The sequence below is a fragment of the Polypterus senegalus genome, chromosome 9 (genome assembly GCF_016835505.1).
Source record: "Polypterus senegalus isolate Bchr_013 chromosome 9, ASM1683550v1, whole genome shotgun sequence".
In the NCBI taxonomy this organism is placed as follows: Eukaryota; Metazoa; Chordata; class Cladistia; order Polypteriformes; family Polypteridae; genus Polypterus; species Polypterus senegalus.
The window spans coordinates 33,754,112-33,898,290 of NC_053162.1; positions in this window are offsets into that span (position 1 = coordinate 33,754,112).

The window sequence follows — 144,179 nt, forward strand, 5'->3', positions numbered from 1 at the left end:
AAAGACAACAAAGCTGAAAGCTCTGCACTGCATTCATACTGCGTGCGCTAAGTGTGCAAACTGCGCTCTCCATTGATGTTGTGTGGCAAGAGGTTATCGTTCTTCTTTTCTTTTTAAGTGACGTGTGTTTGTTTATGTGGAAACTGCCCTGTGACCTTCGCCATCCTCCTCCACCTCGTGTGTGTGTGTGTGTGTGTGTGTGTATTGGCCGGCAGAGTGTCCTCAAAGCGTACAGATGCTGCTTTCCTCCTTGACAGTCAGGCACTTAAGAAGCACCTGATTCATCATGAACATGTCCTTTGATTGCTTTCTCTTGGGCGTGCAAAGCAATTACTCACTTGAAAGCATAAAAGCAAAGGTGACAAACTGGCAGCTGGACGCGTTTCTCACTTCTGTGTGTCAAAACCCAGTTTGTTCACTTTCAGTCAAAAAAAAATGCAAAAATCCTGACACCCCAAGGGGGGCAGCTAGGATCGAATTAAAGAGGTAGAAGCCGGACTCGTTCATCGGGCATGGGTGATTTGGGTTCATGCTTTTCGGATTTCAAATTTCAGGAAGCAACGACCGTCAGCTGCAAATAACCCATCACCGCCATTGAAGACAATGACTCTCATTTAGGGCTGGAGTGCAGAAACAACGCTGTGCGAGAATCTAAAGCTTCATTCATTAAACATGCGCTCACCATCAAGCACTGAGCTCAGGCCGTGGCATAATAAATCACGACAAATGATAAGCAGCTTGAACATATTCGCAAAATTATTATAAACAAGGCCAAGAAAGGCCATTCGCTGCAATTGGAGTGACCCCATCGGCACGGACTGCGTGCCCTGCAAGGGCAATAAAGAAGAAAAACAAACAGTGTCAGCGGTTGAAAATGAGTCGTTGTATTTGGAAACGCTGGCAGGCAGAGTCGGGAAGACATAATGTAAGTGCAATCTGGGGACTGGCACAGGAGAGCCCATCCCGAGGTACAAATCAGTAATTAACCTTAGATGGACAGCTGTTCTGTCAAAATATACGGTAAATGACAATCCAAAAATCGTCATCCACTACTGCACTGAACGTCTAACCATCCAGCTCCTCCCAAAAGATCAGACTCCTCCTCAACCATCCAGCTCCTCCCAAAAGATCAGACTCCACCCCAACCATCCAGCTCCTCCCAAAAGACTCCTTAATCATCCAGCTACTCCCAAAAGATCAGACTCCTCCTCAACCATCCAGCTCCTCCCAAAAGATCAGACTCCACCTCAACCATCCAGCTCCTCCCAAAAGACTCCTTAATCATCCAGCTCCTCGCAAAAGATCAGACTCCTCCCCTTTCCACAGACTGCAGTGAGGGGTTCCAGAAACATCCTGTTAACGAGCTGCGCTGCGAAGGGTCAACGTCGAAATTCCATCATGTTATCTCGCGTTGACGAACATGCCTATAAGGTTGTCCTGCTGGGGCTTTTGACAATATCATCTACTTGCAGACCCACAGTGCCATGGGGTTCGGGTTTAACACCTCAATTACTGTATTAAAGACCGACAGGCATAACTAACCAATGATTTGTAGTTTGGCACAACAATCTGACAAGCTGAAGGAACACCAGCTGTCAGCTACTGAGTGAACTCACTGTCACAAGAGCCCTCGGCCCGCATTGTCTTGGGAAACTCCGAGAATAATGGATTATCTCAAGAAAGCACTTTTAGGTGTGAGAGAATGTGTCAGCGTAACTGACATTAAGTAGTCTCCCATTTACAGCCATCCAGAATTATTTTTTTTGGTTATTTTAATTGCATTACAATGGCTAAAATGCCCAGGAATATTTTATTAAGTTTCCGTTTAGGAAATGTCGCCAGAACTATGAGGTGGTTAACATATCGACATCCCCGCCATGTGAATGGAACCTTCTGAAAGGAAAAGGCTGCGTTTGTTTGGGCGCACTCTAAGTTCTGTGAAGGGAGGGCTTGTCTTTTGGTTTCTTAGAATGTTTCATTTGCTAATTTAATAATGTAAATATATCTTGTATTTCATGGCATGATACATTTTGTATTACAGGTATGTGTTATGCCTCGCAGTAAGGAGACCAGGGTTCGCTTCCTGGGTCCTCCCTGCGTGGAGTTTGCATGTTCTCCTCGTGTCTGCGTGGCTTTCCTCCCTCAGTCCAAAGACATACAGGTTAGATGCACTGGCGATGCTAAATTGTCCCTAGTGTGTGCTCTGTGTGTGGGTGTGTACGTGCCTTGTGGTGGGCTGGCGTCCTGCCCAGGGTTTGTTTCCTGCCTTGCACCCTGTGTTGGCTGGGACTGGCTCCAGCAGACCCCCGTGACCCTGTAGTTGGGATAAAGCGGGTTGGATAATGGATGAATTGATGGTATGTGTTATATGTAATGTTTTTCGTGAAAGTTCTGTAATGAGGGTATGCAAGTGATGAGACCCCGTACTTATTTTGCATTAAAGTGAAATAAACCATTACAGATGTGTTGGACAAAACCTTTTGTGGCCTCTGTCTTCAACATAAAGTCACAACGCAGAGGGCTACCTGAGACAGAGGTGGCACCAGGACAATGGGCTGGGAAAGAACCAAGCCAGGGACTCAGCACCAAGCGGTTGCCCAGATATTTATTTGTCTTCCATTCATGCCTCTGGTGACTCTTCCTATGAAGTCAGTGGATGGATTTGGAGAGCATGGGGGGACATGCGGGGTCGCTGTAAATACAAACAGCAATGAGTACATCACCGCACATCAGATACAACATGACACAACAGACACACCATAAGAAGCTCACATCCTGTGTCCGAGGGGCCTTCTTTAATCTGCCTTATGATCCAAATTAAAAACTAGAATACCACTGAGCGAGCACTAATGGCCCTGGCATGGACAAGTGAGAAAAGTCACTATGCATGTGTCTGTATCTTCAATAATACTACTTGCATTTCTAAGGTGACATGTGTTCCATTATACATCCTGAGTGTTGCTCTTGGAGTCCCGAATGAGGCACATTACCTGCACTGTGAGGGAGTGTCAGTTACGGTACTACAGCCATTTGGTACGATTCCCCGAGGGTGATCCGACTTTCAGGATTACAATCCGCGGCTGGACCGAATGTTCATTTACAGTTAGATGCAATCCTGCTATCTACTTGCAGCAACATCTAATAACTTATTACATTTTTGTCATGATTTGTTTTTGCTGCTGATTCTGTAGTATCATCTTGCACTTGACGTGGAGGGGATTGAGGTTGAGGATTCTGTTTCTGTCATCATCCATTCATCCATCCAGCCATTATCCAACCCACTATATCGTAACTACAGGGTCACGGGGGTCTGCTGGAGCCAATCCCAGCCAACACAGGGCGCAAGGCAGGAAACAAACCCTGGACAGGGCGCCAGCCCACCGCAAGACACACACACACACCAAGCACACACTAGGGACAATTTAGGATTGCCAATGCACCTAACCTGCATGTCTTTGGACAGTGGGAGGAAACCAGAGCACCCGCAGAAAACCCATGCAGACACGGGGAGAACATGCAGACTCCACGCAGGGAGGACCCGGGTCTCCTTACTACGAGAGAGCAGCACTGCCAATGCACCACCATGCCGCCCAAATCATCAGTTGCTCAAAATTCTTAATAGTGTAGGTGCTGTGTTTTTGTTTTTTCAATGCTTTGGACACCATTTTAGGTCTTTGATTTGAGGTTCGGCCTGCTACCCTGTCTTCCTAGGGGTGTGACCTGTTTGTATAGCTAAGTTTAGCTAAAGGTTTTGTTTCCTAATCCGATCTGCGAATACCGAAACTCCATCATAAACCTTTGCTCCTTGCATGTTTTTTTTTGCTTTTAAACTTTTGCTTGTTCTCTCAACCTCGATTTTTGGCTTTGGTTTCTGTTTTTGAATTTATAACTTGAACTCTTGTCATTTTGCTTTTCTACGTGTTCTGCCAGGACTCATGTGGAAGGGATCTTTTTTAAATGAGACACGCTTCAGAAACTCGACCTTACACATATGCTTTCTCGTGTGGACATTTCCTACCTCATTTTCAGTAATCCATTCACTTGCAAATCACGGACCATAATAAAAAAAAACAAAAACAAAAGGTGGGATCTCCCCGACCACATTCAGAGGCGGCCCGCAATGCAGCCCCAGTGACCACACCTAACACAAGTGTAAATGTAAAAGCCATCAGACCTTATTAATAATCATACGAATAATTCAGGAGCAACTGTGATTACCAAAGTAATGTCATGTGTATGGCGGTCCTTTATACAATACAATACAATGCAATACAATTTATTTTTGTATAGCCCAAAATCACACAAGGAGTGCCACAATGGGCTTTAATGGGCCCTGCCTCTTGACAGCCCCCCAGCTTTGACTCACTAAGAAAACAAGGAAAAACTCCCAAAGAAACCCCAGTAGGGAAAAAAATGGAAGAAACCTCGGGAAAGGCAGTTCAAAGAGAGACCCCTTTCCAGGTAGGTTGGGTGTGCAGTGGGTGTCAAAAAGAAGGGGGTCAATACAATACAATACAATACAATACAATACAATACACAGAACAGAAGAAATCCTCAATACAGTATAAAAATACAAATTTTAGAAGTACGGAGTAGAATTTAACAGTAGATGACATCACATAATATGATTTGGATTTGTTTAGAGTCCTGGAGACCTCATCCATCAAGCTGCCTTCCCCATTTGGCCATTCCACAGCTGAAACAGTGCTGAGCCAGCCAATCCGATGAAAGGACCGCTCTACCCAATGATTCCAGTGATCCTCCATCAGGGATGACTTTACCGTAAGCAGACAACAACTTGGCAGGTGGGCTGTGGCACCAAGTGCCACATTTGAGTACTGAGAAGGGACACAGAATAGGTGAGGGTTAGTATCCAATTATAACTATCATGTTACTTACTGTATGTTTTAGTGCTAATGACTAACAACAGAGATGTCGTCTGTACAGTTAATTAGCAGCTCTAGTCAGGGTGTGCTAAACTGAAGTTGTGAGTCTTCAGCCGGGATTTAAAAGTTGAGACCGAAGGGGCATCTCTTATAGAAGCAGGCAGACAATTCGACAGTTTAGGGGCCTTGTAACTAAAAGCTCGACCTCCCACTGTTATTTTATTAATCCTTGGAATCATAAGCAGACATCTTGAGATCTTAATGTGCACTCTGGTTTGTAAGTCATGATAAGATCAGACAAGTAAGCTGGACCTTGGCCATTTAATGCTCTATATGTTAAAAGGAGGATTTTGAAATCTGCCCTAAACTTACCTTTAACTTATCCTTAATCTGCCATTAACTTAACTTAACTTAATGTTACACACAAACTTGGCTTGAGCAGCTGGGGCTGCATTTCCACCAGAGCTCTCTGACTGCTTGATATCAGTTTTTTACTCCTAATGAAAGCATTAGATTAATCATGTCAGAAAGCACGATGGATATGTGTTTGTTCACCTACAGTATGTAGTAGATACAGAGGACATGGCTGTGAACTGCTTGTTGTACTGCTTTCTTTAACTCTTTCAGAGCTGATGTCGAGTTTTGTTGAAATTCAGGGGTAGAGGATGGCAATCGGCTGTAACCTGCGACAAAACTCGCCCTTACTTTTTAGTTTGACTCTCTTTGCTTGAATGAAAGTTACGTAGCTTTGTTGATTTGACCTCGATTCCCTGTGCGTGTGTGAGTAGTGAAGAGCAAACAGCCTCTCAAATGGCATCATAACTGGCGAGACTAAAGCAAATGTGCTGAGCAAAATTCTCCATGGATGTTTTACATATTATCGCTGAATCGCACTCTGACTTTTCAGACTCTGAGTTTGATGCAAGTGATTTGGAGATGGATATCGAAAATGAAAGTGAGGTACCAGCATCATCCTATCGGTCCCCAGCTGCTGAAGATGTTCTTCTAGATGATACGCTTACAGCAGCATTTGCCTAGGAGGACTACCACTTATGATGACAAGAGGTACAAACCATATTGCGTCACACCGAGCCACCACTGCTGCCAGGGATGCCAAACAGGTGCCAACAGCAGCCACAGCACATAGCAACAGATGTTTTATGTTGATTTATGTGTGAACCAAGTGCATTGTGTGCTTTTCAGAAAACTGTGTTTTTTGGAAAGAATATTCAGCCCTCAAAGAGTTAAACTGTGTTTCATATGTTGCACACTTTAGTATGGCAGTCGTTTCCTCGAAAGACCTAAGTGTGCAAGTCGCACTGAACGCTTAAAATAAATGCTTGTCCTAAGCAGATCGGTAAAATTCTGAATATTTAAAGTGAATATGCAATTAACAGCAATAACAAATGTATACCACTGTCTTAAAAATGGCACATAGAACATGAAACTTCCCGCACAGGTTGGTCGCCTGTGTGAGCTCACAAGTGTGATGATCTGAAAATAAGATGATCAGAAATCGCTTCCTCATTTCAACTTCATTAAGCGATGCAATGTACAGAGCCAAAATGGAAATGCTTAAAAAATATCAAAAGTTTTTAGTGTAGTTAGTTGTCACGCAGGTGCACCTGGGGACCACCTTCCTGGCTCTGGTGAGGTAAGCAGTTCCACCCTGGCGCACAATGAAGTGCTCACATGTCTTCTCTTTCCCCTGTAGCACTGTAAGGCTCCCTGAAGACATGGCCTAGCTCCGCCCACATGACTCTGAAAAGACTCCGCCCTTCCGGTGCCTACAATATAAACATGGCCAATGAGGGAATGAGGTGTCAAACTTTGACCCAGTAAAGAGGAGGAGAGCGCGCCACCAATCCACAGCCACCTGTCACTGTGACAGAAGAGGCTGTTAAAAGCCGTTTCCACCACTCTGTGCGGCTATATCTTTGGTACAATTCAATGTGGTGGTGCCCCCTAACCTTTTTCCTGCCTATGATGGTCTCCTCTCCCAGTCACATTACATAATTTAGTTTAGTTTATTTATAAAACACACATAACCAATGCTGGCCAAAAAAAAGCATTAAAAGACAAGATAAATATACAAGATACAAATCCAACCCAGCAGAATTCTTAAGGTAAAACTAGTCAAAAGACATAGCATGCAAAACACATAAATTAATAAACATATGAAATGAACCGGGCGGCATGGTGGTGCAGGGGGCAGCGCTGCTGCCTCGCAGTTAGGAGACCTGGGTTCGTTGGCACCCTGCCAGGGGTTTGTTTCCTGCCTTGCGCCCTGTGTTGGCTAGGATTGGTTCTGGCAGACCCCCATGAACCTATAGTTGGGATATAGCGGGTTGGATAATGGATGGATGGATGAAATTAATCCAATTTATTTAAAAGCCAAAGAGAAAAGATGTGTTTTCAGGCTGGGTTTAAAAATGGCCCAGTTGTCGCAGACCTGACTTCAGCAGGTAGATTGCTGCATAGCCCCGGGGCAGCAGAAGCATGCGCACCTTTAAGCTTTAGGCGAGTCCTCAGCACCACTTAGAGGGTCTGATCAGAGGGTCTCAGTTGGCCAGATGGAATGTAATGATGCAGAGGGATGGAAGGTGCAAATCCGTTTAGGCACTTGTAAACAAACTTTTAACAACTGAATATGTATAAATGGTTTGGACATAAAGGAATATAAATAACAAGCGGGTGAAGTTTACAGATGATACCAGGATGGGTGGATTGGCAGGTAATTTCAAATCTGTTGAATCATCACAGAAGGACTTGGACAGCATGCAGGATTGGGCAGATCTGTGGCAGATGAAATTTAAAGTCAGTAATTTTAAAGTATTACGTCTTTTTTTAACAGGCCCCGGGGGTCTGTAGGAGTATGGAAGAGCTTATCCCAGCTAGCATAGAGTGCAAGGCAGGACCAAACCCTAGATAGGGCGCCAGTCCATCAGAGGGTGAACACGCACACACACACACATATAAACCCCAACCATACACTAGGGCCAATTTAAGATTGCCAGTTCTAGATAGATAGATAGATAGATAGATAGATAGATAGATAGATAGATAGATAGATAGATAGATAGATAGATATGAAAGGTACTATATAATAGATAGATAGATAGATAGATAGATAGATAGATAGATAGATAGATAGATAGATAGATAGATAGATAGATACTTTATTAATCCCAAGGGGAAATTCACATAATCCAGCAGCAGTATACTGATACAAAGAAACAATATTAAATTAAATAGTAATAAAAATGAAAAAAATGTAAATAAAATTAATGTTAGCATTTACTCCCCTGGGTGGAATTGAAGAGTCACATAGTGTGGGGGAGGAACGATCTCCTCAGTCTGTCAGTGGAGCAGGACGGTGACAAAAGTCTGTCGTGAAGCTGCTCCTCTGCCTGGAGATGACACTGTTAAGTGGATGCAGTGGATTCTCCATGATTGACAGGAGTTTGCTTAATGCCCGTCGCTCTGCCACAGATGTTAAACTGTCCAACTTTAATCCTACAATGGAGCCTGCCTTCTTAACAAGTTTGTCCAGGCGTGAGGCGTCTTTCATCTTTATGCTGCCACCCCAGCACACCACTGCGTAGAAGAGGGCACTCGCCACAACCGTCTGGTAGAACATCTGCAGCATCTTACTGCAGATGTTGAAGGATGCCAACCTTCTCAGAAAGTATATTCTGCTCTGACCGTTCTTACACAGAGCATCAGTATTGGCAGTCCAGTCCAATTTGTCATCCAGCTGCACTCCCAGGTATTTATAGGTCTGCACCCTCTGCACACAGTCACCTCAGATGATCACAGGGTCCATGAGGGGCCTGGGCCTCCTAAAATCCATCACCAGTTCCTTGGTCTTGCTGGTGTTAAGGTGTAAGTGGTTTGAGTCGCACCATTAAACAAAGTCTTTGATTAGCTTCCTGTACTCCTCCTCCTGCCCACTCCTGATGCAGCCCACAATAGCAGTGTCATCAGCGAACTTTTGCACGTGGCAGGACTCCGAGTCATATTGGAAGTCTGATGTATATAGATTGAACAGGACCGGAGAAAGTACAGTCCCCTGCAGCGCCCCTGTATTGCTAACCACAATGTTAGACCTGCAGTTCCCAAGACGCACATATTGAGGTCTGTCTGTAAGATAGTCCATGATCCATGCCATCACCTGTGGGACTGTGGGAGGAAACCCACTCAAGGAACCCTGGTCACCTTACTGCGAGACAGCAGCTCTACCACTGTGCCACTGTGCCACACCAAAGTATTGCATATAGGAAATAAAAATGTGAGGTTTGAATACACAATGGAAGGTCTGAAAATTGAGAGTAGAGTACACCTATGAGAAGGACTTAGGAGTCAGAGTGGAGTCTACACGGTCGACTTCCAGACAGTGTTCAGCAGCCATTATGAAGGCTAACAAGTCACAGGAGGTTCTGCTCAATATTTATAACACACTGGTGAGGCCTCATCTGGAGTACTGGGTGCAGTTTGGGTCAAAAAAGGACACAGCAGCTCTAGAAAAGGTCTTGAGATGAATGACCAGGCTGATTCCAGGGCTACATGGGATGAAGTATAAGGAAAGATTAAAAAAGCCAAGCCTATACAGTTTAAGATAAAGAAGATAAGAGGAGACCTGACTGAAGTGTTTAAAATTATAAAGGGAATTAGTGCAGTGGATCGAGACGGTGACTTTAAAATGAGTTCAACAAGAACATGGGGACACAGTTGGAAACTTGTTAAGGGTAAATTTCATACACACATTAGGAAGTTTTTCTTCACACAGAGAACACATGGAATAAGAGACCACGTAGTGTGGCAGACAGGAGGACTTTAGGGACTTTCAAAACTCGCCTTGATGTTATTTTAGAAGAAATAAGTGTTGGGTTGAATGGCCTGTTATCCTCCCGATGGTTCTATTGAGAGTTTCAGCCCAATCTGTTTAAATTTGCCATGTTTGTTATGAGATTTCTTGCAGCTTCTTGGTTCCACTCTCCCTACTCAAATTCAGTCATTCCTTTCTGGGCACCACAATGTAAGGATTAGGAGACAAGACCACACAGATTGAAGAAATCAGATCGTAACACAGGGGAAGTGTCAGGGGGGGCAGTGGCTCCAGTTTGAAATCGCTGAAGTTCGGCACGCTGCAAAGAAAACGTGTCCTCTTGAAGTGACAGCCCTTCACTTTGAGAAGCGCTCACACACTCTCACTTTGAGTTCTTCACACAAAGAACGATAGACAGCTGGAATAAGAAACCAAGTAGTGTAGCAGACAGGAGGACTTTAGGGACTTTCAAAACTCGACTGGAAGTAAGTGGACAGGACTGGCCAGCTTTGTTGGGCTGAATGGCCTGTTCTTGTCTAGAGTGTTCTGATGTTCTAAATTGTATACATTGTATATGACTGCCTGTCAAGCCAACAATCTTTTTTTCTGAATTTTAGAAATTTTAAGACCGTCGTAAAAATATCACAGTGTGGCAATTTTAAATATAGAATGAAACAGTAGTTAAAAAGAACAAAGACTTTGTTTAGCCAGCACTGTGTGAGGCTGTAATGGAGACCACTGTTCAAAAAACCCATTTTCAGGGGTGTTGCCTCTGCTGCATGTTAATCCCCCCCACCGTTAATGTTGCTGCTGTGACCACAGTGAGCAGCTAAAGTAAAGGAATGGCTAAATCCCCCCAGAAGATTGTCCATTTATAGCTCGGGGTGAGTGATTAGCAGATGGACAGCTAGATACAGCCAGAGGTGGGAGTCCATTGTGAATGAGAATAAGTAACTACGGGAGTGGGCACAATAAATGACTTTGGCTGCTATGCTCACAACAGCCCCTAGGGGGCCACAATAAATGGAGTGAACCTAACAGGGCTGATGGCCTTGGATGTCTTGATGGTACATGAGGTAGACACGTCATTGGCCTGTAAACAGCCTGGAGTCCACCAGACTTACCGTATTGAGTTACATGTTAGGGGCAAAAAGATGGCAAGGCAGTTCTAAAAACTGCCTACAAAATGAAGTTTAGCGTCAATTTTGCAAAACCGTACGTGAAATGACACTCCTGTATTTCGCTCATCACTACTATTAGTTTGAGATTTTAAGCGAATTTAAAATGGATGGATGTCGTGGTCAGATACAGGAATGACCGCTCCACTAAATGGAAAATTTGTGGAGCGCCAACCAGGTTGTCGTGTTTATTGTCCAAAATAATAACCAAAATAACTCACTTCCCACAATTCAAATTCAAATCAAAGCCATTTGGTTGGTTAGCCACATGCCGGGGCCACTTCCGTCGTGGAACGTAGAACTTGCCAGAAAATGACACCGCCTTCTGTGATGCTCGGGCTTTAATGGAGACTGAACTGGAAAGGGTGGAGTCACTTGTCCTCACTGGGCAGTTTCTTGACAGTGTGGAGAGAGAAGGAGATGACAGTGTTAGCAACAGCGCCCCCCTCTCGCCCCGGTGGGTTATTACATACCTCAAGAGAGCCTGTAAGGAGATTCTCTGACGCGTCTGCAGGGTCGTCTCAACAGCATCATAGGATTCCCGCAATTAACATCCATGGGCATCTCTTTGATAGCAAAACAGAAACATCATGGCATCAGAAACATCGTGGATCCCTACGCTTCTGGGACAGTGCCCATTATGCCCATGCATTCAGATGACCCTGTGCAGCATGGACATGCATACTTTATAGCTACACTTCATAGAAAGGCGCTCTATAAGATAAAGTCTGTCTTCCATCCACTTTGAGGAAGAAGAGTTCACGAGGAAGTCTACAGCCGGGAACAAGAGAGTTTCCAAGCTGTGGACTGACGTGAGCCTCATATCTAGTCACCCAGTGAAAGTGTAGAAAGAGGAACTGCACAGGAGTCTGGGAGTACCACCGGCCACTGCTCAACTCCCCCGATTCACGGAAAAATAATTTAAAACTTGAATGTTTGGACAAACACTACACCCAGACTGCAAAACAATGCCTCCCCGGGATGTGTCAGTGCCCAGGAAGGAAGCACAACTACTTGTGTGCCTATCTGTGAGGAATTCAAAATATTCAGCCGCAGAGTCCGACTGGGAAAGAAAGGCCAACGTGAGCGCACGAGTGCAAGTCAGTGGCTCTGGGTCAGGTCCTTTATAATGTATATAGCGCCTTTGAATTGGTAATGCCACCCCATTGCCTTCCCCTATCCGTTAGGGTGACGCACTAGTGGTTGGAAGCCAAGCCGAGAGCTGCTTTAGTGGTGCGTGCCACTCCTGTCTCCGCCAGTTCTGCTCTGCTGGTTTACTTCAGGGTGGTCACTGCCAGCTCCATGTCCCCATTTAACATCCTTCTGGACCTCGTCTGTCTGGCAGACCCCTTTCTCTCATTCTTACCAATGTGTCCTTGATAGTCACCATTTGATCACAAGCCACTCTTGTTATTGACTCCACCGTACTGCACAATGCAAATGACCGCTGATGGACGTCAGCTACTCTTACGGCTCTGACGGCAGAACATCTTTATGTTCTTAGTTTTGTAATTCTTTGTGTGTATTGGGGTATTGGGGGCTTGTTGTTGTTTGTTTGTTGTAATATTTCTTGAGCTTCCATTCTTCTTCTTCTTTTGGCTCCTCCCATTTAGGGGTCACCCCAATGGGCCGTCCATTTCCATCTGTCCCTGTCTTTGACATTATTTTCTGCCAAACCGACTGCCTTCATGTTCTCCCTCACCACATCCATTAACCTCCTTTTTTCCTCTTGCCTGGTGGTTCCATCCTTAACACTCTTTGCCCGATGTGCCCCTCATCTCTCCACTTCATGAGACCAAACCATCTCAATCCAAGCAACTCTGTCACTTGGTCACCAAACTGTCGTACCTGTGTTGTCCCCCTAAGGTGCTCCCATTTCTAATACTGTCTACCGTCATTACCCCAAGTCAATATCGAAGCATCTTCTGCTCTGCCACTTTCAGCTCTGCTGCCAGTCCAGTTTCCTTCTTAGGACAAGTCAAGAACTATCTATTGACCTATCTGTCTGTCTATGGTTAAGGACAAAATGATTAGCCCCCCCTAACAGACACAGAACCAAAGTGTTAGCTTTATAACGGAGTGATCCACACCAAAAAGGTTTTACAAGGGTAAGGACAAAATCCTAAGACGTTTGACCTCCTACTGTAGTTTCTATCATGGTTGGCACCTGTCTTTTGAGGGGCCTTAGCCCATTCCTGCATGGCAAGATTAGATGGTTTTCAAGGATTGATACCTGAGCTCTGAGAAGACCACTCTAGGACCTTGACTTTGGTGTCCTTTACAAAGCTCGGCATCAGCTTTGATGTGAGCCTCAGGTTATTAGAGCCAACAGCACCCTAAAGCCAGACTGGCAGCGGATTTCTTCACATTACGCTTCAGAATGTCATCATAAGCTTTCTTCTTCATGGTCCCATGTATGTGAACAAGGTTCCCTGTGCCTAAAGCAGCCAAACAGCCCCCCAACATTATGTTCCCACCTCCATGTTTAATTGTGTTCTTATGTCTGAACGCCCCTCTCCCTCTCTTTGCCAAAAAAGGAACATCCATGTGCCCAAACAGCTCCATCAGACACACTTCCAAAACTCGCCCCCATGTTTCAAATGGCTGCAGTCTGCCTTTGATGTGTCAATATGTGAACAAAGGCCCACCATGATGAAGAACCCTCACAACCTACAAGAGCCACTCATGGCTGCTGGGACTATACCTGGCCGGGAGGCCATAATAAATGAAAATCAAAGGGAGACTGCTACCCAGGACCAAATAGAATGGCAGCGACCTTGTGCGGGAACTCCTAATGGTACACCAACAGGACATATTGAGAGAAGTAATCCTGATAGACGGCACCGGTGGTGTAGTTGGATGTTATCACTTGTGGGGCATCCACCTGACCTGGAGGTGCTTCTGTTGAGCAGGGCGATGGCATCAGAAGTACTCCTGGGACCGGCATAAAAGAAATGGCCTCACCCACATCTGGGAATCACAGTCTGTAGGTGGCAGACATCACTGGCTGGGGGGCTGGAAGGAGAGGAATATGAAAATGTTGTTATTTGAATCTGCTGTGTGGCGTTCATCAAAGCAAGAGAAAACCTGCTAAAAATACTGTGAAAGGGACAAGAACCTTCATTTAAACCGACGGCTGGCTGGACGTAGTTGTGTCTGGAGTTTGGAGCTCATGGCGCCCCCTTCAGGCCACTCTATCTATCTATCTATCTATCTATCTATCTATCTATCTATCTATCTATCTATCTATCTATCGCCTTTATTATCTATCCAGCAAAGAGCACCACAGATGCGATGTTTGTTCTGAGGGTGTTGATGAAGGAGTTTAGAGAAGGCCAGAATGACCTGCATTGTGTTTTTGTGGACCTGGAGAAAGCATATGACACGGTGCCTCGAGAGGAGCTGTGGTATTGTATGAGGAAGTCGGGAGTGGCAGAGAAGTAAGTAAGGGTGGTGCAGCATATGTACGAGGGAAGTGTGACAGTGGTGAGGTCTGCGGTAGGAGTGACAGATACATTCAAGTTGGAGGTGGGATTACATCAGGGATCGGCTCTGAGCCCTTCCTTATTTGCAATAGTGATGGACATGTTGACAGACGAAATTAGAATGGAAGTCCCAGTGCACTGTGATGTTTGCTGATGACATTGTGATCTGTAGCGATAGTAGGGAGTAGGTTGAGAAGACCCTGGAGAGGTGGACATATGCTCTAGAGATGAGAGGAATGAAGGTTAGTAGGACCACCAAGACAGAATACATGTGTGGGAGGTCAGAGGAATGGTGAGGATGCAGGGAGTAGAGTTGGCGAAGGTGGATGAGTTTAAATACTTGGGATCAACAGTACAGAGTAATGGGGACTGTGGAAGAGAAGTGAAAAAGAGAGTGCAGGCAGGGTGGAATGGGTGGAGAAGAGTGTCAGGAGTGATTTGTGACAGACGGGTATCAGCAAGAGTGAAAGGGACGGTCTACAGGACGGTAGTGAGACCAGCTATGTTATATGCACTGGAGACGGTGGCACTGACCAGAAAGCAGGAGACTGAGCTGGAGGTGTTAGAGTTAAAGATGTTAAGATTTGTACTGGGCGTGACGAGGATGAACAGGATTAGAAATGAGGACATCAGAGTGTCAGCTCAAGATGGACGGTTAGGAGAGAAAGTCAGAGAGGCGAGATTGCATTGGTTTGGACATGTGCAGAGGAGACATGCTGGGTATATTGGGAGAAGGATATTAAAGATAGAGCTGCCAGGAAAGAGGAAAAGAGGAAGGCCTAAGAGAAGATTTATGGATGGGGTGAGAGAGGACATACAGGTGATGTGTGTCAGAACAAGATTCAGAGGACAGAAAGAAATGGAAGAAGATGATCCACTGTGGCGGCCACTAACTGGAGCAGCCGAAAGAAGAAGAAGAAGAAGATTATCTATCTATCTATCTATCTATCTATCTATCTATCTATCTATCTATCTATCTATCTATCTATCTATCTATCTATCTATCTATCCATCTTCCCATTCTTACTGATTCCTTCAGTACTCATGTGGATACATATGCCATCCATGCAGACCCCATGAAAGCGCACGTAGACAGCTGTCACAGCTCCAAACATGTGGCCACACACGAGTGGTCTCTTCAGGGTCTGAAGACTCCCCTCTCACGTTTAACCTCGGATTACAATGTCCTCACAATCAGGAGAATGCCAATAGACCAGGGTTTGTTACTCCTAGGTGACCCTGACTGAGGGTCCACATTCGCCTCCAAGGCCTAAGTCGCACACACCTTTCCTTTCAGGCAGATAGCTGCTGCTAAGCAGGGTGGAATGCGTCCCCCCTTTTCAAAGAAATTCTTTGCTATTGTCCTGTTCCTCATTTGCATTTCTAAGGCTGACTGTTGACCGTCTTTAATTCTTTTCCTCTTCCTAATCATCTGAGGCCCATTTACCAACTCCATATCCTGTAATTAGACGATTTATACAACAGGGGCCCTTAGGCTATGACTGATCTCTGCAGCTTTGGAAATTTACAACAATGGCCATTACTCAAGCCCCTTCTGCTAGCCACTCACCTATTGGTCTGGGGGATAAAACCCTCACCTAGTGGCATTTGGGGCTGAACTGTATGTGCCAGGGCAATTAATGTGGGCACAAGTAAAAGCCCAGCTCAATGTGGAAAAGTTCACTCTGCTGCCTTCAAAAAGGAGACTCCGACAGCCCCATGGCTGCATGTGGTTTACAAGTCAAGTTAAAAAGAAAGTCTAAAAGTGCAGCAGGCCATCTTGAGTGTGAGAGGATCCACGTTCCTATCAGCACTGCAGAGCCTCACTGTTTGAGAACACGCCAGGTCTTCTTGGTATCTGAAATGTTGACTGAAAGGGCACGCTTGTATTTACATGTGTAATGAGACAACACGCCAGGCTCTCCTGTTAGCTGGAAATGCTGTTAAATGTGCAGGGTCTGCTGAGAATGTCCACAAGGCTATCGAGTATACTTGGAGTGTGTGGATAACGTAAGGTCTGCCCCAGCATACCAGCACTTAGAGAACGTGCAGAGATCTTCAGAAACGTAAGAGTACACGTACATGAGTGTACACTGAGAGAGTGCATCAATGTGAGGACATGGCTGGCCCTTCCTGTATTCCGAGACACGGGCCATTGACAAGACACCTGAGGCCCATCTCATTGCTCGGAGCAGTAGAACATTCTGGAGTAGAACAGGCCATTCATTTCAAAAAGTCCTCCTGTCAACCCCACTGCTTGGTCACTTATTCTAAGTGTATGTGGCTCTCTGTGCTACGAAGAAGTTCCTAATGTTTGGGTAACATTGTCACATCACGCGACTTCTAGTCATAGGGGATGTCAGACTTCTCATCTTCTCACCAGAGTATGTCAATTTACATGACTCAAGATCCCAGAATGGACAAATGAGACGACTGTGTAAAAACCTTCCAAAAATACAGCAAGCTTGTCCCTGTCTCCAACCGCCCACAACGTGCAGCCTGATCAGTCTGGTGGTCCTGAAAGGAGTCTCTGCCCCTTCTTCATTTTCTTTTTGTTTTGCCATTCTGTCGTGGCATAGCATGAGATAGCATGAGTTACTAGACCGACGAGCTCCTCTTCTGTCTGCGAGGCCCTTATGCCTTGTCGCTGTGATTCTGAATGAGCATTTACAGGTGGTCGGCCCTCATGCACACAAGACGCCCCCCTCTGTGACTCAAGACGAGGTCAGATCTGTTTGATTTGATCGGAGCGATTCATAGAGCAGTTAGACTGAGTCGCTAGGTAGGTCACATTACAAGACTATTGGGGTCACCCCTCCCTCCTCTCAACTTGCTCAGATTTTGTAGATGAAGTCGATGATTAAAAATCCCTTTAAAAACCATGTCATGTGACTCGGCCTTTACTGTCCTCTACGTACGTGGAGTTCAGGAACATTTGACAATTGAGCGTGCGTTGAGGATACACCCAGGACTCCCTTGTAATCTGTGACGTCATAGCTCAGGGTTGTGCTCCCAATCTTTTGCTTTTGATTGAGTAGAGTACACCTGTGCCCCACTGCCCCCTAGAAAACACCGAGACCTTGTCTACTGAGTTAGTACGCATTTTTACATGGTAGACGGGGCAAGTGAGGATGTCCCCTTGGCTCTCCACTGATTAGGCCGTAATCCCTGCAGCTGTGCCGAGCGCTGCACTCACCCCCCAAACGGTCACTCCAATAGGTGGGTCTGCTCCTCAAAGATCACTTTCAGAGGACGTCGCCAGCCTCGCCGCTTTCTGCTCTACAAGACGGACTTGAGGCCATCAGTCAATATGGATAGGTAGACAGTCACTCAAGTTGTGGCAAGACTAAGTGAACATCAGAGAATGGGCAGAGTGGACAAATATGACAAGGACAAATCATCAGGCTTCAACAACAAGTGAGCGTCCTTGCTGACCAGGCTCTGCCTAGACTGTCCACTCATACACTCAGACATCTGGAAAAAAGAAGAAGCAGACTTAGGAACAAAAGGGTTTAGCATCGTGCCAGCACGTGTAATAAGAGGTACCCACAAACTGAGTGGCATGCTTTTAGTACTGGCATGTAGTGACTGAGACACATAGGGTGGAACCTCAGTGATAACACAGAGCCACAAAGCGTGAAATAGCGGCCCAATTTCAGACCTTTCAGATAAGCGTACTACAACTGGAGCCCCCTGCTTCTTGGACTGCGATATAAACACACACACACACACACCTTGTAGCGTACGCTCACATCTTTCTGTGGCTGGCACACTTTGAAGTGTTTTTCCGTGAAGACTCTCGATAAGGAGTGTCACACTTTCAGAAGTCCCAGTATAAAACCACATATGTATGTTTGCACAGCCTGGCACACTTTCAGGATTACTACAGAATGTAAATGGACACTTCAGGACAATTCAGTGGAAGCGGTGGCAAAGTTCAGTGGCTTCCTGATAAACAGTGACACGCTCTGAGAGGAGAGCCACTGACGTAAACATGGCCAGAGGGACTTGTTGGTTTGAGCTGGTGTAAGCCAGCACGGTTGCCTAAAACTCCTACGCAAACACACACACACACTTTGGATTTGCATTTAAATACTCACAGTGGTGTCAGCCTTCGGTGTAAACACACACACCTAACCTGGCCCACTTTGTCACACTCCCATGTACACACACGCACACAAGGAGCCATAGCCTTTCTGAAACACCCTTGTAGCACATAGAGAATGGCAGGCTGTTAAGAATGCTATGTTAATAACTCCTAGCATGGCACACTTGAAACAAGCAGGCTGGCACAGTTAGGCATGAAAACACATTCAGCATGGCACACCTTAGGAAGCCTGGGCACCGACACTTAGGTAAATACATGCAGTCTGGCATGCATTTCAGTTTCATACACACACACACACAAACATATATATATATAGTACATAGTATAGTATATATATATACATGGCATTCGTAGTCTGAATCACAATCTGATTGTATGGGTGGTTACCTACCAGGTAACGCTTGTGGTTGGTCTGCAAGTCGGCAAACATCTGCCACGGTGCCCTGTTTCAGTTGCAAGAAGCAGATCATGGAATGGTTGAATAGTTTACTGCGAATGCCATGAATGTAATTACCCCGATCTACATGCTGTCAAATAAACAAACCACACGCCGTGGCGTAACATAAAGAGGCTTCGCCGCTGACATCCGAGGTTCGATCCCCAAGAGGGGGTGCAGTGAGTGTGTACGCCCGATGAGCCCAGAATTAGGGTGAAACACGTGTCGCGTACTCTTTGCATTATTTGACAGTAAACTATTTCAACCATTCTATGATCTGCTTCTCGCAACTGAAAGAGGGCACCGTGGCGGATGTTAGCCGACTTGCAGACCAACCACAAGCGTTACCTGGTAGGTAACCACCCATACAATCAGATTGTGATTCAGACTACGAATGCCAAGAATGCAATTACCCCGATCTACATGCTGTCAAATAAACAAACCACACGCCGTGGCGCAACGTAAAGAGGTTTCACCTCTGACACTGATGTCCGGCATTCGATCCCCGAGAGGGGGAGAAGTGAGTGTGTACGCCCGATGAGCCCAGAATTAGGGAGAAACACGTGTCGCGTACTCTTTGCACCATTTCACAGTAAACTATTCAATATATATATATATGGCAGCATCATGCTGTGGAGATGTTTTTCAGCGGCAGGAACTGGGAGACTAGTCAGGATAAAGGGAAAGATGAGTGCAGCAATGTACAGAGACATCCTGGATGAAAACCTGCTCCAGAGCACTCTTGACCTCAGACTGAGGCGACGGTTCATCTTTCAGCAGGACAACGACCATAAGCACAACAGCAAAGATATCAAAGGAGTGGCTTCAGGACAACTCTGTAAATGTCCTTGAGTGGCCCAGACTTGAATCCGATTGAACATCTCTGAAGAGATCTTAAAATGGCTGTGCACCGACGCTTTCCATCCAACCTGATGGAGCTTGAGAGGTGCTGCAAAGAGGAATGGGCGAAACTGGCCAAGGATAGGTGTGCCAAGCTTGTGGCACCATATTCAAAAAGACTTGAGGCTGTAATTGCTGCCAAAGGTGCATCGATAAAGTATCAAGAAAAGGCTGTGAATACTTATGTGCATGTGATTTCTCTGTTTTTTTATTTTTAATAAATTTGCAAAAACCTCAAGTAAACTTTTTTCATGTTCTCATTATGGGGTGTTGTGTGTAGAATTCTGAGGAAAAAAATGAATTTAATCCATTTTGGAATAAGGCTGTAACATAACAAAATGTGGAAAAAACGAGGTGCTGTGAATACTTTCCGGATGCACTGTATATATATATATACTGCTCAAAAAATAAAGGAACACTTTTTAATGAGAGAATAGCATCAAGTCAATGACACTTGTGGGCTATTGATCTGGTCAGTGAAATAGCAGAGGGGCTTGTTCATCAGTTTCAGCTGCTTTAGTGTTAATGAAATGAACAAAAGGTGCACTAGAGGGGCAACAATGAGACGGCCCCCAACACAAGAATGGTTTAACAGGTGGAGGCCACTGACATTTTCCCTCCTCGTCTTTTCTGTCTCTTAACTAGTTTTGCATTTGGCTATGGTCAGTGTCACAACTGGTACACCATACACACAAGCCAAGTTAGCATCGCCAGTCCACCTAACCTGCAAATCTTTGGAAACCCACACAAGGAGGACCCGGGACACAAACCCAGGTGCGAGGCAGCAGCGCCACCACTGCGCCACTGTGTCACCCCCTCCCCTTCACAAACAGAGGGCAGACTCCCCTATATGTGACTTGAGTTCTGAATGGACCTCATGCAAAGTGGCATTCCTTTGGCACCCCCACCCCACCACACCCTTGACCCTCTCACCTTATAAACACGGGCATGAAGAAGCACCAATGTAAACACAGAGAAGGGTAGACCTTCTGGATTTCTGTGAAATCCTACACACGTGGCAGAGTTGGGCCTGGAACACCCCGGCGCTTCCCCGTGCCAAGGTGCCCGTGGCTGCCCTGACGGACAGCTGTGCGACTCTGCACACATGTTGCTGCCGCTGGGGCTCCCATGATTCAATTTGCCAGTAGCTGTTAGTTATACAAGCAGAGACTCGGCGTTGTTAGAGCCGAAGCCTTTGAACAAAACGACTTCCTGCAGCTCACCGCAGCTTTAATTATGTGTTGCCGAACATAAAGCAGCTCTGACAATTTGTAGTGGAAATCATATTTCCATCAGTGGAATAATGACATAACCGATGATTTATAAAAGGAATGTCATAATTATTGCTTTTTTGAAGCGGAGGGATCAGGTTTTACCAAACGGGCGGAGGGGCTGAAAGTACTAATTAGTTTTTTGTCGTCTGCTGTCACGGGTGACGAAGGGATAGTGCCTCAGTAAACAAGTTCTCACAATTTACGTGAAGCCTGTAATTTTAGTTGATGTTCTTGCGCGAGGTTGTGGGAATTATAAAGCTCTTCACACAATCCGAATAACTAATTACTTACTGTCTTCGCACACCTTTAATGATCTGATGGGCCCTAATAGGCCTATTCTGGGGAAGCGCCATCTTTCTGTGTGGAACCTAAATAGAGCAGGAAGCGGCATGGCTATAAATACAAGCAGCTTGGCAGCTCCTCGCCGCTCTGTCTTCAGCCGGCACAACAGATTTGGTAACAAAGCTTAACCGCCGGCTCCCTGCGGCCACACGTGTTACCATTCAGCGGGTGTGTGTGTGTGTGTGTCACTCATACTGCCTGGAGGCCAGCGTTTAAGGGTCATGGTGGGAATCCTGAAATGGTGTAAGCAGCCTCTTGGGCATACTCTACAAGCCATTAGATACCCGTGCCATACAGAATGCACCCTCAGGTCTCTTTGGGTGGAAGTGGCACCTACTGTAACCTCAACCCTTAATCTAGTTCTTTTCTAAGGGTTCACCCATATCATTCGGAATGTTTTTGACCCCCCATTGATCTGGAGGTGTTTCATGAAAAGAGACCCTTATGTCACATTAATTCCCATCATTCCTAAAGTAGACCCTTTATGTCTCACAGAAGTCCTTCTAATTCCCACAGTAGGTCCTCACATGTCTCTGGTTCACATCACTCTGAATGTCCGTAAACTCACATGTCGCCAATCTGTACATCTCTTCAGGACTCTCACTAAAAGTAGACCCTTATGTTGTAGCAGTTCAGATCATTCTCAGCGTATCCCTCAAAGTGGACCCTTATGTCCTGTCACACACGTGCGAATGGGAGGCGGCTAAAGGGCTCAAAGGAAGGTAAATTGACGCCAGACCAAATTATGGGAAATTCCATTCCGTTACGGGAAATTACGCCTGACCTCCATGACACCCCTTCCAGTCATGAGCCTGATAATGTCACTTCCGGTCCAGAGAATGTCTCTTCCCGGTCAGGAGCCTGATGATGCCACTTCCGGTCCAGAATTCAGGGCTATCTTAACAGCATCATAGGCCCCCGGGCAAAGTAGAGCACTAGGGCCCCTGTTTTGATAGCAAAACAGAAACATACATAGGCATCAAAAAAATGCGGGCCCCTATGCTCATGGGGCCCCTGGGCAAACTGCCCAGTGCGCCCATGCGCTAAGACGGCCCTGCCAGAAGATGCACCTTCTGGTCACAAGCCCCATGATGTCACTTCCGGTCCAGAAGACGTTCCTTCTGGTCACAAGTCCCATGTTGTCCCTACCGGTTCCGGTCGTAATTACCTCACTTCCTCTGCCGCAGTTTTAAGACCCACCATCTCAACCTCATCAATTAGTTCTGTTTTGGACTCAACAGATTCATTCATTTTGCAACCAGGCAGACTATCACTCAAAATGGGCTCCTAGATGTTTACCTGGCCCACTTCACTCTGAATGTATGTAGACTCTGGTGTGATCACTCTAAGAGTATCTCCTACAGTAAATCCTTATGTCTCAGTAGTGTGCGTCATTCTGAAAATGAACTCCTCGGGCAGACACCTGGGCCACACGAGTCCGCTTTATGTTCTCCTGAAGTACTTCCATCTGTTCCACAGGTTTCAGATTACTCCGATGGTACATTCTTAAGTAGTCACTTACATCCCAAGAGTCCACATTACTCTAAGGGTACCCTCCAAATTACACCCTTATGTCCAAGGCATCCATCCATCCATGTCACTCTTCTAAAGTAGACCCTTATATCACCTGAGGTGCTTCTTCCAAACGTGTTCCTCCTGTCTGGAGTAGATCTTCATGTGTGTCAGGTTCACATCACCCTGAATGTCTGCAGATCTGTGTATTGTCAGGGTCCGCGTCACCTCTCTTGCTCTCCATCTCTTTTCTGCTTGGTCTTGTGGGGTTTGCTCTCACATTCCTGGGGTTTACCTTGCTGTTATCCCATTGTGTAGTCCTCACATCTCTGAGGTTCATATCTAACATTTACATGTTCCATGTCAGCCCTAGTCTATTCTATCGCACCTCTCGTCAGCTGTAGAGTGCACCGTCACACTCATGAGGTCCACATTACTCCCTCACTATCTCACTCCTACTCTCTCCCCAGTCGACACCCTCGCTCACATTTTCCTAAAGTCCACATTTCTACAGTTGTTTTGCTCCTAAGGTGTAAGCTGACCACTCGGAGGTCCACTTCTGCAAAATCTCTTGTGTAGACAACACTCTTACATCTCCCTCACACTTCCATGTCCCGTATCTTGCTCACTCTGTCTGCTGGACTGCACCCTCCCATAATGTCTACTGCTATAGCCCATCATTCTACCATTTCTGAATTTGTCCTCTGTGTCCAGCAAAACCACACAAACAGCCACACACACAGCCACCAGAGAATATTATAACAGTCTTTGGTTCTTATCTTCTTCAATGTGCTGCTGAATTCTCTAAAGGAAGCCTTTCACCATCCATGCCTATTCTTCTTCATCATCATCTTTACCTACTTCTATGTGGGGTCCATGGGCTTGATGAGCCTTCTCCAAACCTCCACCTCAGTCAGACCCTTTAGATCTTTTTTAAATTTACCCATCCTCCTCCACTTTGGTCTCACTTTCCATTCCCATCACTCTTTTGGCCACATATTCCTTGTTTCTTCTGATCACATGTCCATACCACTCCAATCTACTTTCCAGTCCTTTCTTAGATGTCTCTCCCACTCTTATTGTACCTCTGATGGTCTCATTTCTTATTCTGTCCTGTTTTGTAACTCCACATATCCATCTGAACCTCCATCACATCTAACATTCACCATCCGTGTTGGCACCTGATAATATGCCAACTGCTCTGCTAGTGAGTGCTGATTATCAGTCCCTTCTCCCGGCTAGAGAATTTATGTGGTGGTGTGTGTCAAAGAGGTCTCACCAGTGTATCCAAACTTGTTGAAGATGGGCAGGCAATGGATGTCGGAGGCTGACCACAGCAATTCAGGCCCACTAGTATAAGGCAACTGAATCTGTCTCATGCCCTAATGTTGAGTAAACCCAGGTCAATTCATTGGCAGACAGTGTATTTTGCACCCTTGGCCAAGCTTACCCCCACAGCCTTATGGTCTGTGCCCTAGGTGAATGCCCAATTCATCTTCATCTGACTGTGCTATGCCTAATTCTATGAACGTGACTGGCAGCATACCCCAGAATCCTCTATCCTTTATCCTTTATTGGACTTTAGACTGTAATATGCCCAAGGGGATAAAACAAGCACAGCGAAGCCTGAGGATTTCTACTTTCCAAAAGAAGTTGTTATGTTGGAGAGAAATGTGTCGACTGCGGCACCCCATCCATGGGAACTTCATCTACCCATCAGTCCTGCCACCATACACAATGAGCCTGAGTAACGAGCAGCGGGCACTTCCCCATCCAGGCCAGCAGTGACTGTACACTTGAGTGACGGGGTGCGGAGGCTGTGACCTTGTGGTACTCACACTTAGTCACGGCGCAGGCTGCACAGTCCCGGCAAATAATAATCAAGTGTGCGCATCAGCAGACAGAGGATAGCCCATCAGAAGCAGCACGCCGTAATTAGAGAATGCCAACAGGAAAAGGGGGCACCTAAAAAGCTGGTGTGTTTAGACAACCCTTCGCGCTCCCCCTCTGACCCTACCCTGGTATTTAACAAAACACTAATCTTCCTGCCAGCCTTTCTAAAGATCTCGGTGATGTAAGAGCAGTTCGCTGATGTCTGCTACTCGCTCCATTGTTCTCGACACTCATGCCCAGCCTGTGCCAGGCAGATGAGTTAGGGCGGCTTTTTCTTCGTATGTTATTATTCAAAACTAGTGAAACATAAAAGGCGGCATTGCCAGCGTCTTTCCCTGCTCCACACCTCCACAGGAGCCATGCTTTCTCAGCCACTTTTTTATTTGCCTGCACGATTTGCATATGAATGACTCGGTGCCTTCTTTAAGCCCATGTTGTCATTTGAGTTGCTGAAGAACCGAAAAACATGGAAACAGTTATCACCTCTGGATGCTGCTTTGCTCCGTATCCAGACCAGAGGGTCCGTGGCCTGCCTGACATGTCTAACGATCCCCACTTGTCATACTCTACAGCCGTGGTTTTCACATGATGGATTCTCTTTGGCATAGGGTGGTCAGAAACCCCATGTGCAGGTGCCAGGCAGACGCTGAAGCTTATCGGCCTACAAATATCTTAATGGCCTAAAGCTCTTCGATATGCAATGTCACCATCGTGATTCCTCGCTCACAGCATCCTTTCAAGGAAGATTGTAGAAAAATTTTAGGAGAGTAACTAAAGGTGTGAGACTGGTCAGGGTTTCAATGATTAAAGCCACTAAAGAGATGGCGTACCAAAATGAGTGTCATATGCTCATATCCAATAGCTTCCTTAATAAAATTTTAGGGTCACGGTGTGCTGATAAGTTTCACGTTGGACTTGAACTCTGGAGAGGATGAAAGTGGGCAGTGACGCTGCTTATTACTAGAGTGCCGTATGTTTTATATACATTTTGTGTGACTGAGGATCGCCTCCTAGGCTTGGCTGAGGCAGGCAGTTCCACTTCCAGGGTAAGAAGGGGGCGCTGTTGCTAACGGTGTCTATTAGATGCTTATTGAGGGCACCCAACCCCAACCGTGATGCCTAGAGGAGGTCTAACCCATTCCGATTAGGACACCACAAAATGGGACAATCCCAGAACATGGTGTGTCACTTGAGACCAGGACTTGATTACATATGAGCTCCCGTACGAGATACAAGACGGAAAGGTGAGCTCAGAGATGCCAGCTGATTTTGATTTACATCTCTTCTGCTCTTTTGCTTTTCCTTTCACTACAAATAAATGCTACTTCACTCTGGTGACCTGCCACTAGTCACTATATATATATATATATATATATATTGTCATGGTCAGAAAGACTCAGAGAGTCCACAGTAAATGCTGGGGATTCAGTTACTTAGTGAAAGAAACAGAAATGCATTGTGGCTTGCTATCGAAAGAAAAGCCCGCCAATTCTGTCTCCAAAGAAAGAAAAGAAAACTAGCATGACAGCTTTCAAATTACCCAACAGAGGAAACATGTCTGGTTCAGGCAGCTTGGAAGCTTCATCCACATTCGAGTTCAAGATCAAAATGAGACATGGCACTCTAGGCCCGCCCATTTTTATTTGGTCCTGACTGGAAGGGGCGGGGCCTTCTTCAGGTTCAGAGGCTCTTCACAGACCTGAAGATGGAAGAGAGAGAATGGTTAGCAACAGCACCTCCTCCTGGTTAGGGGTGGAATTGTTTACCTTGTTTAAGCCCTGAAAGTGATCCCCAGACACACAACAGTGACTATATATACTATATATATATATATATATATATATATATATATATATATATATATACATACATACATACATAATGAGTGGCAATTCACTAATAAGCAGCTTCTTGTGCAAATTCACATTAAATGGTTTTCATGAATAAAGTGGCACACTTACATGTACACTTAGGTGAATAAATGCAGTGGCAAACATTTCCGTTTCACATAGATAGCATATACAGAAAGTATTCGCTTCAATCACATTTTGTTATGTTGCAACCTTTTGCTAAAATCATATAAATTCTTTTTTTTCCTCATATAGCAATATGCAAGTCCTCAGACTGGCAAGGCAAAAACAGGATTTTAGAAAATTTAGCAAATTTATTAAAAAAAACAACAAAACAAATTGAACTATCACTTTTACATAAGTCTTCAGGGCCTTTGCTATGCATTCTATTGTAATGATCACCACGAGTAAAGGCACAGATCTATCTGTCTATCTATATATCTATTGTAGGTGGCACACAGGATGGATGGGCATCCTGGCAAGTACAGTAGATGGAAAGATGGCTTACCCACATGGGAGGCTCTGATTGGATGGCATGGCATCCTGGTCGAGAGAGCGAAGGATGTCTCACATCGACAAGGTTTCCCTAAAGGATGGACGGACATCCCAGCTAGAGAAGAACATGGATCCTTACATGGGCAGGAACACCCCCAAAAATGGACAGACTAATGCATAGAACCTTCCCTAGTCGGATTAAAGAGGAAAGGGAAGGACTGTCTGTGGGGGTATTTGTTCCCCCCTGGTTATTAGATGGCAGCAGCCCTTTATATCTGTGCCCATTCAGGAACCAGCAGGGGATGCCAGGACTTGAAGTCCAGCAGAGCAACCCTGTTGGGATATGTGTGTGCCGCAAATGGGTGCAGCAGGGAGATGCACTACCCATTATGTGGGACTTCCGTGTACTTCCAATGGGCAACAGCCAGGTCTCCAATAAAAGGGACTGCACTACCTTGTCCAGGTGAGTTGGAGCTGGGAGGAGGACAAGCTACACTCAACTGGAGGAGGGCAGTGCAGTGCAGTGGAGAGGTGCTTGGAGGAGAAGTCAGTTGTGCTTGGTGCTTTTCTTGTGAGGTAGTTATATGATAAACACCCTTTTACTTGAACCTGGGACTGTATCTTTATGTGTTCATATTGGGACGGGGGGCTGTCTGATGACCCCTTGCCTATCTATTATATAGTGGCTTTCACATCTATCTATCTATCATATAGTGCCTTTCACATCTATCTATCTATCTATCTATCTATCTATCTATCTATCTATCTATCTATCTATCTATCTATCTATCTATCTATCTATCTATCATATACAGTAGTGCCTTTCATATCTATCTATCTATCTATCTATCTATCTATCTATCTATCTATCTATCTATCTATCTATCTATCTATCTATCTATCTATCGTATAGTGCCTTACAGATCTATCTCTCTACAGTATCCCTGCACCAGAGGGAGTTATTCCCACTGATGGTTAGCACGTGCACATACGTATTTCCATGTACTCTTGTTCATGTGACACACAGGACACTATGAGGTTATGTACTGTATACTGTATATGCCCCCGTAGCCCCTTGTATGTGCATGTCTGACTCTTGATGTGTTCATAATACAAATGAAGCCCTCATTGGCTGACCAGGTGTAATGATACTCCTCTTAAAGGAAGCAAGCCTTAGTACTTGAATGCCAGAAAGGCACTATGTAAGTGCAATGCCCTGAGACCCCCTAAACGCCCTCATCGTTTAAGACTCTGTCTTTCCTGACGCCCCTCGATCGGCTCGCGCCAGAAGGGAGATGTAAGGCAGTGCGTGCCTTTGTGCTTCAGGAAGTTATTTTCACTTCCCTTTTATTTTGGCCTAATTAGCAAGTCGTTCATCTCGAACTTAACAAAAAGAGAGTCACCTTTTACACAGCAGCTGTTTACGTGGTCTAACAGCGAATGTACTGGAAGCCGTCTTGCGGAGTCATCGGAAGTACTAATTACAGCCTGTCATGCCTGTCATTTCTCTACATACCTAGCATGTCAAAAGCATAAAATATAAGCGTGCACACCAGGCTCCGCCAGCACAGCAGCTCCAAGCCAGGAGCCCTGGAGACCAGCCTGCTTATCTTACCCCCTTCACCTGTGGCAGGCGGCGCGGCCTGAGAGCACTTGGAGGAGGCTTCAGGATCTGAGCTCCGTGTCTGTCGGTAATTTGCTTCTGAAAATGTATGTTGAGACCGTTAGCAAAGATGTATAGGGAGCACGGGTGCAAGATTCTGAACGACCCCACAACTCAGCCGGCTGGTAATTCACTTGAGGGGGGAGGAGAGGGGGCTGGGAGGCGCTCAGGCGTTTTAAGGCTTGTTCCAGTAAATGGGGCGGCCGCTTAGTCACCATCGGTTCAAGTTTGTGAGTCGCGCATTCTTGGCCTGTTGCTCACTCAAAGGGCCCATTGAGCGGCGGGCCACTAGTGCGCAAACAGGCAGCAATAATGTGTCCTCCTCATATTCACAAAGAGTGACCCGTGGGACCTTCACACAAAGGAAAGGCACTTTATTTTGCTTGCAGATGTCAACAAAATCTGGCATTGAGATGTTAATGGGTTTCAGGAAGTCTGACTCCAAAGGGCAGGGGTGGCAGTGAGGCAATGACAGGAACGGATCCCAGCCATATCTGGAAATGCTGTGAGGTCTTAAATTCAAGGGGGGAAGCCAACACAAGACGAGAGAGCCAAGGGCGTCTCAGAGAAAGCTGCAGGTGCTGAGAGATGGTCAGTCTGGGGGTCCTGGGGACACAGCGAGGCATGGAGAAGTGGACGGCTGTTGTGGAGGACATAAAGAAATAATATTGTGAGCATTTTGCTGCACTGAAAGACTAGGAGTACGATAGAACTTTTAAAAAGAGTTACAGAAATCTGAAGATTTGAATAACAGAGAGATGTTTAAACGGTTTACTGAGAGCAGCATGGTGGCGCAGTCGTTAGAGTCCTTGCCCACCACTGACTTGCAAGGCTGGCATGTTCTCTTTGGGTCTGTGTGGAGTTTTGCCTGTGAAAGGACGTGTTAGGCAAATTATTTTTATATTAGTTGTCTTCAACAGGCACCATAGCTGCATTATTCTATAAAGATTATAAAGATAAATATGTGTAATGTTTTAGCTTGCGTCTTATCCCTGGCTCATGTATGCTTTTGATTGGACATTTCTGTTTTTATTTTAGTTATGTTACTTACAATTGTCTTGAAATATCTTTGGTCCTTTTGTAAATGTTATAATTAAAACATATTTTTAAAATATTATTCAATATTTATGTATTATAATAGTACTTGGGTTTGTCCTTTAGAGGTTTTCAGTCATCCTCTTCCCTAACAAAGCCATTGTGTGCAGGCCTGCATTTCGGAGTTGGGGCTGGGCCGCTTGGGTGAGGCCTGATCGAGACACCCTGACCTAGCAGAATGCTGCCCTAGGTTTTGGTTATTTTGAAGGCTACCCACCCTTTTTTTTTTGCTGTTTTGGTGTGGCAGAATCACAACAGAATGTGTGTGTGTGTGTCTCCAGTATGCAAATCCACACTGCTAAACCTGCCTCCACCAAAGTTTGCATTTAATTCCTCATTTGTTCATTTTAAAATTTGGTTGGTGCCCCCACTATTTACCTCTGCATGCATTTTAATACATTTACAGGAATGCTCCATCCAAATTTGATCATTTTTAGGTGTGTTCATGTATTAGAGGTGAAGCACCTATTGCGAAAGCCCTCGTCTGTCTGTCTGTCTGTCTGTTCACATGAAACAACTCCCCCACCTCGTGGACCAGTTATGTTTCATTCTGAAATCCGGTTGGTGCCCCCACTGTTTACTCCTGTATGTATTTTAATAAACGTAAATGTATCCCGAACCCAAATATGATCATTTTTAGGTGTGTTCATGTATTAGAGGTGAAGCACCTATTGTGAAAGCCCATGTCTGTCTTTCGGACCATCTGTCCACATGAAACTACTGCCCCAGTTTGACCAGTTTTGTTGAAATGTGTCACACTTATTCTTCAAAAAACAATTTATCAAGACAATTCCATTTTCGATGAGATATCTTGAACACCTCGTGTTGTATGCAGTTTTCAAATTTCAAAATTTCAAAACATTGGCAAATTTGTGAACTCATCCGTTGTAAAGCAAGAAAATGTCCTACACGACTTCAGCCAGAAATGAGTTTACAGTTGCGAGTGGTGACTTGAACTTGTATATTTTGTGTATTTTCTCTTTTATGTGTCTGACAACGCTTGGAAGCCCCACGTACGCGAGACACATGACGGGCAGAGCGCATGCGCGGGCACTCAGCGCACACATCAGCGGCCTTCTCCTGCTGCTCTAGGTAAGTCAAGTCACATCTCTGGAATTAAACGGAATGGGAAAGCAATTATCTAAGCATATATACGACTAGGGTGGCACAGTGGCGCAGTGGGTAGCGCTGCTGTCTCACAGTTAGGAGACCCGGGTTCACTTCCTGGGTCCTCCCTGCATGAAGTTTGCATGTTCTCCCTGTGTCTGTGTGGGTTTCCTCCCACAGTCCAAAGACATGCAGGTTAGGTGCATTGGTGATTCTAAAGTGTCCCGTGTGTGTGCTTGGTGGGTGTGTGTGTGTGCCTTGCGGTGGGCTGGTGCCCTGCCCAGGGTTAGTTTCCTGCCTTGCGCCCTGTGTTGGCTGGGATTGGCTCCAGTTGACCCTTGTGACCCTGCAGTTAGGATATAGCGGGTTGGATAATGGATGGATGGATGTAAGACTGACGTGAGTGAACAATATCCTCTGCAGATTCTTATTGTAAAGGGCCAACATGATCAACTCGCAGCTCAGCGAATTTCAAGCTAATTAATAACAACAACATAGCACAGCCACATTAGCTGATATAAACATAAGATGCACTATGAAAAATATGAACTGTGGCGACAGGAGGTGGAGGGCTTCAGGGGCTTAGGACCCTGATCGTTCAGTTCCAGATATATACAAACAGTCGCGCCAAACTCCCGATCTTCTTGTACCATTCATATTCCTATTCTACAGGGTGGCTCAGGGAAACGGGACTTTTTTAATTGGCGCTCAATGTACGAATAAACACATTACAAAATACATTTAATGCTGTAATGTATTGTACATGCAGTTAATGATGGTAATCGATATTCATTCTATTCATTTTATGTCTTAAAGGTAACATCATGAAGGTGTTGTCCATTTCTCTGTACACATTCTGACAGCCTGTCGTGGAAATTCTGCATTGACGTTACATATCCAGAGAAATGCCAACGATTTCTTCTTCAGTCCTCCTTTTTAGTTCAGCAGTGGTTGCAGGTCGTGTGGGGTACACTTGGCTTTTAAGATGCCATCCACAGATAAAAAATAAAAATCACGGTGAGATCTCAGAGGCCATGGAATGTCACCGTTACGTGAAATGACGCGCCTTCCAAAGAATCGTCGAATACCTGCCATCGATGGTCGGGTAGTATGCGAAGCGGCTCCACATGGGGACTTTGTTTTGTTAAGGCTGAACCCACTTCTTCGAAAGTACGCACCCGTGTTGTAATCGCATGAGCAGACGGGACACGATCGTGACGTCCTAACTGGTAATGACGCTGAAATTCCCTTTGCGCAGCAGTCTCACTGTCACCATTCTTATGAAAGGCTTTCACGGCGCACGCGTGTTTCGCACCACTGCACTGCAACATTATAACGAATGGCAAAGGGTTCTAAACGAGCTCGCAAACCCCAGGGTTGCCAACTCCTAGTTCCAAAATTTCCCTGCGCCACCCTGTATGATACATCAGTTCCTTTCCAAGTACTTCTTTAATTATAGAGTATTAATAAATTACTGCTTCTTAACTAATATTGATAGCTAGATGGAGGTCTCATTTTACTTCCTTTTCTTCTCTCATAGGGTAATACTGATGCTGATGTTATGCTAGCATTGGCCATTTTGTATACTGCTCAAAACAATTAAAGGCACACTTTTTAATGAGAGAATAGCATCAAGTCAATGAAACTTCTGGGCTTTTGATCTGGTCAGTTAAGAAGCAGAGGGGCTTGTTCATCAGTTTCAGCTGCTTTAGTGTTAATGAAATGAACAACAGGTGCACTAGAGGGGCAACAATGAGACAAACCCCAAAACAGGAATGGTTTAACAGGAGAAGGCCACTGACATTTTTCCCTCCTCATCTTTTCTGACTGTTTTGTCACTAATTTTGCATTTGACTATGGTCAGTGTCACTACTGGTAGCATGAGGTGATACCTAGACCCTACAGAGCTTTCACAGGTAGTCCAACTTCTCCAGGATGGCACATCGATAAATGCCATTGCCAGAAGGTTTGCTGTGTCTCCCAGCACAGTCTCAAAGGCATGGAGGAGATTCCAGGAGACAGGCTATTGCTCTAGGAGAGCTGGACAGGGCTGCAGAAGTTCTTTAACCCATCAGCAGGACCGGTATCTGCTTCTTTGGGCAAGGAGGAACAGGATGAGCACTGCCAGAGCTACAAAATGACCTCCAGCAAGCCACTGGTGTGAATGTCTCTGACCAAACAATCAGAAACAGACTTCATGAGGGTGGTCTGAGGGTCTAATGTCCTCTAATGGGCACCATGACATTTGCCATAGAATACCAGAATCAGCATGTCCACCACTGGAACCCTATGCTTTTTACAGATGAGAACAGGTTCATCATGAGCACACATGACAGATGTGAAAGGGTCTGGAGAAGCCGGGGAGAACGTTATTCTGCTTGTAACATCGTTCAGCATGAGCGGTTTGATGGTGGGTCAGTGATGGTTTGGGGAGGCATATCCATGGAGGGACACACAGACCTCTACAAGCTAGACAATGACACCTTGACTGCCATTATGTATCGGAATGAAATTCTTGGACCCATTGTCAGACCCTATGCTGGTGCAGTGGGTCCTAAGAATCCTCCTGGTGCACGACAATGCCCGGCCTCATGTGGCGAGAGTATGCAGGCAGTTCCTGGAAGATGAAAGAAGTGATACCATTTACCGGCCCCCAGGCTCACTCGCTTGGCCTCAATCCAATACAACACCACTGGGGCATTATGTGTTGGTCCATCTGACACCACCTGGTTGCACCTCAGACTCAGTCCAGGAGCTCAGTGATGCCCTAAGTCCAGATCTCGGAGGAGATCCCCCAGGACACCATCCATTGTCTCATTAGGAGCAGGGCATGCATACAGGCACATGGGGGCCAAACAAAACTACTGAGTATGATTTGGAGTTGCTGCAATGAAATTTTGGTAAAATGGACAAGACTGCCTGCCGCATCATTTTTTCACTTTGATTTCTTTGAATTCAGCCCTCCGTAGGTTGATAATTTCCATCAAACGATGTGCCATCCTTTCGTTCCTAACACATTACCATATCAGTCCTTATCAGTAGAGATGTCCAGCAGGACTTTTTACCCATTGAGGTCTGATGTGTTTTTAAAGTGTTCCTTTAATTTTTTTGAGCAGTTTATTAATTGATATTTTTCAGTTGCTAATTATTGGATACTACTGTGTTGGGTACACTTTAAGAAACATTTAGCCATCCTTTGCCATTTTCAGGTCACTTGAATTGCAGTCTGCTGTGAATGAAATCCATTGAGCCACCCCAAACTTCTTTGTGCTCTTGTGTTGCCTACTAACACATGGGATTGCATTCTGTTACTGCTATCCATCCATCCATCCATTATCCAACTTGCTATATCCTAACTACAGAGTCACAGGGGTCTGCTGGAGCCAATCCCAGCCAACATAGGGTGCAAGGCAGGAAACAAAGCCCAGGCAGGGCACCAGCCCACCGCAGCTGTTACTGCTATTACTTTTGAATATGACTCACTTTTCAAAAAATATTTAAAAAGCAAAAATGTAATAACTGACTCTTGGATGAAGTGAATAAAAACATGGAAGGCTCCATCTTTCATATCAGTTATGTTAGTCGCCAAACACTTGTATCTGTTACTTACGCTTTGTTGGTTGTAGTGGTGGCCAACCCGCACTTTTAACCTCAGGTTTTCCTGAAGAGCAGAGATCATAAAACTCCTGATACAATGGGCTTCATCGGCGACCCATCTTGAACAACAACAAACCACGTCAAAGCATCTATAATATTAAAATGGCTCATATTGCATGTGAGATGTCCAGCTGTGTGCTCACAACTGAACAACCTCGTGTATTTTGGTTAAACTGTTGTCCAAATGAACCACTTCCGGAAAGCACTCGAGTACATGAGAGGCCAGCTTGTTCAAGGCCCTCATTCATTGGTCAGGAGTCCTGCCAGTATCAGCTCACTTATTGGCTGCTGTGGGATCAGCTTTACAGAGAGAGGTCTGAGATTGGCACACAAAAAAAACAAATGCATAGCGAGTCCAGACATTCTCAGGTAGAAGGTGGGCTTCATATCTGTGCCTATCCAAGGGACTTCAACAAGATGAAGGTCAATTCACAAACTGCCAGTGAAAAACACTGGGAAGATCTGCAGTTGTGGCTTACTTAATGAGCAACGAATGAGGAGAGAGAGGTGGGTGAAGCACATGTTTGTCAAATTGTGCTGTAATTGGGCTACGTCACCGTCATCGGTGTACAGGGAACGGGCGACATGCCAGTAAAGCTGAATTGCTGCTCAGTGACCTCCTCTCACTCAAGCTGTGTAACACATGGCTCACATTCCTGTCAAGTTTGATACCAATTGAGCCATATCCTGTTCACGTTACACAGCCATGCTGACAAGATGGGCTGACTCTGTGAACTTGAACCCATCCAAGGCAAGCAGCAAACTGCGTCTGGTCAAACAAACACATCCCATTGGATTCTGTAACAACTGGAAAGCAATGATTTGGTCCCTTTCGATTTAAGTTTGGTTCTCATTTGAGAGTTTACCATTTTGAAAGTTGAATGTTGAAGCTTTACTTCCATGTGATTGCCAGTCGGTCAGTCATTTTTTATACCGCTTTGTCCTGAACAGGGTTGCAGGGGGTCATGGGGCCTATCCCAGCTAGCAGAGGGTACAAGGCAGGAACAAACCCTGTACTGGACACCAGTCCACCGCAAACACACACGCACCAACCAGACACTAGGGCCAGTTCAGCATAGCCAGTTCACCTAACCTGCATGTCATTGGACTGTGGGAGGAAACCCATGGAGACATGGGGAGAACATGCAAACACCACACAGGTCTCCTTACTGCGAGGCAGCAGTGCTACTACTGCATCACCATCCCGCCCTCCTTGGGTGTGTTTTAATTTTATCTCCCAGCCTGAGTAAAATTACAATTTTTGCCCTTTTAATGGTGTCCCACTGCCATGTTTGAATCTGTGAGGGTGTGTAATGGGATGCTAAGGACCACCTCCACGGAGGAACCGTGATGCACGTCACCAGGACTCACTTCTACATTCCAGTAGCGCTTTGTCCGAGATTACGGATCTGACTTGTGAACAAGTGCAGTTTAGTGGTTCAGGCTCTGGTGCTTTGGCTTCTCATGTTGACTTGCATTCAGTTGAATAAATGTATTCTAGTGAAAGACTCCTTGCATTTAGTTTCCCACTACAATTATGGTTTAGCCCTATGGTTTTTGTAGAGAAACCTGTTGGTTTCTTAGACAGAATAATTACATCTCAGCTGTTAGTGTCTCTCTGTTTTTCAGCTGACCTTTTAAATCAGGGGTGTCCAACTCTGATCCTGGTGGGCCACAGTGGCTGCAGGTTTTCATTCTAACCATCTTCTCAATTAGTGAGACGTTTTTCCTGCTGATTAACTTGTTTGGCCTTCGTTTAAATTGACGTGACTCAGACCCCTTAGTTGTTTCTTTTTCCTTAATGAGCAGCCAAACAATAATGAGACACAAAACAGGCAGCCACTTGACCAGCTAACCTGAACATAAAGAAACGTCAAGGTCTCGGTCATGTCGGTCTGCCCAGGTCACCAAAACATCTTGACTGTGGTCTTAGAAAAAACAGAAAATCAACAGTCTGCTGTGGTGGAATAAGAGCAGCAACAAGTCATGATATTCGATAACGGCCATTAATTAACGGTTTCTCATTAAGAAACTGGATGGAGTGAAATTGGTAAGAGTTTGACGTTCCGATTTAGCTGATCATCTAAGACAAGTTTTCACAAAGCAGATTTGTTGACTTTGAAACTGCTATCACCTGCAGTCAGTACAACTCCAATAAACTACCTGCCGGCCTTGGCCTGGTTAGGCCCTAAATGGTGAAAACTAGCTTTAGAGTTCATAGATCTCAAAAAGGGAGAACTGTGAAAAACTCCCACATTTTCATAAATTAAGGATTTATTAACCAGAATGGAAAAAATTAAAAAAGAGGCGTTCAAAAAGAACAAAAAAAAAAATAGTTACCTAAAAGACAAATCAAAGCAACCACGTCCCACCAAAAAAAAAAAAAACAACCCAAAAGCAAAATGCAATAAACAAAGCAAAAAAATAGGCAGGGAATCCCGAAAATACAGTCAGACACCACTTCTTAGAAAGACCCCCAACAGATACAGTGCACCACTTCTGAGCTCTGCTTCTTAAATAGCCAGGGGGACGTCTCAGAAGTGCTGATGTCAGGGTGGCCCCGCCTCTCAGGGTACCGCCCACACAGCATAAGAGTCACCGCTTTACACACACACACAGACATTAGAACATAAATACAGAGAACACAAAATATTAAATTACAATAAATACATGAAAACAGTTTAAAAATAACAAAAGCAAACAAGACGGCCTACAAAGGAACATAAACACAGGCCTGGGAAGAGACCCCAGCTGACACGTAACAGTTGTGAGTTTGGCTTAGAGCTGAAAGGAGGGCCGTGCCCCCCCAAAAAAACATGACATTAACACAGCTGTTCTCAACCTGTGTGGTGAAGTAACAAAAAAGGGGGTGTGAAGACGTGAAATAAAGAAAACAAGAATCAAAAATATGAAAAATACATCTATTGAATCCAAAACAAATTAACTTAAACTACATTCTGATACTAGAAAAATAAATACAGAGTTAGATAAATGTCGATAAAAGTTAAGTAGGTATAATAAAACTTGTAGCGGTGAATCAGCAGCAAAAAATATAAGAATAAATTTTATTAGGGTTTCAAAAAAATGTTAGGGGGATGCAATTAAAACTTATGAAAACTCGGGTCGCAAATACTTAAAGGTTGAGAAACACTGCATTAACATTCCATTAGTTTATTAAGAAATCATTTAAACCATAGCAGCAACGACAATTATTTCAATTGCACATTTTCATGCAAATGATGTAGCACAAAGCATTTTACAAAATGAGGAAAGAAAACTTTATAAAAAATAAAAATAAGATTAGGCAATAATAAATAACAAAGAATAAAGTAAGGTCTGATGGCCAGGAGGACAAGAAAAAAACAAAAAAACACAAAAACTCTAGAGGGCTGGAAAAAAAAAAAACGAAATCTGCAGGGGTTCTGAGGCCACGAGACCACCCGCCCCCCCACTGGGTATTCTACCCAACGTCAATGATCTCAATCAGTCCTCGTGGTTTTCAGGCTTCATGTGAAGGAATTAGATGATGATGATGATGATGGTCATGTTGGATATCTGGCCTTCAATCCATCAATGTAAGGACTGCACGGTGCCCTGATCAGGTGGTGGGGGTGCAGATCGACACCTCAGAAAAATGCAGAGAAAGTAGGGATAGGGAACATAGGGAATTGGTGTTGGATCAACGTAAGCAAAATGGTCACCATTTTAAAAATATACTACTAATGTAAAAAACGCCAATCATTACAAAAATGCCAAGCAATGCAAAAAAAAAAAAAAAGAAAAATGCCAAGCAACACAGAAAGTCAGAAAACAAACTAAAAAGTATATCAAGAAAGAAAGACAAAACTAAACAAAATGATCAGGGATGTGAAAAGATACCGGAAAGTGAAAACGACCAAGTATTACAAAAAAAAAAAAAGAAAGAAACAACGCCAAGCAACACAGAAAGTCAGAATACAAATAAAAGACTACAGTGGACCCTTGACTTACGAACTCAATTCGTTCGCGAGGGCTGGTTGTAACTCAAGTTGGTTGTAAGTCAAGACTATTTTTCCCATAAGAAATAATGGAAATACCTATAATGCGCTCCGAACCTCCCACAGCAACACTTATTTAACCTTTTCATAATAAAAAAGGGGTTGTATAATGCGCATAATTTACCAAAACACCAAGAATTTTTCTAATGTACTGACCAAAAAGTTATAAAAAGTGCCTAGCCTACCAGAAACCACAATTTCATACTGTACTCACCATTTAATTTGACATCTTTGGGCTGCAGGAAGGGAGGAGGAGGAGGAGGAGAATGAAACGGAAGGTGGTTATTGTTTAGAAGGAGCCTCCTTATGCAAATCTTTTCTTTGTCAAATTGTCGAGATGGTGGATTTCGAATATGCTGTACATATTAGCGAGATCGGTCACTCGAACAGCACTCTCATATTTCCGCACAATTTCCTTCTTCATTTCGGTTGTGATCGCTGTTTCTCAAGTTAATAATGACAGTAGTCGAGCACTCAGTTCGAAGCTGGTTGTGTTGTGAACTGCTGTAATAATACACTCCAAAGCAAGCTGGTGCTGACTCAGCCTGATGACATCATCATGTGCCGCGCCAGCCCGCTAGCTAACATCCCTTAATAATCGCTTTCTTTACCTTCGTTACCTTCTCTTCCTTCCTTGCTTGCCATGGTCTTAGTGAATTATATATATATTGTGGAGCCAACCCGGACACAGACAGGCGGACATGTTGTTTTTCACCACCACACGTATTTATTATATACACTATATACAATATGAGTGTCACTCAGACACAGAATAAAGTGCACAAACCCCAAACACACAGTCATGACCACTCAATGCCTTTTCTTCGGCCCGCCTCCACAATCTCTGCTCCGGCCTCGTCCTTCTTCCTCCCGACTCCAGCCTCGAATGAAGGGAGACGGCCCCTTTTATTCTCTCCCGGATGAGTTCCAGGTGGCTCCCAGCATTCCCTCGTCGGCCTCGCCCCCAGTGCTGGCTGTTCTCCCGGCAGCTCTCCGGGTGTCCTTCCTAATCTTCCCCCCAGCACTTCCTGGTGTGGCGGAAGTGCTGAGAGAACAGGTCCCCAAGGCATTGGGGCGCCTCCTGGCGGTGCCCACGGGCCCCTGCAGGGTGGGGCTTCCATGCCCTTAACCTGTGGCCCCCAAAGCAACCAGGAAGGCGGCCCCCACGTGATCCAGGGTGGGCGCAGACCCACATCCGGTCCCTCACGGCGTCCTGGCCAGGTCGTTGCCCCTGGCATCCTGACAATATATATATATATATATATATATATATATATATATATATATATATATATATATATATATATATATATATATATATAAATCACTGCACTGACCGAAATTACGTCCACAAACACATGTATTCGGGCTCCGACTGACGCTTACGAACGCTCTCGGCTGTTTGTTTAAAATCGCACAAGCGGATACACGTGACCGCATTCGGGTCGTAACGCAAGATGTTGGTCGTAAATCAAAATAAAAATTTTGGTTGTAAGTCAAGTTGTTCGCATGTCAGGCCGGTCGTATATCAAGGGTCGACTGTATATTGAGAAAGAAGCACCAAGTGAAACAAAACGATCAGGGATATGAAAACTACCAGAATGTGAAAAAAAAAAATACAAAAAGATACAAAAAACTGTACTGTGAGGAGACAAAGGCCAAACAACACAGAAAGTCAGTCAGTCATCGTCCAACCCGCTATATCCTAACTACGGGGTCACAGGGGTCTGCTGGAGCCAATCCCAGACCAACACAGGGCGCAAGGCAGGAAACAAACTCTGGGCAAGGTGCCAGCCCACCACAGGGCACACACACACAGGGACAATTTAGCATCGCCAATGCACCTAACATGCACGTCTTTGGACTGAGGGAGGAAACCCACACAGACACGGGGAGAACGTGCAAACCCCATGCAAGGAGGACCTGGGAACCCAGGTCTCCTAAATGCGAGGCGGCAGCGCTACCCACTCCGCCACCATGCTGCTCACACAGCAAGTCCAAATGCAAATAAAAAACAATACTGAGACAGAAAGGCCAAGTTAAACAGAAAGGCCGAGATACTAAAAGAATACAATAATGAGAGAAAGGCCAAGTGATACAAAATGACGATTATGAGACAAAAAGGCCAAGCAACACGGAGGGTCCAAATACAAACTTAAAAGTGCAATGAGGCAGCAAGACCAAGCTAAATAAACAGGCCAGGATATAAAAAAAAATGAATGAGACCAAAAGTCCAAGCAGTGATGTAAGAAGAACCAACATTTTAAAATAATTAACAAAAATGTGCATACTTAGTGAAAAGTTCATGAATTAAAGAGAAAAACATAATGGCATTAACAAAAGGAACAAAATAATTTACAAATAAAAAAGAAAGAAAGTAAACAACCAACAAAAAGCAGAGACTGAGCCTGGCAATGCCACGAGAGTTTGGTCACATCGCTGTCGAGAAGAAGCTAATCCTCGATTTAGCCGAGTTCTGGCAGTTGAGCCCCACACCAGGTAAGACCCCCTAGCGCCTGAGCCAGCTCCCACTTCATAGCCTCTCTGTTTCATTCGAGTCAGGCTCTGCAGTGTAGCGGGTAGGAGAGATGCCAGGCATTCTGTGTACTGCAGCCTGGACGCCTCTGAGCCATGGTTTTGTTTAGTCGCGCTGCTGCTAGGTGACGTCTCAATCGGGCCGTCATGTGGTTGAGTCACATCACAGTCTGTCTGTGCTGTTGGTAAGTCACATCCTGAGCAGACCGGCAATGAGTGACACTCCAGTCTAGTCATGACAATCCAAACAAGACACACAGCCCTTGAAACACTTCCCATTTTACACATCATTGTTATGAAAACACACAGCGTAGTAGGTAAGATCCATTGTCATCATGTCGCCCAGCAGCTGAGCCACAGCCAAGCTCACTTGCGTAGCTGCGGCATCACTTGCCAGTGGAGTTTCCTTGCCATGCGTGCAAGAGCTACTCATTAAAATGTATGGCTACTTAAATTCGAGCGCTGAAAGGCAGGCAGATCTTGAACAGAAGCTCCTGCCTCTGAAGGCACTTTGTCCAGTTGATGAGACACCAAGTAAAGTGGTTCAGGTATTCTCTAGCGCCTGTCGAGGAGCTCATCTTGTGTTTCACATCCCCATTTGTTCTCATTCTTCAGCCTCAATGAGTCTCCTGTTGCAGTCAGCAGGGTTGTCGGAGGGTCGCTTCTGACCCACCCCGCTTCCGGCTCTCATACTCTCCTTCTGCCATCACTCCCCCCCTGCCCCAATCCCCCCCATTTCACTATTTTGACAGCTTTATCTGCAGGGGCCTATCATGCTCAACCGCTGACACCCTGGAGGATCTTCTCTGAGAGGTCCAGCTTTCCTTCCATTGGAAACTTCTCTGCAGGCGTGTGTCAAGTCAAACTGCAGAGATGGCCACTCCACGTGGTACGAAAACGTTAAATACAAGAAGAAAGGAGATGAGGTGAGGGTCCAAAAGTACACGGGAAAGTTTGTCTCGTAAGACCAACAAGGATAGCACTGGGATGAGTCTGCTCCACTAAGTGAGGACACTCCTGAAGAAAATATGGCAGTGTCCTCTTATGGTTTTCTACAGGTCCTTCTCATTGTAAACACAATGCTACAGCACTTCCGACAGATTTTATGTATTGTTAAAATGTGAAAATTAGTAAACTGAGATTATGCCAGGCAACTGATGGAGACTGAAGTGGCAACCTGCCGCTTTACTGGGCCACACTCAGACTGTATAATTTACTTACAAACACATTTGTGTAGGTTAAAAAATGGATACAGTATATATATATACTCTCCTTGCAGACCGTAAGACTGACGGCCCTACCATCTCTGATGTCACTTCCGGTGTCTGGTCTCCTGGACCCGCCCCTTCCTGCCAGAAGCACATAAGGCCAGAAGTTGTAAGTAAGTTCTAAGTACCCCCAGATCATGCCAAGTCGGAGCTGGGAGGATGTAGAGCAACACTCGACTGGAGGAGGGCAGGGCGATGGTGAGAGAAGAGGTGAATTGTGGAGAGAGGGAGAGAACCTGTGCTTGTGGTTTTGCAATTTTGCGGACTTGTGTTGAGTAAACACTTCTTTATTTGAACCCGGGACTCTGTGTGATCATGTTTGGGAGGTCTGGGGCTTGTTGACGCCCCGGTTCCATCACACTTTATGAATTTCTTTTACACTTCAGTGCCACTCTGTGTAGTGCAGTGCATCCATGAAGCATCATTCAGTTATAACATAAGGCCACGAGGTTCTACCACACGTGCGAGAAGGAAAGAGTGAAGAAGAGGAGGAGGGACGTTGGAGAAATGGGAGGGTGTCACAATGAGGCATGGACAGACAGTGAGGAGATTTTAAGAGGAGTTTGTGCGAGAGCGTTAAAAAAAAAAGGTGGCTGAGGTGGGTGAAGGCCCAGTGAGACGGACATTTATGAATCATGCATAGTGAAGGGCACAGGTGACCAAGAGGTGGGGAAACAGACCACAGGACGATGATGGGACGAAGAGGGGCGAGAAGTCAAGTCAAATCAAGTCAAGCAGCTCTGTGGTCATACCAGCCACACACCGTATTGCAGGATGCAGTGGCACGAAATAACATTCCTCAGGACTGCCGTGCAACACACACATAAACACAAAAGGCAACAAAAGAACTACACTCACCGGCCACTTTATTAGGTACACCTGCTCGTTAACACAAATATCGAATCAGCCAATCACACGGCAGCAACTCAATGCATTTTGGCCTGTAGACATTGTCAACACCACCTGCTGAAGTCCAAAGCGAGCATCAGAATGGTGATGTAAGTGACTTTGAACGTGGCATGGTTGTTGGTGCCAGGCGGGCTGGTCTGAGTATTTCAGAAACTGCTGATCTGCTAGGATTTTTATACACAACAATCTCTAGGGTTTACAGAGAATGGTCTGAAAAAGGGAAAATATCCAGTGAGCGGCAGTCCTCTGGGCGAAAATGCCTTATTGATGCCAGTGGTCAGAGGAGAATATGCAGGCTGGTTTGAGCTGACAGAAAGGCAACAGGAACTCAAATAACCACTCGTTACAACTGAGGTATGCAGAAGAGCATCTCTGAACACACAGCATGTTGAATCTTAAAGCAGGTGGGCTACAGCAGCAGGAGACCACACTGGTGACACTCCTGTCAGCGAAGAAAAGGCAACTGTGGTTACAACGGGCACACCAAAATTGGACAATAGAACACTGAAAAAACGTTGCCTGGTCTCGATTTCTGCTGAGACATTCAGATGGTTGAGTCAGAATTTTGTATCAACAACATGAAAGCTTGGAGCAATCCTGCATTTTATCAATTGTTTAGGCTGGTGGTGGTGTAATGGTGTGATGGATATTTTCTTAGCACACTTTGGGTCCCTTAATACCAACTGAGCATTGTTTAAATGCCACTGCCTACCTGAGTATTGTTGCTGACGTCGTCCATTCCTTTATGACCACAGTGTCCCCATCTTCTACTTCCAGAAGGATAACACGCCCTGTCACAAAGCTCAAATCATCTCAAACTGGTTTCTTGAACATGAAAATGAGATATCTGGACTCAAATGGCCTCCACAGTCACCAGATATCAATCCAGTAGAGCACCTTTGGGATGTGGCAGAACGGGAGATTCACATCATGGAAGTGCAGCCGAGAAATCTGCAGTAACAATAGAATTGAAAAGAGACAAAACAGGCCCACGATTGTGGCTGAACTCGTCCTACATGTAAACCCTTTGCATGAGCACCGACTCTGCCAGGCTTCATGTTACTGGCTGTCACACTAAGGGGTCAGCTTGTGGTCCCCTGAAAAGTGTGCTGCAAAGTCGTCATCCTTTGTGATTGCTGGTCGTGCAGTTTGACACCCACAGGTGATGAGACCAGCAGCCCCAACTAGACGTTGTGTGATGTAACATCAGCTTAAGACAAATTGTAATTAATGGAGGTGTAGCAATCGACACTGGCACTGAGTAAGTGGGCTTTAAAAAGAACGGATGGACAAATGGGTGTGAAGGTGAAAAAACGTGACAATGCGACAAGTGAAAAGAGAACGGAGAATTGGCAGCAGGAGCATAAGGGAGGATTATTCTTACCACTGCTGTACCAGTATGTCCAGCACGCTCCCCTCACATAAGGCCTCTGGGGGTCCTTTGGTCTTTCTCCAATAAACGATTCTGTCTCCTTTTTCTGTCTAAGGCCTCTATCCAGGTCATTCAGAAGAATGGAGGCCTCATTTCCATACTAATCTGCCCCTGCGCCATCGCAGTGGCAGCCCACACCGCATGCCTCCGTGGGGCGCTGAGAAGCGCTGTCAGATCGCCCGCCGGGTGCTGCAAATAATCTTAATTAGCACAACAATTTAGAGGGTCCTGCCTTTCCAAAAGCCGTCCTCTCAGGTTACAGTTTGCTAATGTGACAGACTGTCAGCACTGACAGAGGTGGGGGGGGGGGAACCCCTCCAAGCAAGTTGAAATTTGGCAAATGAAGGAGCCTTTTAGATGTTTTTTTTTTTCTTTGCCACAGGACAAAAGAAGGTTAATTCAATGGAGCACCTTCCCAAAAGGGGTCCTAATAATCATTTACTCAGCTGGGAGCGCCAAGCCTGAGAACAGAGGGGCTTGAGTGAGCGCTGAGGAGCTGTGCGAAGCAATGCCAGCTCAGTTACGTCACTCACCACACAGGCAAGGCCCACTGTGACAGGGTAAGGGCAGTGACAGAGCAGAGGGAAGATGAGGAAAGAGGATGGCACTGCTGCCTCACAGCATCAGGGACCTGGCTAGCAATACCAGACTGGTCACCCAGATACACGGCTGATAGGTCAACTGGTGACGATCTAAAAGTCTGCCATGTAGTGTACTGGCATCCCTCGCTGAGGCTGATGGGATACACTGTGGCTCAGAAGATGGATAGAGAGACGAGCTGGTAGATGTAATGGCACTCAGCTTGGGAGTGAGATATGCTGGGACAAGGGCTCCCCGCTAGTGACATGGTTCAGTTGGTTACTGCTTTGTGTATGCTACTCCAAGAATGGCATGTCATTCTGTAACCTGCTTAATTCAGGGGGTGCTGGAGCCTATCCCAGCTGGCACAGGGCGCAAGGGTCACCCACCCTAGGGCTAGTTTGACCATCGGCAATTCAGCATGTCCTTGGACAGTGGGAGGAAATTCACACAGACATGGGGAGAACAGGCAAACTCCATGCAGGGACGTGAACCCGTGTCTACTTACCGCTGCACCACCCTGCCGCCCAAAAAGGCGTTTAGTGAAAGGCGCCATACTGGAATGAGCTGAATTGATTTGAATTATTATTAATAGTCGGTCATGTGAGGATGCTTTGGCATTGGAATAGCAATAATGTCAAGTGGCCATTCTTCAACTATGAATAAGTGGACAGAGGTTGTTATGGTAAAGATTCACTTTGCGTCTTTATGGCCAATAATTCTATATTTAATAATGTGGAAAATCTACATTTACATTTTACTGTACCTGAGAAGGTGACACAGCGCTCTGAGCCTGCAGTCAGTGACAAGCGCTGTACGGGAGGTAATTAGGGTGGGAGGACTGGGATGGGCGCTGCTTTATGTATGTAAGCGGTTGTAAGGAGCTATATAGAGAAGAGAGAATAATGGCTTTAAGTCAATAAAGGTGATTAGCAGGATTGTGATGGCTACTGTTTCGTACATCTAAACCCATGCCTGCACTCAGAGCCTGTGTTCAGTGAAAGGCGCTTTATAGCAACAGGCAAAAAAAAGATTTGAATTGTTACGATAGATAGATAGATAGATAGATAGATAGATAGATAGATAGATAGATAGATAGATAGATAGATAGATAGATAGATAGATAGATAGATAGATAAGACTCTATATGATAGATAGATAGATAGATAGATAGATAGATAGATAGATAGATAGATAGATAGATAGATAAGACTCTATATGATAGATAGATAGATAGATAGATAGATAGATAGATAGATAGATAGATAGATAGATAGATAGATAGATAGATAGATACTTTATTAATGCCAAGGTATAGTGCGACATACTTCAAATTACAGTGAGAACGGCTCGGCATTGGAGTAAGACACTCAGAGGGTGGTGCCCGGGATTAGTGGGAGATGAATGGGATAACAGGGCAGCAGGACTGGGGTGGGCGCTTTTTAATAGATGCACAGTGAAAGGAGCTATAAAGAGGAGGGGGAGTTGGTCTGAGATAATGAGGTGATTTGAAAGGGTGGGAAAGATAGAGGTTAGAGGGAGGATGGCAGTGGTTACCATTTTGTAAATCTAAATCCATGTGTGCACTTTGAGCCTGCGTTCCATGAATGGTGCTCTGTAGGAGTAAGTGGAACTGATTTGAAGTTTTATTAGAGTATGACGTGTTTCAAATTAAAGTTAGGGGGATTCACAATGGAGTAGAGTGGGGCTACACATTAAAGAGAGCTGAGTAAAATAAGAATGAGAGTGGACTGGGACGGTTACCGTTGTGTAAATCTGAATCCGTGTTTACACTCTGAGCCTGTGTTCTACCAAATGTGCTATATAGGAATAAGAGGAATTGATTTGAATTGTTATTAGAGTGTGACATGTTATGAATTAAAGTTAGGGGACGATCACACCGGCATAGAGTGGGGTTACACATTAGTGACAGCTGAGTAGAATAAGAGTGAGCGACGACTGGGATGGGTGTTGTTTTGTAAATCTGAATCCGCGTTTGCACTCTAAGCCTTTGTTTGGTGAAAGGTGCCACATAGGAATAAGAGGAACAGATCTGAAGTTTTATTAGGGTGTGACGTATTTCACATTAAACTGAAGGGGGAGTATTAAATAAACCGGTGCTCCTCATTAGTGAGAGCTGAGTAGAATAAGAGTGAGGAGGACTGGGACGAATGGCGTTTCATATGAGTAAACAGGTGTAAGCACAGTGAAAGGAGCTAAATAAAATACTAATGCGATACGTTAGTGACGTGATCAGAGTGAGATGGCAGTGCCTACTGCTTCATATAGGCTGGCTAAGCTAACAGAAGATGCTACACAGTGAGAAGGAGAATAGCTCCTCTATGTAAGTGAGAGTGAGAGTGAGAGTTCATTAATTAATCAATAGTAATAATGAATTACGTTTACAGGATGTAGCACTTTCTGAGCTACTTAAGCTCTTTACGTAGACAGTGAGCGCCCACCAATGTGTAGCACCCACCTGCATTCTTACAGCAGTACACTCACCACACATTAACTATTAGATGTGAAGGTATGAGAGATAGTTAGGCAGTCAGGGACGGGTGATGATTAGGGCCAGAATGACGCCGTGTGACCCTGAGCAAGTCACTTGTTCTGCCTGTGCTCCAGCTGGAAAAGCAAAAGAAATAGAAGCAGCTGTATCCTAAATGTTGTAAGTCGCCTTGGATAAAGGGGTTAGCCAAATAAGTAAATGTAAATGACCAGCCCATGATGGGCAGTTTAGTCAGGACATTGGCAGACTCCCTACTCTTAATGAATTTAGCCAGGACATTGGCATATCCCCTACTCTTAATGAAATTAGTAGGGACATTGGCACACCCCCTACTCTTAATGAATTTAACCAGGACATTGGCATAGCCCCTACTCTTTAGGAAAGATGCCCGGGGATCTTTCATGACCGCTGAGAGTCAGGACCTTGGCTTTATGCCTCATCCAAAGGATGGCACCATTTTTACAACACATTTTCCCCATCACTGAACTGGGGCATTGGGATCGACATTCAGACAACAGGATAAACGCCCCCTCCTGGCCTCACCAACACCTCAAACAGCAGCTACCCAAGCTTTGTGGTTGTACCTGCACTCTGACATGCTTACCGTCAGGTGGTTACTTGTTCTGAACTGCAGGTGGCATAGCTGCTAAGAAATGGCTGAGAGGTGAGTACCGTGGTGATTGTGTGTGTGTATTGTGAATGTGATTTAGGTCTGGGAGTCTCTCTTCAGAGCAGCATATTAGAAGAAATGGAACTGTTTAAAATGGCTGAATTAGGTAATCTCACTCTGTGCTTAAGTAATAAGTGGCATCTCTCATCCTAAAGTAAGCACCTCACCCTGCATCGCCTGGCAGAGCAGGTCTCGTACCGATATGGACCCCCTTCACTCCTTCAGAATTTCATAAGTGCCATTTCACTTGAAAGGTGGTCGACATCGAGGGTACACTTCTCTAAATTTGCGAAAGGAGCTCCCAGTCTGAGGGGTGGGCAGAGTTGGAGTTGGAGGAGAGAAGCATTGCATGGTGTCCTCCACATTCAGTCAGAGCCGACCGAGGCATGGCTTCACGATAAGCGCAGTGAACTGAAGGCACTGAGATGCCCCCTCTCACCCTGGTGTGTCCCTCACTGAAGTGTATATAGGCAAGGTGTACCCAGCAAGGTGCAAGGTCACATGCTGAGAAGTACACATGACACAGCATACTGTTTGGTTCCAACGCCAGGGCCATTTAAACACGGGGGGTGCCTTCACGTTTCTGACAGAGAGGAGCGGGTTCAGGACAGGCTATGCCCTAGTTACAGATTAATATCGCAAAGTACATAGAGTTCTGCACAAATTGGGAAAAACATAACTGCTTTTTATCTAAATAAGAAGAGGTGAAAGGTCATGGACATTTTCCAAGTGCTGTCATTCTCAAACATTAGGACACAACACGGAATTTTGAAATAAATATATCAACTCAGAGTCCAAGCTGCCAAGCATGAGAGGAAGACAACAGCCTGGGCAATGCTGCCAATGAAAGGGGCTATGAAAATGGGACACAGACAATGATTGTGGAGCTTCAAACGCGGTAGAGTCATTCTTAATAGACCAAGAAGTACATGTCACTTAACCCAGGGGTGTTCAACTCCGGGCCTGGTGGGCCGCAGTGGCCACAAGTTTTCATTCTAACCCTTTTCCATGTCATACCAGAGCTGAGATATACAGTAATTAGCAACATCCACATGTCTTCTGTCTAAGAAACCAAAAAGCTCAACAGGTTTCTTCACAAAAACCATAGGGCTAAACCGTAATCGCAGTGGGAAACTAAATGCAAGAACTGAATGCAAAGTGCAATGAAAGAGAAGCAAGTTGACATGAGACGCCAGAGCCCACCAGGAGTGGAGCTGAACACCTCTGACTTAACCTGATGCAGGTCAGGATATCCAGGCTTTTAGAAGTCCCGCCATCTTGCAAGAACCAGGAAGTTATCATTATGGGCTTTACAGTGGCGCCCGCTACAGACCTATGCTCAAATCCATCCCCTCATCATTGTCCATGTGGAGTTTATATATCTGTCTGGACATGATGGATAGGTGCGAGTGTGCGCACATGATGTAATGGCCAAGAGAGGACCTCTGAGACCTCAGGATTGGGTTATGGGCATCCAGAAAACATGTTGGTCTATGGCTGTGGGTGTTATTAGCCTTCTATTAGCCTATTAGTCTTCTGTCTCAGTCTGGTTTCACAAAAGTTTGTGTTTACAGTGGGAGCACAAGTGGCATAAGTGACCTAATCGGGGGCACACACACTGGCACACATCTGACAAAAAGAGAACGGCCCAGAAAACAAAGACTTAAAGAAGAAGCAGCGCATTGTCTGGAGAGCCTGAAGTGCCATTGACTCATTCAAGGAATGCAAAGAAAGGCAAGGACGGGGACGACCACCTCTGAGTGCCAGCTTTTGAGATCTTTACTTTGTGTAACTGAAATGGTCGCCAACCCGGATAAAGATAAATTACAATAACATGGCAGTGCATGTGCACAGACACTTTCAAGGTTACAGCCATCTCCTCTCCATACCTGGGCAGCACCATCTCTTCTACTGTCATCATTGGTGTGGAAGTCGCCCAACAGGATTCATGCTGCTCGCTGCGCATTTGCCAGGCTGTGCCATCGAGTCTTCAGCAGCCACACTTTGAGGACAGAGACAAAGCTTGCTGTTTATCGTGTGGTACAATCGGTGCACTTTTCTATACCCCTGAAACTTGGACACCATATTGTTGGCATCAACCAAACCAAAAGAAGCTTTGCTGCAGTCTCAGAGTTAGCTGGGAAAACAGGGCCAGCAACATTGAAATCCTTCGCCAGGCGCAGATGGCCTGAATTGAGACGATGATTGTTCAACATCATGGCCAGGTCCTCTGAATCTTGTGTCCATTGAGTGTTGATTCTTCATGGGCTCTCCTATACCAGCTCAGTAGGCTTTGACTGTCATTTTTCCACTTGACTACAGGGGCTAATGGGTGCAAAGCATTGGCTAGAAACTCTCCTAGGCACAATGTGGACATGTTACACTTAAGGAAAGTTACATTTTCAATCCCACCTCATCCAATTTATAACTGCAGAGGTTTGTCCTAGCAGCGCTGGGCACAGAACAAATAACAGCTTTAAACGGGCATCAGTCCATCATAGTGTCCACTCACGCACCAAGCCAGCACTTTAGAGTCACCACTAACCTAACTTGTATATCTATGGGCATCCCAAGAGGAAAACGCACAGCTACACAGGGAGAACAGGCAATCTCCAGAAGGACAGTGATGCCCCTGGCATCATCTTAAACTTACAGCATCAATCCTGTTTTGTTTGAATTCTCCTACATGATTGTTTTACGTATTGCTACCTGGGAAAAGTATTAATGAAACACAAGCTTGGTGGGGCTATTGGGGTCCTACTAAAACACCCAGCCCTGAGATGACTGGCACCCCTGTTTGGTGAAACTCCTCACCGCCTTCAGAAAGTGACAGAGCTGGCTCGAGGCCTTCATACAGTGAGGATGGATCGCTTTACATGTCCAACAGGCAGCACAGCCAAAGCAGCACAATTATCTAAACATTTCAGAGCGATAGTATGTAATTCACAATCTCTGATCCCCACAGACTCTTAAAGAGTTTGACCCTATGCTCTCCCTGCATGGCGGGTAATCCAGATTACAATGGTGTGACACAGCTGCGCGGCGCGCCTGTAATTTACTAGGTAGGGAGGCTCGCTTCCCTGGAAGCTTTTAAGCAAAGTCAATATAAATCAGAAAGGAAACTTTGTTAAAAATCAAAATAATAATTAAGAAAAATACAGTTTAACAGATCTGTAACTCATTTGCAGAGTCCTGAAGTGGGGCTTGCTGAGCCGTTTTCAGCCTGCGGGATTTCTCTGATTGGCTCCTTGGGCTTTCCGTGTTTCATCTCATTTTGAATTCGGCTGCGGCAAAGTTCTAATGGCGGCGACTATGATGGTGTATCAGTTAATGTGTAAGGCACTATATAACAGATAGATAGATAGATAGATAGATAGATAGATAGATAGATAGATAGATAGATAGATAGATATGAAAGGCACTATATAATAGATAGATAGATAGATAGATAGATAGATAGATAGATAGATAGATAGATAGATAGATAGATATGAAAGGCACTATATAATAGATAGATAGATAGATAGATAGATAGATAGATAGATAGATAGATAGATAGATAGATAGATAGATATGAAAGGCACTATATAATAAATAGATAGATAGATAGATAGATAGATAGATAGATAGATAGATAGATAGATAGATAGATAGATAGATATGAAAGGCACTATATAATAGATAGATAGATAGATAGATAGATAGATATGAAAGGCACTATATAATAGATAGATAGATAGATAGATAGATAGATAGATAGATAGATAGATAGATATGAAAGGCACTATATAATAAATAGATAGATAGATAGATAGATAGATAGATAGATATGAAAGGCACTATATAATAAATAGATAGATAGATAGATAGATAGATAGATAGATATGAAAGGCACTATATAATAGATAGATAGATAGATAGATAGATAGATAGATAGATAGATATGAAAGGCACTATATGATAGATAGATAGATAGATAGATAGATAGATAGATAGATAGATAGATAGATAGATAGATAGAAAAGCATCTGTCCTTCCTTTTCTGGTCTTTTTTTGTGTTTTTTTCTCATTTTCCGCTCTTTCCCTTCCTTTCCAGCCTTTGGGATGTACACCTTTTCCTCATTTTGTGAGCCTCTTTCAAGTGCTTTCTAGCCTTTGGGGGTCCCCCTTTAACCTTTCTTCTCATCCTTTGGGGTACACTTGTGATCTCACTTTCTTGACTGATAGATGTGCGTCTTTCCCTTCCTTTCCAGCCTTTTAGGGTCCATCCTTCACTTTCCTGATTTTGGGGTCCTCCTCTGTCCCTTCCTTTTCAGACGTTTGGGTGCCCCTGTCTCTCTTCACTTTCCTGATTTTTGGGTGCCCCTGTCTCCCCTCCTTTCCCGACTTTGGGGTCCTGCCTGATCCCTCACTTGCCTGACTTTGGGGTCCGTCTCTTTCCCTTCCCTTCCGTCCGTCTGCCACTTCCCTGCTCCATCCGGATCTCGGTGCTTCACCCGTTTTCGGTCATTTCTGCTTTGAAGTGGGGCACAGTGTTGGTGGGCCGGGAGGGGGCTGAGTCTCAAGTGGACCCCCTGCGGACAGACAAACCGATGAGAGGACAGGAAGCCTGAAACTCCCAGCATTCCCGGGTGCTGAGCTGCTCCTTTAAAGCCCTGAAATGTCATCTTCAGGCTGAGAAAGTGTTGTTGCCCGGGCATCAAGGTTGAAATGCCGTGAGTTTGTTATAAATTAACCGAGAACTTCCCTTCCCTCTTGGCAGACAAAGCTCCCATTTGTCCGCACCGCTGCATTCAGCTCCGAGTTATATTTTCACGACTGCTACTTCATTCATTTGCAAATGATTGTGCACTTTTAATTCCCAGAGTTTGAAATACCTCAAGAACTCATAAAGGAAGCAAAGCAGAGCAAACATTTGGCTTACGGCCTAAGAGGCGCTCTGATTTCAGCGTCCCCAGCCGCCTCCTTTATAGGGCATTGATTGGAAAATGATTTCACGCCTCATAACTTAAGCACTGGCCGCAGATGCGGGTCTGGGGGGCGCGCGTTATTAAAGCTGGCGACAACGCTGAGGCCAAAAGTGCTCTCCCGGTTGCCGAGATTTTTGGAAGGAAGCTTTTGTTGAAGATTAACTCGGAGTCCACCAGACAAAGCGCCATTGATTCCCAAACTCGGGGCTTTTTCACATGTTTTGTGCTTTGTGCCCCCGATCCTCAAGGTGAGGATGCAGACAGGTGGGTACCTCATAAACTAGACTGGCACCCCTATGGAAAAAATAGGACATTGGCAACCTGCCCCACAGGGTATGTGAAGCAAAAGGTGGCTTGGCACTGAGGTGGGCACATCAACCTGCACACCAGCTTGATAAGAAGGCCGGGGGTGGGCACAGGTACAGTGGAACCTGCTGGTGACAGATGGAGACAATCTGGGGGGACGACAGGAATGAGATGTAAAGTGAAAAAGAGGCGAGTGGGCTGAGGTGGTACGGTGAGGTGTGCAGCACAGGTGAAGAGCAGGATCGGCTTATGGAGCCATTCTTATCACATGCCCAGTGACATTCTTATATATTTTATAGTACCAGCTGGGCTGCCTGGGTTTCCATTTCCATGTTTATTAAACTCTCAGTCGAGTGAGAGACACACACGGAGAGACAACTGGAGATTTGTGGCTGCAAAAGACAGGGAACTGTGGCCAATCGAAATGATTAATTAGGATCCTCCTTCATCATGTCCCGTGAAGATGGCGGCCGCCCGTTCTGCTGCACGCCGCTACGGCCAGGCTGTCATTCACCTTCAGCCAATCAGCTTTAAAGTTAGGGTCATGTGACTCAATGGAGTGAAACTTGCTGGTCTCCTCAGTACAATATGATAAAATACCAGGAAAATGCCTAGTGCCCGCCCCCAAAACGGCCCCACCCAGGCACTTCCCACATGATGGGGGGCTCATTGCAGAACCCCAGCCAACAAGTGAGACCCTCTTTCCTTTTGTGCAGTGATAGCTGGTTCAGATTTTAGTTATCAGCTCAGACAGGGAGTGAGATTTGTTACGTGTTTTGGTTCATATCTGTGGCTAATAAAGTGAGGTGGCCCAGGTGGCTCCTTCAAAATGTCTATACCGGTCACTATATACAATATATATAACAGTAATGTATTATATAATATATATATAATCTATATATATATATATATATAATACTTGAAATATATATATATAATATAATATAATATAATATAATATAATATAATATAATATAATATAATATAATATAATATAATATATATATTGTGACAGATGGCCACGACCAACAGCATGGAAGGACCAGGGGTCAGACCATCGGTGAGGCAACACCTCCACTGGGACACTAGAGGGCAGCGTTCCCGGCCGGGTGTTGCAACACAGATTCCCGCAGGGCATGCTGGGAGCTGGAGTTTGGTACAGCCCTGTTGGGTTCTGTGGGGGCTGCCAGGGGGAGCTGCAGAACCCAATAGTGGACTTCCATCACACCTGGGAGTAATTCCAGGTAATACTGCTGCGCCATCGGGAGCACTCCCAGGAGCAGAATAAAAGGAGCCACCTCACTCCATTCGAGGAGCCAGAGTCGGCAGGAGGAAGAAGGATGAAGGTAGTGTGATGTGGCCGGTGTGGATCGGTTCTAATGGCCAACTATTCAAGTTTGTGAGAGCAGATGGAGAAATACGATCTGCCCTCCCTCATCTGACAAAGCTGAGGTGCCGGTGAGCCATTTTGATGAGAGCCAAAATGTGTTGTGCCCACTCCTGGTCATCAGTGAGAGTCACACCAAGAAATGTGAAGACGCTCACCCCCTCGGCAGCATCAATTCCAGGGAAGATGTCAGTGTGGTGTGCCATGTGCTTCCTAACATCTCTGACCAGCTTCTTGGTTTAGCTAACAATGGGGTAAAGTTGTTTTCCTGGCACCACCGACTCTGCTCTGTAGGGTACCCTCTGGTGATCAGGCCTACTGCAAGTTGGTGGTGTCATTGGCAAATGTAATGATGAAGGTGGAGCTGTGTGGCTACACAGTCAAAGGCAATGAGGAAGGAGCACAGAAGTGGGCTCAGCATGCTATCCCGTGGAGTGCCTGTATTTGATGTGATGCCGCCATTGTGGACATGCTGGGCTCTGCTGGACGTCTAATCTGCGCACTGGAAGTGATCGAGACACTCTGGAATATTCTGAATGATGCGTTTCATCATGACTGGAGTGAGTGCCACCGCTCTGTGAAATCGGAGGGCTAATCGACACGCAGCATGTTGCCACTGTCCAACGCTATCATTTCTGGAGTAGATCTCAAGACGTTTGAGTTACACACTCTCAGAGCAGTCTGATTATTCACTTGAGTGGTCATAGAAGGGGTAATAATCTCTACCACAGAGTGGATGTTCTCCATAGCATGAAGGAGGGTGGGCTGAATGAAGTGGCCACTCAGCGTATGACTCGTGTTCTCACTGTAATGGGCTCTTGTTGACCTGTAACATGAAAGAAGGATGACATCTGACAATGAGCTGAAAAGACACGAGGAGCAGAATGATGGAGAAAGGCATGAAGACACGTCACATTCACCTGATGATCTGGGACACCATCAATATCCCTGCTGAAGGAGATACGACAAAGTCTACCCTGCTTATGGCCGGAGCTTGTTTGGCCTAGAAAAGTGCGAGCATCCCCTGGCATCCAGTGCGAAGAGGAGGAGGAGGAGGAGGAGGAGGAGGAAGTCGTTGCTGATCCTTCAGCCTGAATTAAGTGTGAAGCCGATTACCGGGGCACACGTGCAGCCTGTCAGCCCGAAATACTGAAGGGCAGGAGATGAGCGGCGGATAAAAAACGAGGAATTTGTGAGACAGAAGGACATCGTTTTTATTTGGGAGGTGACGTGAACCTTGGTGTTTGTTTTTAGGAAGTACAGCTGACGTTTTAAGGACAAGTAGTTTACCCTCCTCTTGTCCTGAGTGTCAAGGACACTCTACGTAAAGCTTCTTTTACACATTTTGTCACAACGGCCAGTTTGTCACAACCTGATGGGCCTTGAGAGGATAACGAATGTCAGTCACCATTCCTCCAGCCAGAGTCGGGACAAATCTCACGAGACCCCCGGCTGTAAGGACCCATATGTGGGATTGTGAAGGGACAGTAAAGCTTGTCACTGTCCCTCAGCAAGTGTCTGTCACCCCACACAGCTGTCCCTTCACCTACTGGGTTTCATTAGCAATCTCAGATGGATACGACGAGTTGACTTCAGTCAGCAGCACACTTGGTGTTCCCCCCTTGGCATTTGCTTACAAAACATCACCATACCTCTGTAAATGTCACAATAGGGTGAGGTGATGCAGACTTATAGGCAAATATGCAACCCACGGTTATGTTGACAGGATCCCAGAAAGGCGCTATATAAAAGAAAGGCCGGCGGGATGACTCTGTCACCTCCAATCTGCATGACCTCCACGTGTCCAGGGGCAGACCGGATTGATGGTTGGCTTTAATTCGATTGTGCTTGGTGCTCACTGAGACCCTGGAAGGGGAAAAGAAAATAAAAAAAATTAGAGGGTGGGTGGGCATGAGGGGGCAATGAGACTTGGCTTGCATGATGTCAGATTTTGAAATAATCTAGAGATGGGCACAAAGGCACTGCATACCAGAATATTATCCAATTGTAGAGTTTCACAGGTTACAAAAGCCCCCCCCGCCCCGATCCCGAGCCATAAGGCCCCCTCAAGAGCTTACGGCTGAGCAGGGATTGGAACTTGGCCAGAATATTAGCCTGGTCCAGTTTTTGTCAGGCCTGCTTGGCCTACATTCACTCCACTGGCCCAGTCCAGGTGGTGCCAAGGCCATGCTCCGCTAAATGGCCTCCATTTGAAGGGCCTGGGGGGCTCTTCGAGCAGAGAGGAAGGAGTTAAGCGTCTGCAAGTCTATCTCCTCTAAGTCCATCTAATAACCTCGTTGAAGATTACGGCTCGCTGTCCTGACAGTCTGCCGGCTGTGATTTGCCGCTGCGGCTCAAGCCATCATTACTTTGTAATAAAGCATCCATACGGTGTTGATGTTGAGCTGGTGCAAATCCCCCAGCTTAGCACTGTACACCCTGGTAAAGAAGGTCATGTGTAAAAGCTGGCATGAACATATGCCGTTCACTGAAAAAGTCCCCCCCCCGCTCACCCCCGGCTCTTTCTGTTTCGCTGAGGCCGCTTTCAGACATGGCGTCCATTGTAGGTGCAGGTTGTGCTAAGGTTCAGGCTGTAGACGCCATTCAGCTTCTTTCAATGGTGAAACGCGTACTTGAGAATGCCAGTGGACATTAAGGACCGACGTCGAGGAGGACTTCTGTAAGCAAAGAATTATGGGAATCTGGAAAACCACTGAGAAAACCTTTAAGAAGCATCAGGATGAGATGTCGGGGCAGCGTAGCCATTAGCTAAACAGCCGGGCCCGATGGGCTGATGGGTCTCCTCCCGTCTGTCAACTTACTGATTGATGTTCATTGGGTCTCCATGAAGGCAGACAAAGTAGTACCAATCCAGGCATAGAGGCTGAGTTACCTTTTAGGAAATGAAAGGAAGAATTGTCCATGAGAAAGCTGCTCGAGTTCATGTGTTAAAAGATTTGATGTACAGTAAGCATACTTAAGTATCAAAAGGCCGCAAGGAGTCATCTGAAAGATGCCAAGGTGCCATATCAAGTTCAAATTGTGCCCTCTTTCTTCTGAGTCTTTTAAGTAAAGGGGATAAGGAGACTGTGACATGGAAATGAAGGCTCTCCCCCAAGTTTTATATTCAGAAGGTCTTCAGGCCCCTTCACTGTCTGCACAGGTCAGGTTGGGGAGCAGGCACTGGTACAGCGCATTGCTGTACCCACCACTCGGGATCCTGGTTGGCATCCCCCTTCCAGGCAGACACACGGTCCAGTGACCCTTCATTACGTTGTGAATTTCATTTGAAATAGATACATCGATCTACACTCTTTAACCCACAATGACAAAGTGAAAACACGTTCTCAGAAAGGGTTGCCCCTGAATTAAGAATCAGAATCTGGAATCTCTCATTCGCATACATATTCAGACCCTTAATTTAGTGCTTGGTACTGTACAAGCCCCTTGTGGAAGCAATTTCACCTTCAATGTCTTATTGGTGAGCACCCCCGGATTTGGGCAGTTTAGTCCAATTCTTCCTGGCACCTGTAGATGCCACATGGGCCCTACGGGCATCCCGGCTAGGGAAGAAACAAGAAGCAGACCCGGAAGGAAGGATCGGAAAAACGATGGAAAAGAAAATATATTACTGGGGAGTTTTTATTATGGCAGCAGTAGCAGGTATCTGTGCCCAGTGGGAAGCCAGCAGGGCATGCTGGGAAATGTAGTCTGCAGCAGGGAGACAAGCTCTCTGTTATAATAGACTTCCATGTGGCCCAGAAGTGTTTCCATCAGGCAATCGCCTTGGCACCAGAAGTACTCCTGGGTCTATAATAAGAAGGACCGCACTCCCTTATCCAGGTGGGTGGTAGAGAGGCAACACTTGACTGGAGGAGGGCAGTGCAGTGGTGAGAGGGTTATTGTGAGGAGATGAAAAACCTGTGTCTTGTGCTTTTTGAACCGTATTTGAGGTATTCTGGTTAATAAACCAACCTTTATTTGAACCCAGGACTGTGCTCATGTGTTTGTGTTGGGGTTTGGGCCGTTGACGCCTTGGTTTCCATCCCACTCCGTTAGGCTGGATGGGAAGAGTCTGTAAACTGGCATCTTCAGGGCTCTCCTCAGATGCTAAGTGGGGTTTATGTCTGGGCCTTTCAAAGACCCTCCGACTTGTCCTGAAGCCACTTCAGCACTGTCTTGGCTTGTCATGCTGTAAGGTGAACTGTCACCCCAGTCTGAGGCCACATGCACTCTGGAGCAGGTTTTCTAACCCTTTTATAATCCCTAAATATCAAATATTTATAACCCTAGGATTTCTCAAAGTACTGTTATTTAGTAATCTTCTTTGCAAATTTTTTTATTTAAATATAGAAAAAATGTTCTTTTACCTGCAATTATAATATTCAACAGTAGGGTGCACTTTTCTTGAAACCCTACACGATAAGTTTTGTTTTTTAGTTTTTGTTTTTTTTAATATATTTAAAATATGTATTGATAAAAAAGACAAGGGAATAGTTTTATGGGTTTAAAATTTATAGGAATTCCTGTTTATGGATGGTTGGGCGGAGTGGTGGCTCTGAGGCTAGGGATCTGCACTGGCAATCGGAAGGTTGTCGGTTTAAATCCCGTAAATGCCAAAAGGGACTCTGCTCTGTTGGGCCCTTGAGCAAGGCCCTTAACCTTCAATTGCTGAGCGCTTTGAGTAGTGAGAAAAGTGCTATACAAATGCAAAGAGTTATTATTATTATGGTTTACAAATATTTTAAATGAGATATGATTCACAGGCTACTGTACCAGAGCTTGTCTATGTGGCTCATGTCCCCTACTCTAATCCTAACCTTCAATTCTGTCCTGTCTTCCTGTCCCTGCAGCCTCATCACAAGATGTTGCCACCACCAAGCTTCACCTTAGAGATGATACTGGGCAGGTGATAAGCAGTGCTTGGAGTTCTACCTAGGAAGTTCAGATTGTGCCCTCTTCCTCCTCGTACTCAGAGTCTTTTAAGTGCCATCAAGGTGGCCTTCCATTTAGCTGCTCTACCATAAACGACTGATTGATGGAGTGCTGCTGAGATGGGAGACTTCTAAAGCTCTGTTTGCATGACCATTGGGTGTGTGGTCACCTCCCTGACCAAGGCCCTTTTTGTCCTGTTACTCAGTTTGATTGGACGGCCAACTCTATGAAGAGTCCTTTTGGTTGTGAACTTCTTCCATTTCCCAGTTATTAAGGCCACTGTGCTCCTGGGGGCACTCAAAGCTTTAGAAATGGTTCTGCCCCCCTTGTCCTGATCGATGCCTCACCACAAATTGATTGTGGAGGTCTACAGAAATCTCCTTGGACTTCATGGTTTGTTTTAGTCTTGACGTGCCGTGTGAATTGTGGACCTTCTATATACAGATGTGTGCCAATCTAAATGGCGCCCAGTCAATTCAGTTTGCCACCATCAAGTTGTAGACACATCTCAGGGAGAGTCAAAGCAGACAGGGTGCCCCTCAAGCACAATTTGAAGTGCAGCAGCAAAGGGTCTGAAGGGCAGAATTCAGGTTTGAGTTCGAATAAATTTGCCAACCTTTCTTAAAACATCATTTCACTTTTCCATTTTGGGTTATTGAGTGGCATTTGTGTCAAACGTATTCATTCCAACTGAAGTCTAAACCACGATAAATGGAAATGGCATGGAGAACTTTAAGAATGCACTGCATAGTCACAGCACCTGAAAACTTGAAATAATTGAGGCTACCAGCTCTTTGGGTATGAATCCTGAAAACTGGCAGAATTAGTTTAATAAATGACCTTAGTCATCTAAACAACCTTAATAAGATAGTGCCCTTCATCAAATAAAGTGCTTTCTTGCTTTTTCAGATTTAATTTTTTCTGATTTATTTCCTCTGTTGTTCTTTCTAGATTGATTTTGAAGTAATTTGTTTGCTTGTCCTGCATATTTTATCTGCTTGATTGCACACTATGTCACTTTCTTGAAATAAAATGAATAATAAAACACTACCACCCCTTACCTAGACTCTTTAGGTACGTCTCACGTCCACTTTCACATTCAAAGGAATGGACTTTCGTTTTATTCCCCCACCCCCGAGTTTTTCCGGCTGTTTCACAAACGTGATGCCCAGGATAACACGAGAGGACGTGTAAGTAACCCACGTGAACCACAGCACTTGAACACACAAGCCCACCTTGCTGCCCCACAAGGACAACTTCTCAACTCTGCATTGGCTCTGAGAGCCACCAAAGTCCAGCCCCATCCCATTCAACAGGCTGCCAGTAGGACATTAACTGAACAGAGAAGCAGCAGCTGTAGAATTAACTGAGAGTGAGAGTGCGTATTATCGATGTCCAGCCCCGCCCTAAACCAAGCCCTTTTTCTGCAGGCTGCCCTGAGGACCGTGTCTGGACTCCACGTCAGTTCTAACGATGATGGAGACTGTGATTGAGTTACCAGCGTTCAGTGGTGGCACAGACATCCAGCCCAGCACTCTCAGTCTGCTACCCTGAGGACCATGTCTGAACTCCACGTCAGCACTAAGAATGATGGAGATGATGATTGTGTGTCTTCGTTGTCCAGCCCCACCCATAGCATGGTGTACTTGGAATGACTTTACAGATGACCACATGTTAGTGCCAGCACTTGAACACACAAGCCCACCTTGCTGCAGCCTGTGTAACTGGACCCGCCACGTTCGGCTGGCTGCCCAATGGACTGTGTGTGGACTTCATATTAGTTCTACCAATGATGGAGACTATGATTGTGTTTCTTCATTGTCACGCCCAATGCTGGCGTGGTACATTTCCTCTATTATTATCCAGCCCTGCCTTAAACATCCAGCCTAGCCCTGTTTGGCAGACTGCCCTAAAGACAGCATCTGAACTTCATGACAGCTCCTAGAATAATGGAGACTGTGACCGCATGTCTCCAATGTCCACCCAGCTCATCCCCGTTCGTCATGATGCTCCGGAAGTCATAGCTCTTCATCAGCTCTAAGAATGATGGAGACTGTAATTGCGTGTCTTTATTGTCGAGCCCCGCCTTAAACATCCAGCCCAGCCCCGTTTGTCAGGCTGCCCTGAAGACAGCATCTCAACTCCATGATAGCTCATATCATGATGGTGCCTGTGACTGTGTATCTCCAACATCCAGCCCCACCCCATTTTGTGGAGAGGTGCACTTGGAGTGATTAAGTAGATGACTGGGTGTTAGCATAAGCATTTGAACGCACAAGCCCACTTTTCTGCAGCTTGTGTAACTAGCTCTACCACATTCAGCATGCTGCCCTGAGGACAGTGTCTGAACTACACATCAGCTCTAGGAATGATGGCGACTGTAATTGTGGTGCCTGCGCCACCACCAACCTACTCAAAGCACCATGATGCCCCAGCATTGATGGACTAAAAGCCAGAAGTCCACGTGATCATCATCATCATCATCGTCATCAAATCCTTCCGTGAAAACCATAAATACAAAGAGGACTGTTTCATTTATGTTAGGTAGATCTCATGGCCTGGAATCCCTGCAGATTTTATTTTTTTTCTCCGGCCGCCTGGAGTTTTTTTTTTTTTTGTTTTTTCTGTCCCCCCTGGCCATTGGACCTTACTCTTATTCTATGTTAATTAATGTTGACTTATTTTCTTTTCTTACTGTGTCTCTTATTTTTCTATTCTTCATTATGTAAAGCACTTTGAGCTACATTTTTTTGTATGAAAATGTGCTATATAAATAAATGTTGTTGTTGTTGTGTGTCTTTATTGTCCAGGCCCGCCTTAAACATCCAGCTCAGCCCCATTTTGTCAGGCTGCCCTGAAGACAGCATCTCAACTCCATGACAGCTCCTAGCATGATGGCGCCTGTGACTCTGTATCTCCAACGTCCAGCCCCACCCTATTTTGTGGAGAGGTGCACTTGGAGTGACTAAGCAGATGACCAGGTGTTAGCCGCAGTGGCACAAATTTGAACCCCAGTTCAGATTCCTCCTAAAGTGGGTGAAGCCTGCATTTTAGATAACTGAGTAAAACGTTGTGCGTATTTGCGTGGCCATTTTGTTGTCTGATTTTATACTGATGTAATGAATGAGTGTAGCAGAATATATTGGAGTTAAAGCAGGCAGCCATTTGCACTTGAAAATGTGGTGAAGTAAGAGTGAAAGTCAACAGAAAAGCGTATACTGAAGGAAAGTAGAAATGTTCTTAAAATGTACTCAAGCACAGTGAGCAAGTATTTCTAAGCCGTTACCATACAACACTGAGTCCAGGGTTACCGCCTGCCCCACCACGCCTGATCTTAAGGCACAGTGTGCCCTTTGTCTCCGGGCACGATAAATAAATAAATGTGAATATGAAGGTGATGCCAATCCATTGCACAATTCTACAAGTGGAATAGATAGATAGATAGATAGATAGATAGATAGATAGATAGATAGATAGATAGATAGATAGATAGATAGATAGATAGATAGATACTTTATTAATCCCAAGGGAAATTCACATAATCCAGTGTGTGCAGCTGAAGCGAGCTCACAATAAGTCGGGAGAAACGGCGGTCTCAAGGGAGTCACACGAGTCCAGGTGATTCATTGTGTTTTAAGGAGTCTCAACAGGTGAGTCGGCGCTTAAGTTACTGTCCGTGGTGCTGATGAAGAAACTCCTTGAGGGGGCTTATACAGTGCCTTGGCTACAGGCCCATCAAGGTAAGGCTCTGCCAGTCACTCGTCCCCACGTTTGTCACCTCAGAACTCCTCATGGAGTCCATGGGACACTTTGGGATTTTAAGACCTCCGGCCTTTCCTTTATCACAATGGCAGCTGCCTTAATCCAAGATGGCTACCATTCACATCTCACTACAGCTGATCCTCTTATAGTTACAGGCGGGTTGACTTGGTCAGCATCAGAGAGTGAGGATGTTGGGGGCACTGAACCAGTAACCTTATGGTTCTAGCCCAGTGTCTCAGCCCCTACACCACACTGCCCAGCCACTCACAGGGGATCTCTGGAGGTCCCGCTGATCCTCTGGGCTCATCCGTTTTAGTGTGGCAGGCTACATTCACTTCAGTATCTTCCTGGTCTTAATGGGCAGCTTCATCCTTCACCACCAGTCACCCCCTTCAGATTCACTTGTGCTCTTGGGGTGGGTGCCAGCTAAGAGGTCTAACAACCCCAGTGCCTCTTCTTCATCGCGACTGCTTTGTAGACACAACCTGAAGAACGTTTCCGCTTTTAGACAGGCAGGTGAGGAGCAGATGTGGACCCTTAAGGGGTATGGAGAGGGGACCCACTTGCACAATTCAGGTAACGGGAGCAGAACTGAACAGGGGTAAGGGGGACATCTGGTGGGCTTGTTTTGTGTTTTCTCATAAATAAACTGAAGCCACGTATCTCGACCGTGTCTTTTTATCATTATACATTTCCCTGATCTCCTTTGCTATCCTTAAGATGCTTTCGGCATTTCACATGAGACTCATGGACTCCTCATCTCAGTTGTTTCACCCATCAATTGTTCTTTATTGTTGTGTAGATCTTCTGTGTAACTTTGAGAGCCGGAAGGGTTTGAAACAAAGGAGCCCTCAGCTTTTGAATCATTCAGGCCTGATGACTCACCTCAGATCTTTGAGGCAATGAATGAATGAATGAACGTCTGAATAATTTACGGAGGTTCTTCCTTGGCAGTCATATTGAATCAGTCAACCAATAATTGTGTCATGTAGCCCTGCTTTGCCCTCCTGTCGTCTTTGTGTATGGGCTTGGCATTGAGGGGCTTCTAGCTGCCAGTTGCACATTCACCTCAGCTCTTTGACGTAATGAATGAGTACTTCATCTGCCTTCTTCATCTTCTTCTATTCCAGACATGCCAGCCTGGCAGAACTGATTTCAGGGAGGTTTGGGTGAGCGGCATGAGTGCAGTAAAGGGGCCCGGGTGGGCAGTGTGCAGGGCTGTTTCTGGGAACTGCTGGTATTAGGATCATTGATTCTCTTAGGGTTTCCAGTCCAATGGACACCCTTGTGGGGGAGATTGGGAATTGCTTGTGGGAGGTCGGGAGAAGACGATGATTTCCGGGAGACTCCCAAGACTGCCAGGAGAGTGGAGATGTCTGAGCTACACATTCTTTAGTAAGCCCTATTATTTCCTCGACTCCGTGTATCAATCAGCCAAATGAGTTTGATAAACAGAGTGCTCTTATGTAGTTCTTCTAATCGTGTTTTATTGCTCTCTCATGTCCCTTGGTGGTCTCTGTCTAAGCTTAGAGCTCCCAATCACTCATTGCAAATGATTCTCCTCACATTTGTGAGTCAATGAATCGACAAACTGATCACTCAGTCAATCACTTCATCGTGTAGCCCCTTTGTGTCCTTTGATGGTCTCCGTGTATCCCTGAACATTAAGTATTTGAAACCGAAATGCAGTAAGTTTCCCATCAAACACCTCAACCTTCTGTGCCAATGCGTCCATTTGTGCCTTTGGAGGTCTCTGCATATCCCTGTAAGTGAAGTGCTCGAGTCTAGGGGGCTCCTCATGTCAAGTGATTTGCTCCCTGTGAGTTACTGCAACCTTGCATGTCAGTTTGTCAATAAAACAAGCAATTGGACAATCAATCAATCAACCAACCAAACCCTCCAATTAACCAACCAACCAATCAATCAGTCAATGAATTGGTCAACCAACCAAACCCTCCAACCAACTAACAATCCAATCAATCAATCAATCAATCAATCAATCAATCAATCAACCAACTGAACCCTCCAACCAACCAACCAATTAATCACCAAATCAATCAGCCAACCAATCAATCAATTAATCAATCAATCAACCAAACCAACCAACCAACCAACCAAACCCTTCAATTAAACTATCCAACCAACCAGCCAATCAATCAACCAACCAATCAATTAATCAATCAATCAACCAAACCAACCAGCCAACCAAACCCTCCAATAAACCAACCAACCAACCTACCATCCAAACAATCAACCAACCAATCAATTAATCAATCAACCAACCAAACCATCCAACCAACTAACAAACCAATCAATCAATCAATCAATCAATCAATCAACCAAATCACCCAATCAACCAACCAACCAAGCAACGACTAGCTGAGGTGGGCACATATCAGTCCTCTCTAAAGAGACCCCGTCCAAAGTTCAATGCTGGGCCTGCCACTGTGTACATGGTGACACTTCTCAAACAGTCAGGACATCCCTGAATGTGGCATCAAGTCGTCACTCCTGCCTCTTTTCATGTGCAGCCCCAGCTGGTGGAATGAGCTGCCAACCTCCGTTTGAAATTCTCGCTCCCTCAGTGTGTTTCAGAAGCGTTTGAAGACCCTTGTTTGGTGAATTTTGCTCTGGTTGATCCTGACTTTAATATTTTTTTTTTATTTTCTATCTGTTCAGTCCCCCAGACTGATGTCACTCAGTCACATTAGACTCATATTTAAGATGCTTTGGAGAAATGTGTAGGCTAAGTGAGTAAATGTAAATGTTTGCGTGTTTGTGTACACTGGTGAGTGCCACATGTGTCTGGTGAAGATCCCACAGTGACACTGAGAGAATACAGAAACACTGAAGGTGACCAAACCCAGCAACACTAACCTCTGTGCCGCTCTACTGCCCCATCAATGAATGGACCAATCAAGATGAACAGGTGTACCAAATAAGGTGCTGATTCTCTGACTTTGGATTCCTTTGGCCCCTTAGAGGGGTCCCATCACTGCCCACTTAGGTGTGTGTTAGGAGCTTTCAAGATGGTCACCGGGATGGTGGCACTCATTAGATGAATGGACGTCGCTCACTCCTGCTCTCTTCTCCTACATTCTGACACCAAGCCTCATTCAGGCAGAGGGCACACACCGGGGGTTCACATTAACATAACAAAGCCCTCTGCCATACAACGTGATGGCTGCTCAGTTTACTAAAGGTGATCCGCACATGGCAGGTGTTTCTGATTTCTTAAGAAACCCAAGCAATGGTGGGACGATCAGATATCTGCGGCATTTCCTTATGGCAAGCAATGAGGTCATCCAGCGAGGCTAGAATAAGCCCTTTGTGCGGCGGGCTAGACGGGCGCGGGCGGCAGTGTGCAAGGACAACACAGTGGCACAGCACCAGTGGTGTTAGATTTCTCCACGTACCAAAGTCATTGGCAGCTCTCTAGGCCTGTGCTTGTAATTATAGGCTGAGAGTAATTACAAGTTGTTGGGGGGGGCTGGGGGGGAGTGAAGGGGTTACAGAAATTCAAGGACTTGGCTCACACCGATACCTGATTTTGTACAGTTGAGACCTGGAAATAATACCATCAAAGAAAGCAGATGCCACGGCCCATGTACTGTACATGCTGGCCCAGAGTCATCCAATGCCCCCGGCCCCCATGTCAGTAGCTGCTTTGCCACTTGACGGCCAGCCCAGTATGGATCTCCACTGAGGCAGCAATCCTACTTTTTATTGAACAGGTGCCTCTGTCATAGAGAAAGTCTCTTCACCTTTCCACCCCAGCCAGGGATGTTTTTCAGCTTCTTGTGAGACCTGCTGGGTGAACTCTAGCTGGGAGGTGCCCACCCAAATGCCTCTCAGCCACAATTCCATGACCTCTACAGCCTAAGCTGGCTGGCATCTTACAACATAACGGACGTGAGTGATGGAGTAGGCGGCTTGAGCTCGAAACCTGGAGGCTTCAGCTTGGGGGCTCTCAGTGGTCCAGCCTCCAAACCCCAGGCTGACCATCACATTCGGGGTCGGTCGAGTGAAGAACGTGTTCACCGTCTGACTACGAGTCTAAGCCTACCCCGACACCCCCCCTCCCCAACCTGGTGGAATGGCTGCACATACGACACACTGAGGACTGCTCTTGTTGAGCAATTTAACATTTACAAAGGCGGTGATTATAGAGCTCACTTTGAAATTTACCTACCTGACAAAGAAATGGAGAACCTCTCTGTTCTTCTCGTATCTTAACAACCGCCCTCTGCTCAGTGTTGGTGGAAGAGACAGAGGATCCTCTAATTGGTTAACAACCCCTCTCCGTTCGGCTGCTTCCGACAGGTAACCGCTGAAACATAAATTGCAGGTTTCCGTGACACAATTTAAATACAAAATTCTTTGGAAAAGACAGAGCAGAAAGAGGCAAAGTGACTTCCGCCGGGTCACACTGAGCCAGCGCTTGGCGCTTTCGAAATCTTTGCGCTCTTATGGGGGACGCAAGACCAAGTGTCACATAGGGAGTTGACAGCTTGGGCAGTTTGGAGCCTCGGACACATTCAAAGGAAGTGGCCTTGCTGGGATGGGGGTCTGTCATGAGTTTAGGCTGTGGTGCCATCAGACAGCTAAAGTTGAGAAGAATCACATATTGTGCTGGAACATCACAAACATTAACATTGCTTTCACAAATCCCATACCGAATAGCATATAGCAGAGACATATGCATTGCCTCTATCATTCCAACAGATGGCACATCACAAACATTAGCACTGCTTTCATGAATCCCATCCCGAATGGCATGTGGCAGAGACATATGTATTGCATTTGTCATTCCAACAGATGGCACATCACAAAAATTAACACTGCTTTTACGAATCCCATCCCGAATGGCACGTGGCAGAGACATATACATTGTCTCTGTCATTCCAACAGATGGCACATCACAAAAATTAATACTGCTTTTATGAATCCCATACCAAGTGGCATGTGGTAGAGACATATGCATTGCATGTGTAAATCCAGCAGATGGCAAACATTGATTCTATCTTTGTTAAAACTGATCTATTTGTGTGGAATGTTGTGTGATTACAATAAACTCAATAAAATTACAAAAAAAAAAACCAAAAACAAAGAAAATAAACATTAACACGGCTTTTATGAATTCCATATCAAATGGGATATAACAGAGACATATGCATTGTATTTGTCATTACAGCAGATGGCACATCACAGACATTTGCACTGCTTTTATGATTCCCATACCAAATGGCATATAGCAGGGACATGTGCAATGCCTTTATCATTCCAACAGATGGCACATCCCAAACAAGCAGAACAAACCCTGACACACACACCATGGGCACACCATGCATCGCCTGTCTGAAATCTTCCTCAGTCCCAAGGCTGCAGACTGATAACAACAGAGAAAGCATCTCCTGAGAGCCAGGGTGGTGTCCCCAGGGCTAGTGACATTTTTCACTTGCTTGCTGCCATTGGAGGAATAAGCATGTCAGTGTCCTGCAAGGCTCTACAAATGAAATTCACACTGGATGACCCAGGGTCAGATTGATGGGGTCACATTCAAGTTGGTTTATTTTTGTATGGCGCTCTTCACTGAGTGCAGGCTCAGGGCACCGTGACAACTTCAAAGGTAGGTATAAATACAAATGACTAATTACAGAGTGAGCACACACACGAGACCTAAAATCAGCCATTCTGGTGTGGGCCAGCGATGGACAAGGGGTCACAAGCACTTGCCTGGCCCTCTTCTCTCCATCTGGCAAGTGTTTTACAAACTGGCTGCATTGTTCCTCAGGCAGCAATGATGGTTACCTTAAATGTCCTACTTTTAGCTCAAAAGTCACGTTGCTGCTTTTTGGGGTCTCTGCCTGTGGTAGGACACCCCTCTGACCAAATGTCTTTTGGTCACATTTTGGCTTCCCTGTTTGGAGAACTGGAGCCTGTAAGCTGGGATTTGAGCCCAAACAGAGCACCAGTCTGTTACTGGGTGTCCACCAGAGCTTCCAGATCCCACCCAGGTCCCAAATGGACTGAGTCACCAGAAGAACATCGTGACATGGTTCATTCTGTACATTCTGTTGGAGATGCAGGTGCCATTGGACCACTGCAGTCTTTCTCAATTACACTCAAATACTTCAAATCTGCACATTTTAAAGCTTTTACTTCAGTATGCTGTAGTGACGTAACTTTTGATACCTGCTAACATATTTATATCATACAGCATATTAAGATTTAATTGAACTGCACTGAGCTCTGCGGTGGGCTGGCGCCCTGCCCAGGGTTTGTTTCCTGCCTTGCGCCCTGTGTTGGCTGGGATTGACTCCAGCAGACCCCCGTGACCCTGTAGTTAGGATATAGCGGGATGGATAATGGATGGATGAACTGCACTGAATACTGTGACCCGGATGCTGTCTCTGTGTGCTTTTAAGTCGCTGTTCGATATCACCTTTATACGGTGCCTCTGCTTTTATGTTCAGGATTGTTTCATTTTTATTGCAGATTACATTTTATTGAACACATTTTAATCTCAAAAAGAGCAGATAAATTCTAGCACAAGCAGCACAGGTAATTCAGTATAGCGCCTTTCATTCTGTTGCGGCTATATTTATTTTAGGAATCATTTAGAATTACCAGACACACACATATTGGCATTTAGATTAGTAACAAGAATGGAAAACTGCATCAATTCCTGGTATGGCACCTTTCAAAAACGGGTGCAGAGAGGTGAGCCCACCTGCAAGATGAAGTCCACCGACGAGACGGCGGCATGTAAAAGAGCTGCTATCCTCAGTCTGCCAGTCTCACTTCATCATTTATAGTGCCCCTCGCGGGTCAGCGGCTCATTTCTTGGTGCCTTCCCACATGCTGTCCACCTGCCAGTCTCCCTGCGCACCTGCCGCCTCACCTGCCCACGTGACCACTTGCTGCCCAGCCTCAGACCACGTGAGACGCTCAAAGCCCGCCGCGCCGTAACGAAGCCGCTCTGCTAATGCGCCTGATTTATGCCACTGGATGTGGTTTGTAGACCAATGCATATTTTTTATGATTTATGACAGAGCGTTGGAAGTGGTACAGCTTTTGATTTACGCCGTATTTCTTTCTGGGGACAGATTTATAGTCAGGCAGCTCTGGTTTCTCGCCGGCGGCTTTGTGCTGGTTTAGCGCATGTCAGCGCACTGAGCCGGGCAGATCTACAGCCTTCTGAGCGGGTCTCAGACCTCCAGGTGGGGCTGTGCTGAGGTGTCTACAGGGCTCTGGTGACGCATGCTATGGCCGGTGGGATTAGAGGGGCATTGCCCAGGGGCATCTCAGGAATGACAGGAAGGACAAGCTGCTAATTCTTTTTTATTGGGGCTTCCTTTTCTGAGACCAGCACTCTGCCCACAAATATCTAGAGACCTCCGGTGCTACTGGATATGTGCAATTGCTGATGCGAGGGTCTCACTGCGGCTGGGGAATTTGCAACAGAGTAACACCAATGGCCACTGAGAGGAAAGGTAAGAGGATACACAACAGAGTCCCTTGGCACGTGCCACCCAGATACCATACACAGGGAGTCACTCAGCCACACTACGCCCGCGCTCCGGGCTACTCTTAAATCTACACCCAGAAGTCATCCTACACACACCACAAGAAGCGCATGTGCACAGCCACTGTGTGAAGAAATTTAAGGAGCTCCCTTTGAGGACGTGTGTGCAAAACAAAAAAAGTACGAAGTGACAGGGCCAATGACAGTGACAATGACAGTGAGATGTTAGGGCATCATAGGAGACAGAATGTGGCATTACACTGGGCAAAATACTCTGAGGAAATGTCTGGTATTCACCTTATTTGAAAGGAAGCATGAAATATAGTGCCTTTCATATCTATATGATGTTATTCATATCTATATACCTACTATATAGCGCCTTTCATATCTATCTATCTACAGTGGTGAGAAAAACTATTTGCCCCCTTCCTGATTTCTTATTCTTTTGCATGTTTGTCACACAAAATGTTTCTGATCTTCAAACACATTTAACCATTAGTCAAATATAACACAAGTAAACACAAAATGCAGTTTTTAAATGATGGTTTTTATTATTTAGGGAGAAAAAAAAAATCCAAACCTACATGGCCCTATGTGAAAAAGTAATGGCCCCCTGAACCTAATAACTGGTTGGGCCACCTTTAGCAGCAATAACTGCAATCAAGCGTTTGCGATAACTTGCAATGAGTCTTTTACAGCGTTCTGGAGGAATTTTGGCCCACTCATCTTTGCAGAATTGTTGTAATTCAGCTTTATTTGAGGGTTTTCTAGCATGAACCGCCTTTTTAAGGTCATGCCATAGCATCTCAATTGGATTCAGGTCAGGACTTTGACTAGGCCACTCCAAAGTCTTCATTTTGTTTTTCTTCAGCCATTCGGAGGTGGATTTGCTGGTGTGTTTTGGGTCATTGTCCTGTTGCAGCACCCAAGATCGCTTCAGCTTGAGTTGACGAACAGATGGCGGACATTCTCCTTCAGGATTTTTGGTAGACAGTAGAATTCATGGTTCCATCTATCACAGCAAGCCTTCCTGGTCCTGAAGCAGCAAAACAACCCCAGACCATCACACTACCACCACCATATTTTACTGTTGGTATGACGTTCTTTTTCTGAAATGCTGTGTTCCTTTTACGCCAGATATAACGGGACATTTGCCTTCCAAAAAGATTAACTTTTGTCTCATCAGTCCACAATGTATTTTCCCAAAAGTCTTGCCAATCATTGAGATGTTTCTTAGCAAAATTGAGACGAGCCCTAATGTTCTTTTGCTTAACAGTGGTTTGTGTCTTGGAAATCTGCCATGCAGGCCATTTTGCCCAGTCTCTTTCTTATGGTGGAGTCGTGAACACTGACCTTAATTGAGGCAAGTGAGGCCTGCAGTTCTTTAGACGTTGTCCTGGGGTCTTTGTGACCTCTCGGATGAGTCGTCTCTGCGCTCTTGGGGTAATTTTGGTCGGCCAGCCACTCCTGGGAAGGTTCACCACTGTTCCATGTTTTTGCCATTTGTGGATAATGGCTCTCACTGTCACGGCACGGTGGCGCAGTGGTAGCGCTGCTGCCTCGCAGTTAGGAGACCCGAGTTCGCCTCCCGGGTCCTCCCTGCGTGGAGTTTGCATGGTCTCCCCGTGTCTGCGTGGGTTTCCTCCGGCGCTCCGGTTTCCTCCCACAATCCAAAGACATGCAGGTTAGGTGGATTGGCGATTCTAAATTGGCCCTAGTGTGTGCTTGGTGTGTGGGTGTGTTTGTGTGTGTCCTGCGGTGGGTTGGCACCCTGCCCAGGATTGGTTCCTGCCTTGCGCCCTGTGTTGGCTGGGATTGGCTCCAACAGACCCCCGTGACCCTGTGTTCGGATTCAGCGGGTTGGAAAATGGATGGATGGATGGCTCTCACTGTGGTTCGCTGGAGTCCCAAAGCTTTAGAAATGGCTTTATAACCTTTACCAGACTGATAGATCTCAATTACTTCTGTTCTCATTTGTTCCTGAATTTCTTTGGATCTTGGCATGATGTCTAGCTTTTGAGGTGCTTTTGGTCTACTTCTCTGTGTCAGGCAGCTCCTATTTAAGTGATTTCTTGATTGAAACAGGTGTGGCAGTAATCAGGCCTGGGGGTGGCTACGGAAATTGAACTCAGGTGTGGTACACTACAGTTAAGTTATTTTTTAACAAGGGGGCAATTACTTTTTCACACAGGGCCATGTAGGTTTGGATTTTTTTTTCTCCCTAAATAATAAAAACCATCATTTAAAAACTGCATTTTGTGTTTACTTGTGTTATATTTGACTAATGGTTAAACGTGTTTGATGATCAGAAACATTCTGTGTGACAAACATGCAAAAGAATAAGAAATCAGGAAGGGGGCAAATAGTTTTTCACACCACTGTATCTATCTATCTATTATATAGTGTTTTTATATTTGTGTTTAATATAGTGCCTTTCCTATCTATCTATCTATCTATCTATCTGTCTATCTATCTATCTATCTATCTATCTATCTATCTATCTATCTATCTATCTATCTATCTATCTATCTCTCCCTGTCTGTCTGCCTGCCTGTCTCTGTTAGTCATACTAATATCCCAATATGAAGTGCTTTGACGGCACAGAGCCCCAAGCAGACATGACACTATGGCAGTTATTAATAATGCTTTTGACAGGACAAGTCATTTTGGGATGCAGCGGGAAAGCCGGCTTTTCTCAACTATTAATCAGTTTTCCCAGAGGAATCGTCCAGCCCGAGCGCAGGCTGACAGGCCCAATGTGCTGCTAGTTTTGTAGTCAACAAACAATTTTCCTGGGCTTCACTGCTTTTGAAAAGCAGTTTTTCTTTCACCCTGATCATGTGAAAAATGTACTTGTCAAAGGTTGCTTTCTTTTATTCGCACACAAAGATGTCAGCCGGAGAGTGTTAGAATTTCCAAATGTGTTAATCCACAGAAGTAAAGAGCTGGAACGTCAACACAATTCCTGTTCCCTGCGGAATGCACCTCACTCTTTAACATACAATTTCCTTTTCTTTTCTCTAAGTTGCGCTTTAACCTTCCTTTGCTGAGAACAGAAAAGTTTTGTCTTTGTATAAATAAAAAAGGCTTTCACACTTTCTGTAGACCTCTGGGGAATGGCGCAGAAGCGGCCTGAACGAAGACTTGTGAAGCAGGGGAGCGGCAGTGCCAATGGCGGAGCGGGCAGCCCAATTAGGTGAACTCCTTCACTTATCAGCCTGGCAGACTGTAATCATCAGACTTTAATGAATCACTGGCAGGGAAGGTGGGCAGGCGGGCAGGCTGGCAGGCAGTATGCTTAGGGGGCCGTGGTTGAAGCTTTGGACTTCAGACTCTGAGATTGTGGGTTCAAGAGCAAATCATTTCACCTGCATGTGCTCCATTTTGAAAAATAGATTAAAAAAAGAAAAACAAATGCAAGCAACTGTATCTCTGAAACATCATAAGATGCTTTGGATAAGGTGTCAGCCAAGTGAAAACGTTTCTGACCGAACGTAACATTCCAGACCCTCTTAATCCCATTGAAAAATTGAACACGCAAAGGAAACCCCGTAAAGATATGGGGAGAGCATGCAAATGATCCACACAGACAACAACCCCATCAGACCAAACACTGAGCCACCATGCCTTCCCGTGTCTTCAGTGGCCCTGCTAATTCCTTCTCCTTCCTTTTCTGAGGTCAGCTGTTTCGCTTTCCCAGCTCTCACATTTTGAATCCTTCCCCACGGTTTCTCATTATCCAGCACCGTTGCACGTCATACCAATGTCGTCCATATCTGAACTTTCAGAGCCTCATTGCTTCTCATCCATAAGCCCCCCTCTTACTCATTCACGACTCTCCTTTTTCTTTTCCTTTCTTCTGGTCATTGTTGCCATTTTACCTTCTCTTTCTTCTTCTTAGCCCTGCTATTTCTTCTCTCACAGGGCCATCATTTGCCATCTCTCATCCTAACCCCCTCAGTTCTTAGCTCCAGTATTTCTCTCTCTGAGCCCACCCTGCTGTTTCTCACTCTTCAGCTGGTGTGTTTTAAGGTTGACCCCCAAACCCCCATTTCTTACATGTTAGTTTTCAAAGCTCCATTTGTTTCCCTTCCTACCTTCTCAATTGTCTGTGCCAATGTTTCTCATGCCCAGTCTGCCAAGCTCTTTCTCTTTGCCTAACTCTGCTCTGGGGCCCTCAGGGGTCTTTCCCATGCTTGACAGAGTCTTGCTGTGTTTCAGGTTGGACCGTTTTCTGCTGTGGCCCTCTTCTTAGATGTGTTTCGGTTTTAATGTTTCTCATGCAGGGGCTTCATCTTTTCCTTATTTACTCCCTCAGATGTTTCCCATTCTGAGTTTCTCATTCCTGAGCACACTTTGGTGTTTCTCAGTTTTTTATTTCATAACCTCGAGGTTTTTGTTATTTTTCTCATTGGTTACCCCTGATGATTGCCCTTCCGGCTCTCTTGGATTAGCCGTCTGTTTACGCTCCCCTGTTGAACAGTACTGGTGTTATTTTCTTTTCTTGAGCTCTTAACATTTCTGTAGTATTTTTAATTCTGAGTTGTGCCGAGTCTCATTGTACAGTGAAAAGGATTTGCCTTTCTGAAGTCTGCCATTTGCGTTTGTTACGCCTCAGTCCTGCCCACTTCATATTCTAAAGCCGCAACTCCTGTTGTTTCTCATTTGTGAGCCTCTTTCTCATACGTTTTTGGACATTTCTCATTTAATTTTTTTCTCATACACTAGTGTCTCTTATCTTACACCCCTTCCTTGCCCCTTACTGTATCTTCTGTCTTTTCTTTTCTTTCGCTCTGTTTCCTCATCTGTTTAAATGTAGCCCTGCTGTTTCTCACGTGTTGCTTCTACTGTTTCTCAGATCAGTTTTAATATCCGGTACAACACTTCCCTCATGCAGGAACGTTTCTCATGTTTCTCAATGCTTTCTCCTTTTGTGAATCCCATTGGGAGATGGCCTCACGTTTCTTGCTGTCATTTTCTCAAGGCCCACTGTTTACAGAATCACAGTTATTATTAGCGAACGACGGGTGATCCTTTATAAAGGTTCACAGGTTTTTATAATAAACCCTGTCATCGTTTTTTGGTGAAAACACCTGCAGAATTTTCTTGTGCTTGCGTCCCTCTGAGAAACACAATGGAGCACAAGGTTTTCTATTGATAATTTCTCAGAGTCCGTTTTGTTTTAAAACTTTGGTCTTTTCTGTCACAGTGATTGGATTGTCTATCACACCATCATCATGTCTGTTGTGCTGAGCCCCTGAATCGCTTCTCTTTGATACTGAGAACAGCAAGGTGGGCTCTAGAGCAGCAGCACAGACATCGGGGTGTGTAAGTGTGTGTGTGCGCTTAAGAGATGGGTGTCAGTGGGGCTCTTCTCCTGCGTTGGTCTGTGAGGCCTCACGTGTCCAGTGGTTGAACATCTGACTTTAGCCTCTTCTGTTCTTTGTCTGCTACACACCGTGTCAGTGCCCACTTTACCTCACACCATCACTCAGCTCCTACGTGCTGCTTTATAGTCTGACTGGACGCCCGCGACATTTAGAAGCTCCGCCCCCACTCCCTCAGTATCTGCTCGTGATTTATCTGCCATTGCAATTATTTTATACAAGCTGGCGCCTGGGCGAATATCATTTGCACAAAGATAAATATTTTTCTTGTTTTACTGTGCTGTTGCTTTATCAGGCGCTCTTCTTTCTGACATTCATCGCTCACAATATCACCTCAGAATTATGACACTCGCCGTTTCCGCAAGTGAGACTTCTCGAGCATACCAACACGCAAAGCCGACTCTCTGTTGTTAGAAAAATCCTTTCGTTTTCTTCTTATCTGATAACATGCAGGCTACGTGTTGCGTGCCAAAAATGCTGCCAGGAAAGGCTTCAGGGCCCCCCCGTGTGACCTCTTGGATCAAGTGACTATGAGAATGTCACGTAATGTGTTATCTGCCATGTTATGTTTGTCCTCTAGATGTAACGGCATGTTATAGGACATATTATATAGCATAGCATGCCGTGTCATGTGTCATGTGCCAGCTTACGTTGTGTGTTTTATATTATGTGACGTCATGTGATGTTTCGATAGGCCACCTTATGTCATCTGCTATGTGAAATGTCATCTTAGTGTCATATTGTGTGTTATGTGTCATACATTACAGGATCTCATGTATGTGCTACATCTAATCTAATATTATATGATGTGGCGTATGTCATGTGATGTTACATTAGGCGTTATGCGCCATGTCTCTTTGTTTTTTATATGTGTTATATGCCATATCATGTTGTGTGTTATGTTAGGTGATATATTTTATCTCTTGTCATGTTATAGGTTAAGTAATATACTATGTGCTATGCATAATATAATATATGATGTATTATATGCCATGTCACATCATGTATGTCATGTAATGTCATGCTCTGTGTTATGTGCCGTGTCATGTTATGTTATGCGTTACATATTAATCCTTGTCACTTTATAGGTTATGCCATATACTATGTATAATGTAATATTATATGATGTGTTATATGCCATGTCACATCATGTTTTCTGCTATATGTCATGTAATGTTTTGCTGTTTGCTGCTTGGAATGTCATGTTATGTTATGTGTTACATATTAATCTTTGTCACTTTACAACATCAACATTTATTTATATAGCACATTTTCATATAAACCGTGTAGCTCAATGTGCTTTACATGATGAAGAAAGACAAAAGAAATAAGAACTAAAATAAGGGAACACTAATTAACATAGAATAAAAGTAAGATCTGATGGCCGGAGAGGACAGAAAAAACAAAAACAAACTCCAGACGGCTGGAGAAAAAAATGAAATCTGCAGGGGTTCCAAGGCCACGAGACCACCCAGCCCCCTCTAGGCATTCTGCCTAACATAAATGACCTCAATCAGTCCTCATTGTATTCAACTTTGTATTTAACTTTATAAATTATAAACTATGGCATGTGCTATAAGTAATGTAATATTATATGCTGTATTATATGCCATGTCACATCTTATTATATGTTATGTATCATGTCATGTGAAGTCATGTTGTGTTATATTAGGTGTTATATAATATCTCCTGTCATGTTAAGTAATGCATAATGTAATATTATATGATGTATTATATGTCATGTCACATCATGTATGTCATGTAATGTTTTACTCTTTGCTGCACGTAATGTCATCTTATCTTATGTGTTATATAATAATCCTCGTCATTGTACAGGTTATATGTATAATGTAATATCATACGATGTATTATATGCCATGTCACATCATGTTGTCTGCTGAATGTCATGTAATGTTATGCTATTTGCTGCCTGTCATCTCATGATATGTGTTATGTGTTATGTTATGCGTTATACAGTATATTAATCCTTGTCCCTGTATAGGTTATACACTATACATAATGTAATATTATATGCTGTATTATATGCCATGTCACATCATATTATGTGTTATATATCGTGTCTTATGCTGACAGGTTGTGTATTATGAGTCGGGCCATGTTAAGTTATGTGCTATTTGCAATCTCAAGCTACTGTATATGACGTCTTGTCCTATTATGTTTTGTATGCTATGTGTTGTTATGTCATGTTACCCAAACTTCCATCCTCTGGATGCCTGATGTTTCCTCATGTGCTCCTATGTCTTTTCTCTTGGGTTAAAAGCTGTGTTGAGGTAACAGACAAGACACCAGTTAGAGTACAGTAGGTCTGCACCAGGGATCTTCCTGAAGTCCTCACATCTTTGATCTCATTATGAATGTGTTGAGTTATGGGATAAAAGGCCAATGCCCGTGGTGCAGGCTTTATGCTGAGGACATTGTGTTGTGTAACACCAGACTAGAAGAAGTGGAGAGGACGTTGGAAGAATGGAGGAGGACTTTGGAAGATAGAGGACTGAAGACAAATGAGAAGAAGAAGGAATATGTGAGGGTTAATGGTGACCAGGATTCAAAAGTTAGCCAGCTATTGAAAAGAGAATATAAGTTTAAATATCAAGGATCAGTGGCAGCCCAAGATGGAGAATTAGATGCAGAGATGACCCAAAGAGTGCAGTGTGGATAAAACAACTGGAAGAAGGTATCAGGAGTATTGTGTGATCGGAGAATTAAGGTGAAGGTTAAAGGTCAGGTTTTTAAGGCAGCGGTATGACCAGCTGGATAAAGTAAAAGAAGATCTGAAGGAAAAGAGTCTGGAGGTGTGGAACCGAGGTGAATGGAGAAGGATGATAGAAGTGGGGAAAAATGAAAGGAGACCCTGCTCTATCTATCTATCTATCTATCTATCTATCTATCTATCTATCTATCTATCTATTATATAGTGCCGTTCATATCTATCTATCTATCTATCTATCTATCTATCTATCTATCTATCTATCTATTATATAGTGCCGTTCATATCTATCTATCTATCTATCTATCTATCTATCTATCTATCTATCTATCTATCTGTCTGTCTGTCCTGAGGAGGGCTGCAGGGAAGCTGGAGTCAGTCCTAACAATCACTGAACTAAAGGCAGGAACAATCCCTGGAAAGGCTGGCAGTCTATCGCTGGTTGAACACACGCATGCCCATCAGTGCCAGTTTAGCATTCCCAATTCGCCTAGCTTGCACGTCTTTTGACTGTGGGAGAAACCCCCACCAAAGGACAACAGGGAAAATGTGTAATTTGTGCCCAAATGCATGGTTAATGTTCCTGCTGCCATTCCCACATACATAATGATGTGTGCTTTGTAAAGTGCTAGTGGCGAGGCCTTTGATTAAAGGCGCTATATCAAGTACAGGCCACTTGTTTGACTGAATGGTGCAGCATTGCTCAGGTTAGAAAGAGGATCATCTGAAAAAAGAGCAACCTTGCCAAGACAAGTGCCGAGTGAATTTGGAGATTGCTGCTTGAAACCTGACACTGCTCTCCTTTTTGACCCTCCCAGAGTTAAGCTGCATCTCCTCATGCGCAGTTTCCTCCTGAAGTATCCTGAGCCTTCCGAAAAATTGTCACACAAGTAAACAGCCTGCCCTGAGAGGCAACGGCAAAAAGCAGATCAGCTGGCAGTGGCGTCACCGAAGAGCGGCAGCTGGAGTGCTTCATCAGATGGAAAAGGAGGAGAGACACGTCTTGAGTGACAAGTGAACACTCCGGAGAAAGACAACATTTCTAAAGCCCAAGTTTAGGAGGTCCCATCGAGCCCCCTGTGCGACTGGGCATCAGGCCTGTTTTCACTTCGCTGGTAGTGGTGCTCTGAGCTCTAGAAGGCCAAAGCCTACGGGCACAGACTGAACTCTAACCACATGGTGCCTCATTGTTCTCAGTGTCCCAGGACTTTTCTTTTTGCGGTGCACTTGAGTGTTCTTGGTGTGCTCAGTGGAGGGTACCAAGTAAAAATAAACTTTGATTCATTTGCCTTGGTCATATCAGTTTCACTAACTCGGTGTTTTATTTTGTCATCTGGCCTACTTATTATTTGTTCTCAGTGCCCAAAGGTTTCTGTTTTGCCTCTGTGGTCTTCCCTTCAGTACCTCATTGTTTGCCCTTTTTGCCCCAGTCATTCTTATTTAACTGCTCCAGAGGTTTCTCATTTCTTTTCAGCAATGTTTCTAATGTGGTCTTACTCATTTCATATCCATAATATTCTGAAACCCACCGTGGTTTCTCATTGTCACATTCACGATGAATGTCCCAGGTTTCTTTTTTTTCCCACAGTTTTTCTCATTTTGCATCAGTGAGTTTCCTTTCAAAACTCCAGGTTTATCATTTTTGTTGTAGTGGTTTTTCTTTTTCTGCTTGGGTTTCCTCCGGGTACTCCAGTTTCCTTCCACAGTCCAAAGACCTGCAGGTTAGGTGTACTGATGATTCTAAATTGTCCCTTGTGTGTGCTTGGTGTATGTGTGCCCTGTTGTGGGCTGACGCCCTGCCCAGGGTTTGTTTCCTGCCTTGCACCCTGTGTTGGCTGGGATTGGCTCCAGCAGACCCCCGTGACCCTGTAGTTAGGATATAGCGGGTTGGATAATGGATGGATGGATTGTTCTTTTTTGGTGCAATGTTCTTTATCATTTTTCCCCTTGCAATGTTCTTTATCATTTTTCTCATTTATTTTCTTCTTAATGTCACAGGGCTCCTCGTTTTGGTTACACGTTTGCCCCTCAATGGTTCCTGTTTTAGGGAAGTCATCCCTTTGTTTCATTTTTGAGTCCCAATGTTTCTTATTTTGTCCCTGTTACTTAAAGTTTGTCTTCATGTCGATAAAAACATTGCTCAAACCCTTCTGGTTTCTGTTTTCGCCCAGTAACTTTTCATCCTGTTGCCCCAGTTGTTCCAGTAGCTTTCATTCTCATTAGGGCTATGTTTTATTTTCATGGTAATGTTTCTCATTTCATGTTTCTCATTTCACCACCTCAGGTTTTCTTGTTTCCACTCCATTGATTTGTACCTGGTTACCTCAGGCGTGTCTTTTTCTTCTTCCAGTGGCTTTCCTTTCAAGGCCTGATGGATTAGTGATTTTGTTTTTTTAACATTATGAGGTTTTGCATTTTCTTTTCAACCCATATATTTCTGATTTTCCTTTGTGATTTTTCACCTAGGGTTAGGGTTTACTTTTCTGGTCTCAGTGTTTCTCATTTTGACCCACTGATTATACAGTACATTTTACTGCCCTGCTGTTTCTTATTTCTTCTCCACTGACAGGTTAGGGTTAGGGTTAGGGTTAGGGAATTTGTGAATTTCCCCTTGGGATTAATAAAGTATCTATCTATCTATCTATCTATCTATCTATCTATCTATCTATCTATCTATCTATCTATCTATCTATCATATAAAGCCCTTCACATATCTATCTATCTATCTATCTATCTATCTATCTATCTATCTATCTATCTATCTATGTTTTTATTGTTTCTCATTTCAGCCTCATGTGGCAAAGGCAACAACTTCCTGGAGTTAATGGAAATTCACAACACACTAGCAGGATCTTTCCAGTTTCTGAGTTCCCTGACTTTATTTAAAATAAAGAGATCCCTTTCCCTAACAGACTATTAAACAACATCTTCAAGTGCAGGTTTCCATGACACACACTGAGAGAAATTCTTCAGTTTTCTGTTTCATGGAATGGTGGAACAAGCTGCCCACATACCATTCGGAATTCTCACTCTCTCAGTGTGGATAAGAAGACCCTCCTGTCTGGTGATTTTCTTACCTTTCGGGTTTTCGTGTGTTTTTGTTCTGCGTTCCTCACTTGGTACCCTTCTCCTGTCACCCTTGTTCCCAGACAGTCCCCCAGACTGATGTTTACTTGATTATGTTGCCCTCTTTTGTAAGTCCCTTTGGATGAAAGCCCACCGTGTGTCACAAGAGGCGCTATATAACATGAGACTGACCTTAAAATGACATGGCGGTTAGGCCACGCATTACATTGTCCTCCACACCTTCTGCTTTCACATTAGCAGCGACAAGCCAGACAAGCGAAGCCTTGGATTCTTTGGGTTTCTGTGATGGCAGGCGGCCAAAGTAATATCAGTGTGCCATTTCTGTTTATTAGAATAAATTAAGAATGTATTAAATAAGGGCGATATAAAAAAAGGCTCCTTTTAATGAGCGTCTGCTTTATGGGAGTCGGCACACTAGAGCAGCTCTCCAGCTCGGCTCCTCGCTGCTTGAAGCCGTCGTTGCCATTCAAATAGGAGAATAAGGACGGGGGATCCGCACTAAGTCAGGATTATACTGGTAAAGGCCTGGCATCCGAGTCCTGGGTGGACTCTTGTCTTGTGCCCAGTGCTTCCAGTTCATCTCAACCCTGAATTGAAGAAGAAGGCTGGAATGGCGAAAAATCAGAGGATCTGACTCTGTCAGTGGGTCTCCAACCTACCACTCCTACGGCATGTCCTGGCGTGGAGAGATGTTAAGTAGGGTGCTTGAGGCAAGCACAGGGTGCCCCAAGGATCGGTGCTGGGCCCTCCAACCCTTATCTCACTGGGAGACCATTGCATGATTATTGGCACATCCATCCACCCATGAGAGCCTGAGTGGGGTCCTAGAGAAGCTGGTATAGAGTGCCATGCAGGGACAATCCCTGGATGTAACACCAATCCATCAAAGGCACACACACACACACACTTGGAGCCCATTTAATATGGCAAACTCACCTAACCCTTCAAGTCTTTGGACTGTGGGAGGAAACCCACATAGACATGGAGAGAACATGCAGGGTGTAACAGTGACATGGACCCTGGCGTCGTTGTTGGGAGGCAGCAGTGCTATCACTTCACCACCTCTGATTGGCATATGCCAGTGAGAATTCCATGTGACAATGGTGACCCTTGGAACCCCATTATTAGCCCTTTAATCCCAGCTGGATATCCTTCAGTGCCTCTCAACCCTGAACTAAAGAAGGTTGGAATGGTCAAAAATCAGAGGATCTGACTCGGTGGGTCTCCAGCCTACTGATCTTGTGATCCTAATCTCACTGGAGACCACTGCATGCTAATTGGCACATCCATCCATCCATCCATCTATCCACCCATCCATCCATCCTCTATAGACTGATTGGGGTCCTAGAGACTCCGGAGGCAGCAGGTATAGAGTGCCAGGCAGGGACAATCCCTGGACATTACACCAATGCATCACAGGGTGAGCACACACACACACTTGGAGCCCATTTAAAGTTTCAAACTTACCTAACCCTTCAAGTTTTTGGACTGTGGGAGGAAACCCACGCAGACACGGAGAGAACATGCAGGGTGTAACAGGAACATGGGGGCGTAGTTGGGAGGGTAGCAGTGCTATCACTTCACCACCCCTGCCAGTAAGAATTCCATGTGACAATGGTGACCCCAGGAACCCCATTATTAGCCCCGGAATCCCAGCTCGACCCTGAATTGAAGAAGCAGGTTGCAATGGCTAAAAATCGGAGGATGTGGCTGTCCGTCTCACCCTGGGCTTCTCCAATCTGCTCGCCTCGTGATTCTGATCTCACTTGAGACCTTTGCATGTGACGATAATGAGCCCCATTATTAGCCATGTAACTGCTGTGGGACCGCTATTGGGGTGCGGGGGGGGTGTGTAACTACACTCCTGAATGGTCCTGGAAAGTCACTTTGGGGTCAGCCACCTGAGGGTGATGGCAGCCTCTCCAGACCCCTTTCTTCCCCTGACCACTTTGGCAAATTCACTTCACAGCATGAGCAGGACTTATTGAACCGCCAAAATAGTAGACTTCATTTGAAGAGCTGGCCTGGGGTGTATGGGTGGTGGAGAACATGGGGGAGAACATTTTAAAAGTTTTAATGCCCTCATAATGTTGGTGGGCTGGGGGGAGGGGGGCATTTAGTTGTTTTGGAAGAATTTCATTTTAGTTCATAAGACAGAGACAGGAGGCCATGAGGTGGGACAATAAAAGTTTTATGCTTCATCTCAGAGACAGCAGGGGTCCACCGCTCAGCAGCCCCTACAAAAAGAGAAGACAAAAATGAGCATGGCATATGGAGGCGCAGGCACTGGTGGTGGCGCTGGTGCTGGTGGGCTGGTGGCGGCACATTTGGAATTGCACGGGCCTGAATTCTGGATACTTTTGAATAGTGTCACTTTTCCACAGATGGCTGTTCACACAATCCCCTGGGCCTGCATAATTGTATCACTAATAAGCAGTGGGGCAATTAGTTGTATAAGTGTGCTATAATCAGCTGGATAGAAGAGATGACGAAAGAGACACAGAGAAAGAGAGCGGGGACAAAGCCTGCCTTTCTCTCAATTCACGCGCTGACAGGCATAATTATATATATATATATAGAATTGAAAAAATCCGCAGAGGGGAGCACAGCTTCTGCGAATGCCTTCTCAGTGCAGGGCTTTCATTGTTTTTTAAACACCACCCCCTCGGCCCCCCCAATCCCACTCCCCCGACTCCATAAATTAAAACGAAGAGAATAAAAAAAAAAAAAAATTGGCATTCTGGGTGCATTTACTGTACCAACTTGTTTATGTCTGTGCAGCGATGCCAGCCGTGCTGAAGCCCACTCGTGTGTAAAACGGGGAGCTGGGAGAGAAGGCTTTCCTCCATGACTTCCTGTGCCCGGCCAGAAACTTGTGAAAGTATTTCCTCTGAGGTGTTCAAATGTGCCAGGTATTCTCAGACTGACTTAGGGGTCTGGATTTCTGGTGGTCAAGTTCACAAGACTGTGACGCTACATCAACAAATGCCAGCCAAGCACTGAGAGGTGCAGCTGGCACCAGCTTGTCTTTCCTGCTGGTCACTGAGAGTTCACAGCCTGGAAATGTCAACCCGTGCAGGACCCTGTGAGTCCCTGGGCCTTCCCTCAGTGTGGTGCCCCCCCCACCCCATTTCCAGAGCAGAACTGGAGCCCGAGGTCCTCCCCTCAGCATCATGACAAGGCCGGCTTAAGGAGCTCCTCATTTCAGATTTGTAGATGGCCCCACCCATTGAGGGTGGAGCCAACAGCCTCATTACTTTTGAGACATCCCATCATCATCATTAGACAGCGAGAAGGCTGAGGCAGCAGCAGCTCTGCCAGGTTCAAGTGCTTCACAGAAATGGCAGGCATTTCGTGGACGGCGTGCCATCTTCAAATTGCTAGAAGGAGCTCCACGGTATCTGCAGATCTCCTCTGATTGTTTGTAACAGATGTTTCGGCTCAAACCGTTTCCGGCCTCTCTTTTTTCCTGAAGATGTTCCAAACATTTACGTCTTCTTACTGAAGCTTGGGGGCTATCCTCGACTTACAGAACAGCTTTAACCCCCCACTCATGTGGCACGCCCTCCTTACTTCTATTTACTGACTCCATTTTGGGTGTGGGTGGCACAGTGGTAGCGCTGCTGCCTCGCAGTTTGGAGACCTGGGTTCGCTTCCCGGGTCCTCCCTGCGTGGAATTTGCATGTTCTCCCCATGTCTGCGTGGGTTTCCTCTGGGTGCTCCGGTTTCCTCCCACAGTCCAAAGACATGCAGGTTAGGTGGATTGGCGATTCTAAATTGGACCTAAATTGTGTTTGTGTGTGTCCTGCAGTGGGTTGGCACCCTGCCTGGGATTGGATTCCTGCCTTGTGCCCTGTGTTGGCTGGGATTGGTTCCAGCAGACCCCCGTGACCCTGTGTTCAGATTCAGCGGGTTGGAAAATGGATGGATGGATATTGGGTGTTCTTTGAGAGTGACTATCACTAAGTTTCCTTGTCAGATGTTTTCAGCTTTTTTCCTCAAGACGTCTTGGCTTTTGATATTCAACTGCATGTTAGACACAAAGCTGGGAGTTCTGCTTCTCACACGTCAGGAGGAGTTCATTTCTGGGAGAGGTTTGACTTCTTTGAAAGCGATGAGTCCAGTTCTCCTTTTCCTGGAAAGAGTTCTAGAATTGTGTTCTCGGGAAAGCTGGGCTCAGGAAACATTTCAGGCCTTCTTCTTTTAGTATGGTGGATGTTCTCCATTTCCGGATGTGGCTCCTGTTTATTGTCTCTCTATTATAAAAGGAAATCCTGGGATGAGACTTTCTCGGAGATAATTTCAACTCCCGTGAGAAGAGATTTGTTGCCAAGAGATTCTGACAAGTCCCAGCCTCCTCTCAAACATTTACATCCACGCTGATGGTCCAATCACTTCTCATTCGTGTGAATGCCATTGACAGACACAGCTCCTGCACTCTCAGCTCCAAGTGGGGTCGGAAATAAAAGACAAAGAGTAGAAGACAAACAAGAACATCCTAAAAAGGTTCAAAAACGTTGGCACGATACACAGGCAGAGCAGTTTAGCAATTATGAAAATACTAAAATTTGAAAGTCTCAGAAAACTGATTGTAAAGATCGCATTAGCGCTAACAAATGGGAATTATTACTCGGTGAAATAATGGAACAGAGATAGAAGAGATCGAATATATGGACATAGGTGATATGACAGAAGTATGTAGATATTGTTCGGCTTTAAACTTTAAGTCGGTGACTTGTAGATCATCTAATTTATGTTGCCATCAGGGAAAAGTAGTGTTTCTTCCCAATGAAGAGGCCTATCTGTGAGAATTAAAACATTTGTTGGTTGGTGAAAGTGAAATCCACATACGTGAGCAGCGGAGATACGAAGTGGCTGGTGCATAGCGCCTGCATGAGGATTTGACGAGCAAAGTATACCTTAAAATAATGAAGACGTCAGTGTTCAGCCCCCCATCCAGGTCTCTTTTTTTAATTAATGAATTGAACCCCCGAAGCTCTTCTTTGAAACTGACACTTGGGGTTCGCCTTGCAGCTTTTCTTTTAGAGAGTCCAGAACCGAGTACTGTGAGTTGTGAGGAGACGCTGAAGGACTTGAACCTCTCAGTTTAAGCAAATGGAGGCCGAGAGGTGACATGACTGAGGTGTCCAGAGTTACATTGGCTGCTGGTACCCTGGACCCCAGCTGATACTTTAAAATGAATTCTCAAGAACTTGGACAACTGAGTGGAGGCCATTCAGTCTGTCAAGCCAGTTTGTGTAGCTAATAGCTAAGCTCTCTCATTCATCTTCTTCTTAAAGTGTGGTCAGGTTTCTGCTTCAACTCCATATCTCGGCTGTTTGTTCCCAAGTCCCACAACTCCCTGCGTTCAACAAGAGCATAGCTGTTAACCATTACTTTCACACAAATGTTAGAAATTCTTTTCTTCACACAGAGAACCATAAACACATGGAATAAATTGTCCAGTAGTGAGGTGGAGTGAAGGACTTTAGGGACCTAAAAAACTCAACGTGTTGTTACTTTGGAGAAATTAGGGGGAGAGGACCGGAGGCTTGTTGGGCCAAATAGTCTGTCCTCGTCTAAGCTGTTGGAGCTCCTGCTCTTCTGTAAAAAGTAAAAGTTTATAACCAGAATCCTGCTCTGTGTTTAATCGTCAGATCTAACATTGAGCCCACATAGAAGTGGTGGAAGAAGAAGATGACAAAAATGATGCAGAAGAAAAAGAAGTTGATAAACTAGAAGAAAAAGAAGAAGAAGAAGAAAAAGGAGCAGAAGAAGCAAACGAAGAAGAAGAAGAAAAAAGCAGAAAAAGAAGCACAAGAAGACAAAGGTGATGATGAAGAAGAAGACAAAGAAGAAAAAGAAGATGACAAAGATGAAGCAGAAGAAAAAGGTAAAGAAGTAGAAGAAAAAAGAAGAAGCGAAGAAGACAAAGAAGCAGAACAAGAAGAAGAGAAAAAAGGTGAAGAAGTAGAAGAAAAAAGAAGAAGCGAAGAAGACAAAGAAACAGAAAAAGAACAAGAAGACGAAGAAGAAGCAGAAGACAAGGATGAAGAAGAAGAAGAAGGTATTGAAGTAGAAGAAGAAGAAGAAGAAGAAAAGCAGAAAAAGAAGAAGAAGCAGAAGAAGACAAAGAACAAGAAGCTCCTATCCATACGTTTCGCCATCTTGTACTGAGCACACAACGCAAACACTTTTAAATTGCAAGGAAAATGGCTACTTCAGAAATCTGAGGGCGCTGTGAGACTTTGCTGAGATCTCCACTGAAACTCAAGATGAGACCCTGGGGAGAACTTTTTTCCTCAGGAGAAAAATCTCTAAAGAATGAGACAAAAGACGAAGCCTCCATTTAATTTCACTCTGATCTTATTGTTGTCAAGAAGAAACGAAAAAGATATTGTTATGTCTTGGTAGAGCTCCATTTGACTTGACTTTGCTCTTTTGTATTCTTTATTGCGTAGACTTTATCAGAATGCCTCAAATCCCATAGACGTACCACTCTTCATAAGGTATTGTACTTTAGAACTTCTCCCCACCTTCCCTTCTACAGCTATAACCTCAATTAATTACATAGAATAAAAGACAAGCAGGAGTTAAGTTACAACTTAAATAATGTATTACTGATAATGTTCATAAAATAATAACAATAAGCAAAGTACATGTGAATATTGGCAGCCATACAACCTGATCAATGCTGATGTGTAGTTTCAGGCGGCACACAGACTTGTAGTTACTCAGTCGTCTCTGGTTTAGTCCTCATTTTAAGGCTTTCTTCAGGACAGGCCACATGCCTGTCTCAGTATGGCTGAGAGTTGTGCTCCTCAGTGTGGTTTTCTTTTCAGTCCAAGGTGTGTGAGATGCTCCTCCATTATGATGGTGTGAGAGAAAGAGAGGGAAGGGGGAGAAAGCAACCGAATTGATACATTCTCTGTCCAAATCCTTACACCAATAGGACGTCGTGCTACAGAATGGCCTCTGATTCAAACCAATCCCAAACAGCCACACCTCTGACCAATGGGGACACACAGTACCTTCCACACCTGACCCCAAAACCACCTGATGACCTGATGCTTACCAGATAGGTAGCCTGGCTTTCCTGTGGGGGTTGATTGAGAGGGTCCTGCAGAGAATCACTTGCCATACTGGTTTTAGGCTGAAGTGAATAAAAAAAGTCATGAAATGACAAAGACTGGGGGGCGGAGGAGGGTCTTAAACATCAAACCACTGTTGTTCCTATCAATGATATAACACTAATATTACATTTGCTCTGTCTATGTTACAAATAGAGACATACAAAATATTTATCAACTTTTATACAAACTTTCACGCCACAGCAGATATTTAAGGCCATCCCTCTCTCTTTTTTTTACTTTCCTATGGGTTGACAGAAATGGTGAATGGCACCACCATCAGTAAAGTAGGGACAGGCAGCCAGAGTAGCTCAATGACCCTCATGTGTGTCATAACTCAAATCACCAAGCCATTCTTAGTGTTGACGTCACCAACCTCAAAAGTGCCAAATACAATGCCCAGGCTGCCTGTTTTAGTTTCCTTTTTTTAGAGGGCCAATGCTGCGTGTTTTTTGACTTTTCATCAGTTTGTGTCATCTGCCTGCTGTCACTTCTCAGCTCAGGAAGGTCATTAAAGTATCAAAAAAAATTTGGTGAAATATCCTTATTGAAAAAGACAACAGTGGTTACCCAGACTTCATTACTGGTGACAAAGGAGTCCCCATAACATTTTATATTTCAGGCCACCAAAGCTGCTTTACTAATTCATAGGTGCCATGTTTTCTAACTCCTGCAATTCAAGAAACACTTAAAACTCTTCATTTGTTCAGGGGGCTCCAGCTCTTTAATGTGCTCAGTACTCTAGCCTGGGTGGTCTGCTGCTTCATCACCTGTTTGTCCCTGACTTGTGATTGTGGTGACACACTCTTGATCTGTAGGACTGCCAGAGGTGGCTTCCTGGTCCATGTTGAGAGCATGCGCTGATAGCACATTGCCACATCCACCAGGACTGGGACCCCAGTGCAGCGGGTGACACCTCAGCACCATAGTGTGAGTTTTTTTTACGATGGTTGGAGTGCCAATCCTGCCATCAGCCCCCAAGTTTGAATAGTGTACTTTCAGTATTATTAGACTTTAAAGAGTGGAGGTTGGGGTCAGGATCCACCTTGGATGCCCCCACTCCCCTCAGGGTCCATAACAGAAAGGTATGGAGTGCACCCCACTTGTGCTACTATACTTGTGCCCATAGCTTCCTTACAATATTATTAGACTTTGAGGACTACGGTGGGGGGAGCCCCCCTTAGTTGCCCCCTGCCCCTCAGTGTCCGTAACAGAAAACAGAAAAGTATGGAGTACTACAGCTACATAAATGGTGCCCCACAGTGCCCATAGTGTGCTTTCAGTATTATTAGATTTTGAGGACTGGGGTGGGGGGGTCCCTTATAGTTGCCCCTGCCCCTCAGTGTCCATAACAGAATTATATTATTATTAGACTTTAAGGACAGGGGGTTGGAGGGGTCCCTGTTAGTTGCCCCTCTCTTTTCATGGTCCATAACACGGGCATAACATAACTTGAGCTACATAAATGGTGGCCTACGGCACCCTGAATGTTCTTTCAGTATTAGAATTTGAGGATGGAAGTGGGGGAGTCCTGCTTGGTTGCCCCTCACTGTCCTTAAGTGTGTGCCACTTAACTTACATAAATAGCACCTCTGACTGCTCCTCAGCCTTTGACAGACTTGGTGACAGCACCCTCAGCGGCCGACTATGACACCTAATGAAAGTGAGCAGCTCCGGTATGAATAATAATAATGATAATAACAATAATAAATAATCATAATAATACATTGTATTTATATAGCACCTTTCCCATGCTCTGGTGTGAAGAAATCCTTCTCTTGATAGTTGAGGCTCCTCTTCCTCTGCCCGCCTGTTGGTGCTCCGCTCCTCAGCCTCAGTGCACAGCACATTCCGCCTCTCCTCTTAATTGAATGGCAGCAGCTCTCACTCGCCATTGTACCTTCATTTCACGAGGGCCGTCTGTCCCTCGATGGCTGACACTTTCCTTGCGCCTGGTTGTTTGTACGTCTCCTGTGAAATAAAAGGCCGCAGTTCTTCTGCTCTAGCCAGAGGTTCAGCTCCTTTATTAATGAACACATCTGACCATAGGGAGCCTGGGGATCTCAGCTGGAAGCCAATCAAAGTCCTTCATTTGTGGCTTTGGGGTCCTCGCCATCTTCTTCCCTGACTAACTGTCTCCTGATCTTAAGTGCTGGGTGGCATCTTACATTAAGTCAGGGTAAGCATTGCAGTTCGTAGCTTTGGCTTTCTGTTTGATTCCACGCTCTCTTCTCGGGGGACTCACTACGCCGCCCTTGGGAGTGGTCCCCTTTAATTGTTGTACGACATTGAATCCCAATGGGTCGAATTTTTATTTTTTCCACATGGACCAACAGATAAGGACTCTTTAACTGTCAAAGTGCAAAGTGGTCTAAATGGATTACTCTGTGTAGGGCTGATGCCACTGAAGTTACCCACATGCACATGGGGGACACCTTAAGGGCTCCGATACTTGCAATTTCCTGCCGGCAAAGCCAGAGGTCGCTCTCGGGTGATGCCTCTTCTCTTCCCCTCTCTCTTTGTACTGACTGGTCATCGCTGATGTCACTTCCGGTGTCCGCCTGCCAGGAGCCAATAATCCTGGAAGTTCTGCCATCTTGGGATCAATGCGACATTTTCTTCTCTTTTTGACATGGCAGTGCCCGAGTTGTATTCATGATATGTGGGGTTGGCCTTTCTCCTCTCTTGTGTCCTTTTTTGTTACACCTTGTGTTTAGGGTGCACAATATGCTGCCCTTCAGGCAGGCCTTCCAGGTTGGCTTACATCGGTATAAGTCGGCTTACCATTTGACTTGGATGTCGGAGTTGAGAATGACATCACACCCAAATTAACTTTGCTCCAGTAGAACAAAAATTGACCCCTCCAGGAAATCCTTTACTGTTCTTGCCTTTTTTGGAATTAATACCAGCACACTATGTTGAAATTTGGCAACATGTCCACCAATTTACATTTATGTATTGTGCATTTCTTTTGTGTTTTTTTTTCAGTTGGAGCACAGGCAGGTCATGTGACTTGCTCAGGGTTACATGGTGTCAGCAGTGGCATTTGAACACACAACCTCAACCTTACCCACCACACCACACCGACTGGAGGTTGCAACACAAAGTGTGAGCAATTGATCTATTGAGACAAACAGACAGGGGGGGCTAATGAACAATGTGACACTCCAGCACTCACTCACGTCCCCAGTGTACCTCACCAGTTTGGATTGACGTCACACTCTGAAGTTGGCCAAACTCGGACTATGACAGACCAGCCCTGAGTTTTCAAGTAGGAAATATGACTTGTGTCCATTCCAGATGAAAATTCTTGGACATTAAGACTAACTAGCCAGTTCATACGTGCCAGGCTGCCATATATACAAATGTGGGTAATGCGCATCAGATTGTATCATAACACAAGCCCACCCAGACAGACCTGAACGCCTTGCCTTGTATTCTCCCGTGGGCACGCGTGTCCAGTAGTTCAGCACTTTCAGACACATCCGCTCGTGTCCTGAGCACACCAGTGCCGGCTGAAGCCTTGGATGATAGCGTATACACACACAGGTGGGCATGGATTAGCAATCCCACTTTAGCTTGTCTGTTAAGGTTTTCAAATGGAGTTCTTGAATGTGCGCTTTTAGGTGCCTTCAAAGTCCTGGTTGCTCAAGGGATGTAAACTGGCAGCTATGAATTATGTGGTACTGGATTAGCTTGTGTGCCAACGTGTTTAGATGGGAGATCTTCAAAGGGTTAAGCCTTGTACTCTAATATGAACAAGTCTCTCTTAACATATATAATATGAGACCACAAGTATACCCCCATCAATGTAATGGGGTTCTTCAGTTGTGATTTTAGAATAGCTTGGTATACGTTTTCCTATTAAGAGCTGGTTACCATGTACTGTATACTAATGTGGTGAGGCTGGCATCAGTGAAGGTGGACGAGCTTGTATGCTAAATGTGTTCATTTGTGGAGTGTATTCTTCTGCCCACCAAAATGTAGTGCAATATGGGCACATTGACACTGATGAAGACTTTACTTAACAGAATGTACACCAATGAAGGCATAAAGGTACCTAAGAAGGTGTAGTGCTGCCTCCCTCTGTGTTAGTCACGTGTTCAAATGGAGTTCTTCAATAAGTGATTCGGGTCACCGTGCATCAGCCTTCATCCAGCAAGTACGGCATACCAACAGAAGTCAGCGGACATCAATGAACATACCATTCCAGTTTAGCTTCTAGACTAATCCACGCTCTGTAAGTTATTATCACCATTAAACCTTGAATTCTAATATCAGAGTACCACTGCAGTCAATGTCTTACTTTACTGTGCTGTAGTACTGGGGTGTTGTACCGTGTTAGCCATTATGGATGTGGTGAGAAGTCAAGCAAAATGACACCATTTATTGGCCAGCTAAAATGACCGCAATATGCAGGCAACGAGGCAACTCAGCCCCCCTCTTCATGCAGTTTGTAATCAATTACAATTACAAATTACACTCTGCCTGAAGAAGGGGCCTGAGTTGCCTCAAAGCTTGCTTATTGTAATCTTTTTAGTTAGCCAATAAATAGTGTCATTTTGCTTGACTTTTAACCACATTTATTGTGGTGGATACGCATGCAGGTGGGCTGGAGTCCATGAACGTGTGATTCCAGGCGGCCTTCTAGATGAACGCCTTGAGATACGGGTTCTTCAAGTCATTATTACTGTAACACCTTGTATTCTGATGTATATGACTGTACCAGTGCCTTTAATGTCTTAGTATATTGTGATGTATATACATATAGGTGAGCGGGAGTCCATGAACGTGTGATTACAGGGAGTCCTCTACACTGAGGTCTTCAAATGGGGGTTCTCCAGTTCTAGGAAATGATGTATTCTAATTTCAGTATACAGTACCACTGCATTCACCATCTTATATTACTGTGCTGTATACAGATGTAGGTGAGCGGGAGTCTATGAATGTGCGAGTCCAGGGGTCTTCTGGACTGATGTCTTCAGACACGGGTCCTTCAATTAGTTCTTCAAGTTAAAAGTTGTATTGTTATATCAGTCTACCATCACCTTTAAATTCCTAGTATAATATGCTGTTTACGCATGTAGGAGAAATGGGAGTCTATGAACGTGTGATTCCAGGGGGTCTTCTAGACTGATGTCTTCAGACACGGGTTCTTCAGGTTGTTCTTCTTGTTAAAACTTGTGTTCTAATATGACTGGACCAGTTCATTCAACATCTTAGTTGATTATGCTTTACGCTTATGCAGGTGAGCTAGAGTCTATGAACATGTGAGTCCAGGGGGTCTTCTCGACTGATGTATTCAGACACGGGTCCTTCAATTTGTTCTTCTACTTAAAGCTTGTATTCTGATATCAGTGTACCATCACCTTTAAATGCCTACTGTAATATGCTGTGTAATAATGCAGGTGAGCTGGTGTCTAGGGGTTCTTCTATACTGATGTCTTCAACTGGGGTTTCTTCAAGTTGTTCTTCTTGCTAAGGCTTGTTTTCTGATATCAGTGGACCTCTGCATTCAACATCTTACTTTACTGTGCTGTATACACATGTAGGTGAACACGAGTCTGTGAACATGTGATTCCAGGGGGTCTTCTAGACTGATGTCTTCAAATGGGGGTTCTTCAATGTGTTCTTCTAGTTAAAGTTTGTATTCTAATTTCAGTCAACCATCACCTTTAAATTCCTAGTGTAATATGCTGTGTAATAATGTAGGTGAAGAGGGAGTCTATGAAGATGTGAGTCCAGGGGGTCTTCTAGACCGATGTCTTCAAATGGGGGTCCTTCAAGTTGTTCTTCTGGTTAAAACTTGTATTCTAACATGACTGGACCAGTGCATTCAATGTCTTACTTTATTTTGCCGTATGTTAATGCAGGTGAGCTGAAGTCTATGAACGTGTGATTCCAGGGGGTCTTCTAGACTGGTGTCTTCAGACATGGGTTCTTCAGACACGTACTTTCTTCTTGTTAAAACTTGCGTTCTAATATGACTGGACCAGTTCATTCCACATCTTAGTGGATTGTGCTGTACGCTAATGCAGGTGAGTGGGAGCCTATGAACATGTGATTCTAGAGGGTCTTCAAATGCGAGGTCATCAGCCTGTGGTTCCAGTTGCAGCGTGTATTCTTATTTCAGTAATTCCCAAGCGCCATTTGCTCTCTACACTAATGGAGGTCCGTCAGGTGGCTATGAACATGTGATTCTCGGTTCCCCTTATCAGACATGAGTTCTTCAAAATGTTACTCTCATTAAATCTTCTCTGGTGCCATTAAAGTGCCAACGTAACATGAACTAGGTAAACTTCCACTAAAGTCTTCACCCGAGGGGCTTCGTGAATGTTTGGGTTCTTGGACACCTTGTACTTTAATGTGAGTATTCTGGCCGGTATACGTATTGATTTCTAGCCGGAAGTGCTGCTTTATCATACAAAGTAAACTTGGTGGCCTGACTCAGACTCTTTGGGGGGCTCGGTGGTGCTGATGGACTAGACGCCTCAGGCAGACCCCTCATTTCATGCCCACACTGCTGACATAGCTGTCAGATTTTGTGTAGACGAGTGTCCCCGGAGTGGTGGCTGTCCTGGAGTCTTTGAAGAGCACATGGTGTACGCCAGAGACACACACACACACAAATACACAGAATGGAGACAGAATGATTCAGGATACCAAGTGGCACTCCCAAAGTAATCCAATTTATCACCGCAGCAGTGATAAGAATCTGATTTAAGGTGAACCTTGAGATGGGTCACATCCTCACAACAGCCGTAATGCGATCTGCCGGGGAGAGCTGATAACCTGAGACAATATGGAGGATCTCTGTCACACAAATAAAACAAACTGGCTGTCGAAGGGGAAAAAAAAATGGCACACGGGCTACGCAGCACACGCACAGGCGGGCAGGCGGGCAGGAGAGCGCACGCACGCACACACACACACACACACACACGGGAAAGAAAAATGGGGCCTCCGCAAGGAGACGTACTTTGATTTATTAAAAAATGGTGCGCCAGATGGACCTTTCAGATAACACACTGTCTCCGTCTGAAAGCAGAGCAGAGCAAGAGGATGGGGAGCGGGCGGTGTACCCGGACGGGCACACAAAGACGAATGTCAGCGACGGGGGCTCTCGGTCGACTGATGGTCCACTGAAGAGGCATCCGTCTAACCTCTCAGAATGAAGTCAGCATCTGAATAAGAGCGGTCGTGCTTATTGCAGGTGTGGGCGCTGGGAGGTGAGGGCTGCAGGCACCAAGCAGGAACCAAACCCAGACGGGTCACTCAGGCTGTCAATGCACAGGCATCTTTAAAATGTGGGAGATGTTCAGATTCGCTGTTGAGTTAAACACGTCATGGAGAGGACAGCAGATATGGGTACAAGGCAGGAACCAGCAGTGGAAGGGATGCCAGTCCAGTGATGGGCAAACTCATTTATAAAGTTGTTGTTGTATCTGAGCCACCAAACCACTTGAGATGGAAAGATGGCAGGAAAACGAAAGGAGAACATGTCAACTGCACACAGAGAGAGTCCAGAACCAGGGATTTAAATAAGGGGAAACTGGGGCTCACCACAGTGCCACCAGGACACTCCACCGGAATAAACAGACAAAGTTGACATGCCATGTGTGGATCAGACGGGCAACCCGACTTTCACCAAACTCTGTGTGGACTTGAACTTGAAAGGTGGGTTGTGCATTTAGAACATTTAAGACAATTAATGGGCATGTTGAGAGAGGAGCAGTCATGAGCTACGATGAGCACTCAACTACCCATCCACTCATCCATACATCCATCCATCTACCCTCTAATCTTCTCATCCCAGTCACGGTAGCAAGTGGCCAGTGCCTACCCCTACAGCACTAAACAGAAGGCAAGACCCAACCCTGGTGGGATGCCAGTCCACCACAGGGAATTCTCAGTCCCCCCTAGGCTCGCTCTTACTTTCCACTTCCATCAAACAACTGCCTCATGCCTGCCCAGCACAGCTCCATCTCTGCACTCCATTTTAGAACCCCGTGCTATTCTTCCCCTCTCACTCTCCTCTCTGTCTCTCACTGCTCCTTCGCTTATCACCAGGCTCACTCCCCCTCCTCTGCTCTCAGACTTTGTCTGGTGCCCCCACCATTATTTGCTCTTAGTGCTCTGCCAGTCATTTGTCTGTTGTGTTCTCCTGTGCTCCTCTCTGGTTAGCGTCCCCTCTTGTCTCATATCACCCTGACACTTTCTCCTGTTTGCTCTCCACTTCTCTTACTCATCTCGTGCTGCTCATTCCCTTCTCTAGAGCTCTCCACACGCTCTTGTGTATCCCTTGTCTCTCCACACGCCTTGCGCCTTTGTCCTTCGCTCTCCTATCACTCTTCTTATCACCCTGCGTGTGTGATCGTGGTGTCCTTTACTCTTCACTTGTTCCTTTTCTTTGCTCTCCTCTTGTCCTGCTCTTTTGTGCTCCTTTGTCTTGGGTGCTCAAGAACTCCTTGGACTCTCTGATCCTGTATTACCTGGCATCTTGGATTTCTCTACCATAGATAGATAGATAGATAGATAGATAGATAGATAGATAGATAGATAGATAGATAGATAGATAGATAGATAGATAGATAGATAGATAGATAGATAGATAGGAAAGGCACTATATAATAGACATATACATGTGAAAGGCAATATCTAAATAAAGATGATCACACCTATGCCTCTTGTTTTCCATCACTCATGTTCTCCCTGTGCTCCTGTATCACTTCTCTGCTCATTTGTTCTTTCCTTTCACGTCGTTCTGCCTATTTTCTCCTGTGCCAGTTTTACCCACTCATGTTCTCACTGTGCTGATGTGTCAGCTCACTCTTTTGCTCTTCCTATCTCTTGTATCTCACTCTTCTCCTGCCCCCCATCCCCCTGTCCCACCGTGCTCCCCTGCTGTTCTTCTTTCTTATTCCTCACCTCATTTATTTCTATGTCTCTTGTTTGACATCCTTCATGCCCTCTCTGTTCTCTAGTATTACCTTGTTAGTTTTCTCTACTCTTTCTTATCACCCCACTCATTTGTTCTGTTCTTTCATATCATCCTGCTTATGTGTTCCTGTGCCTCCTTTCTCGTTCCCTCATGTTCTCCCTGTGCTCCTCTTATTCACTTTCTCCTGTTCTCTTTTATCCCATCATGTTTTCCTTGTGCTCTGGTATCACCTCATTTATCTGCTCAACTTTCATATCTCCTTCCTCACTCACTCCTACGTATGTTGTTTTCCATCTCTTAAGTTCTCTCTGTGCTCTTGTATCACCTTATTAATATGTTGTTCTCTTTCTTATCCCCCAAAGTGACGCCTCTATCTCTTGTTTCATATCCCTAGTGTTCTCCCTGTGCTCCTGTCTCACCTTGTTCAGTTCCTGTCTCCCTCCTATATATCTTATCTCATGTCCCTCATGTTCTCCCTGTGTTCCTGTATCACCTATTTTATTTTGTTTATCACTCTGCTCATTTGTTCTTTTCTTTCACACCATCCTGCTCATTTTCTCCCTTGTCGTTTCTGCCCCCATATGTTCTCCCAGTGCTCCTGTATCACCTCTTTTATTTCTTCTCTCCTCAGTCAGTTTCTCATGTCTCCCTTTGTCCCTGTATTATATCATTCATTTGCCGTGCACTCTTCTATTTCTGCCCATCTCTTTGCTCGCTCTCACTTTCTCTTGCCTGTTTCACCCCTAAAACAAACCCATCCCGTGTGCACGCACACACATACACAAACACACACCCACACACGCACACACACGCACACACACACACCACGTGCGCGTCTCCGTGATTGTTGTGTTTACTCAGTGCTAAGTCTTTGCCAGTGCAGTGTGGGCTCCTCCTCATCTCTCGGCTCCTTCCAGTCCCTGCATGCGCCTCTTCTGCAGCAGCTTCGTCTGGCGTGCAACAAACACAAACGCGGCAGACAAGCCAACAGGATTTATTATTGACGATCGTGAAAGGCCCCTCTGTTATTAATGGCAAGCGCCGCGCGTTCCCCGGCCGCCCCCCTCCTCCGCGGAGGGACTCCGGCACTGATGCGCGCTGACGAATGACTCACTCCGCTGGAATGCTTATCTCCCGCTAAATGAACTGCTTTAGTCGCGCGCATTTATTAGTCATCGTGTTGCCAAAAAAAAACAAAACATCAGAGTGCAGCTTCCGGAAGTCAGCGTCCCCAGATCCGCAGATGTGCCCGAGGTCCCGCACTGCAGAGTGTTCAGTGGTAGCGCTCCGACAGGATACCCAGTGGGCATGGACACGGTGCCCTTGCCACTGGAGACTACTAGATCAAGTTGACTGTGCCATCTGGATCCACTCACGGAGCAGTCATAGGTCACTGTGCCAGCTGAGATCTCGGTAGACCCTCCGTTGTGAGCGTGTGCCATGTGCGCACAGCAGGTAGATCATCTCGAGATTTCCCAACGGAATTAATGAGATTAAACCTGTCCCTGCGAATGTGATCAAGTGCCCCATCATGATGTTGTCTTCGGTATATGGGTGCCCACTGTGTGGGTTCTTTACTCGTTACCGTCTTATAGGTCCTGATGTGAGTGAGTATTGGGTATTTTACCAGCATCAGACCGTTTATTGTGCGTATTTCATTCTTGGCTCTCTTAACGGTCCTGTTGTATTAGGGAAGGCAGACGGCCAATAATAAAGGCACTTATTATTAGGAGGGCATTTTTAACTTGGTAGTCTTTCTAATTCTTAGGTAGGTGGCTCACACCTGTTGCACAGCTCCTGGCACAGGTGGTAAGGCATATGTCCATTGTGCATGTGTGTTTTCCACAGTCACTTGCTGCGCAGGTCCGGGCACAGGTGGGCAGACAGATGTCCTCTTACATGGGAATTATGCTATGCTTTCATGCACGTCTCCTGGCACAGTTGGGCAGGCAGATGTCTGACATGTAGTTATTGTGCATGTTCTACTCTGGGCACAGGTGGGCAGCAAATCGATATTCTACAAGAATATGGTGCACTACCCTTGGCTCAGCTGGCCAGTTGGATGCTCATAATGTGGTTTCTTCTCCAGACGTCCATCATGTGGGCATTTCTCTGTTTAAGTTTGCCCTTCTCTGTCTGACTGGCCTGACTGATGCCCATCATGTGGGTGTCATTTCATGCATGGCCTGCTGCAGGATATGTATACATATGATCACCATATTGATGTTCTGCTACTAACTCTGGCATTGTTCTTGACACAGGTTAGGAAGCAATCGTTTGTCCTGTGGGCATTCCTTTGGTGCAAGTTGGCAGGCACATACCCACCACATAGATGTTTTGCTCTTATTTCTTGTGCTGCTGATGGCACACTTGGGCAGTAGATGCTAATAAAGTGTAGTCAGTAGACAGACTGATGCCCACCATATTGGTATTCTGCTAATATTTTTTGTATCACACCTGGCACTTGTAGAGAGCCTGTTACATTATCAGACCACAGTTACTTCATGTGCTATGCCAGACTTGGGTGGGCAGACATATACATGTCACAAGGGTATTGTGCTATTATCTCTTCATATGCTCCTGGCACATGTGGGCAGGCACTGTAGATTGCCCTAATATGGGTATCAGCTCTATTATTTCTGGTACTGGTGCAAGTAGAAAAAAAGATGCCAACCACATGGGTATTCCTCTGTTATTCCATGCAGAATTCCTAACACCAGTGGGCTTTCAGATGGCCATAACGTGGGTACTCTGCTATTCTTATTGTGCTCCTGACAAATGTTGGTGGGCATGTGCTAATAACATATCAGTCTACAAAGCACTTGGCACTGATAGGCATGCAGTTCCCTGGTTTGTGGGCATTCCTCTATTGCTTCATGAAGTGTGCTTAACATTGGTGGGCAGGCAGATGCCCATTATGTGGTTATTCTGTTATTACGTCTTGCAGCGTCCCTGGCACATGGAGGCAGGAAAATGCCTTTCCACAATATTGTAGTGTTCCTGGTTCCTGTCATTGACAGATTTCTCTTGGGTCAGATGGTCAGGTAAATGCCCAAAATGTGTGTATTCTGCTGTTCATACAGTGTCCCTGATGCATGTGGGTAGGCACATGCTAATAACATGGACATTCTTCTGACTACACAACACTTGGCACTGGGGGTAAGCAGTTGCTTTTTATGTGGGCATTCCTCTTTTGCTTCATACAGTTTGTCGACGTGGGTGGGCAGGCAGACGCCTATCATAGGGGTACTCAGCTATGACTCCTTTGTCTCCTTTGGCACATGCTGACAGGATGATAATTATAAAATGTGTTTTCCTCTGTCACTTCTGGCACAACTCACGACAATGCCAGATGCCCATCAGGTGGGTAATTCTGCTGTTCTTGTGGTGGCCCTAGCATATGGAGGCAGGTACTTGGGTATTCCCATAACACTCTGCACTGTCCTGGGACTGATAGTTGCTTATTATGTGGGCATTCCCTTATTGCTTTATGCAGTGTGCCTAATATGGGTGAGCAGGCAGATGCCCACTGTGTGGGTATTCTGCTATTCTTACAGTGCTCCCAGCACATGCTAATTATGTTATTATTGCTTTATCACTTTACACTTTTTTCCTGGTACTGGTGGGTAAACACTTGGCTGTTATGGTGGCATTCTTTTGCTTCATACAGTTTGTTTAAAACGGGCGGGCAAGAAGATACCTGTCACATGGGTATTGTTCAATTATTTCTTTAATCTGCTCCTGGCACAAGTTGGCAGGTACATCATTATAAAATGTGAATTCTGCTATTACGACTTGTGGCACTTGGTATGACAGATGCCCATCCTGTGGGTATTCTGCTATTCTTGTAATGCTCCTGGCACACATGGGTAGGCAAATGCTAATAATGTTGGTATTTCCCCTATCACTTTTTCCTCACTGTTCCTGGCACAGGCAGTTGATTGCTATTTGGGCATTCCTCTTTTTGTTTTGTACAGTGTGTCAAACATAGGTGGGCAAGGAGATACCTGTCATGTGGGTATTATGCAATTACTTCTTCACCTGCTCCTGGCACATGTGGGCATGCAAATTATTATTAAAGGTACATTCCCACATCATATCTTGTGCAAGATGTGGCACTGGTGTAGATGGGCAGGAAGACGCCCATCAGATGGGTATTTTTGCAGTGTCCCTGGCATAAGTGGCTGGTACATGGGTATTATTTTAAAACTCTAAACCACTCCAGGTACTGATGGGCAGGCATAACATGGTTGGCCAGGCAGATGTCCGTCAAGCGGGCATGCTGCCATAACATCTTACAATGTCTCTGGCACATGAGGGCAGGTAGATTCTTTTCTTCTTGGAGTGCGCCTCGTGCCAGTCACGGACACGCTGCTCTTGGGGCAGGTGGAGAGGCAGACACCTGTTACCAGGAGACTTTGTCACACTTGCCGTGTTCAGCATTCCCAGAGCAGATGGGCAGGCAGAGCAACACCCCCCACAACCCTGTGCCCTGAATACATGCCAGTCTCCAGCGGCACCGATGCATCGGCACGGCCACCTGTCAGCCCGAAGCCGACCCGAGCTCTTCCTCCGCATAGCCCCCAAGTTCGGCTCCCCTGGCATTCGCCTCTTTGTGTCTCCAGCTTTGGCTCGGCGACACATAAAAGACAGCTGTGTTGTGGTGCTCTTCGCCCGACTGGGGGAGGGGTGGGGGGCGTCATTTGTGACTCCCGGAGTTTGATTAGCGCCAAGCTGTGAACGGGGGGGTCCAAAGTCGTCTCCCCGCAGCTGTATTTTTAATCAGGGGAGAGGAGTCAGGACGTCTTTGAGGACGCGCATTCTTAACCTCCTGTCTGTCTGCATGGATCACTGCTTAGCTTCGACACATCGACGACACAAAGGGCCAGCTGACATGTGGCGCTTGATGGCAATAATGGCTGTTTAGAGGCCCAATCCATCACATTTAGTGGACATCTCCATTTTTTGTCTGTGAAAAGGTATAAATAATAATAAAAAAGGAGAGAAAGAAAGAAAGAAATGTGCGGCGGCCTTGGCTCCGTAAATATTTTAACTGCTTATTAAGATTTTCAAGCGGGTGACAATAGCAGCATCTGTGCTTGTCATTCGCGGCTCCTTGTTCAGTTGAAAAGAAGTGCCCAGATGGTCCTCAGCTTGTACCAGTCGTGGGCGCCGAGCGCCAGGGGGCCTGAGTGCACTTGAATCCCGGCACTGGAGTTCGGATGCGCCGCTGCCGTGTCCGCTCCGTTTGGGTTGCTATATATTTTTTTTTAACATTTTTTTTTTTCATTTCTTCTGTGAGTTTTGTAAAGTTTGGTTGTAACTTTCACAATGGGTTTTAGGAAGCAGAACCTCTAAACCCGCAACAATGGAGCACATAGAAGAGCCACAGACACCACTTTTAGTGAAAGGCGCTATAAAGGCAATGACGTTACAACAACTGAATATTCTGCAAGTAATCGAAGATCTGCAATGGCACAAGTGATTAAGAAGACGCTGTCCAGACCGAAGCCTGACCTTCAATACACATCAATCAATCTTTATATTGTATATAGCGCCTTTCACAGATAATAATAATAATAATAATGATAATAAAATAATTTGTTACATTTATATAGCACCCAGGTTCGCTTCCCGGGTCCTCCCTGCGCGGAGTTTGCATGTTCTCCCCGTGTCTGCGTGGGTTTCCTCCGGGTGCTCCGGTTTCCTCCTACAGTCCAAAGACACCCGGGATTGGTTCCTGCCTTGTGCCCTGTGTTGGCTGGGATTGGCGCCAGCAGACCCCCGTGACCCTGTGTTCGGATTCAGCGGGTTGGAAAATGGATGGATGGATTTATATAGCACCTTTCAGAGATAATAATAATTTGTTACATTTATATAGCGCTTTTCACAGATAATAATAATAATAATAATAATAATAATAATAATAATTTGTTACATTTATATAGCGCTTTTCACAGATAATAATAAAAGTAATTTGTTACATTTATATAGCGCCTTTCAGAGATAATAATAATTTGTTACATTTATATAGCGCTTTTCACAGATAATAATAATAATAATAATAATAATTTGTTACATTTATATAGCGCCTTTCAGAGATAATAATAAAAATAATTTGTTACATTTATATGGAACCTTTCAAAGATAATAATAAGAGCCTCTCACAGATAATAATATATTCCATTACATAACACATAAGAATAAACAGCATCTCAAATGTCTAAAGCCTGACATGGCCAGCGTGTGCCAGTGGTGACAAGTTACAGTATATGAGGGTTGAACCAGTAAGCCAGTTTACATTTATTGTATCCAAAGTGACTTACAATATTTGACATACAATTGGTTGCATTTTCATTCGATTTTCCAAGTGGAGGGCAGGCAGGTGAGGTCATTTGCTCAGGGGCACATGGTGTCAGAAGTGGGATTTGTGCCCAAAGACTCTGTGTTGAGATTTGTGGAATTTGGGTTCAACTTTGATGAAATGTTTTCAGAACCAGCACCCCTACCCCACAAAGATGAATAACTGGAATTGGAAGAGCCATAGAGGCCACTTTTAGTGAAAGCCGCTATGTAGGCAATCACATTACAACAACTGAATATTCTGCAAGTAATCGAAGATCTGCAGAAGCACAAGTGATTTGGAAGACACTGTCCAGAGCAAAGCCTGACCTTCAATACACAACAATCAATCTTTATATTGTATATAGCGCCTTTCACAGATAATGATAACAACAGCAACAACAACAACAACAATAATAATAATAATAATAATAATAATAATAATAATAATTCTTTACATGTATTTAACATCTTTCACAGATCATGCCATTACATAACACGAATTGAATGAACAGCATCTCAATTTTCTAAATCTTGACATGGCCAGCATGTGCCAGTGGTGGCAAGTCATATGAAGGGCTGAACCAGTATGCCAGTTTACATTTACTGTATCCAAGGTGACACTCCACATTTGACATACAATTGGTTGCATTTTCATTTGATTTCCCAATTGGAGGGCAGGCAGGTGAGGTCACTTGCTCAGGGGCACATGGTGTCAGAAGTGGGATTTTAGCCCTGGGTTGAGATTTGTGAAATTTGGGTGCCGCCTTGACAATATGTTTTCAGAACCAGCACCCCTACCCCATAATGATGAATCACTGGAATTAGAAGAGCCCTAGAGACCACTTTTAGTGATAGGCGCTATATAGGCAATCCCGTTGAAACAACTGAATATTCTTAAAGTAATCAAAGATCCTACACTGGCAAAAGTGATTTAGAAGAAACTTACCTTCAATATATATCAATTAGTCTTTGTTATATATAGCGCTTTTCACAGATCATGCCCTTACATAACATAACAAACTCCATCTCAAATACATAAAGCCTGACAGGGGCCAATGTGTGCCAATAGTGACAAGTTATATGACGTGGGTAAAAATTCTTAAAGCAATCGAAGATCCTGTAGTGGCACAAGAGATTTAGGAGAAGCTGCCCAGACTGAAGCCTGACTTTCACTACACTTTAATCTTTATTGTATATAGCGACTTTCACTGACCCAGTGATGGACTAGCACCCTGTCCAGAGTTTGTTCCTGCCTTGCACCCTATGCCAGCTGGTATGAGCTCCAGCAGACCCCCGGCAGAGCCTGTTCAGGACTAAGCGGCTTTGAAAATGACTGACAGACTTTTCACGGAGCAGCCATTACATAACACTTGATGAAGCAACTCAGATGTCTAAACATGTGCCAGTCAGTGGCATCAGGAGAAAGGGGCTAAGCCCCTGGTATAATATAATTTAGTTTATGTGTCTCCCCCTGGAACAATATATGAACATCAGCAAAATTGAGTACCCAAGGGGGGTACACCCGTTTATTTGATTCTGCCTTGACTGAAGATCCCAATACTATCAAACCTTAGAAGTGCTCCTGGTGCCAATGCCCACAAGGTGTATGAAGGGCTGAATCAGTAAGCCACTTGCAGGGCAGTGGGTGAGAAAATATGTGAATCCGAATTATAAACTATAATCAATCAGATAAAATTGTCATTAAAATATTTTGGATGAGGGGGATCGGGGTCATGCTCATACCCTAAATGAAGCCCCCTCTGTTCACACCTATGATGCAGGGTGACTTTAGCTGAATTGCTCCTCCAGCTCAGAGATGCCCCCTACTGGTAAGCTTTGAGGTAAGAGGAAATGCTCAATAAAAGAAGTCCGTAACCCCCCAACCAGCCCCCCTCAGTGGATGTGCTGCCAGCTGCTGCGAGGGTCACAGGGAGCTCATTAAGAGTATCCGCGAAGCCGCTGACCCGCGCACTATAATCCCCAGACCCCCCTCTTCCCAAACATGCCTGCAGACCGCCGGACACTTTCTCAGGGGAGGTCTTGTCCCTTTCATGGTGTCACGTTTCACGGCTGCACACAGCTGGCATGCGGGCCGATGCCACAAGCCTGAATGAAGTCGGGCTTGGGGATGGAGTTCTGGTGGGGGGGGTCTTGTGGCTTTTCAATTTGAAATCCCCGGTTCGACGGGCAACTCGGAAGCAGCAGAGCGTCACACCCACTCCGTGAGCCTCGCGGCGTGTGAAGGCATCTGGAGGTAAGGGGAGGTGAGTGAGAGGGCAGCAAAGCGCTCGTGGTGCCCTCAGGCTTCGCACTGCCCTCCTCCAGTTGGCAGAATCCTCCATTCTGTCATCTCCTGCCTCGCGGCCTCCAGTCTGGGCTCCATTAACGGCCGGGCTCGGGGCTGACCTGCTCTCGCTGCGAGGCCGCCTTGAGCCAAATCGGCAGCAGAAGGCCCCCCAGCAGGGGAGGCTGTCAGGAGCAGGCGGGGGGTGCAGGCGGCGATCAAAGAGCTCACACTGCGGACAAGGACAGAGGCCGAGCCGTGTCAGTCACGCCGACGGCACGGGCGGGGCACAGCGCCCCCCACAGCCAAGTCCTGGCACTGACAGAGAATGTGCATTTCAGTCGAGATGTGCCAGGAAATAGCGTGTGCCCCCCCTACCTCCATATAATTAAGACAAACCAGAGCGAGCACAAGACCTGTGTGGGTCAGGGGGGCAAAACATGGCACTGTGTTCACTGGCTATAATGAAGAGCTTGATGTGGGGAGGGCAGTGGGAATGTGACTGGCATGCGAGTGGGCAGGAGATTCTTGTAGCAGTGGGTCTCAGCTATGGGATCGGAGGGTGGCGGTGGGGTGGGGGGGTTTAACAGGCATCATTGTAAGGGGAGACACAAATACAGATGGGGACATTGGGATGCAGTCACGGGACTCTCCAGAGAGCCAATCTCAGCAGCATCGGGCGCAAGAAGGGAACCAGTTCAGGATGGGACACCAGTCTATCCCACAGTTGGCCATATTGGATCAGCTGACGTAATCTGCCAGAGGAAAACCCCCAAAGACACGGGGAGAGCATGCAGACTTGAACCCGGGACACCAATGTGCCACTGACTTCAAGTGGTGCCGTTGGGATTCACTTCTGGGGGGGTTTGGTGAAAAGCAAATCGATCAGCTTGTTATTCAGCCTCATTTCTTCTTCTACTGCTTCTTCTTCTTCTGGCACTGTAGAGTGTTCTGTGTCCCCAGTAGCTAAGCTCACTGGTCTAACTGGTGGAGGGTCCTAATCTTTCTCCCTATAAATGATCAGTGCAGAACCTCAGGCTGGGGTAACTGAGATGGAAGTCCTGTTCTTATTCTTTATGGATATAAACTCAAACTCAACAGCCTGGTCGAGGTACAACAGGAAGTGGTGTAGGGGTCTTCAGTAGCTCACTAGACAGGCTGGTGTAACTGGGAAACCTTCCATCTGTTCCTCCCTACCAGCACAATGTCCAGTCTGAGGGAGATGCACCTCAGCACTTTTAGAGCTGACTGATGGCCAGCACTTGAGTCGTCCTCTGTTTCCTGACGGAGAGCCTGGTTAGGGTGTAACCTGACACAGTTTCATCTTCTCTCTCCCTAATGTTTAAGCACACTGGTCAGGCTGGTGTGACTGGACTGGCCACCTGTCTTGTTTCTTTCCAAGGCTGAAGCGGTCAGCCTACTTGGAAGTGCAATAAATGGCCACTCAAACTTTAAAAATTGACAAGACATGCAAGAAGGGCTGCTTTGCATCTTGCTGCTTGGATTCTACTAAGATGGAGCGTCATCAGATGGGGGCGGTCAGCACACTCACATGCCAGTGGTCTTCAGAGCCCTAGGAACGCTCATCAGTGTTTAGGGCTTCTGGAGCTGTCAATGTCCAGCGTCCGGGTGGGCTCTTGGTGGTGGGATCTCCTCTATGCTGTATTCCTGTTCCACTGTACATGTTGTAATGACCTCTGTGCAAAAAATAGTGAAAAAATAATACAGAGGTTTAGAATATAAGGAGTGGAACATAACATATATGTGGCAATATAGGAATATAGCGAGTCAAATCTGAAATATATGGAGTGAAATTTAGAACAGTGACATCAAAATCAAAACACCTTAGCAAAGCTTGAAACCAAGTAGGGCCAAATAACTGCAGGTCTGACATCACAGCACTGGCGTCCAGTAAAGTTTAGAATTGATGATAAAACTCACCTCTCATACGCTATTGAAATTCATAAGAGGTTAATAACCCTCCACTCACACCTACAATCACATCTGTTATATAGTGCCTTTCACATCTATCTATCTATCTATCTATCTATCTATCTATCTATCTATCTAACTGCCTATCTATCTATCTATCTATCTATCTATCTATCTATCTATCTGTTATAAACTGCATATCTATCTATCTATCTATCTATCTATCTATCTATCTATCTATCTATCTATCTATCTATCTGTTATAAACTGCCTATCTATCTATCTATCTATCTATCTATCTATCTATCTATCTATCTATCTATCTACACCATCTATCTATCTATCTATCTCCTTCCTGTTCTTGCTGTCGCTGTGCATGCTGGGTGGTTGTCTTGAGTGTGAGCGAGTGGAACTGGTGGTGGACGCTGAGGTGAGTGTGGTGATTCTTTTTTCTTCTAATTTTCTAGTTTCTTATTTCTATCTTTTCTTTGGTGAAAACAGCTACACTTGTTTTTGTACTGAGTGGCTTAGGCCACGGCAGCCGCAATGGCTGCTAATCTTGAGCGTTTGAGCCGCCGCCATGGGATTAAACTTATATCGGAGGAGTTTGTTCCTTTAGAGGCGGGGGTTTTGGCGGTAGGCGAAGTGGTCGGATGTGACAATATTAAGTCAGCTTCACGAATGAGCGGGAATATCGTGGTTTTTTTGAGCTCTGTGGATTTAGTTCCGACAGTGGTTGAGAAGGGGGTGGTTATTAATGGCTCCTTTGTACAGGTTTCCCCTTTAGCCGTCCGTCCCGTAGAGTAACAATTTCAAATGCGCCGCCTTTTCTCAAAAATGAAACTATAGCGAAAGAGTTGGAGCGGCATGGGCGTCTGGTATCGAAAATTCGGCACATTCCTTTAGGTTGTAAATCGCCTGATTTAAAACATGTCTTGTCATTTAGGAGACAAGTTTTATGGTTTTAAATAGAATGGATGACGAATTAAATGTGGCAATGAAGTTTAGAGTGGACGGTTTCGATTATGTGATTTTCGTCACTTCTAACGAAATGAAATGTTTTGGGTGCGGGAGTGAAGCTCATTTAATTAAACAGTGTCCTGAGAGACAGCAAGGGAACAAGAAAACTAGCCGTACAAATACAGAAATAGAGGGGCAGAAAGTGGAAGATCACGAAATTGTGGCTGATGGCGCAGAGGCGCAAGGTGATAAGAATAAAATGCTACTAGAGCTGAAGGGCAGGAGAATCAAGTGCCGCCCAGAGATGAGCCGAATGAAGGCGGTAGTGAAACGGTAGATCAAACAGCGACTGCAGCAGAAAGTGTGTGGGGAGAAATTGATATGGATGAGGGAGGCAGCAACGAGACAGAGGAAAAAAGTGAATTTAAACGTCCTGCTCAAAAAGGCAAGGAGAAAGAGAAGATCGGGCACGAAAGAAAATTGTTTTATGTCGGGGCTCGGGGGTGGTTGGAGAGGATCCCGCCTATGGTCCTTGTCAGGAGGATTTTCCGTCTTCGCGGAGACGGCCGATAACGTCTCAAATGCGGGAGTGTCGGGGAAGAAAACGACGACGGTAATATCTCCGATGGGTCTGCTGCCTCGGAGCCCCCAGAGTTAAAAGCCAGGGGGGGTTACAGCGCTCAAAGTGTGAAAGAGTTTTTGGTGAATACCGCCGGAAAAAAGGGGGTGGATGTGGCCGAATTTTTCCCTGACATTGACCTCTTTCTATCGTCTGTCCGCGGGTTGCGACGAGACAAAGCAGTCTCCGCAATGTTTGATGTTAAAGAGCTCGTGAGGCTAAAGAATTTAACAAGTAAACTGAGAAAACAGTCCAATCTAAACACCACCTAATGGCTAAGCCCCTGTTAAATCTACTCCACAGTCTTTGTGGTGGTCCCTGTGTTTCATTGTGTGTTCATCTATCTATTCTGTTACCATGGCAAGTGTACACATAGGAACCCTAAATATTAACGGTGGGAGAAGTCCAGATAAGAGGGTCGCATTGTTTGATTTTATCAGACAAAAGACTTGAATGTCACCTTTCTACAAGAAACCCACATTGATGAGCAAAATCAGTGGGAGTGGAGCAGAGATTGGAAGGGGGACATTTTATTTAGTAATGGGACAAATGTTAGTGCTGGAGTGGCCATTTTATTTCTTGGAGGACTTCAAGTAGAAGTTTGCAGCACTGATGAGCTGGTGAAAGGGACTCCTGAAAGTGACGGTGAAACTTCAAGGCAGTGTCGTCACTTTCATTAATGTGTACGCCCCGAATGAGGGTGAGGAGAGGCTCCACTTCTTTAACAAGTTAGGAGATCTTTTATCCAAGTGTGACCCTGAGGAAGTGGTGGTGTTAGGAGGGGATTTTAATTGTACACTTGATACCAGAATAGACAGAAATAATGGGCTGGAACCGCACCCTCGCTCAGCACGAGCTTTAGGTAAAATAATTAAGGACATTGGGCTGGAAGATGTATGGAGGGCTAAAATGGGGCCTGTCGGCAATACACCTGGGGCGGACGAGTGGAAATACGATCTCAATGGCGAGACTCGATCATTTTTATAGTTTTAAGCACCTGTTAGGTTTATTTAAGGTGTGCTCTATTGTGCCTACTGGATTCTCTGATCACAGTTTGGTGTGTTGTACACTTATTTGTAACACTTACAGACCCCGTAGTCCATACTGGCATTTTAACACACTCCTCCTTAAAGATCAGAACTTTAAAGAGTTATTTGTTCATTTCTGGGGAGGCTGGAAGGCTATGAAGAAGGAGTTCACCAGCTTACAACAGTGGTGGGAGGTTGGGAAGAGTCACATCCGGGCCTTGTGTCAGGAGTATACCAGAAATGTCACCCAAGTATTGCGGTCAGAAATGGCAGCTTTAGAAATTAAAATAGCTGAATTTCAACAGCTTCTAGAGAAGGGTCCAAATGAGCAGCTTCAGGCGAGCCTGACTTCTGCTAAACTGGGGTTGGCTCACCTGCTTGAGACCAGAGCTCAGGGGGCTTTAGTGAGGGCCCGTTTCAACGACTGACTGAGATGGATGCACCAACTCAATATTTTTGGTTTAGAGAAAAAACTCGCAGAGTAAAATCTTACATTGCATAAGAACACCCGATGGCAGTGAGACACAAGAGCCCAGTGAAATAAGGCAGGTGGTCCGAATTTTATGAACTTCTGTTTGCTGCAGATGGAGATGGTGGCAGTGAAGACCAACAGGCCTTTTTGCAGGACTTACCGCAGCTGCCCAATGCAGATGTGGCACAGCTAAATAGAGAGGTGACCTTTGCAGAACTCACCACAGCCCTGGGACAGCTGAAAACAGGGAAGGTCCCGGAATCGATGGAATACCAGTGGAGTTTTATAAAGAGTTCTGGGATGTCATCGGCCTGGACTTATTGGAAGTGTTCCAATGGAGTTTTAAAACTGGCTTGTTACCGCAGAGCTGCCGTAGAGCCGTGATCACGCTGCTGCGAAGAAGGGAGACTTGTGTCTCATTAAGAACTGGCGGCCTGTGTCTCTCTTATGCGCTGATTATAAAGTTCTCTCTAAAGCCTTAGCCAACAGGATGGTCCAAGTTTTAGGGAGAGTGGTGCATCCTGATCAGAATTACTGCGTGGCTGGCAGGTCCATCTTTAATAACATTTTTTTAATTCGGGACATTTTGGCTGCTGCAGAACTGTTTGGTTTTCAGACTGGTCTTATTTTTCTTGACCAGGAAAAAGCTTTTGACAGGGTCAGTCACTCATTTTATGGAATGCCATGAAGGCGTTTGGGTTTGGGGGGTCTTTTATTAAACATATTCGTTTACTTTATAGTGACATTTCTGGTATCATAAAGGTCAATGGTGGCTTGTGTGCACCTTTCAGTGTCAGAAGAGGAGTCAGACAGGGATGTTCTTTGTCCGGCATGTTATATGCTCTGGCGCTGGAGCCTTTCCTGGTGCACCTGAGGAAGGTGCTGACTGGTCTCTCCATCCCCAACTGCAACATGGACCCTGTGAAAGTCACTGCTTATGCAGATGATCTTGCTGTGGTCATCACAAGCCAGAAGGATTTGGACAAATTAACTGATTGTCTGAGGAATTACAGCAAAGCATCTTCGCTAAAGTGAATTGGAACAAAAGTAGTGCAGTGTTGGTTGGGAACTGGAAAGGATGTAGTCCTCCTCGACTGAAGGGGTCTGCAGTGGACAACTGGAGGCTTCCTGTACCTGGGAGTCCATCTCGGAGATGACCACTACATCCAAAAGAACTGGGAGGGTCTGTTGGACAAGGTTACAGCTCGGCTTGCCAAGTGGAAGTGGATACTCCCTCAGTTATCCTATAGAGGACGGATGCTGGTCATTAATAACCTGGTGACCTCCAGCCTGTGGCATAAGTGTATTTGTCTACAACCTCCACCTTTGCTTGTTCAGCAGATACAGAAGGCGATCATGGATTTTTTTTGGACTGGTACCCATTGGATACAGAAGGGCGTTCTATTTTACCATTGGATGAAGGCGGACAAGGACTTATTGACATTACCAGCAGGATTGCTGCTTTCCGCCTTCAGACCATTCAAAACTGCTGTATCCTGTCGAGCAGAGCCAGTGGATGAACTTAGCCGTACTCTTCTTTAAACAAGCCAGGCATATGGGACTTGGGAAAAGTTTACTGCTGTGCCACTTAGATAAGATCAAGACTTTACAGGTGCCAGGTTTTATAAAAGCCTTCTAGCAGCGTGGCAACTGCTGTTGATAAAAAAGGACTGTGATGACCTCTCCACATTTTGGGTCCTTCATGAACCACTGTTCTACAATCCTGCTGTTGGCACTGCTACAGGACTTTCTGAAAATTGTATTAATCATTTCATAATACATGGAATAACCACAATAAAGGACATAATTGACTGGGAAAATTACACTTGGAAAAGTGCACAAGTGGTAGCAGTGGAGACAGGGGTACACTCAGTCCGCTAATGGAGAAGTTTCTGTGGCAGGTACAATCATCAATGGACAGGGAATCCATGACACTCCTGCACGGAATTTTCTCATCACAATTGAAGCCAACTGACGAAACACCTTTTCCAACGCTTACTGTGTCTCCGGCTGTTGAACTGAGGGATGGTGAGACTAATGTTTTAGCCTTAAGTTCTCTAGAGGCGTTATCTCTACCTACAGTGCCGGGGAAACAGCTGTACAGGATTTGTGTGAAGGTGAACAACCTGGAGCAGCTGAGGACACGAAGACACGACACACCATGGAGAGACAAGCTTGGAGCCCCTCAAGGACTGAACCCCGCATGGAGGTCGTTGTACAAGCCGCCATTGGCCAGTAGGGTGGGAGACCTGCAGTGGAGGTTGGTACATGGGATACTAGCGGTGAACTCCTTCTTATCGATTATATGTCCGGGGGTCTCAGATTGCTGCCCTTTTTGTGGTCTGAGGGAAAGTGTCTTTCATGCATTTATGTATTGTGAGAGGCTCCAGACCTTTTTTAGTGAAATTGAAAGAATAGTAGAAGGGCTGGGGTCCCGTATAATGGCACGGTGTTTGTGTTTGGGGTTAGAATTACAAAACACACCAGAGAAAATATGAACTTAATTAATTTTATTATCGGGCAAGCAAAACTGTCAATATGGAAGACCCGTAAAAACAAGATTACTGGGAGTGGAAATGAAAATGTTGTTGTATTTTTTAGAAAAGTATGTGAAAGTAGGATATTAGTGGATTTTAATTTTTATAAGTCCACAAATAATTTAGCAAAGTTTAAGGAAATGTGGTGCGTGAATAATGTGCTTTGTGTATGTGATGAAGATAATTTGCAATTTGTGCTTTGACTTTGGTGTTTCATTCCTTTATAAATTGGGTGGATAAATTGAGAATAAGTGGGATTGGAGGGTGGAAACAATGGGGGGGCTTAGATAAATATATACTCCAAGAACAATATGAATATGTAATGGTTTAAAAATGAATATTCATCATTAGGAAAGTGTGTACGTGTTTTTTTGTAAGACTTAAGATTTTGAGTTTTACTGTGTTTTTTTGTATTTATTCCTGTGTTTATTTAATAAAGTTTGCTTTTAAAAATAAAAAATATCTATCTATCTATCTATCTATCTGTTATAAACTGCCTATCTATCTATCTATCTATCTATCTATCTATCTATCTATCTATCTATCTATCTGTTATAAACTGCCTATCTATCTATCTATCTATCTATCTATCTATCTATCTATCTATCTATCTATCTATCTATCTATCTCTATCTATCTATATATCTGCTGTATAGTCTATCTATCTATCTATCTATCTATCTATCTATCTATCTATCTATCTCTATCTATCTATATATCTGCTGTATAGTTCCTTTCATATCTATCTATCTATCTATCTATCTATCTATCTATCTATCTATCTATCTATCTATCTATCTATCTATCTATCTATCTATCTATCTATCTATCTATCTATCTATCACACATTATATATTAAAAGTTACCTCCACATATTGAACTTGACATCACAAATTCAAGGTTCCCTCAATCTCTGCTACATACAAAGCAGATCCCATACGTATCAGATGTGATGTGGTCACGCTTCACCTCACACACACACGTGCACAAACACATATATGTATAATATATTGTGGATGACTGGCCAATACCCCTAGGCCGCTAGGTGGAGCCCTCCCTGCAGCATGGAGGTGCCCCGAATGCCAGTAGGGATTTCTGGACATTGGAGTTTTCATCCACAGACCTGCTGGATACCATAGGGGCCCCTAAAGGATACTGAAGGGAGGCCCAAGGATTGTTATGTGCCCTATAACCCGGAAGTATGTCCTAGTCACAGCTACAGGGGAAATGACGTACTTCCGAGATGAAGAAGAGGACTTTTGATCTGACCTGGAAGTAATAGGAAGTCACGTAGATTGAAAGATCGGAAACACTTCCGGGCCAGGGAATATAAAAGGACTGAAGGAGATCCCAGTCGTTGAGCTGAGCTGGGTGGTAGGGTGGCAAAGCATCTGGGAGTGGAGTATTATTGAGAATTGTATTGTGGTTGATTTATTGTATGAGTATTGTGGAGAGGAGGGTGCTTTGTGCACTATATAATTATAATAAAGACAATAATTGGACTTTAACCTGGTGTCTGGCATCCAGTCTGAGGGTTCAAGGGGACGACAGCGCCCCCTATCTGTCGCAATATATAGATAGATAGATAGATAGATAGATAGATCCATCCATTATCCAACCCACTATATGCCTTTCTCTCTCTTCCCTCCAGACCCTCCGAACAGAACCCAGCGTAACTTCACCTACAAATCTGAGGACGTGTTGTCCCCACTGTTTACTATTTATGGGTGTAACTTACAGCTCTTTAAGTTTTTGGATTTTTCTAATATCTGCTCTGACTGGTTTGACTGGTGTAACTGGCCTTCTGCTGCAATGATGAATGGTCCACTTCCCTAGGTGCTGAGCCCTCCGATCATAAGATGGGTTTTGTTTCCCCCTTGGGATTTTCCTTCCTCTAAACTTGCCAGTCTGCCTGGGTATGGAGTTACTGGGAGGCATTGGGTCTCTGACAAGTGGGTTGTAGCTCGATTGGCTGAGCGCTATGTTTACTCCACCATTATCTACCACAACAAAGGTCAAATGATCCTGGAGGATCTTGAGAGGCTGTCAGCTTCACACTGGGGTCCACTATGCTGGGTGGTCTTTGGGGAACTCTGGCACTTTCCCACTGGGCAAAGTCACCTGAGAGGTACGCAGATGTGCTGCTGCTTCTGCTGCCATGTGGCTCTGGCCGTGCTCAGGGTCTTGAAAACCAGATGTGACTGTGCCCAGGCGCTCGAGGACTTCTGAAAGTGGCTCACATTAATGAAGAGATTGGGGTGAGAAAGAAAGAAAGAAAGAAAGAAAGAAAGAAAGACGACTTGATAGAAAGTTATTAGTTGCTGAAGTGGAAGTGAGGGAAAGGCCAGCAACAGGTCGGCATGTTGAGTTATTTGCAGACCCTAATTTGAAGTCCATTGGAGCTTAGGTGGTCTGGATGGCACCATCTCCAGAAGGTGCTGTTTACCACAAAGCGGCAGGCAGCAGGGTGGGCTGCAGCTTTCATTAGCCATTCCATAAATTTCATCCCAAGCACTCCGGGATCGACGCACTTAGAGAGGTGACCCCCCACGGGAGGGTGAGCCGGCGGTCCCTAATTCAGCCTGCTAACGATCGTCAGGAACCACAATAAAAGAGCTTGACCGGCACTGTCCACTCAGGGGTGTCCTTCAGCCTGCTTTATTGGTGCGCTAATAAGACGGTCAAGCATTTCCTTGACCACACTCTGCTTTGTATCCCGTTAAAAAGAAGGCGCCTTGTAAACTTTATTGCCGCGGTGTCAAAAAGACTCCCATGGAAGCAGCTATAAATATTCTAATGAGGTCTGGAAGCAAGGCCGTCCGCATTCGCTCCGGGCACAGAATTAAGGCGGCCTGTTTCCAGTTAGACTGTCATTAGAGTGAGATCCCCCAACCTCGGCTTCCTGTCCCAAGTGCTTTAGTCTTGTTGAAGGAAATGTCCTCAGCCATAAAGGGTGAAGCCCACTTCCTGAGAGATGGTCGAGAGTGACCCCCATATGACACCAGCCCCTGAAACAGGTGCTGCTGATTTACTGCACTGTCGGCTAATTAAAGAGGAAGTCAGAACTGAATACCTGAAGAAAAAAAGACAAAAAGAAAAACAAGAGGGCAGGAGCAGAACAGAAAAGACCTCCTTCTACTGCTGATGCTGCTCTCTGATTGGTCCTCGGTGGCGTTTGAGTGACAGCCAGTATCATAAGGCTGATTCAAAGGTGTGTAAAGTTCAGTGAAGTTCATCACCCCCACTGAAAGAAAGAAAAAAAGGAAACATTCCTGGAAGCCCAAAAATAAAAAGGAAACAAACATCGAGAGCTCTGCTGGCTGTGCTCCTCTGACTGACCCAACTTCACGCTGCAGCGCGTTCGTACTTCATACCTGTGCATATCCCGTCCTAGAGATTAAGACAGGACAAATGTGGTACAAAAGATAGGAGAGACGAAACTTACTGTAAAAGGCGTCTTTCACTGGAATGGTATATAAAATAAAAGATATGGGACAATACAACAGTCTTACTTGTCTTATATGTAGTGGGTATGGCTTTGGACTTGTAACCCTGAGGCTGTGGGTTCAAATCCCACTGCTGACACCAAGTGACAAGGAGCAAGTAACTTAAGGATAAATGTCACATTAATGTCACATAAAGGTAAGTCGCTTTATTTGTCAGTCAAATAAGTAAATGATCACCTTCAGAGGAGTCGGAGATCCAGACTTCCATTTCTGCAAAACTGAATGAGACATCTGCCACTCACGGGGGAGCAGAAGAAGGCCAGTTACACCAGTCAAACCAGTTAGATCAGATATTGCAAAAATACAAAAAGTTAAGGAGCTGCCAGTTACACACATTTGGAATAAGCGGCGGGGATAACACATCCTCAGATGTAAAAATACTGCATGACCTGGTAAAGTCATCTCAGGGTCACTTAATCTAAATCAAGGTAACGGGGGTCCAGCACCTGGCCTGGCAGCATTGGGTGCAAGGCAAGAGACGAGCCATCACAGGAATTTTGGGGTCAAATTTGGTATACGTATATCTGAATATAGGGGCGGCATGGTGGCGCAGTGGGTAGCGCTGCTGCCTCGCAGTTAGGGTTCGCTTCTTGGGTCCTCCCTGCGTGAATGTTGCATGTTCTCCCTGTGTCTGCGTGGGTTTCCTCCAGGTGCTCTGGTTTCCTCCCACAGTCCAAAGACATGCAGGTTAGGTGCATTGGCGATTCTAAATTGTCCCTAGTGTGTGCTTGGTGTGTGTGTGTGCATACCCTGTGGTGGGCTGGTGCCCTGCCTGGGGTTTGTTCCTGCCTTGCACCCTGTGTTGACTGGGATTGGCTCCAGCAGACCCTCATGACCCTGTGTTAGGATATAGCAGGTTGGACAATGTCAGACTGACATATCTGAATATACAGAGTTAAACTTGAAAATAAAGCATATATACAGGTATACTGTATATATATGTAAATATATATATATATATATATATATATATATATATATATATATATATATATTGTAATACACAAGTGCATGGGAGGCAGTCACTGGGCTTGGTTGGGGTAACAGGATGCACTAATGCCTTTCTCTCTTTTCCCTCCAGACCCTCTGAACAGAACCCAGCGTAACTCCACCTCCAATTCCAGAACCTTCCCTATGAGTGTCCTGCCTGTTGGACACACCCCTTCCTCCTCAGCAGCTATAAAACACCCACTTTTCTCTCACTCCTCAGTCTCTGTTTTGGACACAGTCAGCAGTGACTACTCATCCCACTATTTTTTACAACTTATAAAACTGAATATACGAGGTGGAACCTCAAAACTTTTTTTTGTCTTGCTTTCTTACTCTCTCATATATAAATATATGTATATACTGTGACAGATGACCGGGAACTGCACCGGGACACCTGGAGAAAGGAAGGACCGGGAGAGGGGCAATATCTCACCAGGGGCACAACAGGGAAGCCCCCAGGATTATATTGGGGGCCACGGATTTGGAGCTTGGAAGTTCAACGCTGTTGGGGTCCGTGGCCACTGCCAGGGGGCGCCTGGATGATCCTGGAGCCCTGGACTGCAGCAGGAAGAAGAGCTGAATGCACCTGGAGTGCTACTAGGTGCCCATGCAGCACTTCCACCACACGAGGAAGTGCTGCAGGAAGTTCATCAGGGCACACCTGGAGCACATCCGGGTGCAACATAAAAGAGGCCGCCTCACCCCATTCAGGGGGCCGGAGTCGGGAGGCAGAGGACAGAGCTTGTGAATGGAGGAGTGAGGGTAGCAGAGAAGAAGAGAAAGAAAAGAGAGGAAAGAAGAAAATGGACTGAGCTTAACGACTGGTAATTTGTGCACTGTGTGCTGTGCAGGAGAAGAGAGCTAATAAATGTGTGTGTGTTTTGGACATTGCGTGTCTAAGTGTCTGTCTGTAGCCAGGCTGATCTTCCACAATATATATATATATATATATATATATATATATATAGTCACACACAAGCGCATGGGAGGCAGTCACTGGGCTTGGTTGGGTTAACGGGATGCACTAATGCCTTTCTCTCTCTCTTCCTTCCAGACCCTCTGAACAGAAGCCTATGTAACTCCACCTCCAATTCCAGAACCTTCCCGATGAGTGACATCATTTCCGGTTCCTGTACTCAGGACACTCCGTGGTCCTACAAGCCATCACACACGTGTTCTGCAGACCAACACTAGACACAGAGTCGGCTCTCTTCTCAGTGCTTTAACCTTCTCCCGTCAGATGGGGGCAGTGCAGTGCAGAGCACCTGTTAAAGTCACTCCCCTCCATTAAGGTCCCTTTGCACACTTCTTACATTGTCACAGAGGTACGGAACTGTTAGCAAGTCTTATATACTGCAGAGTATGAGTTGTGTTACCGTGAGCCTCACCTGCTGATATATCTGAAGACCAAGGGTGTCGTCGGTTAATCGGGTGTATCTGACAGTGTTACCTAACTAAGAGCTGGTCTGCGTACAATACTTTTGTTTTCTTTTTGTTTTTTTTTTTACTGAAGGCTAATAATATTATTGGCTGGAAGTGTGGTGCAGTGATTCAGGCTTTGGACTGCAAAGTTTTTTGTGTTCAAATCCCACTGCTGACACTATGAGCTGCCAGTTATCTCAGATCACTTCAGATAAAGGCGTCAGTGAGCTAATACCTAACAATGTTATTACTGCTGTACATTTAGGGAGGCCCTAAGCTCAGTAAAACACGCAGGGGGCTCCTTAGCAAAAAGTAACATAAGAAGGTATCAGGATGAGGGGTTCCGTTTGGAGTATAGAATATGATTGTAGAGCAGTGGTAGGGGGTTCCCTTTGGAACGTTGATTATGATCAAACAGTTGGGTGGGGGTTCCCTTTGGAGTGCTGAATGAGATTTAAGAGCGGGACACAAAGGCTGCTCCCTTTGGGATGTTGAATATAATCGAAATGAGGGGATGGGTGGGTTCCCTTTCGGGTATTGAATATGATCAGAAAGTGAGGCACATAGGCACAATGGCAATGTCTCTGTTCTATGTCATTTGATATAGGATTCATAAAAGCATTGTTTGTGATGCACCATCGGTTGGAATGACAAATGCACCACATTTTGTTATTAAAAACGTTGGTAATGCGCCATCTTTTGGAATAACAGAGACACAGCAATCAGATGGACACACAGACAAACACACAGGCACTTATCATTTCATTAAGATTGTCTAGATGTTCTATTAATCTAAATCTCTGTACTTAACGTTGGCCTCAGCGTTAGCATTTGCAGTACATCATTTACTGGAATGTATTGTGTAATGCGTATAGTAATAAAATGCATTGCATTGGTCATTCCAACAGATGGTACGATCAGAAAGTGAGGCATGGGGGCTGCTCTCTGTGGAGCATTAAAAAAGATCAAAGAGCAGGGTGGGGGGTTCCTTTAGGAGTGTGGAGTACGATCGACCAATGGGGTGGGGGTTCCCTTTGGAGCATTGTGACCAAAGAGTGGGGTTGAATATTATCAAAGAGTGAGGTGTGGGGGCTGCTCTCTGTGGAGCATTAAAAAAGATCAAGTAGCAGGGTGGGGGGGGGTTCCCTTTGGATAGCTGAATTTAATTGAAGAGCGGGTTAGGGGTTCCCCTTTGGAGTGATTAATGCAATTAAATAGCAAGGTGTGGGGGCTGCTCCCTTTGGACTGTTGAATATGATCGAAGTGAGGGGTTGGGTGGGTTCCCTTTGGAGTGTGGAATACGATCAAAAAGCAAGGTGTGGGGGCTGCTCTGTGTGGAGCAAGATCGAAGAGCGGGGTGGGGTTCCCTTTGGAGCATTGATTATGATCAAAGAGTGGGATGGGGGGGGTGGTCTCTTTAGAGAGTTGAATACGATCAAACAGCACCCTCACCAACTCCTGAGCCTATTCGTTATTTTCCAACTTTCCCTTCCCCCATTTTCTATGACAGGCTGAGCAGATGGGGGAGACCCCTGGTGGCCACGGGGTCCAATGCAGCAGCCATTTAGTTTGGTCTGCCACGTGGTTTGGGCTGCGTGCTGCTCCTGCACCTTCACTTCTTTCGCTGGACATCTCTCATGTGTCTGTAAGGAGTGACATTGCTGCTGAATGACCAGGCCACTGGGATGGCTTCCATTAGACTGCTGGCCCCCCAACTCAGCTCACTCCATTGGAAGAATCCGAGTCATGCCAATCACAACAGCAGATGGACCAACTTAGATGGAACAATTCAAAGGTGGTCTACTAATAAGTGAACATGCCCATCCATCACTGGCCTTCCCATAATTCCACTTCAGTGACTGACGACCTTCTGTGAAGTCCTTTCTTTCTTTCTTTCTTTCTTTCTTTCTTTCTTTCTTTCTTGGATGAGTACAGGAGAAGGAATCTGACTCTTTTCTCAGACGATGTGGCATTGGATCCCTTAACTGACATGTGATATTCTTGTGATAATACCATTTTACAGACGTTCCTCTTGAAGGAGTTCCAAGCCCTAATTGCACTCCGTATCTGAAAGTCCTCACGTCACCCCAGTGCCACTTCTTCTTCTTCGGGCAGCAGCAGCAGTGGTGGTGGCAGCGGCGTCACTCTGAAGAGTCAGTCGTGCCGGATCCCTAAAAGGAGTAAACAGCGATTAAACATTAAATATCATATGAAAATGACTCCTACAGAGCGGTGACTAATATACAGTTAGATGACTATCTGCTGATGACTAATGCAGTGTAATGACCAACGCTGTAATTAAGCACAACATACCCAATAAATGTCCTAAATTGCTGCCAGGGAAGCTGTCTAGTCTCCTGGAAGAATTAGAAGGGAGATGCAGAAGGCGATAAACGTCTTTGCCTTAAATTCATGATTTCTGTGTTTGGGTCCCTAAGCAACTGCAGCTCTTTCTTCATGGAAGGTGGACCCTGGCCAGCTTAGCCCCCTTTAAGTCTGATTCTGTCAGAACCCACTACCCTGAAAGTTTCCGCTGCTTGAACGATGTCTTTACTGTAACTTGCCGACCTATGGCTTGGCCTTCATGGATCTGCTCCTGTACGGTCCCAGTAGCCTGCAGTCGGCTGTGCTGATGACTGACTGACCCAGACAGACCCAAAGTGTTCATTCTGAGGTCCTGTCAATGCTCACCATTCTGTGGATTGACCTCATGGGTGTCCAACTCAAGCACACCTCACACTTGAATGACCCGTTCATGGCAAGGTCTGAATGTCATGCCAGGATAGAGGATGGCAATAAGGCAGTGTGATGTAGGGGTCGAGGGGTGGGACTGACTCTCTGTGTGACCCTGACAAAATCAGAAACATACTCACAGTTAACTGTTGGGCTAAAGCTCTGTAAACTGTACGTAAAGCACCAGTGTTTACCATACAAAGGCACTATACTGTACAAAATGAATGCTGTCTCTTATATGTTAAAGTTGCTGCAGTTCTCCTCCTGTTACATCCCACTGACCCACAGTCACGTCTGACCCTGTCATGCAGCCTTATCTCAATCCATTCAGCTGCACTATAATAAGGATTTGCACAGTCTCAGTCAGACTCAGTGTCCAGCAAACTCCCTTATATGGTGACTACATGGGCTTATAGGTCTATAGGTTTAAAGGGTCACTAGCTGTGCCACCCATCTCGGTAATCAAAGTAGACCTCAACGGTAACATTTGCAGTGCAACACACAATGCCTATGTCTCTGTTCCATGTCATTTGATATAGGATTCATAAAAGCAGTGTTTGTGATGCACCATCAGTTGGAATGAAAAATGCACCACATTTTGTTACTAAAAACGTTTGTAATGTGCCATCCATCCATCCATCCATTTTCCAACCCACTGAATCCGAACACAGGGTCACGGGGGTCTGCTGGAGCCAATCCCAGCCAACACAGGGCACAAGGCAGGAACCAATCCCGGGCAGGGTGCCAACCCACTGTAATGTGCCATCTTTTGGAATAACAGAGACACAGCAATCAGATGGACACACAGAAAACCACACAGGCACTTATCATTTCATTAAGATTGTCTAGATGTTCTATCCATCTAAGATGCGTTGTAATCTATGTACTGTACTTAACATTGGCCTCAGTGTTAGTATTTGCAGTACATCATTTACTGGAATCTATTGTGGAATGCATATAGTAATAAAATGCATAGCATTGGTCATTCCAACAGATGGCACATCACAAACATTTGAAGTAATAAAATGCATTGTATTTGTCATTCCAACAAACATTACAAAACATCATAAACATTAGCAGTGCTTTACCAAATCCCATACCAAATGGCATATAACAGAGACATACAAGAGAGATGGGTTGAAATGTCAATAAACAACCAAGATTTCAGCATTAACATTTGTAGTGCACCGTCTATTGGAATGTACTTTGTTATGCATGTAATAGTAAAATGCATTGTGTTTGTGACTCCAATGGCAAATGTTTGTGATGCATCATATGTTAGAATAACACATGTAATGCACATAGCTCTGTTATATAGCTTTTGTTATGGAATTTGTAAAGTAGAATTCATGTTTGTGATGCTACATCTATTGGAATGACAGAAACATTGCAACTGCATGGACACACAGACACTTATCATTTTATTAACTTGGATAATTGTCAGGGAAATTATTTCTTGCTGGTGTAATTAAACATGTAACATCACCACTCACTGGACCATAGATAGATAGATAGATAGATAGATAGATAGATAGATAGATAGATAGATAGATAGATACTTACCATATACTGTAAGAACCGGTGTTGCTTGAGATATGGTCAGTCATGAAATGCAACAACAACACACAAAGTACATGATGATCGGCAGACATTTTATGCAATGGGGACGGAAATGGAAAAGGAATGCTGGGAAAGGAACCACTGAGGTACATAGGATGTGGTGACATCATCACTGGGGAACCAGATGGAAGGAAGGAACGCAGAAGTGGCGTCTATCTATCTATCTATCTATCTATCTATCTATCTATCTATCTATCTATCTATCTATCTATCTATCTATCTATCTGCTATGGTATAGTCTTTTCTGGTCTATTATAGTACAGAATAGTCTAGTCTACTATAGTATATGTCTAGTCTAGTCTACTCTACTCTAGTATAGTATAGTCTAGTCTGCTCGAGTATAGTATAGTATAGTCTACTCTAGCATTGTATAGTGTAGTATAGTATAGTCAATTATAGTATAGCATAACATAGCATAGCATAGTAAAGTCTACTATAGTCTAGTCTAGTCTAGTCTATCTATCTACTATATTATAGTAGTCTTTTCTAGTCTAGTCTAGTATAGTATATAGTATAGTAAAGTCTACTATAGTAAAGTCTACTATAGTCTAGTCTAGTCTATCTATCTACTATATTATAGTATATTCTTTTCTAGTCTAGTCTAGTCTAGTCTAGTATAGTATAGTCTAGTCTAGTCTAGTATAGTATAGTCTAGTCTAGTCTAGTCTAGTCTAGTCTAGTATAGTTGTGAATTGTCCGGCACTTGTCCTGTGTTGATGTTCTGTATATGTTGTACAGGTGTTATTTCATGCCACTGTATGGTGCAGTGCTGTGTATGGATGGTATGTCAATAAAGCCGCCTGAGTCGACTTGACCCCGTTTCATTTCAGCATGCGGCCTCTGCCTCCACATGCTTTGGCGTAGAGAGGTGTGCACCTGTCCGGTTGTCATGAGAGTCAGATGGTGACATGGAGCCCCCAGATCTTCCTGCTTTGTCTGTCTACCTAGTCGGTCCCCATCAGATATTGCTGGTTATTTGGCAGCTTTAGTTTCTTTACTTCTGCCCTGTCTCCTCGGTGTCTGTCCCTGTCATATTCAATTATCCTGTCCATTTACTTCATGTGGATGTGATTTCATTATCTCCATCAGCTATGCCTCCGTGCAGTCTGATTTTGGTAAAGCTCAAAAACTTGAAGGTTACCAGTTGGACTCTAATTTCTCTCAGATGCACATACTGTATACTTCAGTTCTGCTCACAGAGAGTCCAGACCCCCCTACCTGGTGTGGTCTCCTCCTTTGCACTGTAATTCTCTCGGATCTCAATATCCTTCCAAATGGTTTCTTATTAAGTCCCCGTATCTGGCTAACGTAGCCCCTTTGGAGACTGATCCTGCCAGAGGTCCATGTCCAGCTGTTCACATTTCTTTTCTTTTCGTGACTGGAGCACAGTCAGGTGAAGTGACAGTGTCACAGTGTCATCTTTGGATTTTAATGCTGTCAAATGTCAAAACTTCGACCAACTGCTTCTGTGAAGGCTCTGCCTCTGTAATTTTGCACCCTTGGCGGCTGATCCTGCAACAGATCGATGTCCTGCCCATTTCCTATTCGGACTGCTGCCATCAGACAACCACATCTTGGAGTTTTAGCTTTAGGGTCACTTTGTCACTTCAGTTCTCTCAGTTCTCAACATCCCTATAAAGTGATTCTTTTTAAGTCTCTGGACCTGCACACCCTTGAACGCTGATCCTGACGGAGATCACTGTGACCCTGCTTTACATTTTATTTCTTAATATTTGAGATAAAACTGCCTACATTTCTGATGTTTTTTTTTTTGTTTTTTTTTTTTCTCCAAAAGGGGCACAGGCAGGTGAAGTGACTTGTCAGTAGCAGGAGTTGAACAGACAACCTCAAGGGCTGAGGTCCACAGCCTTACCCACAAAGCCACAGCTAAGAATTAAATAGGCTAGAAACACGTTTGGTAAGGGCATGAGACCCTTAAAGGTGAGTTGAGATTTGAACCCCGGTCATCATCTTCCATCGTCAGCTCCTAGCTATTGTTCCACCAGAGCGGTAGTTGAGTACATTTCTCTAATTTAAGAATTTAGTGCAAGAAGACCCGGAGGGTGGCAGGTGTGCCCTCTCTGTTAAACGCCGAGGTCTCAAGCTTGATGTCACATGAGGACGGGACCCTGCACTCCATACTGCTGTTCATTTAAAATAAAATAAAAAAGTCTTCAATAAGAACACGAGGGAGAAATAAGGATCCAATAAAAAAACAATAATAATTTGAACTTTCAAAAACAGTCGTGACACACCACGAGGACCGGGAGTGCAGATAAAAATGACCCGTGGGACCTGCTGTCATTTCTCTTAAAGAGGAGGAGCAGGATGGGCACTTTGAACCGATCGATGGGCTCAGATGGTGACCTATATAGCGCCTTACAGCGATCCAGGTGGACAAGAAGCAAGCAAAAGGCAGCCCCCTGAACCCCCTTCTTTCCCCACACCCCTATCTAAAACGAGAATTCCAGGAGTCAGCATACGGAGAGGAGGGGCCGGCTGGCCAGTCTCACGCAAGAAGCCGAAGACAGCGTGGTCGCCGCCGTGGTCGCTGAAGCCGCCTGCCGCTGCCTGGCCGGGGGGCTGCGCAGGAGATGGCTGAGTAAACACTGATTCGCCGCTATCTCTCACTTTCCCAGACTCTGAACAAATAAAAAGCCGGCCGAGCCCCTCGGCTCCCAGCTGCCGGTAAAGAGGAGCTCAAATATCTGCGATTTCTCAAGCTGCTGCCTGAGCCGCGGCCACTGGATTTCTGCCTCGTCTCCAGGGGGATCTTCAGGAAGTGAGGGAATCAGTTAAAAATATACAAAAATTAACAAATTCGGGGGTGCCATAGCAACTGATTTTTTAATTGTTCCCGGGGGGACGTGTGTTTTCACAGGAGTTAAAAGCCACATTTAAGTGCGGGCTCCGGCCATAAATCACAATTACCTGTCAATCCGCGCGGCAATACGGACGGGAGACCCTCGCACGTCAGCGCCATGGCGGCTCGCGGGGACTTCACTGGCACTGCTGCCATCTTCTCCAGAATTCCGATTGGTATGAACTGACCGCTATGGCTCTGAAAGTGCGCACTTGGTCAGTAGGAACCAGAATGGACAAATAGTGGACATCCTCCTTTGGACAATCAGGTGGGAAACGCGGGAATCCAGAAGTGCGAGTGGACAGCAGGGTGGAAATGTAGTCACCTCCTGTGACCATACGAGCTTAGGGGACAGCACAAGGTATCTAACAGTGGACAGCCCAACAGACAGAGGGGCTTCTTTGGTCTCACAGGTGGGCAAGCCAGCTGTACAAGTGGACAACATCTTACCTGATCTCACATTCAGGGGGACAGCAGGATGGGCAAACGGGCCTTGACAGTTCACATCTTACAGAAACACAAGGTCACCTTATGTGTTAGTGGACACTTAGATGGACACAGGGCAATCTCTGATACCATGATGGACAGAAGGTCACTCTAACTAGTCATATATGGAAGTGGGCCATGTAGTCCTCCAATCAAAAGGTCACCTCCTCTGACCAGCAAGATGGATGCAAGGCCCTCTGCCTGCTTATGTACAGTATGTGAAAATGGACAGCAGAGTGGACAGAGCAGCTTATCTGAGCTCACATATAAGTGGATAACTGGACAAGCCAACTGTACAAACAGACAACATCTTGAAAGCCCACTTACCTGGTCTCACATTCAGGGGGACAGCAGGATGGGCAAACAGGCCTTGACAGTTCACATCTCACAAAACAGAAGGTCACCTTATGTGGTAGTGGACACTTAGAGGGACACAGGGACACCTCTTATAGCATGATGGACAGCAGGTCACTATATGGAAGTGGGCCATGTAGACCTCCACTCAGAAGGTCACCTCCTCTGACCAGCAAGATGGATGCAAGGCCGTCCGCCTGCTTATGTATATGTGAAAATGGACAGCAGAGTGGACAGAGTGGCTTAGCGGATCTCACATACAGGTTAATAACTGGACAAGCGGACAATATCTTGAATATAAAGCCCACTTACCTGGTCACACATTCAGGGGGACAGCAGGATGGACAAACAGGCCTTGACAGTTCACATCCCTCAAAACACAAGGTCACCTTATGTGCTAGTGGACATTTAGATGGACACAGGGCCACCTCTGATAGCATGATGAATAGCAGGTCACTCTAACTAGTCATATATGAAAGTGAGCCATGTAGTCCTCCACTCAGAAGGTCACCTCTTCTGACCAGCAAGATGGATGCAAGGGCCTCTGCTTGCTTATATATATGTACTGGACAAGCTAACTGTACAAGCGAACAACTTCTTGAATATATAAAGTCCACTTGCCTGGTCACACATTCAGTGGGACAGCTGGATGGACAAACAGGCCTTGACAGCTCACATCTCACAAAACAGAAGGCCAACTATGAGAGTATGATGGACAGCAGGTCACTCTGACTAGTCATACTATGGAAGTGGGCCATGTAGTCCTTCTCTCAGAAGGTCATCTCCTCCCACCTTATTGTCTAGTGGACACTGTGATAAAAGGCACTATATTGCACCTGACCCGGCACAGACTGACCCAGAGGCATGTTTAAAAACACACAGATTTTATTTTTCTTCAGCTGGAGTGCATGACTTCCCCGTACTCCCTCCAGCCACAACACAGTCCCAAAAGCACTAAAGGCAACACAAATCACTTCTCTTCTGGCACCACCACTCCTTCCAGGCAACCTCGTCCTCTTCCTCCCAATTCTGGCTCCTGAGTGGTGGATGCTGGCCCTTTTTATAACCCACCCAGAAGTGCTCCAGGTGCTTGATCACCTGTTGCATATTGTACTTCTGGGCGGGGCTGTAGAGGTGTCCAGGTTGGCTCCGGGATCCATGCAGCCCCCCCTGGCGGTCACCTCAGATCCCCACAGGGTTGGGGAGAACTCCAGCTCCCATGAAACCCTGCGGGAAACTGAGGCACCATCTTGAACCAGGGAGGCTGCCACCAAGCGTCCTGGGGGAGGTACTTAGGAGCCCATGGCTGCTGCCCCGGAACATAAGTAGAAGGGCCATCCCAGCCGGGCATGGGACCCAGCTGCCCGCCACAACCCATAGATGGACACAAGGCCACCTCTGTTAGCCTGATGGAGAGCAGGTCACTCTGCCTAGTCAAATATGGAAGTGGGCAGAAAAATGAAAACATAGCCATGTACACCTCTACTCATTGATGTAAGACCCTCTGCCTGCTTATATACAGCAAGTGTGTGAAAACGGACAGCAGAATGGACAGGGTCTCACATATGGGTGGATAATTGGAGAAGCCAGTAGTGCAAGTGCACAAGATGTTAAAATTCAAGGCCCTTTGACTTGTTCTCACAGGCCGATGGATGATACTGTAGGTGGGTAGTGGGATGGACACCAGGCCATCGATCATACCATAGGACTTGATGGGTGAGAAGAAGGCAGAACACCAAACCCTCTCGCCACATGCAGGTGGGCAGCAGGATGGGCACAAGACCCTCTAACATACAGGGATGGACGGCAAGTTATTCGCCCCTGTTATATATATAGAGGTGGGCACCAAATCCACCAGGAGGCCTCATTTGGTCTCACATGCTGCTGGACAATATGACAGACCAGAATGCGGACGTCCTTGAGCTGTCACCGCGTACATGTGGACAGCAGGATAAACAGCACAGCACGTCCTGTCACCCGTACACAGAGAGGTGGCACAATAAAGAAGAAGTCCTGACCTCAAACCAGGTGGACAGAGGGCACGGTCTCAACTACTTCTTGCTGCTGCTGGACATCAGAATAGACACAGGGTCATCTTGCAGGCAGATAAGCTGGTGGGCACAAGTTCTTTTGCGTGTCGGCGGATGTTGTGGCAGCCAGCAGGAGCTTCATCTCAAATGTTTCGTAGTGTAGCTAATTGATGGCTGACCTCACAGTAGCACGAGGTCCCACGGTTTGCTTGTCGTGTTGCTGCACATCAGACTGGACGGGAAGATTTCACTTCTGATGCTCTTGTGCAAGTGGTCAGTAGAACGTTAAAGAGGTTCTCCATGTAGAGTAGACAGAAACCTATGATGTCATAAGCAGGTGGGCGACCTCACAATAACCAGAAAGTCTCCTCTGTTTGTGTCAACTGCAGGTCAGGTGCTAATGGACCATAATGCCCTCACCACAGCTGTCAACTGTAGTCAATGAAAAGATACCCAGTCCTGACATCCGGTGTAAGTGGTCAGCAGGATGGACCCAAAAACCTTGGCTTCTGGTCACGTATGCAAGTGGACAACAAGACTGGTGGTGGTGAGCACCTCTCTTGGCTCCATGTGAAGGTAGATAACAGGATGACCATAACAGGGCTTGGTTTGCTACTCTGAAGTAGAAAGACCAAACAGAGAAAGAGGAGAGAAGCTGGACAAGGAACTGTGTGATGGGCCCAAGAATAGAGCCCTGTGCTCTTGTAGCCCCCTTGTTGCTACCACCCAGGTGACAGAGGTGGACACAGCATGTCACCTTTTAAGGACAGCACAGTGATGTGACCTTCAAATTCAAGGACAATCGATATTAATAAGAGCAGCTCAATACTGCAGGAACATTTAATAAAAGCCCAATTAGGATTTGTATACCGAGATTCTGGGGTGGTTGCCGTGTCCACCTGGTGGTCACCAACTGACCTGAGCCCACCAGAGCAGGATATGCCGGAGAGACAGGATATGGAGTAGAAGCACAAGTGAAGACACCTGACGGGGGCCACCACATGGGACACTCACTGACCACTGAGCTGTTCAATCAGAGACGGGACGCTCCTGTGCTGCAGATTACAAACAGGGTTCAAGTGATATAGCGCCTTTGAGACTCTTCTGACAAAGCATTCCTTGGGATTATACCTGAACTAATATAGCGCCTTTCACACAACATGGCATCATCAGCAGGTATCTTCATCTGCTGTATATTTCACTGTTCTTAATAAATCTCTCTGTAATTTGGGCAGCCTTTTCATGATGAGTGTTCTGACACTTTTCACTGCCATTTGTGCTATTCAGGGATGCAGTGGACAGTGGACAGCACCTAGACCTCACAAGAAGAGCGTCCGGGGCTCAGATACCAGCGCTGGGGACAATCAAAGGTTCAAATATGGTCAGACGACAGTGACGATCTTATATGAATGTGCTGCTCAACATAAGACATGTCACCCCTCTCTGATGGATTGGTTAATGAGACGAGCCACCTGGGATAGATAGATAGATAGATAGATAGATAGATAGATAGATAGATAGATAGATATGAAGGGCACTATATAATAGATAGATAGATAGACAGATAGACAGATAGATAGATAGATAGATAAATAGATAGATAGATATGAAGGGCACTATATAATAGATAGATAGATAGATAGATAGATAGATAGATAGATAGATAGATAGATGTGAAAGGCACTATATAAGATAGATAGATAGATAGATAGATAGATAGATAGATAGATAGATAGATAGATAGATAGATAGATAGATATGAACGGTACTATATAATAGATAGATAGATAGATAGATAGATAGATAGATAGATAGATAGATAGATAGATATGAAGGGCACTATATAATAGATAGATAGATAGATAGATAGATAGATAGATAGATAGATAGATAGATAGATAGATAGATAGATAGATCTGCGGTGGGTTGGCACCCTGCCCAGGATTGGTTCCTGCCTTGTGCCCTGTGTTGGCTGGGATTGGCTCCAGCAGACCTCCGTGACCCTATTCGGATTCAGCGGGTTAGAAAATGGATGGATGGATGGATAGATAGATAGATAGATAGATAGATAGATATGAAAAGCACTATATAATAGATAGATAGATAGATAGATAGATAGATAGATATGAATGGCACTATATAATAGATAGATAGATAGATAGATAGATAGATAGATAGATAGATAGATATGAAGGGCACTATATAATAGATAGATAGATAGATAGATACGAATGGTACTATATAATAGATAGATAGATAGATAGATAGATAGATAGATAGATAGATAGATAGATAGATAGATAGATAGATATGAACGGCACTATATGATAGATAGATAGATAGATAGATAGATAGATAGATAGATAGATAGATAGATAGATGTGAAAGGCGCTATATAACAGATAGACTGTAGTACACAGTACTGCCACATGTACAGACGTCTTGCCTAAGACTGATCTTCATGCTATATAGTGCCTTTCACAGTTCTTATACCAAATCTATTTGTCGCTTGAATCAGTAAGCTAGCCATGCATTTGAATGTCGCAGTGTGATGATCTTTTAACCTTCAATATGAATTAATTTAAAGTTAATGAGCTCCAAGTCCAGCCACGGTCACCTCTGTATGCAGTTTGCATGTTCTCCCTGTGCTGGTGTGGATTTTTCTCATGGCCTGTTGATTTCCAGAGGACTTTATGAAGCAGCTTCTCCAGTTTTTTTCTTATCCACCAAGTGCCCGTAATCAACAAGCCGTTCTCTTATATTGGGCATTTCATTTCATGCTGAGCATGATGACTCTGGCCCAGCAGAGAGGCAGAGTGGGTGGCATTTTGCCTCCCAGAGTCGCTGTCTGCTGGTCATTTTCTGCAGGTACTCCTCCCACATCTCTGAAACATGCAGATAAAGTTAATTAGCAATTTGTAGCTAGTAGCCACTTGAGAATACAAGCTGTAATGGACCCTGTCCAGCATTCAGGTCTGAGCCGTGACCCTGAATTAAATTAAGAACGTTAGGCTATTTAAAGTTGACTTTGCAATGAAATTACTACTAACACTGTTGAGCCTTGCAGCCTGAATGCATTACAGTTGCCGCTGACCACTACTGACACATAATATAATGCTGAATAAGCCAGTACCATGGACAATTTGGGTTGTAGAGGTTTTCAGTTTAGAAAGGTGCTACATTATCATAAGGTGTGATGATCTTGCTGCTGTATGATGATCATGCATGGTGGCAGCAGTGGGATCTGAACCTGCACCTGTGCTTCTTTGCTTTTACTGTTCAGCTTCTGATTCATTAGGCCACACAGCCTGCACAGGGTTCACCAAAACTCAAATGTTGTGGTGGTCTACTGCTCGCAGGGGTCCCTGAACTGTGTGAGTCACCCGGGAAGCCTTCAGAGGTCCCATGTGTGTGACCAGGCGGTAAGGAAAACAGAGCAGGCAGAAGTGGATCACTGTGCGCAGGAAGAGCGAGGAAAGGAGGGGTGGCAAATGGGCCCCTGGCAGTCAGAAGCTGCTGTGCGGCTCCTAGGTTTAAGGAGCCCACTCAAGAAGACAAGTTGACTTGAACCCAGAGACATGGAGCCCCAGTTTATTAGCACACTAATGGCAGAGTAAAAAGGAAATGAAAGGCGGCCACGTCCTGGAGACTGGAGTCAAATTGTGGATTATGGACCTTGATGAATCGCTCCTAATCTAAGGGCACAAGTTCGAGTTGGTTTATTTGATTCTCGGCAGCCGCTGATTATTTCTCCTCATCAGCCATTCTTCATAGCGGCGGATTGCAACTCAATTATCTTTATGTCAGACGATTATCCCGGGGCTTAATTTAATCTTCATTACACCCCAGTCATATTTCAATTAAACAAACACGCTGGCGGAGCGTTAACACGTATTTAAACCTGTTATTCCTTCAGTTAATTTTCCACTGAGAGGTGCTGGGAGCTAACAGATGTCATAATTATGCAATTATGAAGCATATTTCACACTCGCTCTCCTGGGGCCGGCTCGATGGACTGGGCACGCTCCGCCATTAATCTCGTGTCGAGTCATCGCGGCGGCGAGCGCCGAGGGTGGAGAGCGGCGGCGCGCAAAGCGGCTTGGTCCCGGGCACGCGCGCAGCGGACATGGATTAGCGCTGGCGCACTCACGGGTTATCAGGACTCGGGCACGGCGGAGGAGAAGGAGGAGGAGTGGAAATTGAAACAATCTGTTCTGGGGGTTTAAGCACCTCGCTGTGACTTAGCGGCCGCGTGCTGAGGGGAGGAAACATCTGGTCAAGTAGATAGAAAGTGCCGTCTGTCCTCGGCCACCCAGCAGTCGGAAACAAATCAAAGTGATAGAGGCTGAGAGCCGTCCCGCTCAAGCCCACCGCTTGTCAGGTCCGGGACAGGGCAGGGACGATCTCCCCTTCACTGACAACACGAAGGCTGCCTGACTGTACGATCTGGAGAATCGACTTACAGCCAGAACTGTCCAGCCCTGCACCCCGCAAGATATACAAAGAATGAATGGCGGACCTTGACATTTAAAGGATTAACGATAAAGTAAATTAAAGATTGCCTACATCTGAACATGTGTCAAACGGAAAAGGCACTATATGTGAACTCTTTATTCTGAAAAGATTCAGTAGATGGAAAAAGGTAATACACTAATAACATCAATCTAACCTAGTTTAGGTTCGGGGTCTGGAACCAATCCCCTCAACATTCGGCACAAGACAAGAACCAGCCATAAACCGGGCACACATCCATCAACAGATCCATTCACATGCACATCTCCACTCACACTTACAGGAGCCGATTTATAGCATAACAGGCAGTTTTAGGTGGGAGGACATGGGGTGGGGTCACCCCACAGTGACACAGGAGGCCCATGCGGACTCCACATAGATGTGGGCTGAGGGCGGGACGTGGGATCTGTGAGGTGGCAGAGCTACAGTCCCACCGCCATACATCCAGCGTTAATGGAAAAGGAGAAGGGATGAAGTGATGTTGGCTTTTAATTTGGTTTAAAGGGCAAAACGGTTACCTTTTAAAAAATTTTTAAATATTCAGCCCTAATAATTAGCCCTACAAGAGTTAAGAAGAAAATGTACACATGATATAACATTCAGGTCCATTCAGCAACTAATTTAACTGACATGAAAGTTGGAGCATTTCACATTTGTTTAATGAAATATGTTTGTCGCAGTGAGTCCTATTCAAACCTAATAGCGGTAATAGAATGAAATGACACATGTGTGTGAGTAGACACACCGTTAAATACGCGCTTTTGAGCGGCACTTGGCAAAACGGAGCACAAAGAGGCTGGTGGCGGCCCAATGGCTTTCATACACAGAAGACTACAATTCAAGCGATGTGAAGATGGCATCTGCTTATGTGTGTTAGTGCTGGAGGGTATGTGACTAATTTTGAAAACATAACTTTTATGAAAGTTTTCCCAACAGAGTAAAATCCAGTAATCAGCAGTTGAAACATATTGCTTAATACAAAATGACCAATACAAGCATAACATTAGTATCAATACTAATAGGAACTGAAGCAAATCCCATATCTAGCTATTAATATTAGTCCAAACACATTTTATAAATACCATATATACTTGCGTATAAGTCAGGTCTTGAAACCCAAAAAATCGATCATAAAATCAGACCCCAACAGCCAGGACGGCCAAAATCTGGAAGGACCGGGAGAAAGAGTATTGTCGGGACAGTTTCTTCTCCGGGCCGATAGAGGGCTGCCCCCTTTGGTTTCCAGTGGGGCCACAGGTTATGAGCATGGGGACTCAACCCTGTTGGAACCCTTGGCCATGGCCACCACCAGGGTGCGCATGGACCTTTCCAGGGCCTTATTTGGTCATGCTTCCGCCACACCCAGAATTGTGCCTAGAAGAAGCTTGTTAGGCAGGCTTAGGTTAGGAGTCCATCCAGGTGCCTTATAAAAAGGAACCACCTCACTCCATGAGTGGCCAGTGTCGGGAGGAGAGGACAAAGCCTGAAGAGAAGAGGAGCGGAGGAAGAAGGGACTGAATGGTGTTTGTGTGTTGGTTTGTGGTTACTGGCATTGGAAACTGTAAATAGACATGTGCCTGTCTGTGTCTGGGTTAGGGTGGCGGTACGCCCCCTAGTGGCTCACAGCCCGTTCAAAAATGCAACACCTAATTTGCTTTTTTACATCTTCTTGCCTCCTCCAGTCTCACATCAGTTTCTCAACCACATTGAATTTTGTTGCAGCAGCGTATTTACACATTTTTTTCGCTACTTCAATGACTTTTTAATTTAAAGCCAGCTTCATATTTTCTTCTGATTGAACGCTCCATCGTAGATATGGGATGCTCTTACGATAAAGGTGTATGAGGGTGTGAGATACAAAAACACAAAACAGTGCAAACGTCACTTTGGAATAGTTCAGATATTACCGTGTGGTCACGTAGGACCAATAGAGAGAGAGAGACACAGAGGTCAGGAGCACACGCTGACACAGCACACTGACGCACCCACATAGAAACAAAAGGCCGTGTGCCCTGTGGTTACTCTGTCAGGATGGGCATTAGCATATCGTAATCTCTTGGACCAATAGTGTGAGTTTTCCACATTCGACTTACACGACCGACATTATCAACTATACGGTAAAATCAAGGCCCGACTTATCCGCGGGAGAACTTAAAACGTGAGTATATACGGTAAGTAAAACCTTGGAAAGGAAATGATTTATTGCATAACATGAATATGAAAGGTGACCATTATGATTTTAATTCCAGTCTGAAGATACTCAGAGGCACAAGAGGCTCTTCGGGTGCAGGTGAGCCTGCTTGGCCCCTTGTCTGTTAGACCTCCAAGTCATCGGCACACCTCACACTCTAATCCTGTTCCATCCTTATTATTAGCGGCCGGCGTGGCCCTTGCTGCCATTCCGATCTTCTGCTCGCCATGCCATTTCTAAACCCGCCCTGTCTTTATATCAGTTTGGGCAGCGGCACCTTTCCCATTTAATTAATTCGTTTAGACACCATTGATAATGTCCGTTCTTCACAATAATCATCTGCAGATGGTCAGAGTTCAGTCCACTCAGTCATAAGTATGCTTGCAGATGGTAGCACAGTGCTAGTGCTGACCCAGGGTTCATGTCGTGAAATTGGCCGAGTGTGTGTTTGCCCTGCAATGGATTGGCGTCGTGTCCGGGGTTTGTTCCTACCTTGTGCTCCATGCCAGTTGGGATTGACTCCTGTGACCCTGCTCTGGGTTTGGTGGGTGAGAAAATGACCTGCCTTACGCTTACTTGATTGTATTCCCCTTCTTTTATTTCCAGAGAATTTACTTTTTTTGCACTTCTAAAGTTAACTTACCTAAAGTAAATTAGTGTGTGTGCGTGTGTGTGTGTGTGCAGTCTGCCCAATGTTTGATTCACTTCCATTGAACATCAGAGTAAAAGAGGAAAATACACAAAATCTACAACTGCAAGCAACCGCTCTCAAGGTAAAACTGAAGCAGTATCACTAATTCATAGTTGAGGTTGCACCGAACGTTTCCTCATTTTAGGATGGACGAGTTCACATATTCACCAACAGGAGATTCGGAAATTTCAAAACTTTGTACAGCACGTTCTGTTCGAAATATGTCAACAAAGATGACACTGTCTCACCACGAAGAATAAGTGCTTCATATTCCAACAAAATGGGGGGTTGACAGACAGACATGGCTACCACAATAGGTGCCATGACATTATATGCAAACACACCTAAAAAAAATGGAATGACGAAAGGGTCACATGGAACATAATTTTACGATATGTCTTTAAGATTAATGATAATGTTTTTTATCCTAATGATCACTTAAGTTACTTTAGGCTATGATTCGCTACTTTGTTCTTTCACATGTTCATTTTTATGGGACTTACACTGGAGGGAAATTCCAGATTTCAAGTGGACGTCCTTCAATTCCAAGGTAAGCTTATTGCAAAAACCTATCAAAAAACCATTGGCATTGGTCAGTAGGCTTGCATTTGGAAATACCCAAAATGTTCCACTTGAATGGCCTTTTTTCGATTTTTGGGTCGATTAAGCAGCCAATTAGCAACAACAACAACGTTTATTTATATAGCACATTTTCATACAAAAAAAATGTAGCTCAAAGTGCTTTACAAAATGAAGAATAGAAAAATAGAAGACACAATAAAAAATAAACATAAGTCAACATTAATTAACATAGAATAAGTAAGGTCCGATGGCCAGGGTGGACAGAAAAAACAAAAAAAAAAACTCCAGAGGCTGGAGAAAAAAAATAAAATCTGCAGGGATTCCAGACCAAGAGACCACCCAGTCCCCTCTGGGCAATCTACCTAACATAAGTCAAACAGTCCTCTTTGTATTTAGGGTTCTCATGGAAGGACCTGATGATGATGGTCACGTAGACTTCTGGCTTTCAGTCCATCAATGTTGGAGCATCATGATGCTTTGAGTAGGTGGAGGTGACGCAGGCCGCCACCACAAAGAAACAGGAAAAAGAAACAGAACAGAGAGTAGGGGTCAGTACGGATTTTGGAGCCACTATGAATAGTTATTATGAAGAATTGAACATACAGAGTATCAGGATTAAGTTAAAGTGAAGTTAGGAGAAAGCCATGTTAAAGTAATGTGTTTTCAGCAGTTTTTTAAAGTGCTCCACTGTGGGGACCTCGCATTTCACTGACAATTCCGAAGTGCACAGAGTAGGAAGTTGACACGTTATAAATGGAAACTCTGAAAATTCCCTTGCAATGCAAACTGGGAAACACTGCGCAATGGTGAGGAGCTGATGGTGGGCAGGAGTCTTTTATTGGCCTCTCAGGTAACTGCAGTTTTAAAGACCACAACGCCTGAGCATCAAATTAACTAAAGCTCCACCTCCATCAACTCAGGACATAACTGATGTGGTAAATGATTAGGAAAACAAAGAAAGCAGCAAGCCAAATGAAGGCAGGGCGTGGTGGTGCGTCCTTCCTAGCGAGATGCCAGCCATTGATGCACTGGTGCAATGGTAAGAAATTCCCAACTAAAAGGAAGTGTGTACCTGGGTAGACACAAGGACTCTGACCCCTGAAGACAAGTAATGGTGACCTGTAGCAGTCGCTGAGGTCCACAACAAAGCCTTGAAGGCCAAAGAGTTGTGCTGAATCGCTAAGAGAAGCCCTGGTAGCTAAGAGATGTTTGTGCCTGGCTTGAGAGAAAAAAAATCTCAGAGCTCCTTTGTCACTTTCATTGGCACCCAGATGACCTACAGGCCCTTACGGGGCAAGGTTTCAATGTGAGCTGTTTGTTCTTCAGAATGTTTTCCAGCAGTGAGCTAGCAACAAAGCGGATTTGGGAATTCTTCACTTGAAACATGTAATTACAAGGCGGCGGGTGGGATTTCGCTGCCAGCTCCGCCTAACGGCCAGGCCTGCCACCGCTCACCTGCAGGCCTCTGGGTAGCAGGAACAATAGCCAGGCCTATGCTTTCCTCATGCGATATCCTGGCACAAAGGCCCGCCAGAAATGCAGGACAGGTTCCTGACTCCCGATTGTGCTCCATTGTGATCTGCCGAGCTGCTCAGTGACCATGAATGAACTGCGAGGCCATGCGGATAAATGCCATCGCCACAATAAAACTCCTAATTATAAAGATGCAAAAAAGGTTAATGGTGTCAGGTGTTAGACACACAAGAACCGTTAAGAACCTGCCCTTGACACTTCACCGTCTGGCACTGCCCATTCCAGGGAAGGGCAAACAAACGCTGAGATTCCAGAAGTGCCAGTCGACAAAGAACGGAGCTTTTTTAGAAACAAGAAACCAGATCTGCTGTACTGGATGGCGGCTGCTACTCTGTGGGAAGCCATAACACGGCCCACTGCCTGTTGTTGGACAGCACAGATGTGGCGTGTGATTCTTAAGTGAGGAGAAAAGGAGAAGAACAAACAAAAGGAAAAAGGGGAACTGAACTGGGAAAGAACATGGAGGGTCTGCACCAATGGGAAGACAACGAAGGGAAAGGCTAAGCAGAATAGTCCCACCGGAGCCCTCTGGTGGCACGATCTGCCTGTGGGTTTTCATTTCCTCTAAACAGTGCCACCTAAAATCTGGGACCTCATTATGGACTTTTTGGAGGCAATGCCACCTCCTGCAGCACCATCTTGTTTCTCTAATGGACACCACAGTTTTGTTTGTGGCTGCTAGGCAATCGAAAACTCTTGCTTGATTTTCTTGGACTTTAACGTTCATTTTTGGTTACAACATTTTGTGTATTTTGACCAAGTCCTTTGGTGTTTATCTTGGTTCAAAAACTTCCTGACTGGTTTGCGACCAACCCATTAGCTTCTATTTTGATTTTCTTGACTCTCGATCTTCTTGACCTTGTTGAATTTTTTATGCCCAACTGCCCACTTTAGGTGCCATTCTCATTTCAGATTGCTGCCATTTACTGAAGTCAGTACTGTACATCGGGGGGTCTTCAACAGGAGAGTCCTTTCATCTAAGTGATGCTGCATGGAGGGCTCCTTAGGTCCTTTAAGTTTAAAAGGGACTAAACAGTAGGCCCTCTGAGTGTTACAAGGTGAGACCCTCGTGTGTATTGAGTTCTGCATAGGAGGCTTCTGAAGTGCTTGTGGCACTAAGCAGGTGACCTCCCAGGTCTTTTGGGATTAGACAGATGGCTTTTCTAGACAATCAAACAGATACATCCTCAAGGATTATCAGAGCTAAGGAAGAGCCCACCCTGTTCTGTTTTGGATGAAGGCCTCTTGAATATCAATGGGGCTCCTGCACTCTTCTGGGGAGCTCAACAGGACACTTGTTGGGTCTTTTGTGGGATGAACAGAAGTTTCCACAGCTCTAAACTCTCCGATCTCCAGTTCTTGAACAGAGGTGGCCAGTGCCATGTCCTCCTTAATGGTGGGCTGATGGAAACACAGCAGCCCAAGTCACCTTACTAAAGGTGTTGTCACCTTTTTCTTTGTGATCAGAGTGTGTGACTTGCATTTGAGTCAGACAAGATTAGTCATCTGTGGATTAGAAATTATCATCTGATCGAGTTGTTTTGCATGGTGTGATTTTGGCCTGTGCAATGTGCTGCACTGTTAGCAGATGCCACTGAAGTTCTTTCCAAGTGTGGCTGTGCTACTGCTTGCTGTGACAAGGATCTGAAGCCCAGTTATGTGGCCAATTCATGTTTCATGTTACACGTGTCACTATGATGTAAGCTTGCGATTAAGGCAAAGATCAAGGTTCAAAGCAAAGCAGTTTGTGACAGATAGAGAACCTTTACCGTTATTTATTTATTGATGATTTGGAGTCAGGACTACAACGAAAAGGGTGTGAGGCCCTTCAATATGCCACCACAGCAAGACCCACACTCTACTACCTGAGGCTTAGGGTCTACGCAGGCCCCAAAGAAGGTGGGATTGGCCTTCAAGGTACAGAAGGTGTTTAAAGTTGGAGGCCGTGGTACTGTGTATAGGTGGTCTGTGTCCTATCTTAGTGATAGGACACACTTTGGTCAAATGCAGAACTGCTACTCAGAGAGTTCAGTATAGACTGCCATGGGGTACCACAGGATTCAGTATTGGGGGGTCTCTCCTCTCTGCTATTTCCCTCCTTTCCCTTTGGTAATGTCACTATGATATTCATTTTCGTTGTTATGCTGATGATTTGCAGTCCTACAAGTCCACTAATCCTACCTCCATTTTCAGCCCCCCCAGTACCCCTAACTGCATGTCTGGACGACACAAATACACAGATGACACTTAATAGCCATAAAACTGAGCTGCTCCTTACTGGGTCGAGATCAACACTGGCAAAGACGCACAGCTTCAGGCCTTCCATTGCACTCTCCCCGTTTCAGCACAGGCCAAGAGCCTTGGCGTTATTCTGGGAGACACAGCTTCTTTTTACTGCTCACATATTGTTTCAATAAAAGTGACCAAGTGTGGTAGCCAGTGGGACTTTTGGGGTCTTCAAAACTGGACGCATAACCACATAAACAATGATGTCATCTTTAACCCCAGTAGCTAACATGTAATAGGACTTGTCAGATATTTTTGTAGTAACAGAATGTTAATTCATCAGTTAGGAACTCAATTCTCTGATACAAGTGTGGACTGTTACATTGGTGATGTCAGGGTGGTCCCTGGGCTGTCTTAACTGTCTTAACTGCCTGGGGGCCCTAGGGGCATAGGGTCCCACGATGTTTCTGATGCCTATGTACCTTTCTGTTTTGCTATCAGAACAGGTGCCCCAGTGCACTGCTTTGCCCAGGGGGCCTATTATGCTATTAAGACAGCCCTGGGTGGTCCTGCCCCCTGTGGCTTCACCCACAAAAAACAAGGAACACAGACGAAATTAAAGAGTCAAAACTAAACTGACGTTAGGAAGATTTTCTTCACTCTTGGAAGTGTCAATAAAAGTGACCAAGTGTGGCAGCCAGTGGGACTTTAGGGGCCTTCAAAACTCGACTTGGAGGAATCAAGTGGATTATATTGGTGAACTTGGTGGAGCAGGATGGCCTGTTCTCGTCAAAATGTTTTCTAATGGTCTGATGTTCTAACCAATAATAAACAAAATTTATGGAAATAATGTAAAATTCTGAAAACTAATAATGCAAAGGCAATAAAAACAGCAATAAAGCCCACATGAGTAAAAAGCAGGGAGTTGGATACCCACAGTACAGTGGACCTGAGCTGTGCTGTGCTTTGCTTCTCGTCTTTTGACACAGAGTTCAGACTTCTTGCTTCTTGGTTCCTCCAGTAGGCTTTGATGGGACTCAAGTTGTGCATCGGAACTTTGCTCCGTTGCTGATTCACATTTTATCTTCCGGTCCTTAATTAAGAGGAAGGCAGGCTATAGACATACAGTATGGCAGTCTGGAGGTCAACAGAGCGCTAAGAAGATGGAGGTCCCCTGGGCTAAGGACAGCATGAAGAGACGATCTACAGCAGTGGCCAAAAGTTCTGGCAGTCACTCAAATGTTTGTGTCGGCAAGCTGGCCCAGTGGCTCACGGCACGGGCTTCAGTTTTTGTGGTGGCAATTTACATTGTTTTTAGATTATTGTGCCGAGTGATCACATGCATATGGATTCCTTGCAAAGAGCTTAATTAGCATAAAACAATCACTTTATCACAAATACCCATTTTTCACTTATTTTGACGCTAGCACAAAAGAATCAGCTAAAAGTGC